Source organism: Hordeum vulgare, chromosome 3H, assembly GCF_904849725.1.
Source record: "Hordeum vulgare subsp. vulgare chromosome 3H, MorexV3_pseudomolecules_assembly, whole genome shotgun sequence".
In the NCBI taxonomy this organism is placed as follows: domain Eukaryota; kingdom Viridiplantae; phylum Streptophyta; class Magnoliopsida; order Poales; family Poaceae; genus Hordeum; species Hordeum vulgare.
Window position 1 is genome coordinate 223,479,135 of NC_058520.1, and position 144,179 is coordinate 223,623,313.

Genomic DNA, 144,179 nt, shown 5'->3' on the forward strand with positions numbered 1-144,179 from the left:
GCCACTCGGTAATCTTCCAACCAGGCCTCTGGCTTTGATTCGCCATTGTCCAATCCCTGTCTCCAACCTGTAGTTGGAGGGACTCTCAACTTCTCGAATGTTTCTGATGAATCACTTGGGGAAAAATAGCACGACCATTGGGCCAATCTCTGCTGGATCAAGCTCTGTCGACCATGCCCTCACCAATTACGGATCTGGCATTGAATGGGGGTGCTCATAAGTCCTCATCCCCATGGTCTGTCCACCGAGCGGTCTGCATCTTTTGCCATCCTCCTATGACCGCCTATCATTGTAGGACTAGCGTCCGTATGTGACATCCCTCGAATGGTGCGTGCTAGCTTGACATTGATCATCGCCTCTCCTGTCTCCATACTGGTCTCTCGGAGGAGGATAACGACAATGCCTTCCTGGTGCCAGTGGGTTGTGAGCCGACTGCTCCTTGTCCATTTGACCAGACTTGCTGTAGATGCGGTTGTATGATACAGACACCACACAATTCTGATCCAGGGTCGTCTTGAGGAGGGCCTGGATATACCGAATGCCATCTCCCGCTGTAGAGTTAGATGGTTGAATGGAGTCAACGATCCGAGTCGCCACGACCAAGTTTTGCAGCGGAGTGTGCATCACTTTGTAATTTTGCGGGTGGTCGTTGGGAAATAGTAGCATGCGGTGCTGACTTGAGTTGGATTGTTCCCGGGATGCACTGTTGTCGAGTGACTTCTGCAGCTACTCACACTCGCCCAGAGTGGCCTGACGCGTGCCTTGCAAGGCAATTTCCTTCGGGTCATCCCCATGATAGGAGTGACCAGGGTGTGCTTGTTCCTCTGCCTGAGTTCTGCCCACTCCCGAGTAAGAAGGTGGGGAATGCATGCTTCATAGGCGTTGTTGTTGGGTTCGTCTTGCCTCCCCCGCGAGGAAGTTCCTGCGGAGAACCCAGGGGGTCCCCCGGTTTTGTCGGCCATCAGAATTTTAGTAGCAGGCTCGCTTCTCTCACACTCAGGCTTGTCATAGGAGTCATCATGCGAGGAAGCGAATAAGTTGAGGGTGTGCTCGTGAGACTCTAGCATAGCCACCTGCCTGAGCACTAGTAATGGGGTACCTAGCGCCCCTCACTTTTGCAAAGGCATAAGAGAATAACCCCTCAAGAGCAACCACCAACCCAAGAAAAGAGCCGGAACCAGACGCCGACAAGACCTACACAAACATTCCAGGGCAGGCCCAAGACGTGCCAGGAACCCATGGCACCTGCCGAGGGCGACGGCACATGCATCCTTGACAATCCCCGGCAAGGCGCCTCGTCGGCTAGCACGAGCCAATCTACCACCGCTCCACCTCATTGCCACACCAGGCGCTTATAGATAAGGTGTCGAACTCCGAGATGGCAAAATGTCTCTCGCTAGATACATGGCAATGCGCTGGAAGGAAGATTACGTTGACACCCATCCATAGGCGTGTCAAGACACCAAGACACGACCACCTAATAGTTGGCACGAGCTTGCCGGGAACGCACCCCCGCTCGCCACCTAAGGCCCCATTTATGGCGCTTTGTCTTAAGTGCCAGAGTTAGGTATGCTATCACTATTGGCTATCTAATCATGTATGTTTGCCACTCTGGACACATCTTGAGCTATAAAAGGAGGCCCAAGGCAACAAGAAAAGGATTCAGATACTTGGAGATACGACACTTAGTAGATTCGGACCCCCAGGGGATGAGAACCAAGTGTATATACGTGATAGCTCTCCGCGTTAATCCTTGTCGGGGCAGAACTCCGTGCGAACTTCGTCTTCCTTAATCAATCAACCAAAGTAGGAGTAGGGTTGTACACTTCAGAGTGGCCCGACCTGTGTAAAATTCCCCGAGTCTCATCATCATGTTGCCTCGTAGTTTATACTCATTGTGCGACGCAACCCCCCGGCTAAACCACAAAGGGGCCAAAGGTTCCATAGGTGATTGAGTCCTCACCTGCAGAAACATCTTTGGCATGCCAGGCAGCGGTTTTCGTTCATGCAAACTTGAGGATACGAGCAATGATACGTCTGAAACGTATCTATAATTTTTGATGGTTTCACGCTGTTATCTTGCCTTCTTTGTATGTTTTATGTATCTTTTTATATCTTTTCGGGACTAACTTATTAATTCAGTGCCAAGTGCCAGTTCTTGTTTTTTTTTCGTGTTTTTGACTATTTTCAGATCTGATTTTGGAACGGAGTCAAACGGAAGAAAAACCTCGAAATTATTTTTTCCCGAACGGAAGAAGTCCAGGGGACTTTTGGGCTAAGCCAGGTGGGCTCCAGGAGCCCACAAGCCCCCACTCCGCCACCAGGGGTAGGCGGCGGTGGGCAGGCTTGTGGCCTCCTTGGCCGCCCCCTGACCTAGGTCTTGCGCCTATATATTCCCAAATATTCCGCAAAAAATCAGGGGAGGCTCGAAAATAATTTTCCGCCGCCGCAAACTTCCGTTTCCGCGAGATCTCATCTGGAGACCCTTCCCGGCACGGCTTCCGGAGGGGAGTTTAGAGTTGGAGGGCTTCTTCTTCATCATCATCGCCCCTCCAATGACTCGTGAGTAGTTCACTTCAGACCTACGGGTCTGTAGTTAGTAGCTAGATGGGTTCTTCTGTCTCTTGGATATTCAATACAATGTCCTCCGTGATCTTCATGGAGATCTATCCGATGTAATCTTCTTTGGGGGTGTGTTTGTCGAGATCCGATGAATTGTGGACTTGTGATCAGATTATCTATGATATATATTTGAGTCTTTGCTGATTTCTTATATGCATGATTTGATATCCTTGTAAGTCTCTCCGAGTCTTGGGTTGTGTTTGGCAAACTAGATCTATGATTCTTGCAACGGGAGAAGTGCTTGGTTTTGGGTTCTGCCATGTGGTGACCTTTCCCAGTGATAGCAGGGGTAGCAAGGCGCACATCAAGCAGTTGCCATCAAGGGTAATAAAGATGGGGTTTTTATCATTGGTTTAAGTTATCCCTCTACATCATGTCATATTGCTTAAGGCGTTACTCTGTTCTTATGGATTCAATACACTAGATGCATGCTGGACAGCGGTCGATGTGTGGAGTAATAATAGTAGATGCAGAAAGTATCGGTCTACTTGTTTTGGACGTGATGCCTATAGAAATAATCATTGCATAGATATCGTCACGACTCTGCATAGTTCTGTCAATTCCTCAACAGTAATTTGTTCACCCACCATCTACTTGCTTTCATGAGAGAAGCCACTAGTAAACACTACGGCCCCCGGGTCTATTCGCATCCATTGTTTACATCTGCGCTTTTACTTTGCTTTGTTACTTTATTGCTTTCACTTCTCAGTTGGCAAACAATCTATAAGGGATTGACAACCCATTCATAGCGTTGGGTGCAAGCTTTTGTGTTTGTGCAGGATCTTGAGATACTCTTTCGCCGGATTGATACCTTGGTTCTCAAACTGAGGGAAATACTTACCGTCGTTGTGCTACATCACCCTTTCCACTTCGAGGGAACACCAACGCAAGGCTCCAAGGCCACGGGGGAAATCCTTTGCATACTTGCCTAGGAAGTCCCTTAAGGCGTAGCCGTAGCTGAAGGATTCCTGGTGCCATCGACACAACTACTTCTGGCGCCCTTGCAAGGGATACACCGCAAAACAATCAGAAGTATTTCTGGCACCCTTGCCAGGGAGGAGAAATCAAGATCTATCGAAGTAGGTCTCAAAACTCTTCTCTTGCATTTACTTTTATTGCTAGTTGCCTCTCATTTTCCTCTCCCCCACTTCACATTTGCCGTTTGCATTTTCCTTTTTCCGTTCTCCCTTCTTCCGCTTGCCTTCTGTTCGCTTGTGTGCCATGTGCCTTCAATATGCTTGCATCTTCGCTTGCTGAAAATCTAGTGATATAGATCCTCATCCACTTGCTAGTCTCTTTAAGGGAACCACTCGTGTGGAACAAATTGCTAGTGAGTTGAGGGCAGTTGACTATTTCTTTGGAGTTTTGCGTAAGATGCGTGAATATGAAAACTGTGAGGAAGAAATTCATGAAGTGATTCACGAGGGTCCTTGGATGAAAATCATAATTGCAATGATTTCACTATAAATTCTATTAGTGATAATCTTGCTAAAATTATGCAAAACCCTAAGCTTGGGGATGCTAGTTTTGCTTTGTCCACTACTTGTTGCAATAGTCATGATTCGGGTGATGATCTTTCTTATGATCTTGAAAATTTGTTCAAGCCTCATGATGAATATGATATTTGCAATAATATAGAAAGTGGGTTTGGAGAAGTCATGACTTTAGTTGATGACAATCCCACTATTTTTGAAGAGCGTCAACTTTGCATGCATGTGGATCATGAAAAGAATATACTATGGGATAGCTATATTGTTGAATTTGAATATGATCCCACATGGATCCCACATGTAATTTCTATGAGAGATGAAAATATTTTGGTAGAAATTTCCATGTTACCAAATTACCTCTCGTGATGTTGAGATTGCTCTTGTCTCTTTCTTCTTCCTTGCATATGGCAACTATTGGTTGTCTTGACAATCTGTTTTCCTATAAAATGCCTATGCATAGGAAGTATGTTAGACTTAGATGTGGTTTTCACATGCTTTAGGATGTTCTCATGGTGCTTCAATTCTCGTCTTTTGTGAGAGCATCATTGAATGCCTAGCTAAGGGCATTAAACAAATGCGCTTGTTGGGAGGCAACCCAACGAATCTACCCTTTTTCTTTCTGTTTTGTGTTTTCCACACTTTCATAATTCTGTTATGATTGTATTTTTTGTGTTTCTTTTAGCGTTTGTGCCATGCAAAACCGTTATGATTAGTCTTGAGGATGATCGTTTGGTCATGCTGGGAAAGACAGAAACTTTCTGCTCACGAAAACAATTTTCATTTTTTTCTATAAGTGCTTTCGAGTTGATTCTTTTTGCTTCTGATAGCTACGCAAATTCTTCAGATTGTCGTTATTTTTCAGAATTTGTGAAGTACTAGAGGTATACGAAACATACAGATTGCTCCAGACCGGTCTGCTGTTAACAGATTCTGTTTTTGTTGTGTTGGTTGCTTATTTTGATGAAACTATGGATATTATCGGGGGGTATTAGCCATGTAAGATTGAAAGTACAGTAACCCAACATCAGAACAAGTAGAATTTAAGTTTGCTACAGTACATAAGGAAGTGGTGGTTTGCTTTCTTGTAATAATGTTATCACGAGTTTCTGTTTAGGTTTCGTGTTGTGAAGTTTTCAAGTTTTGGGTGAAGATCTTATGGACAAAAAGATAAAGAGTGGCAAGAGCTCAAGCTTGGGGATGCCCAAGGCACCCCAAGAGATTCAAGGATGCCGTAAAAGCCTAAGCTTGGGGATGCCCCGGGAAGGCATCCCCTCTCTCGTCTTCAATCCATCGGTAACGTCACTTGGGGCTATATTTTTATTCACCACATGTTATGTGTTTTTGCTTGGAGCGTCTTGTATCGTAGGATTCTTTTATTTTTTGTTGTGTCACAATCATCCTTGTTGCGCACCTAGAGAGAGAGAGACATGCACACACCGTGATTTTGTCGAGATTCACTTATATCTTTTGGTAGACAATTCAGCTCACATGTGCTTCACTTATATCTTTTAGAGCGCATCGGTGCGTGGCTTGGTAGTTGATCTATGCTTTGAAAGTTGTCTCAAAAGGGGTAGTTATCCAAAGGGATACGAAAACTTCCACCTTCATGTGCATTGAATAGTTAGAGAAGTTTGATTCATCTCAATTACTTTTGAGTTGTGGTTATGGTAATATTGAAGTCATGCTAGTAAGGTGTTGTGGATCTACAAATACTTGTGTTGAAGTTAGTGATTCTCATAGCATGCACGTATGGTGAACAGCTATGTGATGAAATCTGAGCATGATTAGTATATTGATTATCATCCTTTGCGTGTCGGTCGGGATCGCGCGATGGTTTATACCTACCAACCCTTCCCCTACGAGTATGCTTTGGTACTTTGTTGCTTTCAGTTCCCACCTGGCAAACAATCTATAAGGGATTGACAACCGCTTCGTAGCGTTGGGTGCAAGCTTTTGTGTTTGTACAGGATCTTGAGATACTCTTCCGCCTGATTGATACCTTGGTTCTCAAACTGAGGGATATACTTACCGTCGATGTGCTACATCACCCTTTCTGCTTCGAGGGAACACCAACGCAAGGCTCCAAGGCCACGGGGGAAATCCTTTGCATACTTGCCTTGGAAGTCCCTTAAGGCGTAGCCGTAACTGAAGGATTCCTGGTGCCGTCAACACAACTATTTCTGGCGCTGTTGCAAGGGATAGACAGCAAAATAATCAATCAACGTGTTGATCTTCGTAGCTGTTTCCTTTTCATCATGACTCCCAAGAAGAAGACCGACACAAATGCCCATCCTTCTACTTCAAATGTCACGACGCTTGCAGCTGCGGACTTTGCTGGCACTGTGGCGGTCTCAGTTGATGTGGGCACCATGGGCGAAGCGGTCGGCGTAGGAGGCCGCGCTGTCGTGTCCACCGTGGTCGAAGCCGAAACGAGGGGCGCCGGAGGCGAGCAACAACGACGGCCTAGCGAGTTTCGTCCTGCTGCTGTGGGTGAAAGGGACACCCAGGTCCCACACATCTGCTGCGTCAATGACCGGGCTCACAACAGCGGTGCCCAATCCAAAGGAAACCGCGATCTACAGGCTACACTTGTCACAGGCGTGGCTGTTGGGCGCGTGCCTCGTGCAGAACAAGATGGAGTGTTGAGCGGATCCACGAGCTCAGCCTCTCCCACGACAAACCACCACGGTGACCGGTGCATGACGAAAAGGGTGTGATGAGGCTCCTCCTGGTTCCACCAGGAGTCGAGCAACGTCGCGGTCCGTCTTTGTGCCCATGTCGGACACGGCTGCGGAGGAAATGGCGCGGGCTCAGCTGATGTTGAACTTTCCACCAATGGCGAACAAGATGGATGAGTGGAGAGCCACCATCCAAAGTTTGATTGGCTTCGCCGAGGCCAGCAAATCGCAACAAGGAGGACCGTCCCATCGTCCACGCACGATGATGGCGGCCCGAACACAGGATCGTGTTGACTGGTCACACCGACGGTACAGTCCCCTCGTCGAAAGCAAATTCAAGGGCAGCCGCAACAAGCTCCGCGCATTGACGGGACCGATGAGGCATCCATGGCCTCAACCAGCCTGCGTGACTAGCGAGACCATCAACGTGTCCTAGAAGACCGGTGGAAGGAGGATGCGCGTATCACCATCGAACAAGGTCGGGAAGCACACTGTCAATATGGCAAGCACAATAGCGTAAACGCTGGCGACCCCGTGCCCAGTGCTGACGGAAACCCACCTTACAAGGTTGGGTGTACCTCCTTCACTTGCGAGTTGCGACAGGTGTCCTGGCCGTCGAGCCAGGGTTTTATGCCCGAACTAACGGAAAAATATGATGGAAAGCTCAACCCGGCAGAGTTCATGGTGTTGACGAGATGATGTATCTATTTCTCGCACCTCGTTGGTTACCCCAAGTGGAAGGTTGAGATGTAGGCAGGAGCAGGTTTTCCCTCACACGAAGACTGTAAGGTTTATCGAACAAAGAGGACTCCTAGGATCAACAAGTAGGAGTCTTTCACCCAGGCGGTAGCCGAAGACGTGGACCTGCACACACACAGATAACTTTGCTCCGAGCAAGTACAAAGAGCTTGTCAATCTCTCCGGCCTTGTAGTTTGCAAAGGATCAAAACACAAGCGGGAATAGTAATAGTGATTGCAACGGAAAAGTAAATGAAAATGGTAAATGATGCAGGTGTAAACAGTGATGGTGATATGGACCGGAGTCACATGATGTTCACTAGTGATGTCTCTCTCCCAAAAGACGATAAACAACTATGCTTGGGTAAATAAATTACAGCTCGGCAATTGACAGAATTATGAATGCACGACAATGCTAATTATGGAACTTGATAGCTAGAGGATCAATAGTAATGGCCAGTACGCCAAGACAAGTAGACCGTTTATTCGTCAACATCTACTTACTAATCATCCACCTTGAGATATCTATCCAGAACATCTCGACGGTATTAAGTTGCGAGCCCGACCCAAAGTGTAAACTCAAAACAACAGACAACTTCATTAACAAAGGTAAACAATCCTTGCAACCGTGGTCAGAAGCATCGTTGTTTTCTCCCAGGTGGCAACAACACATCCCCTAGTCTCATGTTTCTCTCACGCAAGCCAGACATCGAGGGACATGAACCCACAATCATGCATAACGATCCCTCTTGGAGTTACAATGTACTACTCGGCCAAAGCAATAAATAGCAATGGAGAACATGCATGAATCACTAAGGAACATAATATAAAAGGATAATCAAATATATAACTCATAACAATATGAACATAATCTCATAATCCATCGGATCCCAACAAACCGAGCATAGCAATAGTAAGAGAATTATATAGATGCCTTGATCATGTAGGGGAGCTCACAAGGGCTAATCATGGAAGCACAAGATTGGAGGGAAGACATCACATAGCTACTAGTCATGGACTCATGGTCCAAGGAGGACTACTCATGGCACGTCCGGGATGCGTCCATGGCGGTGGTGAAGCTCCCGGAGGTCAATCCTCCCTACGGCAGGGTGCCGGGAAAAGGTCTCCTGACGCTCCCGATCTCGGAAATGATGCTGCTGCGGAACGTTGGGGAAATTCGCGATTTTGGATCTTCTAGAAGGGTTTTCTCTCAGAGGAGTAAATATAGGCAAAAGGAGGGCACCGGAGGAGGTGGGACCCACCCAGACGGCCTCTTGGCCCCGCCTAGGGGTTAGCGGCGCCCACAGGTCGCCTGGGCGGCCTCTGGCCCATCTTCCATGATCTGGAAGCTTCCGGTATGCTGATCTTTACATATTTTTCTCGGGATTTTTCGGGCTTCGGAAAATTGGGTAAAAGCCCCTGCAAAAAAAAGACGTCACCACACAGGAACTGGCACTGGGTGCACTGATTTAGTAGGTTAGTCCAAATATGTGTAAAATGATATAAAAGTGTAGGAAAACATATAACAATGTCACCCAAAAGATCATGGAACAAGGAGATATTATAGATACGTTTTGGACGTATCAACATCCCCAAGCTTAATTTCTTCTCGTCGTCGAGTAGATAAATGATAACACAATAATTTCTGTGGTGACATGCTAACACACATATAAGAACTTCAAAGTAAAGAAAGTGAGATATTGATCTCAAGCCAAGATAATAACAAGCAAGAGTCTATATCTAGTATTGAAATTAGGAAAGTAAGAACATAAAGGTGCAAGATCTCTCGCTGTCTGTGACTCGAATATCTCCAAATGGTGTTTGCATGCAAGAAGTGGGAGATGGATTGAGGTCATAATATTTTTTTAATTGAGAACTGTCACATCCCTGACCCCTTAAGCAAGTTAGCTTATGCTCATGTTTTCCTTGCATTGCACCTAGGAAACTATCATCAAGAACAAAGTAAGTGGTGAAGGAAAATCCTAAAACCCTAGCCACTTCTTAAAATCAGGCAAAATTCAAACTAGTTCAAATCAACGAACCCAAAATGGCCTCAAGAAAAGTTCAATCTTTCTGATAAGTCATGAAAATAAATGAGCAATGAAGAAAACCATTTTCTTGACATTTGAAGCATTTTAAATAAATGCAAAAGCTACTGGTTTCAAGTTTTAAATTTGAAATCAGAAACTTTAAACTTTGAAAAATATTGAAAACTTTGGGAATAGTTGGTAATATTCCAACAATTATTCTGGTGTGTTTAAAATAATTTTTACAAACTATTTGGGAACTGAAATAAATAGCAAGTTATTGAAATAGCCAAAACAAAAACAAATCAGAAAAAAATGGGAAAACCCTTACCTGACGCTTACCTGGCCCAACCCAGGTCCCCTATCGTCTTCCTCCTCGCCAGTAGGAGCAGGAGGTGGCCGCCGCGTCGCCGCGCGCCTCCATGCACCTGTGCGCCTGCCTGGCCGCCGCTTCACGCTGTCAAGCACAGGGATAAGCTCCCCGCGCCCGTTCCTATCCATCCCCATGCTCATTCTCCCCCTCTGCCTCGTTTCTTTCTGCCGCCATTGGAGCCCGAGCAGAGCTCGAGCTCGCCGTCGTTCTAGCCTCCCCTCCTTCCTTCTGAGCCGCAAAATAGCTCCGCCGCAACTCCCTGAAGCTTCCTAGCCACGAGCCCGACGCCGAGACGGAGTGAAACGACGAGACGCGGTCGTCGTCTTCCTCGGGTCACCGAAGTTCGTCGCCGGTGTTCTTCCTCTCCAGGCCATCCCCGAGCAAGCTAGCGCCACCACTGCACTCCTCGTGAGCTTGCGCATCTTTCCCGTAAGATCTCCCCGTCGATCCCCTCCTCTAGGCCTAGTTTCATCGGAGCCCGACGAGATCTGCCGCGGGAGCTCATCGTCGGTAGCCCTCTGGTGATCGGCTCGTCCTTCTGAGGCCACCAGCAGCTTCAGGACGTCGCATAGATGCCGTAGGAGCTGAGTTCAGTGCGTAGATCCCTCTGTATCAAAGACCCCGATGACGCCCGAACCTTGGCCACCGCCAAGCTCGTCGCCAGCGTCATCTCCGGCCAGATCAGCCCCAGCCAAGTGCAAAAACGAGCCCGCGGGAGAAGTGTCGTTCCTCTGGTGCTCTCCGCGCAGAGTTTGGCCCCCTTTGCGCCGTTTCCGAGCCCCTCCGACGTTCTGGTGGTCGCCGGAGGCTCCCCGCCGGCGAGGACGACCTCGCTGCCGGTGGATCTCAGCTGGCCAGCCTCTGGATAGTTTAGAAATAATAAAAATAAATCACATAAATTGATAAGACACTAACATGTGGGTCCAGTAAGATTAATCAGCTAATTAAGTTTAATTTTAATCTAAAGCTGACCAGAGGCACTCACCAGTGGGTCCCACTGGTGAGGTTTGACTTTCAACGGCCAGTTGGACCTGCTGATGTCATGCTGATGCAGTAAAAGGATTTTCCAGTATAAAAATAATTCCAAAAATGTTTAAAACTTCTAAAATTCATAGAAACTAATCTGTAACTCCAATGGAAGTAATTTATATATGAAAAAGTATCAGAAAAATTCAAGGAATCTGAAAATGTCATTTTCAAACATGTTTGAAAATGTTACAGAACCTAAATATGTAGATTAATGCATAAGTCAATTCTTAGAAATACTTTATAAATGGAATATGGAAAGTATTTAAATTTATTTTTGTTTGACATGATCAAACACTGTTCTAATAACAAACCAGCAACTTAACATGTCCCCCCATGCATGTTAACATCAAGTTGATCTGAGCATCAGGTCGAATCAATTAAAATGGTATCCGAGAATACCTCATTTAAAGTGATATTTGAATTTGATTCAAGTCAACTTCAAACCTAATACATGCTAGCTATATTAGTTTATCACCTTGCATTCTCATGCCATGATCATGCATCATCTTGATTGCATATGCTTGATATTGATAGTTGTCATTCCTTCCGGTAGGCTCCGCTCCCTGGATTCCACCGAATATCCGTCTAACGGATATTGTCACTCCTCTGAGCAACAAGGCAAGCAACCATTATTTATCATCCCGATAAATCCCATGTTCTTGCTCCTGCACTTATTTATTGCATTATGATCAAATGCTTCAACTGCTTTGGCCACGTTAGTTGAACCCACTTCCTTTGCATGACCTATCCTTGTCACAGTAAATAGCCGAACCTTGCAACCTAGCATACCTGGTAGTTTCTTGAGCCATGATGTGCCTTATCCTGCTATGCATGCTATGCTTAGAGTTGTGTATGGTCTGTCATTCGGGAGATGAACATAATTGTGAGAATGTGTTCGGTAAGCAAAGGTTGTGTGTTGAATCTGATTTGGTAAAGGTACCGGTGAAAGGCTGTGTAGGAGTACATGGCGGGTTGTTTCATTGGAACCGTCCTTAGGAAATGAGTTCCGTGTATGTAATCCAAGACTAGATACTACCACATGCTGGGCCCTGAAATATGACCCGGCTCGGCCTATTAATCGGTTAGAACTCGGTCCAGGAGTTGCAAGTAGTTTCTGGTGTTTATAGTCATGCTAGAGGCCGTGCATAGTGCTGACCTAAGAGGTGGGCTATGATGCGGTAGGCAGTGGCACAGTGTACCAAGTGGCACCCGGATGGTGGGCTTGGGAACCCTGCGCACATCGTTTGAGGCCGTGGCGGAAACCACGGCCGGACTTCCGTGCGGGTTACCCTCAGATAGGCGATAAACCTGGACTAGGTACTAGTGTGGTTAACGGTCGTGGCCGACTCCCTCGCCGGGCTTCCGCTTGAAGGTTGCCAAGGTGCATGACGTGCACATGGCGATAAGTGGCGAGAGCGTGTGTGACGAAGTACCCCCCTGCAGGGTTAAGATCTATTCGAATAGCCGCGTCCGCGGATATGGACTACTTGGAGACATATGTTGTTCATAGATAACTTCAATGGATACTCATAAAATTGTCAAGATAAGCGTGAGTGTCGTGGACGGTATTTCCGTATGAAGACGGAATGATTACACAATGGTATATTGTTGTGGTGTTAGTGGACTCGTGTGCGAGAAATCAAGTTGTCAAAATTATTTTAAAATGCAAGTTGTCTAGCCACGAGTCAAATGCTGGCTTTTTGCATGAAACCCCACAATACCTTATTGATACTTTGCATGAGTAGATAGTTATCCTAAAGTCTTGCTGAGTACCCCGTACTCATGTTTGCTTAATACATGTTGCAGAGGTTGCTAATGACCCTAATGGAGGGTTCTTCATAGACATCGACGACGACGAGTAGCTGGTGTCCCAGCTACGATCTGGCCCTACGTTGGGTCTGTAGTATAGTCAGGCCATGTGCCTTCTAGTTGCACCTGTTTGTACTCAGACGGTTTTAAACTCTTCTGTTGGCTTGTAACTGAATGACTGCTATTATGGGTCATGAGACCCTTAATGTGTAATATTGTGTGTGTGCTCTTCCGAGCCTCTTAAATAAAGTTTGTATGTTTATGGTTATGTTGTGATGCCATCGATGTATCTATACATATCGGTATGCCATGCGTACTTGTGTCGTACTTGATATGTATGGGGTTCGATTACATAGTCGTGAACTTTAGTAGCACTCCTTACAAGGAAATGCCCCTTTGTGATCCAACGAGCCTTGGTAGTTCGCTACTGCTCCGGACACATTGGTTGACCGGCATGTGTCCTTCTTAGCTGCTGTGTCTGTCCCCTTTGGGAAAATGTCACGCGATGTAATGGAGTCCTTGTAGCTTGCTACGACTCGTCTACACTCGCTGGTGACCGACACCTGCTTTGTTGGGTCATGTATGCCTGTCCTTGTGCGGTACTGCCACTTTGTTTTGTGACTAGACTTGTCGATCCGGGTTATTTGACGTTGGAATGCTAGCGACACTATTGCATACATGAGTCAAAAGACGCAAATGGTCCCGGCTAAGGTAAGGCTCCAGCCGTGGAGTTAACTGTGCGTGAGACCGCAAAGAGATGCAATGTGTTACGGGCTGGATTCCTATGACTTAGGATCGGGGTCCCGACGGCGTTGGTATTAGAGCCTGACTGACTGTAGGATTACTAAGCCAAACTGGTCGAAGTTGAGTCTAGAATTGCTTTAGTTATATATAAGGGAATTGTTTGTGGAAGGGAACGTAAGACTCTTGTTCTCTTCTCAAGTTATTCTATTCTGATCATGCTCGTCTTTTCTGCGGGAATTAAGGACTAGGTTACTCATCTTCTTCTAGGCTCGTGTTTCTGATCGGTAGATTATAGGACTACGGGTCAAGAGATATTTGGGTTTCTTTCATTCCTAGGGAAAAGGAAGTAAGTTCGATGATCAGAGAATTGAACTTGATAGTTGAGTGGTTACGCTATTCCATTTTGGGTTGTCTCAAAAATTGTTTTTGAGCATTTACAGCCGTTATGCTGCCCAATTTTGCATTCAGAGCTTTAATGCTTTTGCATTACTCTCTATTTACAGATGCCTGGCCGTCCTTCTCGCCAGGTAGTACGTCTGACCAGGTGTATTGATGTACCGGGTCATACGGCCATGCTGGTCAGGGTGATGTCGGTGTGCGGTTACCGCTGGTACCCCGAGTACACAGTGGAGGAACAGTACCGAGACTTCAACCAGAGCCAGTACATCTGCCCTGTTAGGGTATTTCCAGACTACCCTGGAGCTGAGGAGCCAATCCATTGGTCCTATGGGTTGGGAGTCACTGTTGACATGGCAGTACAGGATGCTGCCTATTCAATGCTCACCATTATGAGAGCGAGACATGCACTGCTGCAGAATTCAGAGTTCTGCTATGTTCCGGCCTGTCAGCCTAGTGAAGAGGGATACCTCAGTGGAGTCTATTTTGATTCTTCTATGGAGGATCCACTACTGCAGTCCACTGTTGAGATGCTAGAGAACAGAGACAGGGATGCTCGTGCTCTCCGCATGGAGCTTTATGCTACCCGTGCCCGTCTGTGGACGGCTTTGACGCAGCTGGCACCGGTAGTCCAGACAGGGTAAAGAGATATGCGGATGCTGAACCCTGTTAGGACCCATCTTCCGGCCCATGTTGACTGGCCAGCTATAGGAGGAGTCACCCCTCTTCGGGGACCCCTCTTACCACCAGTCAGGGGACCAAGGCCACATCCGTGTCCTTATGGATCCCAGGGATCTCAGGCTAGAGTGTTTCCTGATCCGCAGGTTGAGCTTCCAGGTCATGGAGGTAATCTCTATGAGATGTTCTATGCAGATGCCTGAGCTGTGAGCAGAAGGATAGTATTGTAGTAGCCGTACGCTCACAGTGCTGCGTGACTTGTGAAGTATGCCTGTGATGTGAAATGAATTCCAGAGGCCTGGATAAATAATGTATAGGAAGCTTGTAAGCCTCTGATGAGTAGTTTAATAATTTCAGTAGTTTGCTCTTCGGTTAAGGTTGTACTGAACTATGTTAGGGTGTGTATGAACCATGGTGTATATATAGCAGTTGCTTGTTACCATGTTGTTCGGATATTCATTTCCGCATTCCGTGTGTTCAGTACATTCTTAATCCATAGCTAGTATTGATATGATATCGGTCTAAGCTGTGAGTTTGTTTGTGAGGATGGTGTTCACCAGGTTGAACCGTGCCCCTGCTGATGAGCAAGGCGAGGGTAGTCAAGCGTCACAGGAAGACCTGCCTCACCCGCCCTCTCTGGCGGAAGTTATGCTTGAGGCAGAGAGAAACAAAAGGGAGACCAACCGACTGTTAGAGCGTATTGAGCAGAATACGGCTCGTCAGCCTAGGAATGCTGCGGTGTCCCTTAACGACTTTGTGAAGCTGAATCCTCCGAAGTTTCATCATTTCGTCGATCCCCTCGACGCTGATGACTGGTTGTGCAGCATCGCACGCAAGATTCGCTCTGCGAATGTCTCTGAGGCCGACAAGGTGACCTTTGCGGCGTATTTCCTGGAAGGAACCGCCAATCTGTGGTGGGAGAACATTGAAGCTATTCGTCCTGTTGAACCAGTAGCCACATGGGCAGACTTCAGTGCAGCCTTTCGTCTACACCATATTCCAGAGGGCCTGATGGACAGAAAGAGAGAGGAATTCTGTGCCTTCACTCAGGGCAAGTTGTCTGTGGATGCCTATAGCCGCGAGTTCGGTAACCTCGCCCGCTATGCAACAGAGGAGGTGTCTACTGACGCCAAGAAGCAAGCAAGATTCCGTAAGGGTCTGAGCCCTGAGCTTCGTCGTGATCTGCGCCACCACGAGTGTGCAAGCTTTCAAGCCCTGGTCAACAAGGCGATCAGTGCCGAGACTGGTCATACTGACTTCGAGGCCACAAGGGAGCACTCCCGTGACTTTGGCTCGTCTTCTGGTTCCGCGTTTCCCAAACGCAGGCTGTGGGTTCTGAACAGTTCTCTGCCGCCAAGATACACTCCGAGGCCATCCTACGTGGCGCCTTAGACGAATCAGACCAACCCTCCAGCAAAAACTTACGGTGGTCCAGCTAGCAATGCTGCACCACGTGCCAACCAAGTGATATGCTACAAGTGTGGAGAACCAGGGCACTATTCCCGTGAGTGTCCTCAAAATGTGTGTGCCAAGCAACCCGGAAAGTCTGTCGGGCAAGGCAAGTCGGGCAAAGCTTTCTATGTGAAGCCAACTCCTGCACGTGGCCGTGTGAACTATGTGTCAGCAGAAGAAGCTGCAGAGGATCCCGGCGTCATGCTGGGTACGCTCCTTGTTAATCATCACCCAGCGTCTGTTCTCTTTAACACTGGGTCCTCTCATTCCTTCATTTCAGAAAGTTATGCACAGTTGCATAACATGTCTTTTGTGATATGCCAATTCCATTGGTTGTCCAAACTCCTGGTAGTAAATGGCAAATCTCTAGGATAACCTATGACAATGAAATTCTAGTAGACAGGTTAGTTTTTCTAGCCTCTTTGATAGCCTTGAAATCTTCGGATATTAATATCATCTTGGGTATGGACTGGATGTCATCTCACTATGCCAAGATTGATACTCATTCTGGAAATGTCCAGCTTACCCATCCCTCGGGTGAGATAGTAAATGTCTCTACTTGAATTGCCAAATGCCAACTATATTCCCTAAATGCCAACCCTCTTCCGGAACTTGAAGACATTCCGGTAGTTCGTGACTTCCCGGATGTTTTTCCAGAGCAACTGCCAGGGATTCCACCTGACAGAGATGTAGAGTTTGTGATAGATCTTGTTCCGGGAACTGTCCCAATAGCCAGAAGATCATATAAGATGGCACCCCTGGAGCTAGCCGAACTTAAAAAGCAACTAGATGAGGCCTTGAATAATGGTTTCATTCGTCCTAGCTCTTCTCCTTGGGCTTGCCCCGTCCTCTTTGTTAAGAAGAAAGACGGAACGGATCGGATGGTTGTAGATTACCGACCAGTTAATCTGGTCACCCTAAAGAACAAGTATCCGCTCCCCAGGATCAACGACCTGTACGATCAGCTCGCTGGGTCCTCAGTCTTCTCCAAAATGGATTTGAGGTTGGGATACCATCAAATCAAGATCAAGAACGGGGACATTCCAAAAACGGCTTTTGTTACTCGTTATGGCCAATACGAGTACACCGTCATGTCCTTCGGTTTAACCAATGCCCCAGCCACCTTCTCTCGTCTGATGAATTCAATCTTCATGGAGTATTTGGATAAATTCATCGTGGTTAAACCGAAGGACATGACGGTGATATTCTCATCTACTCGAAGAACGAACAAGAACATGCCGAGCATTTAAGGCTGGTATTGATGAAACTTCGAGAGCATCGCCTTTATGCCAAGTTTTCAAAATGTGAATTTTGGTTACCAGAAGTGACCTATCTAGGCCACGTAATCTTTGGTAAGGGTATTTCTGTCAATCCCGAGAGAGTTCAAGCTGTCCTTGATTGGACTCAACCTGAATCGTTTAAGCAAGTTAGGAGTTTTCTTGGTCTAGCGAGCTATTGTCGCCGCTTTGTCGAGAATTTCTCCAAGGTTGCAAAGCCTCTAACTGAACTCCTCAAGAAGGATAAAGAGTTCGAGTGGACACCACAGTGTGAGCATAGTTTTCAGGAACTGAAAAGACACCTAACTTCTGCACCTGTGTTGCTACCACCAGATTTGTCTAAGGACTTTGTTATCTATTGCGACGCATCGCGACAAGGATTAGGTTGCATTCTCATGCAAGATCGTCATGTGATCACACACGCATCTCGACAGTTGCGTCCACATGAGGATAATTATCCCACACATGACCTTGAGATTGCAGCTGTGGTCCATGCACTAAAAACCTGGCGACATTACCTTCTGGGTAATCGTTGCGAAATATTCACTAATCACCAAAGTCTGAAATATATCTTCACCCAACCGGATTTGAATCTCAGGCAAAGACGGTGGGTTGAGTTGATCTCGGATTATGACTTAGGGAGAACTTACACCCCGGGGAAGGCCAATGTTATGGCCGATGCACTAAGTCGTAAATCTTATTGTAACAATTTGATGCTACAACAAGGTCAACCACATCTCCATGAGGACTTTCGGAAGTTGAATCTTCATATTGTTCCTCAAGGGTTCTTATCTACCCTGGTGGAGAAGCCTACCCTTAAGGATCAAATTATAGCTGGCCAAAAGCGTGACAAGGGTATATCACGGATCAAGGAGAATATTTTTAGCAGAAACGCTAAAGAATTTTCCATGAACGATCAAGGTGTTGTGTTCTGCCAGAATCGTCTAGTGGTTCCTAAGAATCCACATCTAAGGCAGTTAATCCTTAAGGAGGCCCATGATTCTCCTCTCACCATTCATCCCGGTAGTACTAAGATGTATCAGGACCTACGCCAGAGGTTCTGGTGGACTAGGATGAAGAGAGAAATTGCTGAGTTCGTTGCTAACTACGACGTTTGTCGTCGAGTTAAGGCAGAACATCAAAGGCCTGCTGGCACCCTTCAACCTCTAGCTATTCCTGAATGGAAAAGGGATAAAGTTAGAATGGATTTCATTACCGGATTTCCCAAGACCAAGAAAGGAAATAATGCTATCTTTGTGGTCATTGACCGTCTTTCCAAAGTGGCTCATTTTCTTCCTGTTTGTGAGAGTATATTAGCTAGCCAGCTAGCGGAGTTATATATCTCTGGAATAGTGTCTCTTCATGGTGTTCCCCTGGAGATTAACTCGGACCGTGGAACTATCTTTACTTCTCGCTTTTGGGAAGTTTTCAGAATGCCATGGGGACTCACTTATCTTTTAGCACTGCTTTCCATCCCCAATCAAGTGGTCAAGTAGAAAGAGTGAATCAAATCCTAGAAGATATGCTCCGAGCTTGTGTTATATCGTTCGGTATGAATTGGGAGAAGTGCCTTCCATTTGCCGAATTCGCTTATAACAATAGTTATCAATCAAGCTTGGGCAAAGCTCCTTTTGAAGTTCTCTATGGACGAAGATGTCGAACACCTCATAATTGGTCAGAAACCGGAGAGAGGCAACTCTTTGGCCCGGATATGATCCAGGATGCAGAAGAGCAGGTTCGCATTATTCGTGAAAAGTTGAAAACAGCCCAGTCTCGTCAAAAGAGCCAATATGATCGTCATCATAAGGCTGTGACCTTTGAAGTTGACGAGAAGGCTTACCTTCGGGTTACACCTTTGAAGGGTACCCATTGATTCGGTATCAAGGGCAAGTTGGCTCCTCGTTACATTGGTCCTTTTCGCATTCTTGCCAAACGAGGAGAAGTTGCCTACCAGTTGGAGCTTCCTCCGCATATTTCCAAGGTCCATGATGTTTTCCACGTCTCGCAACTCAGGTGTTGCTTTTCGGATTCTATCCGTGAAGTGGACCACGAAACGCTTGATCTCCAAGATAACCTTTCATACCGAGAATACCCCGTGCGTATTCTTGATCAAGCTGAGCGTACCACTCGACGTCGAAACCTCAAGTTTCTTAAAGTTCAATGGTCAAATCATTCTGAAAAGGAGGCAACTTGGGAAAGAGAGGATCGTCTCCGACTTGAGTATCCTGCGTTATTCCCGACGACTTCTAAATCTCGGGACGAGATTCTTTTGAGTGGGGGTGAGTTGTCACATCCCTGACCCCTTAAGCAAGTTAGCTTGTGCTCATGTTTTCCTTGCATTGCATCTAGGAAACTATCATCAAGAACAAAGTAAGTGGTGAAGGAAAATCCTAAAACCCTAGCCACTTCTTAAAATGAGGGAAAATTCAAACTAGTTAAAATCAATGAACCCAAAATGGCCTCAAGAAAAGTTCAATCTTTCTGATAAATCATGAAAATAAATGAGCAATGAAGAAAACCATTTTCTTGACATTTTAAGCATTTTAAATAAATGCAAAAGCTACTGGTTTCAAGTTTTAAATTTGAAATTAGAAACTTTAAACTTTCAAAAATATTGAAAACTTTGGGAATAGTTGGAAATATTCCAACAATTATTCTGGTGTGTTTAAAATAATTTTTACAAACTATTTGGGAACTGAAATAAATAGCAAGTTATTGAAATAGCCAAAACAGAAACAAATCAGAAAAAAATGGGAAAACCCTTACCTGACAATTACCTGGCCCAGCCCAGCTCCCCTGTCGTCTTCCTCCTCGCCAGTAGGAGCAGGAGGTGGCCACCACGTCGCCGCGTGCCTCCACGCACATGTGCGCCTGCCTGGCCGCCGCTTCGCGCTGCCAAGCACACGGATAAGCTCCCCGCGCCCGTTCCTATCCATCCCCGTGCTCATTCTCCCCCTCTGCCTCGTTTCTTTCCGCCGCCATTGGAGCCCGAGTAGAGCTCGAGCTCGCCGTCGTTCTAGCCTCCCCTCCTTCCTTCTGAGACGCGAAATAGCTCCACCGCAACTCCCTGAAGCTTCCTAGCCACGAGCCCGACGCCGAGACGCAGTGAAACGACGAGACGCAGTCGTCTTCTTCCTTGGGTTACCGAAGTTCGTCGCCGGCGTTCTTCCTCTCCAGGTCGTCCCCGAGCAAGCTAGCGCCACCACTGCACTCCTCGTGAGCTTGCGCATCTTTCCCCTAAGATCTCCCTGTCGATCCCCCCTCTAGTCCTAGTTTCATTGGAGCCCGACGAGATCTGCCGCTGGAGCTCGTCGCCGGTAGCCCTCCGGTGATCAGCTCGTCCTTCTGAGGCCACCAGCAGCTTCAGGCCGTCGCGTAGATGCCGTAGGAGCTGAGTTCCGTGCGTAGATCCCTCTGTATCAAAGACCCCGATGATGCCCGAACCTTGGCCGCCGCCAAGCTCGTCGCCGGCGTCATCTCCGGCCAGATCAGCCCCAGCCAAGTGCAAAAATGAGCCCGCGGGAGAAGTGTCGTTCCTCTGGTGCTCTCCGCGCAGAGTTTGGCCGTTTCCGAGCCCCTCCGCCGTTCTGGTGGTCGCCGGAGGCTCCCCGCCGGCGAGGACGACCTCGTCGCCGGTGGATCTCAGCTGGCCTGAGGCACTGACGTGTGGGGCCAGCCTCTGGATAGTGTTGAAATAATAAAAATAAATCAGATAAATTAATAAGACACTGACATGTGGGTCCAGTAAGATTAATCAGCTAATTAAGTTTAATTTTAATCTAAAACTGACCAGAGACATTGACCAGTGGGTCCCACTGGTCAGGTTTGACTTTCAACGGCCAGTTGGACCTGCTGATGTCATGCTGATGCAGTAAAAGGATTTTCCAGTATAAAAATAATTCCAGAAATGTTTAGAACTTCTAAAATTCATAGAAACTAATATATAACTCCAATGGAAATAATTTATATATGAAAAAGTATCAGAAAAATTCAAGTAATCTGAAAATGTCATTTTCAAACATGTTTGAAAATGTTACAGAGCCCAAATATGTAGATTAATGCATAAGTCAATTCTTATAAATACTTTATAAATGGAATATGTAAAGTATTTAAATTTCTTTTTGTTTGACATGATCAAACACTGTTCTAATAAAAAACCACCAACTTAACATGTCCCCCTATGCATGTTAACATCAAGTTGATCTGAGCATCAGGTCGGATATTTTAAAATGGTATCCGAGAATACCTCATTTAAAGTGATATTTGAATTTGATTCAAGTCAACTTTAAACCTAATACATGCTAGCTATATTAGTTTATCACCTTGCATTCTCATGCCATGCTCATGCATCATCTTGATTGCATATGCTTGATATTGATTGTTGTCATTCCTTCCGGTAGGCTCCGCTCCCCCGGATTCCACCGAATATCCGTGTGACGGATATTATCACTCCTCTGAGCAACAAGGAAAGCAACCATTTTTTATCATCCCGATAAATCCCATGTTCTTGCTAATGCACTTATTTATTGCATTAGGATCAAATGCTTCAACTGCTTTGGCCACGTTAGTTGAACCCACTTCCTTTGCATGACCTATCCTTGTCACAGTAGATAGCCGAACCTTGCAACCTAGCATACTTGGTAGTTGCTTGAGCCATGATGTGCCTTATCCTGCTATGCATGCTATGCTTAGAGTTGTGTATGGTCTGTCATCTCGGAGATGAACAGAATTGTGAGAATGTGTTCGGTAAGCAAAGGTTGTGTGTTGAATCTGATTTGGTAAAGCTACCGGTGAAAGGCTGTGTAGGAGTACATGGCGGGTTGTTTCATTGGAACCGTCCTTAGGAACTGAGTTCCGTGTATGTAATCCAAGACTAGATACTACCACATGCTGGGCCCTGAAATATGACCCCGCTCGGCCTATTAATCGCTTAGAACTCGGTCCAGGAGTTGCAAGTATTTTCTGGTGTTTATAGTCATGCTGGAGGCCGTGCATAGTGCTGACCTGAGAGGTGGGCTATGATGCGGTAGGCAGTGGCACGGTGTACCAAGTGGCACCCGGATGGTGGGCTTGGGAACCCTGCGCACATCGTTTGAGGCCGTGGCGGAAACCTCGGCCGGACATCCGTGCGGGTTACCCTCAGATAGGCGATAAACCTGGACTAGGTACTAGTGTGGTTAACGGTCGTGGCCGACTCCCTCGCCGGGCTTCCGCTTGAAGGTTGCCGAGGTGCATGACGTGCACATGGCAATAAGTGGCGAGACCGTGTGTGACGAAGTACCCCCCTGCAGGGTTAAGATCTATTCGAATAGCCGCGTCCGCGGATATGGACTACTTGGAGACATATGTTTTTCATAGATAACTTCAATGGCTACTCATAAAATTGTCAAGATAAGCGTGAGTGTCGTGGACGGCATTTCCGTATGAAGACGGAATGATTCCGTGATGGTGTATTTTTGTGGTGTTAGTGGACTCGTGTGCGAGAAATCAAGTTGTCAAATTTTTTTTAAAATGCATGTTGTCTAGCCACGAGTCAAATGCTGGCTTTCGCATGAAACCCCACAATACCTTATTGATACTTTGCATGAGTAGATAGTTATCCCAAAGTCTTTCTGAGTACCCCGTACTCATGTTTGCTTAATAAATGTTGCAGAGGTTGCTAATGACCCTAATGGAGGGTTCTTCATAGACATCGACGACGACGAGTAGCTGGTGTCCCAGCTACGATCTGGCCCTACGGTGGGTCTGTAGTATAGTCAGGCCATGTGCCTTCTAGTTGCACCTGTCTGTACTCAGACAGTTTTAAAATCTTCCGCTGGCTTGTAACTGAATGACTGCTATTATGGGTCGTGAGACCCTTAATGTGTAATATTGCGTGTGTGCTCTTCCGAGCCTCTTAAATAAAGTTTGTATGTTTATGGTTATGTTGTGATGCCATCGATGTATCTATACATATCGGTATGCCATGTGTACGTGTGTCGTACTTGATATGTATGGGGTTCGATTACCTAGTCGTGAACTTTAGTAGCACTCCTTACAAGGAAATGCCCCTTTGTGATCCAACGAGCCTTGGTAGTTCGCTACTCCTCCGGACACATTGGTTGACCGGCATGTGTCCTTCTTAGCTGCTATGTCTGTCCCCTTTAGGGAAATGTCACGCGATGTAATGGAGTCCTTGTAGCTTGCTATGACTCGTCTACACTCGCTGGTGACCGACACCTGCTTTCTTGGGTCATGTATGCCTGTCCTTGTGCGGTACTGCCACTTTGGTTTGTGACTAGACTTGTCGATCCGGGTTCTTTGACGTTGGAATGCTAGCGACACTATTGCATACGTGAGTCGAAAGACGCAAACGGTCCCGGCTAAGGTAAGGCTGCAGCCGTGGAGTTAACCGTGCGTGAGACCGCAAAGAGATGCGATGTGTTATGGGATGGATTACTATGACTTAGGATCGGGGTCCCGACAAGAACTCAATCTACTAAACCTCAGACTTGGTCTCCTTCGGAATCTTATTTTGACTCATCCCCAGACCAATAGTCTGGCACAAGTCAAAATGATCCTCTCCCTTTCGACTTTGAGCACTCATGGAATGGATGAGCGTAAGCAAGATATGTTGGCACTTAGGATGGCAAATAGAATAATGATGGGGAAGGAAGACAAAAAGGTGTGAAAGGCTCACATCAATGAGGACAACCATAGGCGAGAGAAATCCAAATGATAGATATGATGTGAGGAGTAGGAATTGCCATGTAACAGATGCACATATGAGCTACGGTAAGCTCTCTAATGGAACTACTGGGGGTGCATCCAACTTGTTTCTTCATGAAGACCTAGAGCTCATTTGAGGAGGCTCATCATTGTAATATGCAAACCAAGTTCTATAGTGTAAGGGTCCCCACATAGTTATGCATGAATGATAATCTCTATGTAGTACAAATATAGCAATGGAGTATGAGTGTGGATCTTTCAAAAGGAATAGTAGTGTTTCCCCCTTTTCTCTTTTTATTTCTTTATTTGTTTTTATTTGTTTTTTATTTTTTGTGGCCTCTTTCGCTCTGTCTATTTATCTCTCATTTGTTCTCTTTGGGATCGTTTGTTTTGTCCTCTTTGGGATCGTTTGTTTTGTCCTCTTTGGGATCTTCCCCTCACTTAAGGGCAACACTCTATGTTTTACAAGAATACAAAGAAGATCATCACACTTTATAAGAAGTACTCAACAAAAAGACAAGTGAAAACTATCATGATGTATGGAAATGTATGCCTCTACCAGTGTAGCAGGATATGCAATGATACTAGCGCGTCATGTAGAAAAAATTTGGGCAAGGCCCAACTATAATGCGGCTCTACGATCAAGCTAAATCATGTATGACATGAAGATCTAGTCATGAGATGGTGGATGTTGCATGGCAATGTAACTCGAAAAGGCTATGGAAATGCCTTAATAGGTAGGTATGGTGGCTGTTTTGTGGAAAGATATAATGAGGCTTATGTACGACATAGTGTATCATTTCATGGGTTTGGATGCACCGGCGGAGTTTGCAGCAACTCTCAATGTGAGAAAGGGCAATGCACGATAACGAAGAGCCTAGCAAAATATGGATGGTGGAAGTGCCAACAATCCAGTACTCACATTAGTCCGAAGAACTCATACACTTATTATCGGTAACTCTCTATCTAGTTAGGAAATTCACAAAGATACAAGTACCCCGAGGAGGAGTGTTTAGTGGTTTGGTTATCCTTGCGCATACTCGACTCAGGGTAACGTGAGGGTACTCTATATATTCCAACCCCTCCGTAGGTTAGCGATCAACTTAGTAGCTAGAGTTCTGAACGAATTTTTAGTTTTTGTAAAACACATGGATTTCCCAAAATACGACACCTATCAGTAATAGACTTAAGGTCTTGGCACCAATAGTCCAAACATTACTCAAATCAATAACTCAAAACTATTGCAAGTTACTACTATACTTAAATAGCAACCTCAATTACCTACTCATGCAAGACACACAACTCAGTGCAACGAGCCAACTCTCTAAACAAGATAAGCATGATAACTCAAGAGAGTTCCAAAAGCAACCTAAATAAAAGATCTTAAAAAGATAAGCATGAAAACTAAGAGCTAAGCATGACAATAGCTATGCAAAGATAGCGAACACACAAAAAGGATAAGCATGAAAACCTATGTTGGGTTCTAGAGTGGAATGGAGCGTTTTCTCTGCCAAACAAGGTAGCCTAGGTTCCGACATGTTATGAATAGCAAGTAAAACTAAAACAAACTAAAAATTAAAAGAGCAGGATGCTCCAAGCATAGGACATAATATATGGAGTGATAAAAATATAGCATGGAGATGGACGAACTGATGATTGTTGATAGAGAAGGGGATGCACGGGGGCATCCCCAAGCATAGATGCTTAAGTCTCCTTGAATATTTCTTGATGTGAATCAGGGCATCCCCAAGCTTGAGAGCTTGACTCTCCTGTATCTTCTTTAATCATCTCCCACTGGATACTTGAAAACTCCCTTCATACGAAACTCATCATAATCTGATTAGAGTGGTTAGTACCCTTAATAAAATAATTCATTACCTACTTGAAATAATGATTTTCATGAAAGTCTACTGTTTCTCATGATTGCCAAAAGGTTTTTGCAAAGGAAAAGCAAGCTTAGGATTTGCAAAATGATGAACATGCAAAATGTGGCAGAATATGTGAAAAACAGAACATCGGAAAGTAAATAATTTATTCGGGGCACTTCTGCAACTCAAATCAAGAAACTCAGTACAGATGCCAGAAAAGGCAATTATATAGAGCATCCTGTAAAAAATTTCAGATCAAAAAGAATATCTGGTGATTTTGGCGAATTTTTCCATGAGGCAGACAAAATCTGTTTCTGGACAGCATGTCACAATTTTTGAACTTTCTTGCAATCGGAGGCTAAATCTTGTCACAAAACTTGAAAATAAAGATACAATGATGTTGCTACAGTATTAACAAGCATCAAGACCACTAAAACAGAAAGTAAAAAACAAATTGGGTTGCCTCCCAACAAGCGCTTTTTTTATGCCTTTGAGTTAGGCATAATGCAAGAAGGAGGATCAAAATTCTCCGAGGTCATCGGAAGCATAATAACCTTCAAACGAATCCTCAACAAGTTAATCCTTATTCTTCCTAGGGAACGGGTACGTACCTTTCACTTTCCCACGTAAGTGCATGTGTCCTTTACCTATATCAATGAAGCCTCTCATGGCTCGGAGGAAGCCCCTTCCAAGCACTATGTTTCCTTCGCTTGGCTTCTTGATGAAGAAATAAACCATTGCATTCCTTTTAGAGAATGTAACCCGGACATCTTTTACCTTTCCCTCGATTTCATAAATATCCCGATTAGCATGTTCATGATAAGATGAAAAGTTTTCCATGTCTAACCAGAGAGAATCATAAACAACTTTTGGCATTGTAGAAAACATGGATCCAATATCACAATAAGCAAGGTAGTCTTGGTTATAGATGCTAATTCTAACAAAAGGCCCCCACTCATCATCTATTTTCAAAATTTGTTTCTTAGAAACCATGGGTTTCTCTCTTTCTCTTAAGTCTAGAGCATCTATTCTTCTTTCAATGATAACAAGTTTATCCATAATAGTATCAAATCCATGGTCATAAGCAAAGTAATTAGGTAGACCATGTATAATATCAAGAGCTCTAGCCTCATCACACTCTAAAAACTTTCCTCCAGCTTTAATATCAAGAGAGTGTTGACACCACCTAAAATGACCATGATAAAAATTTATAAGCACAATTTTGATAGGGATCCAAGGCACCAAATCCTAACATGCTTGACAACTCAAAGCAAAGTAACTATGTTTTTGTGGTTTTTGGTATAAGACTCTAAAGCAAAAACTAGAAAGCAAACTCTCGCGACCCCGATCCTAAGTCATAAGAACCCAACATGTAACACATCACATCACTTTGCGGCCTCACACGCATAAACTCCACGTCTGCCACCTTACCATGGTTGGGACCATTTGCGTCTTTTGGCTCACGTATATGAATGTGTCGCTAGCATTCAAATGACAAAGAACCTGGGTCGACATGACTAGTTATAAAACCAAGTAGTACATGCGTACAGGGACAGGCATACATAACCCAACAAGGCAGGTGTTGGTCAATGTGTGTCTAGACGAGTCGTAGCAAGCTACAAGGACTCCATTACACCGCGTGACATTTCCCCGAGGGGACAGACATAACAGCAAAGAAGGATACATGCAGGTCAATTCAATGTGTCCGGAGCAGTAGCAAGCTACCAGGGCTCGGTGGAAGCACAAAGAGGAATTTCCTCGTAAGGAGTACTACTAAAGGCACACAACTAGGTGTCGAATCCCACACATACCAATGCATTTCAAACATACACGCAATATGCATGATATGTGTAGATACAACATGGAATCACAACATAACTCTATGACTTAAGCATTTATTAACGACTCATATGAGTTAACACAGTGTGATATTACAAACAGGGGTCACAAGACCCAACACTCAAATCATAAGAGAATCAAGCGGAAGCATAACATGTATGGGTACACACATCTACTAAAAGCGGCTGGAAGAGCCTAACACTACTAAAAAACGACTATAGCTAATATGGACATTAATGGAGCACCATGTATGTGGTGCGCCACTGCTATATAGGAGTGGGGCACCAGATATAGGTGCGCCAGTAATGGCCATATTACTAATGGCGCACCTGGTGTGTGGTGCTCCATTACTAGTTTTGTCCTGGCCCCACACCCTTCCCAGACTTAGTAGTGGCGCACCAGGGGAAAGTGCGCCATTACTAGTTTTAACTAGTAATGGTGCACCGCACCCACGGTGCGCCACTAATAACAATTTTTTCACTTTTTGTTTTCAAAACTAGTAATGGCGCATTCTTACTAGGTGCGCCATTAGTAACCCTGGTTACTAATGGCGCATTCTTTGGAGGTGCGCCATTCGTAACCTGAGGAGCAGCTAGATATTTTTGACAGTCACACTTACCACACTCACTTTCCCCCACCCCCACTTCATTCTCTCCACGTCTACCAAGCTTGTTGGTCTCGGCTGCCTCCTCCTCCTCACCTCATTTGCACCATAGATTCACCCAAATTAAGTGGTTAAATTTCCTTTTTTGATAGGTAAGTAAGGGGAAAGCTTTCTTTATGTTCTAGATCTACTTTTTTCTCCCTCCAACGTACACACTTTTTATGGCCTAGAACTACGTATGTTTGTGGTGTTGCATAAGTTTGTGTTTGCAGGTACCGGTATTTGAAATGCGATAGTTTCCAATATTTTGCCGGAATGTTGATTCATTTCCGTTTCTGCGAGAATTTGGCACTATGCATTCTTTTCGGTCCTATTTTTAGGCAAAGTCATGCCAAATTTTGTTTTGGTTCTAAAATATCATTTTGCTCTGCCCCGCAGGCGACCATGGTCCGCACGATGACCGAAGGCATCGTGAATAGGTTTTTGAGCTCCACGAAGGCCGAGATGCTTCAAAAGAATGAGACGGAGATAAGATGTCTGTGTCAAAGATGGAAGATGAAGAGCCTTATGGACCCGGATTCCAGACAGGTGCGGGACGACCTGCTCGTGCGTGATTTCATGGATGGCTATTGGTGGCAAGGTGATGAAGATGATTATGAAGTCGTCCATGGGGGCCGGGCAAGAAATAAGGAAGGGCAGCAAGACAATAGCGGCGAGGGCGGGCGAGAAGACGAAGAATCTCCAGGACATGATCACGAAGTAGATGCAGGACATAGTCATCATGTAGAAGATGCCGGACATGATGATGAGGAAGATCAAGACGAAGGGCATGATCATGAAGATGAAGATGCTGGAGCAGATGACAATTGACCATCGATGGGCTGGGTGCAGGACCCTCATATTCAAGAGCTGCTTCTGAAGCAGACAGTTAACGCAAGAGCTGCTGCCCGAGAGAAAGCCAAGCTCGATCAAGTGGAGATAGACGCGGTTACTCCATTGTATGAAGGATATAGGCACGAGGATACCCGCCTGAAACTTTGAGCTTTATGGATGGTTAGGTGTAAACTGTTGGGCTATTCCATTACTTTTTGGTTATTAAGTCATGTGCATGCTATACGTCTCAGAAAATTTAGATAACTAGACGATACCCCACGCGTTGCGGCAGAAACCTTGTAAAAGTATATGGATAAGTGGTAGAAGACTAAAATTAATGCAAAAACAAGTATAAAACTTTCTTACATGACTTAATTACCTGAAAAGTGGTATAAGACTAAAATTCATGCAAAAACAAATATAAAACTTCCTTACATGACTTAATTCCCTAGGAAAAATAATGCACGAGGTGTTATTTTTGCATGAAGAGATTAATAAATAAAGTAACTTATAATTCCATCCATGACTTAATAATATGGCATTGTTGCATGAAACAAGATGTAACCAAGGGTTGAAAGGATGTGATAAAAAAGTTATGAGTAAAAAAAGTGATAACCAAAATTATTAGATGCAACTTAAAATCCAAAAAAATAAAAAATAAATAGTAATGGCGCACCAGGAAAAGGTGCGCCATTGCTATCACGGTACTTATGGCGCACCACTAAAAAGTGCGCCATTGATATACCACTTTTTATGGCGCACCCCTAAATGGTGCGCCATTGCTAACCCTCCCCCGTAGTATCCCCTTCTTTCCCTCCCCTCACTCGTCTCTCCCCCGCACCCCTCCCTCCCTCCCATCTCCCCTCCATCCACCCAGCGTTGGTTAGGGTTTGCTGCCACCACGCCCAGCCACCACCGCGGCCCCCTCATCAGCTACCGCCGCAGTCCACCCACGGCCGCCTCCTCTTATGTCTTCTCTGGCCGATGTGGGAGCCCCACCGCCGGCCAGCTGACCACCACCGGCGCGGCCCCTCGTCGACCATCGCCAACGGCCAACGCAGGAGCTTCACCGCCCCCCGGATCCGTCTCGAGCAGCAGGAGCTCGACCTCTGTCCGCATCCGCCATCTCCACCCCACCTCGAGTAGCAGGAGCACGGTTGGAGGCTGTTCTTCCCATCTCCCCTGTGACCAACCAGAGGTAAACAAGCAAGCTTACTTTCATATGTTGTTTTATGTCATCGTTAGATATTAGAACAAACTGAATCATCATTGTGCCCCATTATGTATTTAGGTCAGTGAATTCAATGTTGAAGGATGATAACGAGCCCTGTTGAAAGCAAAAACACACCTTAATTTGGTAAACTGTATATCATACAGAACGTTAAAAAATATTCCTTACATATTTTCACTAGAAAAACGTTTTCTGGCGTGCTCCTTTTATGTGTACACGCACAATGTGAAATAGTCACATGAAGTATATTTGTAAAAGAATAAAAGAACCGATGTTTTTAGCACAACCAGCGGTTGAACCTCAGATCAATGTAGAGATATTCGAATGAATCAATGACTTTCCAAATGGTAATGGCCACCAATGACTTGCCACAATTTTATGAGGACTTGACCAACCGTTTCTACTTTCCGGTGACTTAATTAATAATTCTCCATGACATATGCATTCTATAACTTTGCAAAGGATCCTCATCGATAACAGATCACACCCAATCTCTGTAAATGCATTGCCTTTTCCCTTTTCCGATCGAATGTACTACTAGAATGTGAACCCAATCTAACCACTGTAAATCGAAGGTATCAACGAAAGTGGCAACCGTCCTGCCATGTTTCCAAATAAATAAGATGGATGCTTCGTTCATTCTTACGCGACAAACCCTCATCATTTATTTCACGGTGTTGAACGTTAAATCCTTCCCATGTCCCCTGTGACCAACCAGAGGTAAACAACTGGATGGATGACAACTTCATGAAAGTTTGAATTTGCATACTATAGTAGCTAACAAAAAGGTTTACACCAACCATAGTCATATAGCATAGAGTACTATATAATAGCGAAACCATGGACTCAAGAGGCTCAGCAACATAGTCACGTGTTTGAGTGATTCTAGTTTATTGTATGCATCCAGCTGTGGCTCAAAGCAACATTTGGCAGAACTTACTCCCTAGATATATTATTTTACAGGTTTCGGAGGAATTAGTGTGGGATTTGTTTGTCCAAGAAAGCCCTGTTGGTAAGTAGCATGTCCACAAGGGATACTTTTATGCCCTTTAATAGTATGGTTGTCTGCGCATTACCTGATTTTAATCAGCACCAAAAGTTTTGCATAATACTTCCTTCATTCTTATTATCGGATCAACCCTGTGATAGTTGAAATTGGAGGTTGATGTTTGTTGTGTATCCCTTGCAACGGCGCCAGAAATAGTTGTGTCGACGGCACCAGGAATCCTTCAGCTACGACGACGCCTTAAGGGACTTCCTAGGCAAGGATGCAAAGGATTTCCCCCGTGACCTTGGAGGCTTGCGTTTGTGTTCCCTCGAAGCGGAAAGGGTGATGTAGCACAGCGACAGTAAGTATTTCCCTTAGTTTGAGAACCAAGGTATCAATCCGGCGGAAGAGTATCTCAAGATCCTGCACAAACACAAAAGCTTGCACCCAACGCTATGAAGGGGTTGTCAATCCCTTATAGAACTGAAAGCAACAAAGTAACAAAGCAAAGTAAAAGCGCAGATGTAAACGATGGATGTGAATAGACTAGGGGGCTGTAGTGTTTACTAGTGGCTTCTCTCATGAAAGCAAATAGACGGTGGGTGAACAAATTACTGTCGAGCAATTGATAGAACTGTGCAGAGTCGTGACGATATCTATGCAGTGATTATTTCTATAGGCATCACATCCGAAACAAGTAGACCGATACTTTCTGCATCTACTACTATTACTCCACACGTCGACCACTATCCCGCATGCATCTAGTGTATTAAGTCCATAAGAACAGAGTAACGCCTTAAGCAAGATGACATGATGTAGAGGGATAATCTCAAACCAATGATAAAAACCCCATCTTTTTACCCTTGATGGCAACTACTTGATGTGTGCCTTGCTGCCCCTACTATCACTGGGAAAGGTAACCACATGGCAGAACCCAAAACTAAGCACTTCTCCCATTGAAAGAATCATAGATCTAGTTGGCCAAACAAAACCCACGACTCGAATAGATTTACAAGGATATCAAATCATGCATATAAGAAATCAGCAAAGACTCAAATATATATCATAGATAATCTGATCACAAGTCCACAATTCATCGGATCTCGACAAACACACCGCCAAAGAACATTACATCGGATAGATCTCCATGAAGATCATGGAGAACTTTGTATTGAAGATCCAAGAGAGAGAAGAACCCATCTAGCTACAATCTACGGACCCGTAGGTCTGAAGTGAACTACTCACGAGTCATTGGAGGGGCGATGATGATGATGAAGAATCCCTCCAACTCCAAAGTTCCCTCCGGTAGGGTGCCGGGAAGGGTCTCCAGATGAGATCTCGCGGGAACGGAAGCTTGCGGCGGCGGAAAAGTATTTTCGAGGCTCCCCTTATTTTTGCGGTATATTTGGGAATTTATAGGCCAACGACCAATGTCAATGGGCGGCCACAAGCCTGCCCACCGCCGCCTCCCCCTAGTGGCGGAGTGGGGGCTTGTGGGCTCCCTGGAGTGCACCTGGCTTGGACCAAAAGCCCCTGGACTTCTTCCGTTCGAGAAAAAATCATTTCGGGGATTTTCTGCTGTTTGGACTCCGTTCCAAAATCAGATCTGAAAAGAGTCAAAAACACGGAAAAAACAGGAACTGGCACTTGACACTGAATTAATAAGTTAGTCCCAAAGAAGATATAAAAGGTACATAAAACAACCAAAGAAGACAAGATAACAGCGTGAAACCATCAAAAATTATAGATACGTTTGATACGTATCAAGCATCCCCAAGCTTAACTCTTGCTCGTCCTCGAGTAGGGAAGTGATAAGAATGAATTTTTATGCTTTCATGATACCTAGCATAGGTGTCCTTTCTAATTCCTCTTATGTGACGTGAATGTTCAGATCCATTAGATTCAAAACAATAGTTTGCTATTGACGTGGAAACAATAATAATTCAAGCAAACTAGCAAAGTAATCATGAACTTTCAAAATAACAAGGCTAAAAGAAAGTTATCCCTACAAAAGCATATAGTCTGGCTATGCTCTATCATCATTGCACAACGAATTTAAATCATGCACAACCCCGGTATTGACCAAGTAATTGTTTGACACCATTACTTTCTCAAACATTTTCAACTCTCACGCAATACATGAGCGTGAGCCATGATTATAGCACTACAGATGGTGTGGAATGTAGTGGAGGTTGCAAGACAAAAAGGAGAAGAAAGTCACATTAACTAGGCATATCAATGAGATGTGGAGATGCTCATCAATAGATATCAATGTGAATGAGTAGGGATTGCCATACAAATGATGCACTAGAGCTACGAGTATGTGAAAGCTCTTAAAGAAAACTAGTGGGTGTGCATCCAACTTGCTTGCTCACGAAGACCCAAGGCAATTTTGAGGAAGCCTATTATTGGAATATACAAGCCAAGTTATATAATGAAAATTTCCCACTAGCTATATGGTGGTGACAAAATGTGAGACTCTCGATCATGAAGACCATGGTGCTTAATATGCACAAGTGTGGAAAAAGTGGTAGCATTGTCCCTTCTCTCTTTTTCTCTTATTTTTTTTATTTGGTGGGCTCTTTGGTCTCTTTTTTTTTGTGGGCTTCTGTGGCCTCTTTTGTTTCCTCACATGGTACAATGCTCCATTAATGATGATCATCACACTTTCAACTCAAAACTTAGAGTAACGATGACTCTATATGGAATGCCTTCGGTGGTGTACCGTGGCAATGATCTAGCATGGCGTAGACATCAATGGAAACATCATGCTTGCTATCTTACGATCGTGCAAAGGCAAAGTAGACGTGGTGGCACATGTCATGGTGGTAGGTGCATGGCAATATATCTCGGAATGACTTTGAAAAAGCCATAACAGGTAGGTATGGTGGCTGTTTTGAGGGAGGCTAATGGTGGGTTTTGTGCACCGGCGAAAGTTGCACGACACTAAGAAGATAGTGATGGTGGAACATCGAAACAAAGCATTCAACGCATACTCCTAGGGGACGGGTTGGTAGGTATAAACCATCGCGTGATCCCCACCGCCACACAAAGGATGACAACCAATATACTAATCATGCTCAGATTTCATCACATAGCGGTTCGTCATACGTACATGCTACGGGAATCAATAACTTGAACACAAGTATTTCTAGATGCACCACACCTTACTAGCATGACTTCAATATTACCATAACCACAACTCAAAACTAATTGAGATGAATCAAACTTCTCTAACTATTCAATGCACATGAAGGTGGAAGTTTTCGTATCCCTTTGGATAACTACCCCTTTTGAGACTACTTTCAAAGCATAGATCAACTACCAAGCCACGCACGGCTGCGCTCTAAAAGATATAAGTGAAGCACATAGAGCAAAAGTATCTAGCTCAAAAGATATAAGTGAAGCCCGACAAAATCACGGTGTGTGCATGTCTCTCTCTAGGTGTGCAGCAAGGATGATTGACACAACAAAAATAAAAGACTCCTACGATACAAGACGCTCCAAGCAAAAACACATAACATGTGGTGAATAAAAATATAGCCCCAAGTAACGTTACCGATGGATTGAAGACGAGAGAGGGGATCCCTTCCCGGGGCATCCCCAAGCTTAGGCTTTTATGGCATTCTTGAATCTCTTTCGGTGCCTTGGGCATCCCCAAGCTTGAGCTCTTGCCACTCTTTATCTCTTTGCCCATAAGAACTTCACCCAAAACTTGAAAACTTCACAGCACGAAATTTAAACAGAAACTCGTGATAACATTAGTACAAGAAAGCAAACCACCACTTCCTTAGGTACTGTATAAAACTTAAATTCTACTTGTGCTGATGTTGGGTTACTGTACTTTCAATCTTCCATGGCTAATATCCCCGATACTATCCGTAGTTTCATCAAAATAAGCAACGAACACAACAAAATCAGAATCTGTTAACACTAGACTAGTATGAAGAAATATGTATATTTCGTATACCTCTGTTACTTCAAAAATTCTGAAAAATTACGACAGTCTGGAGAATTTGCGTAACAATCAGTAGCAAAAAGAATCAACTCAAAAGCTCTTACAGACAAAAAACGAAAATTCTTTTCGTGAGCCAAAAGTTTCTGTCTTTTCCAGCATGACCAAACGATCATCCCCAAGACTAATCATAACGGTTTTTCTTGGCACAAACGCAAAAAGAAACACAAAAATCACAATCATAACAGAATTATGAAAGTGTGGAAAACACAAAACATAAAGAAAAAGGATAGATTCGTTGGGTTGCCTCCCAACAAGCGCTTTTGTTTAACGCCCCTAGCTAGGCATTCAATGATGCTCTCACAAAAGACAAGAGTTGAAGCACAACGAGAGAATCATAAAGCATGTGAAAATCACATCTAAGTCTAACATACTTCCTATGCATAGGCATTTTATAGGAAAACAGATTGTCAAGACAACCAATAGTTGCCATATGCAAGGAAGAAGAAAGAGACAATAGCAATCTCCACATAACGAGAGGTAATTTGGTAACATGAAAGTTTCTACCAAAATATTTTCCTGTCTCATAGCAATTGCATGTGCGATCATATTCGAATTCAACAATGTAACTATCACATAGGATATTCTTTTCATGATCCACATGCATGAAAATTTGACGCTCTTCAAAAATAGTGGGATTATCATCAACTAAAGTCATGACTTCTCCAATCTCACTTTCAATATTGTTGCAAATATCATATTCATCATGAGGTTTAAACAAATTTTCAAGATCATAAGAAAGATCATCACCCCAATCTTGATTATTGTAACAAGTAGTGGACAAAGCAAAACTAGCATCCCCAAGCTTAGGGTTTTGCATAATTTTAGCATGATTATCACTAATAGAATTGATAGTGAAACCATTGCAATCATGCTTTTCATCCAAGGAGCCCTCGTGAATCACTTCATGAATTTCTTCCTCACAATTTTCAGATTCACGCATCTTACGCAAAACTCCAAAGAAATAATCAATTGCCCTCAACTCACTAGCAATTTGTTCCACACGAGTGGGTCTCTAAAAGAGATTAGCAAGTGGATGAGGATCCATATCACTAGATTTTTAACAAGCGAAGATGCAAGCATATTGAAGGCACATAGCACACAAGCAACAGAAAGGCAAACGAGAAAAACGGGCGAACGAAAAAGGCAAAGGAGAAAGGCAAATGAAAACGGCAAAGGCAAAAGAAAACGACAAAGGAGAAAGGCAAAGGGAAACAACAAATGTGAAGTGGGGAGAGGAAAACGAGAGGCAACTGGCAACAAAAGTAAATGCAAGAGATGAGTTTGTGAGACCTACTTGGATAGATCTTGATTTCTCCTCCCCGGCAACGGCGCCAAAAATACTTCTGACGTTTGTTGTGCATCCCTTGCAACGGCGCCAGAAATAGTTGTGTCGACGGCACCTGGAATCCTTCAGCTACGGCTACGCCTTAAGGGACTTCCTAGGCAAGTATGCAAAGGATTTCCCCCGTGGCCTTGGAGCCTTGCATTTGTGTTCCCTCAAAGCGGAAAGGGTGATGTAGCACAGCGACGGTAAGTATTTCCCTCAGTTTGAGAACCAAGGTATCAATCCGGCGGAAGAGTATCCCAAGATCATGCACAAACACAAAAGCTTGCACCCAACACTATGAAGGGGCTGTCAATCCCTTATAGATTGTTTGCCAAGTGAGAACTCAAAGCAACAAAGTAACAAAGCAAAGTAAAAGCGGAGATGTAAATGATGGATGTAAATAGACCCGTGGCTGTAGTGTTTACTAGTGGCTTCTCTCATGAAAGCAAATAGACGGTGGGTGAACAAATTACTGTCAAGCAATTGATAGAACTGTGCAGAGTCGTGACGATATCTATGCAATAATTATTTCTATAGGCATCACATCCGAAACAAGTAGACTGATACTTTCTGCATCTACTACTATTACTCCACACGTGGACCGCTATCCAGCATGCATCTAGTGTATTAAGTCCATAAGAACAGAGTAACGCCTTAAGCAAGATGACATGATGTAGAGGGATAATCTCAAACCAATGATAAAAACCCCATCTTTTAACCCTTGATGGCAAGTACTTGATGTGTGCCTTGCTACCCCTACTATCACTGGGAAAGGTCACCACATGGGAGAACCCAAAACCAAGCACTTCTCCCATTGCAAGAATCACAGATCTAGTTGGCCAAACAAAACCCAAGACTCGGAGAGACTTACAAGGATATCAAATCATGCATATAACAAATCAGCAAAGACTCAAATATATATCATATATAATCTGATCACAAGTCCACAATTCATCGGATCTCGACAAACACACCGCAAAAGAAGATTACATCGGATTGATCTCCATGAAGATCATGGAGAAAATTGTATTGAAGATCCAAGAGAGAGAAGAAACCATCTAGCTACTAACTACAAACCCGTAGGTCTGAAGTGAACTACTCACAAGTCATTGCAAGGGTGTCGGGAAGGCTTTCCAGATGAGATCTCGCGGAAACGGAAGCTTCCGGTGGCGGAAAAGTATTTTCGAGCCCCCCTGATTTTTTGCGGAATTTATAGGCCAAAGACCTAGGTCAGGGGGCGGACAGGGAGGCCACAAGCCTGCCCACCGCTGCCTCCCCCTGGTGGCGGAGTGGGGGCTTGTGGGCTCCCTCGAGCCCACCTGGCTTGGCCCAAAAGCCCTCTGGTCTTCTTCCATTCGGGAAAAATTCATTTCAGGGTTTTTCTTCCGTTTGGACTCCGTTACAAAATCAGATCTGAAAAGAGTCAAAAACACGGAAAAAACAAGAACTGGCACTGAATTAATAAGTTAGTCCCAAAAAAGATATAAAAGGTACATAAAACAACCAAAGAAGACAAGATAACAGCGTGAAACCATGAAAAATTATAGATACGTTTGAGACGTATCAGAGGTCAATCTGTGAGACAGACAAAATTGTTGTTGGTTGGACTCATCATTATAACTCTTTGCTTAATTGTATCTGTTTCGAACTCATGCAAATAGTGAGATGAGCAAAGTTTACCCCTTTCTCCTGAAATGTTGATTAATTTCTGTTTCGGTTGAGAATGGGGCACTCCTAGGTCAAGAAAACTAGCAAAGGTCATGCCCAATTTTCTTGACCTAGAAGGTGCCCGATTCTCAACCGAAACAAAAGCATAGATAATGCACATTACCTGGCTACTTGGCAGCACCAATGATTCACCAATTTGGGCTTGAACGCTATGTTATTTTTGTTTGAATTTGAACTAATTCCCAAAGAAATCCTCTCATGCAAAAAAAAACTTAATCTATTAGTTGGGCTGATAAGGAATGATCAAACATGAGCATTCTTTTCTCTCCCTTGTTTTCTTTCATTTTACATGTTGCCAACTAGTTGTGGTAGTGGCTTCGAAAAGAGAAAGTGAGCTTTGCAACTGCATGTTCTAGGCCCTTAGTGAGATGAGAAAAGGGATTTTAAAACTTTTGACTTCCTATATGCTAGCCAAGTTCGTGCTTTGAATCTTTGTAGAATTATAACTTTCAACTGATGTGCACTGCCTTCACAAGGAAATCCCATCTCATCACACAAGTCAGTAAGTTACCTAAGAATTAACATCAACACACCATATTCATTGAATTTAACCACTATGAGCAACACATATTTTTTAAAATTTTATAACAAATAAATTTGAAAAGTTGTTGAACCAACATGCAAAGTATTATTTGTCCATTTCAATATCATGAAATCCTAGCTCTTCTGCATGAAAAACATATTTATTTAATTTGTTATATTTAGTGCAAAACCAAGAGTAGAAGTAGTATGCTTGGTTTGTGAATCATTGGTGCAGTCTGTTTACCTCTGAGTGCAAAAGAAGGAGTAAATAATGTGGAGGGAAGGCGGATGGATTGGGTTTTATTCTAAGTTTTCCTCTAAATCTGAGAAGAATAGATACTACCCTGATCTCATCCAATAACTCTAGTAGCCTTTTTTCCTATTTAGAGCAAACATGGCCAACAACGATGAGGCCGGCGGTTCGAGCAAGCCATTCTGGGAGCTATCCCAGGAGATTGAGCAAGAACCTCACCGCTATGAGGACGCCGCGGAAGACACCGATCCCGATTACACAACCCCTAGTGGGGTCGGGGATGACACCACTGATGGTGCCGCCGGGGATGCCACCACTGATGATGGCAGCGAACGCACAAATGGCAGCCAACCGAAGAGGCAACGGAAGGACCGGCGCCCGAATGTACTCGGCACCGTCAAGCAGGAATTTACTGAAGTGTCCTCTAGTGGGCATCCAACGGCGCCCAAAGAATTAGTCGGTGGGTACGTGGGACAACTCGGCTGCATTCTCTGGAGCACCATCTCGATTAACACCGAGAACCTAAGGCGTCATGACTAAGGGAATTTGCGCAACCTCCTCTTCACGAAGTTGCAAGAACGATACAAGTTGCCCGGTAACATCGAAAACACATGCCTCTTAGGGCCTAAAGTGAACAATGCCTCCCTCACGAAGATGAGCACGACCCTGGCTACTTGGAGAGCCGTGGTGAAGAGAAGGATTCTAAGAGGTGATAGTTATGAGAAGATCAAGGAGACAAATCCTTTGAAATGCAAAGCTGACTACCTGGAGTTCAAGATCAAGTGCGAGAGCAACGCATCCTTGGAATCAAGTCAGTGGGGGAAAGATATGCGGGACTTGAACTTAGGGGTCCACAAACTCGGTCCCGGCGGTTACGGAGTGGCGAAACCTAAATGGGACAAGGAGGACGCGGAGCATGCCGAGCAAGGCCTACCGCCCCTCTTCAATAAATACCATGAAAAGCAGACCAGGAACTATGTCAGGGTCCGGTACAAGGTGGACCCGGTAACAAAGGAGCTTACCACGGATCCGGGGGTGAAGGAGCTTGAGCGTGTTGTGGTAAGGAATACGCCCCCGCGTAATTAGCTCATATGGTTGCATTCTAATTAATGAATCCAAATTTCTAAATGGTTCACGTTCCTTCCACAGGAAACTGGAAGCAGTAGCGCGGGGTCTCAGAGCTCCCCGTCTTCCCCTTGGGACACCACTTTAAATAGGGCGTTGAACGTAATGAAACACAAGGATAAGTTTAGTAAGCCGTCGTCAGCTGGTCATGTGGCCGACGAGGGCTTGTGAACGAAATGGTCAGAATACTATAAGGCTAGGCGAATGGAGAGAAAGACCGGCTCGGAAAGCAAGGAGCAGGAGGTTAAAGAATTCAAGGCACAAGTGGCGCGGATTTCAGAGACAGTCCAAGGGCAAGTGCGAGACCAACGGGGAGCGATGATCACCACCATTATGCCTTCCTTGCTTGAGGGGCTGTGGGGGTGGATTGCAGGCAGCCAACAAGGGCCGCCCCCGATTCCCAGCTTCACGGGCAGCAACTCGCACAACACACCAGCATCGGTGTCTCCGACGGAGGCGGCATTGTAGGTGCCTCCGACATTGGCGCCGGTATTGGAGCTTAATGCATCGTGTGTGTGTGGGAAGAATACACCGGCCGGCACCTCAGCAGCAAGTGGCCCCTCCGTCACTTGCACGCCCGCCGTTGGCGGTGCCTCGACATTAGCCGAGCTCGATGCCATCACGGTAACTAAGCCTCGGCCGATGACTTCATCTCCTTGCCTTTGACTGGCATCCCTGACGCCCTACATGTTTTCATAGGGCACCGCCAACATTCCATGCACTCTCCTGCACTTTGTGGACGGCGAGTTGATCGATGTCGCCAAGGCCAAAATCTTTGAACCGGGCAACCGCGTGTTCCACGGTAATCCAATGCCACCCACCGTGTAGAGGGTTCAACTGGTTCGGGTGCTGCGGGGCAAGCTGTGATGACTTGTTACCTCCGTATCGACCCACTAGGGCCGACAAAGATGATGTGCTGATCCTCAGCGCCTTCTTAAACTGGTTCGTGCTTTGGCCGAAGAGCCATATTAGTTTGGGGGCGGGGGACACCACCCCACAGACAACACTCCCAGTCGTGTCGGCGCCAAGCCATGGCAAGACCGCCCCAATGCTACCGCCGTCAGCTAATCCGGACATGTATATGGCACAGGATCTGGAGGACGACGATGGTACATTTTCCAACGTTGATAAGTACATCAACGAATATGGGTACGGTGACGAATTGTTGGAGCCTCCTTCTCAAGAACCCAACCCTGCAAAAGACTATCGCGATCTAGCTGGTACCGCGGAGAAACCCAATTGCAACAGGCGTCGTCTGTTCAGTTCTGAGGAGACGCCTCCAGCTGCAACCTTCACTGAGACTCAAACAACCGAGGTGTGAAATATTATCAGCCCCAACACACTCAAGAAGGTGGTCTCCGAGCAGAACTTGATCCCATTATAGCAGAAGAAGCAGAAGGGATTTAACAGAAAAAATAACAAGGGTGCGAGCCAGCCGGCACCGAGTACGATCCATGCTCAGGATGGGCCACCAATATCTAAGGATATCTCGAGGAGAGTGCATGTGGCGGGTAGGCCGATGCTACCGACTAATCTTCTCAATGTTGCAATCGGTGCTATGCGGAGTCTGCATGACGGTGTTCTTTATATGGAGAAGCGGCGTCTCTCTGAGAATGATCTGTTATACCCGGTTTTCGTGGCCAAGGTGCCAGAGGGCAAGGGCTTTGTCGATAGCACCATCGGGCATATGATCGTCCTACGGTTTGATGACATCTTCGCTATGGTTAACCTTTATCCACTGCACTACACCTTCATTTGACTATTTCGCTCAGTATGGAGATGCGGATCATTAGAGACAAGACCCCGAACATCGTGATAGTCGACCCCTTCTACATGCATGCAAATATCTTGGGTAGCGCTGGGGATTGGCAAGTAGCGAGTTCATACCTCGAAGGCGTCATTCTGGCGAACGCAGATAAGGATAACTTCCTCGTGCCTTACTTTTCCGAGTAAGTCATCCCCTCACCGCCCCGTAACATATGATTTCTTAGATTTCGATCTATTTTTTTCTAACATTCCGTGTTTTGTGCAGTGACACACATTGCACACTCATCCTCTTAAGCCCGAAATATTCCATGGCCACGTATTTCGACTCGGACCGTCAGTCGAAGAAAGACTACACAAGTATCAAGAAAGTTCTTGATGATGCCCTCCCCGGCTATGCCAAATCTAGAGGCACCTTCAGGAGGCCAATTCGTAAGTACGACAAGCACGTGTTCACCAATGTAACGATGTTCCGTTGCATCAAGCAGCTTCCTGGCAGTCAGAAGGATGCCTACTACGCCCTCCATCACATGCGGGTGATCGTAAGGGACCAGCATCACCGTATGGTACCAAATGATCTCAAAGAATGGGCCGCATGCTTATCGAAAACCCAGGACGAGGACATCAGACAAGAATTCTTTCACATCCAGTCAGAGTTTGCGGAAATCATCTATAAAGATGTCCTACCTAGATCGGGGCAGTTCTACCTCAACTATCAACCATCCAACAGTGAAATAGACACAACGCTATAAATGCAGGCTGACAACGACAGCACATTCATGACCATCACAAAAGACGACGGCTTCATCCACGCTCTGGTCCATGAGTCGAGTCGAAAGTATTGATGCTATGTAGTTCTGAAATATCGATTAGCTCATGTTGTAATTAAACTTTAATGAACTTGTATGTCTCTTTAGTTTGGACAGTCATTCAACTTATATGTAATCGATGCTATTTAATAGTAGGACCATGAATTGTGCTATTAATGTGTTGCTTTTCTCTTTCGATCCTTTTGTTGCATACTTATATATTGCTTATATATTATCTGTGAATTTCTACTAACATTTTGTTTGTCTAGTGTATAGAGATGTCGTCGTATGTCGTGTACAAGGGTGAGGTTCCCGGAGTCTACAACGACTGGGAGGAGTGTCGGAGACAGGCTCACCATTTCAGCGGTAATAGTTACAAAGGGTAAACAACTAGGGCGGATGCGAAGCTAGATACGCGAGCTATCTAGCGGGAGAGAGGAGGGAGCGGTGGAGGAACCGGATGAAGATCAGTTTCATCGCAATAATGCTCATCGTGACCGCAACCCTCTTCTATGTGATGGTAGTTTAGATATCGACTTGTAGTGTGAAGACAAACTCGCAACTCACGGTCTCGAGACTTGTAATGTTCAAACTTTGTTCGGTATTTTGCATTCAGAGACTAATATGATGAATTGTATTCGGAGACTAATCTTCTATTGTATTCGATAAATCTGTTGTTTATATGTTGTGTTGTTTATATTCTGTGTTGTAATGTATTTTGTAACGTGTGCAAATATCATAAAAGCAAAAAAAATATTCATAGTAGTGGGACACCAAATTGCACTTTAGTGGCACACATGAATAAACACACCAGTGGCGCATTATCTAAAAGTGCGCCATTGGTGTCTGGGATAGTAATTGCGCGCGAGGTGGTGTGCCACTGTAATGTAGATTAACAGTGGCGCACTACGCGTGCACCATTACTATTTATTAGAAGTGGCGTGATAATAGTGGCGCACCTATAGTGCGCCATTAAAAGCCAAAATAGGTGCGCCACTAACAGCCTTTTTTTCTAGTAGTGTAAAAAGCTACAATGACCCTAGCAAAGGAGCCAAACCTCTGTCTGGGATTCCCAAGCTATTCCGGTCAACGTCGATCACATCGTGTAGCACCAATAGTGAAACTACTGTTTCCTCTGCAAAAACATAAATAAGCAAACGTGAGTACAAATGTATTCACCAAGACTTATGTCAGAACTATCTACATATACATCAGTATCAATGAAGGCACTGTGGAGTTGGACTGTAGCAAGCCAGCTTTGATTCTTGGCTAACCTATACTACGTCCATAAATACTTTCTTTGAGGTGGGATAGCACACACGTGTCCACATATTCACCAGTTCAATATGCCACTATGGATACACTCTCATCTCCATATGAGAAGGCCATCCATAGCACTCACACTTATCTTGAACATTTTATAGTATCCATTCAAGTTGTCTATGACCATATAAGTTTCCAAGTAATCCATATCCGCGGACGGGCTATTCGAATAGATTAGATTACCCTACAGGGGTGTACTTTTTCACACACGCTCCCACCACTTATCACCATATGCACGTCATGCATCTCGGCAACCTTCAAGCGGAAGCACTGGTGTGGGTGTCGTCTACGACCTAACTAACCAGACAAGACTCTAGTCCAGGTTTATTGCCCATTTGAGACTGAGCCCGCAAGGAAGACCGTCCGAAGTTTCTTCTACGGTCCCAAACGATGTGTACAAGGTTCCCAAGCCCACCTCGACGGATTGTACTACGGTTGGTACACCGGGCCATGATGCCTAGTCTGTCCCAACCCTACCTATACGGGGTGCCACTCAGTAGACTACTAGCATGTCTTACAAACACCAGCAACTAGTTGCAACTCCTTGACAAAGATCTAGGTGGTTAATAAGTCGAGAGAGTCAATTAAGGATCCCAATGTGCGGTAGTAGCTAGTCTTGGATAACATACATGAGACTCAGTTCTTAAGGACGGTCCCAATGAGACAACCCGCCATGTACTCCGACACAGCGTCTCATCGGTACCTTTACCAAATCAGGTTCGCACCTTTAATCTCACACTGTGTGGGATGAACACAACCATTCCAATTCATCGTCTAGATGGATCAGAGCCGACGCAACTCTAAGTAGAGCAGGAACAGTAGGCAAGCATGGATGAGTGGCACATCAAGGCTCACGTAGTTTCTACTCATGATAAGTGGTTTCAACTATTTACTGTGGCAGAATCAGTTCATTCAGAGGAATGGGTTCAACTACCGAGAATAAATAACATTTGAATCGCTTTTTCCTACTGCAGTAAAAGAGAGCAGGAGCGAGAATAGGATTTTATCGGAATGTTCAAGGGGGGTTTTCTTAACTGACAGTTCCGAAGATAGCAATGAGTATTCATCAATGTCATTGATCACATCGTCGGAACCATCGTCTACCAAGGGGGAAACAACATCGGCAACAGAAAAGAACACATTCAATGCAGTCCAAGAAACATGATGTATGACATGGCATGTTAAGGTACTGAGTTTACCTAGCTCAATGTTTGTTCATATTAATTGAAGTGGAATTCAAATAGGCATCAAATTCAACCTCCAACTATTTATCAAATTTAACCTAATCATCATTTTCCCTACTTGGTGAAGTTAACTTGCTTTAACATGCATGAACATGGCATAAACAGATTTCTTGCATTTTTATAATCATTTTTCATATATAAATTATTTCCATTGGAGTTATATTTTTTTCTATGATTTTTCAAAGTTTTCAGCATTTTCTGGAATTATTCTTATATCAGAAAACCCATTTATTGCGTGAGCTCTGCGTCATGAGGTCAATAGCGGTAGATCTGGTCAAAACTGACGTGTGGGGTCCACACGTCAGTGGGTCAGCTAAAATTAAGAGATTTAATTTTTGACTAGTACTTAATTAAACTGAGGTGTCCACACATCAGTGGCTAGGAATTAATTAGTGGCGTCATTAGGGGCTAAACTTACCCATGACCGGCCGGGCCTACGTGGCAGTGGCTCAGGCCGGCGGAGCTCGTTGCTAGTGGCCTCTGGCAACGGCGGAATCCGCCTATCGGCACGGGGGAGGCAGTTGAGGCCACGAGGGCGTAGCCCCAGCTCGCCCGCATCCATTCCGATAGGTTTGGGGCGCTGGGGTGGCCGGAGCTGGCGGCAGCGACGCCAGAGGAGGCGGTCGGAGTTCGGCCAGCTCGGGCTCATCGTGCGGTGATGCGGGAAAAAAATATTAGGGCTGTTGCAGCATTTGCGGACCCCCACGAGCATGCCAATGTGCTCAAACGGGCGAGGGAGAGGTCCTGGCCACGACGACCATGGCCGGCGGCAGGGAGCTGCGGCTCTGGTCGCTAGCGCGGTTAGAGAAGGGGGAGATCGACGAGGAGAGGGGGGAAGAGACCAACGGCTCACAGCAGATCCAATGGCGCTGACGGTAGGATCGGGGACGCGCCGGAGATGGCGAATCAACGAGAGGGGACCGGTAGCCGGAGGTGGAGAAGATGGCCGCGATGGCGACGATAGGGGGCCTCCTACCTCGATTCTTTCTTCTATGAGATGGGGAGGAGCTCGACAGAGCAAGAGGACATGTTGGCTGGGCTAGAGGGGGCCGGTGGCCGTGGCTGCAACGGCGGAGCTCTCCGGTAGGTCTCGATGATCCTAGTGATCAAGAGTGGGAGAGGTACAGGGCGATCAGGGAGCAAGGGATAAGAGAGAGGAGGTCGCGGGGCGTCTCCATGGCGCAGATGAGGCGAGGGGAGGCAGGCACGCAGTATGGAGGTGGCCGTGCGCGCCACGCACCTGCCTGTCCTACTGGCACGAGGAGGAAGAAGACCCACTGCCCCGTGGTGGGCTGGGCTGGCTTCCCTCCTGGGCCAGCAAGGCCAGGTAAGTTTCGTCTTTTTTTTCTTTTATCACATTTGTTGGGATTTGAAAATAATTCGAATCATTTATAAAATCCTGAAAAATTATTACGTGACATAAATGGGTATATTAAGTGCCACATGAAAGTTTCAGAATTAATGGAACTATATTTTATATATAGCAAATATAATTCCAACTCAAATAATTGTTTGATTAATTCAAAAGTCCAATATAAAATGTTTCTATGATCCAAAGTTATTGAGTTGAAGTTTACCTCATGCAAATATTTTCTTAGAATACTTGAAGCATTTTCTTTGATCATTTTGGAGCAATTTTTTATATTGCCTATTTTCCAAAATTTGGTTCCTAAGGCTTGATCACTTCCCCATTTCAGATTAAAAGAATTTAAATATGCATGCATGAATTCCATGACAAACAGGTCTTAATATAGGGCTGTGACAACTCACCCCCACTAAACAAGAGTCTAGTCCTGAGATTCAAGCGTAGGGTAGGAGGACAGAGGGGACACTGGCTACCACAATCTTCATGATCCAATTGCCCTTCTTGAAGATGTTGATTCATTGCATCATGTTGACCATGACAGCTTTGTCTTTGAGGTCTTCATGTAACGCGATGAAAAAAAGAACAGGAAGACTCTACAAGATTTGATCTCCTCGAAGATCACACTCATGATCAACTCACTGAATGAGACGTAGGAACGTCCCTTGAGCTGAGACACAAAGCTCATAAAACAGATGAGAAAATGAGACAAATGACAGAAGTTCAATTGGTAGGCAACAATCTCACGCTTAAATAGATGGTGACAAGGTTTCAAAGTTGCGAGGGGTTAAGTTGGCCTTCATACCATAATGGGCACCTTAGAAAGGTGACTCGCAGAGTTATTCCCTTAAGTGGCAAAAAGAACTACTTTTGATACAAAGATCACTGAAACTCTTCATACAAGAATAAGGCAATTCGCAATGATCACTTGAAGGAATTTGAAAGAATGGCATACTCAGTTTGAGAAGGAATCTAGAGTTATAGAACAACTCGGCAAACGGAAGGCATATTCCAAGTGATACCGAGGATATAACCTAGTGTCTGAGCGTGCTCTCAGGAACTTGAGCATTTCCTTATTCATCAAGGTTTTACCAATATCCATGCCAAGATCTTGGTGACACATCATGATAGCATGATGAATAATGGTGGAGGATGCAGATGCAAAGGAAGACAACACTTTCTCAAGTTTCACCTTAGCTATGCCAAGACAGCAAAATCTGGATGTTCGACCGAGAGACATTTAGCACTCTACTTCTAATGTTCTCCTTGATGTAATAGGGTATCTCAACTTCGTGGTATCCAGAACATCAAGTAAAGGTCGGACTTCGGGGCTCAAAGGGGGTCCATGAGGAACTACTTGTTGAACAAGTCATACTAAGTCCTCATAGGGAAATGGCTAAGGTTATTGATGCAAGATATTATAATATTAAGTCTTCTGGTTAGGTGCGTTAGCCACTCACCTTACCGGGTTATATGGGGACCAATATTATAATTCTCGAGAAATGTTCCAACCATCATGTGTGTGTGAGATTTAGATCTGGTTGGTGATTGGATGTTCGAGACTCAGCATGTGTGAAAGAGAAGGTTTGCAACACAACTCGACGAGATAACGTTGCAAGATTCTCAGGAGGTGAACTATGGAAGCAAACTCCAAAACATGAGCTGGATTGCAGGATCCACATGAACACATTGTGGAAGACAAGCGTGACCACATAGAAATCTTACAACATAACACTATCGAGTTCTGGTTTGGGAACCATCATTGCGGACAACGAAGCAATGTGCAAGTCCGTTTGGTACCTTCAGGAATAACACTTAACTTCTTTTCATTGAACAAATCAACCAGTGGTTTGGGTGCTAGGAGGTACATATGGATGGGAGGTAGCTAATCTCTCAGACCATAGAATACTTCGCACGTGCATGATTCACTTGGGATGATTCCGAAGGAAACAAAACAACCTTCTCAAATTCATGGCGGCAACTTGCACCAATGCATATGAATTTAAAGGAAGTCACTTCTTACACCTAACATAAACTTCATGTACGAGGCATAATGGTAAGGCCTACAAAAGTTTCCAACACTAGCTTAATGTCCAACATAAATCCCAGAACAAATGAAAATGTTGCTGATGGACTCAACAACAATTCATTGAAATATCCATATAAATGGATTTCCACAACTATGTGGGCAAGATAGTATCATTGGTCACATCAAAGAATATAATGGTGTATGCTCAAGGAAATCCACATGTAAGACACCGTTACGAAAATCTTTGGTTCTGAGTTTGATTTGACAATAGCCCATATTCAAATCAAAAGTTGGAAAATACAATATATGCAACACTTGATCACACGAATCAACTGATGAGAATATCATCTTTCTTGAAGACTCACACAACAAAAAATATATCCCTTTGGAATGAACTAAGTTAGGCAAAGCTTTTATCTTCCAATTCTCCAAGTTGTTGTTCAGCTTAACCAACTAGTTTCAGGGGTATCCAACACGGATTCATGGAGAAGGGTGCCTTATAGGAAAACCAACTTGATGAGGAGCTCACCATAACGGTCAAGGAATAACCTGGTAATACTTCCGAGAAGATATTCGGAAAATCACGAACCACCGTTAGGTTATTAAGCTCGGGAACAATCTTGCTTTTCAAGGCAAGATGATATGATCAAACTGTGAAGGATTGACACAATCCTAACTCATTGATCGAAGAGTGCACCATGAACATGGACTAGGTAGCATGGTCAATCTTAGGATGACGATTCAATCACCATCACCATAAGAGTGAAATTATTGTCCCTTAACTAGAAAGCAATGGCATTGATTGCACACATCATGGTTCACTCGTCGATATCCCGGTTACAACCAACATGGAAACCGAAGAATGAACAATCATAGCGAGAAGTATCACTACAACATGAGTTCAGAAGGGATGGTGCATTTCTCACCACATTCTTGACAGAAGAATGTAATACTCCAAGATAGAACAGAAAAAAAGCTGGATTGGCATTCTGATCAGCGGAATACAACTACTATGACCTAATCCAAGAATTGGATGAGGTACTGGAGTTTGCTTCTCCCAGTCGTTTGGAAATAGAAAGACTTGACACACCACAGGAATAATAGACATCGATGACATGAATGCACAACTACTCTTGACTATCCTCTCATAAATGAAGGTCAGAAACAATTGAAGAGGGCCAACTCAAGAGCACATGATTTTTCTGAGGTGTAGGTGCATAGATTAGCATGTCGAACAAGTTCAACACAATTCTTCTAGAGAACCCATGGAGAAAGGAGAAGTTGGCAGAATCACAATATGGAGTAGAGAACTCATCACAAGCACTCTTGTTGTGATCTTTAGTTCACGAAGAACTTCTGCCACAGATAGTCCATGGTGTTGAAAGAATTATATACCACGAACCTTGCAAACTACAACAAGGTTACTAATCATTCTAAAGGAACTAACAACATTATCAACAAAAGTGAGCAGAATGATCCTTGAGTTCAAGAACCCAGAAATAGAGTACCTAGTAGATAAATAACATCACAGGATGTTTTCAAAATGATGGCCAGAATTATCACACTAGAAACACAAAACACATCTACACTATTGGGTAGTTTTCCGAGGTAACATGTTTTCCTAATGCTTTAACAATGCGTCGAGGTAATAGGGTACCTCAACACAATAATTAGTGTACTTTGTCTACCCAAAAAGACATCGGTAATAGGAGCAAGGAATTTTCAATTGCATACATTTATAACCCTTGGATAACAGGGACAACATAACAGTTGTATGGGCATGAAATACGAGGCAACCTGCATGAAAACTGACAACATAACATGGAATCCAATGGAGACAATGATACAAGAAGACAACAACTTTCCTATAAGTCTCCAGCATAGTAACTCGTCATCCTAATAGATAGATGAGAAAACCTAATTCTTAAATCCCATAGAATAAAGAAGAGGGTGACTCTGAATAAGAATGACACGAGAAAAGAAGTAAAAAGAACCTTACGTTCCCTTCCATAAGCAATTCCCTTATATAACTAAAGAGTTGCTAGACTCAACATCGACCAGTTTGGCTTGGTTATCCTACAGGAAGTTAAGCTCTGATAACAACGTTGTCGGCACCCTGATCCTAAGTCATAAGAACCCAGCATGTAACACATCACATCACTTTGCGTCCTCACGCACGGTAAACTCCACGGCTGCCACCTTACCATTGTGGGGACCATTTGCGTCCTTTGGCTCACGTATATGAATGTGTCGCTATCAGTCAAATGACAAAGAACCTGGGTCGAGATGACTAGTTATAAACCCAAGTAGTACATCCGTACAGGGACATGCATATATAACCCAACAAGGCAGGTGTCGGTCAACAACGTGTGTAGACGAGTCGTAGCAAGCTACAAGGACTCGGTTAGACAGCGTGACATTTCCCCGAGGGGATAGACACAGCAGCAAAGAAGGATACATGTCGTCAATCAATGTGTCCAGAGCAATAGCAAGCTACTAGGGCTCGGTGGAAGCACAAAGAGGCATTTCCTCGCAAGGAGTACTACTAAAGGCACACAACTTGGTGTCGAATCCCACACATACAAATGCATTTCAAACGTACACGCAATATGCATGATATTTGTAGATACAACATGGCATCACAACATAACTTTATGACTCAAGCTTTTATTAACGACTCATATGAGTCAACATAGTGTGATATTACAAACAGGGCTCACAAGACCCAACAGTCAAATCATACAAGCATCAAGCGGAAGCATAACATTTCTAGGTACAAACATCTACTAGAAGCGGCTGTAAGAGCCTAAAAAGCTAGAACGACCCTACCAAAGGAGCCAAACCTCTGTCTGGGATTCCCAAGCTATTTCGCTCAACGTCGATCACATCGTGTAAAACCAATAGTGAAACTAATGTTTCCTCTGCAAAAACATGACTAAGAAAATAGCAAGACTTACGTCAGAACTATCTACATATGCATCAGTGTCAATGAAGGGATTGTGGAGTTTGACTACAACAAGTCAGCTTTGACTCTTGGCTAACCTATAGTACGTCTACAAATACTTTCTTTGAGGTGGGACAGCGCACACAAGTCCAGATATTCACCAATTCTATACTCCACTATAGATCCGCTATCGTCTCCCTACGAGAAGGCCATCCATAGAACTCACACTTATCTTGAACATTATATAGTATCCATTCAAGATGTCTATGACTATATCAGTTTCCAATTAGTCCATATCCGCGGACGCAACTATTCGAATAGATTAAATTACTCTGCGGGGGTGTGCTTCTTCACACACGCTCCCACCACTTATCGCCATATGCACGTCATGCATCTCGGCAACCTTCAAGCAGAAGCACTGGCGTGGGTGTCGGCCATGACCTAAGTAACCACACAAGACTCCAGTCCAGGTTTATCGCCTATTTGAGACTGAACCTGCAAGGAAGTCCGACCGAAGTTTTCTCTACGGTCCCAAACGATGTGTACAGGGTTCCCAAGCCCACCTCGACGGATGTTACTACGCTTGGTACACCGGACCATGATGCCTAGTTTGTCCCAAGCCCACCTGTACGGGGCGCCACTCGGTAGACTACTAGCATGTCCTACAAACACCAAAAACTAGTTGCAACTCCTGGACAGAAATCTAGGTGGCTAATAAGTCGAGAGAGTCAATTAAGGATCCCTAAGTGCGGTAGTAGATACTCTTGGATAACATACGCCGTAATGAGTTCTTATGGACGGTCCCAACGAGACAACCCGCCATGTAATCTTATAGCCTCTCATCGATACCATTACCAAATCAGGTTCACACATTTACCCTCACACTGTGAGGCATGAACACATCCATTCCAATTCATCATCCATGTGGATCAGACCCGACGCAACTCTAAGAATAGCAGGCACAGTAAACAAGCATGGATGAGTAACACAGTACTCATGCTAAGTGGTTTCAACTATTTACTGTGGCAAAATCAGGTGGAAACATCACCGACAACAGAAAAGAACATATTCAATGCAGTGCACCAAACATGATGTATGATTCCGACAGGTTTGGGGCACTAGGGTGGCCAGAGCTGGCGGCATCAACGCTGGAGGAGGCGGCTGGAGCTCGACTAGCTCGGGCTCGTCACGAGGAGCTGTGGACAAAAAAGCTGGGGGCGTGGCAGCATTTGCAGACCCCACGAGCATGCCGGTGTGCTCAAACGGGCGAGGCAGAGGCCCTGGCCACGACGGCCATGGCCGGCGGCAGGGAGCTCGCGTTTCCGGTGGCTAGCGGGGTTAGAGAAGGGGGAGATCAACGATGAGAGGGGGAAAGAGACCAGCGGCTCACAGCTGATCCAATGGCGGTGACGGTAAGCTCGGGGACGCGCCGAAGACGGCGAATCGACGAGAGGGGACCAGCCTTTGGCCTCGTTTCTTTCTTCTAGGATACGGGGAGGAGCTCGACAGAGCTACAGGACACGTTGGCTGGGCTAGAGGGTCCGGTGGCCGTGGCTGCAACGGCGACGCTCTTTCGTGGATCTTGGTGATCCTAGAGATCGAGAGGGGGAGAGGTACAGGGCAAGCAGGTAGCAAGGTATAACCGAGAGGTGGTCGCGGGGCATCTCCGTGGCACAGATGAGGCGAGGGCAGGCAGGTAGGCAGGGTGGAGGTGGCCGTCAACATGCCCGTGCGCGCCACGCACCTACCTGTCCTCTTGGCACGAGGAGGAAGAAGAACCCCCTGACCCTAGTGGGCTGGGCTGGCTTCCCTCCTGAGCCAGGAAGGCGAGGTTAGTTTCTTTTTTTTCTTTTTTCTTTTCTTACATTTGTTGGGATTTGAAAAATAATTATCTGACATAAATGGGTATATTAAGTGGCGCATAAAAGTTTCAGAATTAATGGAACTATGTTTTATATAGAGAAAATATAATTCCACTTCAAATAATTGTTTGATTACTTCAAAAGTCCAATATAAAATGTTTCTATGATCTAAAAATATTGATTTGAATTTTACCTCATGACAATATATTCTTAGAATACTTTGAACATTTTCTTGGATCATTCTGGAGCAATTATTTTATATTGCCTATTTGCCAATATTTGGTTCCTGAGGCTTGATCATTTCCCCATTTCAGATTATTAGAATTTAAATATGCATGCATGAATGCCATGACAAACTGGTCGAAATCTAGGGTTGTGACACAAACTAACAAGACTAAAAACAAAGGTAAACGATAGCGTGCAACTCCCATATCTTGAAGACTGGACTCCCCAGCAATGGCGCCAGAAAACTTTGCTTGATGACGAGATGATGTATATACTTCTCGCACCTCGTTCGTTACCCGAAGTGGAAGGTTTATCGAACCATGATGACTCCTAGGATCAACAAGATGTGTCTTCCACCCTGGCGCTAGCAGAAGACGTGGACCTACACATGCACAAATAACTTTGCTCCCAACGAGTAGAGAGAGGTTGTCAATCTCTCCGGCCTTGTAGTTTGCAAAGGATCAAAACACAAGCGGTAATAGTAATAGTTATTGCAACGGAAAAGTAAATGAAAACAGTAAATGATGCAGGTGTAAACAATGATGGTGATATGGACCGGAGTCACATAATGTTCACTAGTGATGTCTCTCTCCCAAAAGACGATAAACAACTATGCTTGGGTAAACAAATTATAGCTGGGCAATTGACAGAATTACGAACGCACCGCAATGCTAATTATACTACTTCATTGTTAGAGGTTCAATAGTAATGGGCAGTATGCCAAGACAAGTAGACCGTTTATTCATCAGCATCTACTTACTAATCATCCACCTTGAGATATCTATCTAGAACATCTTGCCGGTATTAAGTTGCGGGCCCCACCCAAAGTGTAAACTCAAAGCAAAAGACAACTGCATTAACGAATTATGCGTAAGGTAAACAATCCTTGCAACCGTGGACACAAGCACCGTTGTTTTCTCCCTGGTGGCAACAGCACATCCCCTAGTCTCATGTTTCTGTCACTCAAGCTAGACATCGAGGGGCATGAACCCAAAATCATGCATAACACTCCCTCTTAGAGGTACAATCTACTACTCGTCCAAAGCAATAAATAACAACGGAGAACATGCATGAATCACTAAGGAACATAATATAAAAGGATAATCAAATATATAACTCATAACAATCTGAACATAATCTCATAATCCATCAGATCCCAACAAACCGAGCATAGCAATAGCAAAAGTATTACCTAGATGCCTTGATCATGTAGGCTAGCTCACAAGGACTAATCATGGAAGCACAAGATTGGAGAGAAGACATCACATTTCTACTGCTCATGGACTCGTGGTCCAAGGAGGACTACTCATGACACTTCCGGGAAACATACATGGCAGTGGAGAAGCTCCCGGAGGTCAATCCTCTCTCCGGCAGGGTGCCGGGAAGAGGTCTCCTGACACTCCCGGTCTTGGAAGCGCTGCGGCGGAGGAACGATGGAGAAATTCACGATTCTGGATCATCTGGAATGGTTTTCTCTCGGAGGAGTAAATATAGGCGAAAGGAGGGCACGGGAGGATGTGGGACCCACCCAGTTTTCCTCTTGGCACGGCCTAGGGGTGGGTTGCGCCCACACGTTGCCTGGGTGGCCCCTGGACCCCCTTTGGCCCATCTTCGATAATCTGGAAGCTTTCGGTACGCTGATTTTTATATATTTTTCTCGGGATTTTTCGGGCTTCAGAAAATTTGGTAAAAGCCGCTGCAAAAAAAGACATCAACTGCCAGGAACTGGCACTAGGTGCACTGAGTTAGTAGGTTAGTCCAAATATGTGTAAAATGATATAAAATGTAGAAAAACATATAACAATGTCACCCAAAAGATCATGGAACAAGCAGAAATTATAGATATGTTTTGCACTTATCACTTGGGCATCTAAACAATAGCTGCCAAAGCTGTCGGAGGAAGAGATGAGAAGGTGCTCGCAGACCATTTCCTTTTGGCACTCAAGCCCAATGTGTGATCGTGGTAGATGCACCTGTCGGAGAATTACATTGTGTAATGGGCTGACCAGTGTAATGAGTCCGTTGGCGCCTTCACGGGTGGCCACCAGGAACTAGGACAACCCAGCGACTTGTAGGTCCTCTCGCGGAAAGATGGGGAAACCCTACAGAAGTACATCCAGACGTTCAATAGAGTGCACTGCAACATTCCACGGATACACCCCATAGTGGTGATTGTTGCATTCCATTTGAACGAGTGCAACAGGAAGATGCGGGCAAAGATGAACGTCAAACTCCAGAAAGCCGTCAACGAGCTGTACACGTTGGCGGACAAGTGTGCACGAGGTGAAGAAGGAAGGCGACTCCTCAGAGAGGAGGCCGGTGTCGGAGTCGACTCTGATGATGACGACGATAACCCTGGGTCAAAGGGGAGAACTTGAAGCACAACAAGAAGAGAAAGGCAAGGCAGTGTAGCCACCGAAAGCTCTGGTGGTCTCAGCGCTCGTAAGAAGGTGAAAGCCGAAGCCCCCGGCAAGGGAGGTGCTTCTGCAATGATTGCCTTGAGGTCGCAGTTGTAGAGAAAGCCAAATATTGTGACGGCCCTATTGCAAGATCCATCGCACCAAGGGTAGTGATCTCCAAGAGTGCCGCCATGTCAAGCAACTTGCTCAAAAGCAAAATGGAGAGTAAGAGAAGCGCAACAGGGAGAAGGGCCATGATGGTGCAAGGAGGCTGCCGTGGCAAGGCCCCGCAACAAAGAGAAAATCCTACCAGAAACCATGAGAAAAAAGAAGATGATGACGTAAGTGATGATGAAGACGGTGGAGAGGATTCCAGTGATAGAGAATTCCAGAGGTCCACTGATTCCATGTGCGTTCACCAGGGTACTTCCTTTCACTAAGAGCTCAAATAGTGGGCACGCGAAGTTAACACCATGGCGCCTGTGGCGGAGTCTCGAACGCCACTCGAATTGTCCCGCACACCCATCATCTTTGATGTGGAGGTTCACCCCGATAGCATTACCGTGGTTGGGTGTTTACCGCTGTTGGTTTCTCCAATAGTCCGCAACCTCAACGTAAGTAAGATGTTAGTTGACGATGGACAGGGATGAACCTAATTTCTCACGAGGTGGTCAAGAGGCTACAGATCCCTAACAGCGAGCTCGAACCTACGGGTGCATTCCAAGTGATTAACCTCGGCAGAGGCCAACCAAAGGGAAAGGTAACTTTATTGGTTACATTCAGCGAAGACCTCAACCACCGGACCAAAAAGGTCGTATTTGATGTGGTCGAGCTCTCCCTGCCACAAAATGAATTTCTTGGTTGCCCATCCTTGGTGAAATTCCTGGCAACATCCCACTATGCTTACAATGTTGTGAAGATGCCAAGCCCCATGGGAGTAATATCCATCCCGTCCGACAGGAAGAACGCAATCATTTGCATTGACAAGATGTATCGAGACGTGGTGGCAGCTAAATCCACAGGAGGACACGCTCTTTCCAGAAGCGAGATGAAGGGAAAGAAGTCTAGCAGGAACATCAAGAAGGCCTTTGGGAAGCGCGCCTCCGCGGAGTGCACTGCGCCCGTCGATGACCTTTCGGAGAGTTCCACTAGCAGGAAATCCATGGTCTCCTACCCTGCGACGAAGAAGGTGTCATGACCGGTTTCCAAATAAAATAATTTTGTGGAAATCAGCCATGTGCGTCTCGAGTTTAGAAAATTATTTCTCAGTGATAGACTTAACTTGATACAGAAAACCAGTAGTACTTAATATTAAACAGGTAGAGAAGAGGTTGCTCTACAATTTATTACAACATGTCCAAGTCTCACACATACGGATATGGTATATTGGTAATATGATAACTCTACTGCTCATAATAAAGGGGCACATCACATCAGAGTAATGTGACCTGACAAGTACTACTACGCGACAAACATCAGAGTGAGGCTTGACGATTTATTTGCGGTGGCGGAAGCGGTGAAATAATACAGCGGCAAACTCCAGGATCACAAGACTGAATGGGACTCCTCTAGACAACAGACTCGCTATCAAACTCTTCATCCAAGAGGTCTCCTTCATCCATATCTGGCCACATCAACAAGCCAGTGAGTACTTCGAAAAGTACTCGCAAACAGTTTGCACAAAACATGAGATGCATGCTGTCAATTATTAATATGCATGGTTCGGATCATAATTTATCAAAAAGGATGTGTTAAAAAAATTAAGGTAATGGATAAATCGGGCGGTCATCCTCCCGAGATATCCTAACAGAAAGGTAAAAATGCACCGATCGGGTGTGTGGAGCAACACCTCGAAAGATTAACAAGGGTTCGTAAACCACCGTCGGGCGTCTGATCGACACCACATAAAGGTCATAAAATAAATAGCAAGACACAAACGGGCGTCTTAGCGACACCACAGAAAGGTCATAAAATTGTATAGCAGCCGTAGTCAGGCGTCTTAGCGACACCACACAAAGGGCATAAAAATCAATAACACCCGCAGTCGGACGTCTTAGCCACACTTGAGAAAGGGCATAAAATAATAAACAAGCCACAGTCGGGCGTCTTAGCGACACCATAGAAAGGGCGTATGAATAAATGAGAAGTATCCAGGTGGCACAACCAACCTTCAGCATAATTCTTGAAACAAGGAGAAAATAATAAAATATTCCACTTTATCGTTAGATATCCACAACTATTATTGTTCCACCACTTCTACTCCAAGGACTGACTCTAAGACCGACACTTGACTTGTCAAACGATCGTCCTTAACCATGGACACGGCTACTCGAATAGTTTTGACTCTGCTGAGGTGTACCCTTTACCCGTAGGACACGGGTTCTGATAGTCAATATGACTAATCCCACGCATGGTATTTTAGAAGCAGACACTCAGAACGAACACACACCCACTTTACCCCTGCCAATCCCGGCTTCACCCGGACTACGCTGCCACGACGAAACCATAAGACAGGGAGGCTCCGACCTTGACTAGTATGGGATTGAATTTATACTGCGCGCTACAAGGGAGTGTCCTCCCTCTCGGTCCCAGATCAGAAACACCCATGCCCCCTGACCAGATGACTGGATTTAGTCCAGGGCCATGAATACCTTCCTCCCGGCCCCTCTACTTGGTGTGTGACTGATAATAGGTCTACGACCGACTATACCAAATCCTTATTCAGGAAAGTGTGGTAGCACAATAAAGAAAGTAAGACAAAGACAAGACTCGATCTAGGTCGATACTGGAGTTATTAATTTCTTACCAATACCATTATGCACTTGTCATGACCAAGCCATAACCTATCACGTTCCGCGTTACTAGGTTATCCACGACCTCACACAACCATCACTTGCCATAGTTATGTCTTTAACATTATTTTTAACATATGCAACATCCTTGAATAATGCAAATGGATGAATATTAAATTCTTGTTAGTGAGCAAACAACACACCACAAGTTCAAACATGCTTGCCTGGGTCTATCTAGTCGGGATCAAGCTCGGTGAAGTTAACATCGGCGTTTCCTCCATCGGAATCTATGTTATATAACATGTAACGTTGTAAGAGTTGAGGCCTAGCTACTGGCTCCAGTTAATTTTTGAATAAATCTTAAAATCAACTAGACCCTTAGAGTAAGATTTTTCAAAAAGAATCAATTCCAAAGATGTTGTAGTTTAATAGTTATTAGAAAAACAAGTCCAGGGACCGATCTGTAATGAAATAGAATTTGTCCATGGGCTAGCTTGAGAATACTCAAAGCACCCAGAATAGAATATGCTATCCTAGTGTGAAGACGGCTTCTAGCGAAGGCACCTTCGAGGGAAAACTTCTCAAAAAGGTAGAATCCTAGTGTGAAGACGGCTTCTAGCGAAGGCACCTTCTAGCGAAGAATACCTTTCAAACTAGGAAGGTTGAGAAGAGAAAGCTCTAAGAGTTTTCTCAAAGAGGTTGTCAAAGAGCTTCAAAGATTTTTATCAAAGCCAAAATTTAAAAATCCCTTTTTAAAAAAAATTCAAAAAATCAAGAAATCCAAATTCAAAAATTTGGGAGTTACAACACCTACCCCCTTAAGAAAAAGCTCGTCCCCGAGATTTCAGCCAGTCCTCAAGAAGTTGCGGTTTCTCTTTCTGCAGGAAATCCTTTGTTTGCTCCACTGTACCATGAATAGTTTGGTGACCTTCTGTCATGTCCTCCTTTCCGCTTCCTCTAATATTTTTACAGGGTGTTCCCGATAGGATAGGTGTGGTTGCACTTCTATACTGTCATGGGCTACCTGTTGATCGGGTTTCCTTACACACTTCCTTAGTTGAGAAATGTGGAACACGTGCATGTGTGACAGTTCTGCGGGTAGATCCAGTTGGTAGGAAACTTGGCCTCTTCGAGCAATTATGTGAAATGGTCTGATGAAACAGGGCGCAAGCTTGCCCTTGACCGTAAACCTTGTAGTCCTGTCATGGGTGATACCTTGAGATATACATAATCATTAGGGTTGAAGCCGACGTCACGGTGTTTCTGATTGTAATAGCTTTTCTGATGACTTTGGGCTATCTTGAGTGTGTCCCTTATGAGTTTTACCTTGTCCTCTGCCTCTTGAAGTAGTTAAGGGCTGAAGATACAGCTATCTCCAGTTTTTGGCAAATTTAGAGGGGTACTGATGACCCACATGCGTATGGGATCGCAGCAGTTTTCGAGGGTAGAGTATTCAACGCAAATTTGGTGGTTCACACGAGGGAAGCGAAAGAATATTCTCAAGTATTAGCAGCTGAGTTAGTGAGATTCAACCACACCTAAAAGATTAGCGTGTGCAAGCAAAGTATCAGTAGCAAAGTAGTATGATAACAACGGTGCCAGAAATGATCTGTTGACGGTAGACTATTCCTAACTGTTGTATTAATGGCGCCAGAAAAAGGTACGTTGACGAGCAACAATTCTTCCCTGACAACAGTGTCGAAAAAGATCTTGCAACAAGTAACAACGGAGTAGCAAGGAACAGCAGTAGCAACAGCACCAGAGTAACAGCAGTAGCAACAGAGTGGCCCAATCCCTTTTGTAGCAAGGGACAAGCCTAGAAAAAGTAACATAGCGAGGACCAGTAGTAAAAGACTCGTAGGCAGTGGATCGGTGATGGATGAGTATGACGAATGTGATTCATCATGTAACAGCTATAACACAGAGAGATATGTAACTAGCTCCCGTTCATCGATCTAATGTAGGCATGTATTATGTATGTAGTCATACGTGCTTAGGGAAAAGTACTTGCATGACATCTATTGTCCATCCCTCCCGTGGCAGCGGGGTCCTAATGGAAACTACGGGATATTAAGGTCATCCTTTTAATAAAGAACCGGACCAACGCATTAACACGCGGTGAATACATGAACTCCTCATACTATGGTCATCTCCGAGAGTGGTTCTGGCTATTGTCACTCCGGGGTTGCCGGGTCATAACATATAGTAGGTGACTACAACTTGCAAGATAGGATCTAAAACACACATATATTGGCAACAACATAATAGGTTCAGATCTGAAATCATGGCACTCGGGCCCTAGTGACAAGCATTAAGCATAGCCAAGTAGTAGCAACATCAATCTAGAACATAGTGGATACTAGGGATCAATCCCCGTCAAAACTAACTCGATTATATGATAGATCTCATCCAACTCATCACCGTCCAGCAAGTCTACGATGAGATTACTCACGAACGAGGAAGAGCATCATGGAATTGTCGATGCAGGAAGGTTGATGATGACGATGGCGACGATCTCCCCACTCCGGAGCCCAAAACGGACTCCAGATCTGCCCTCCCGATGAAGAACAGGATGTGGTGGCGCCTCCGTATCGCAAAACGCGATGAAACCTTCTCTCTGTTTTTTTCCGGGCGAGACGGAAGATACAGAGCTGAGATTGGGGGCGGTGGTGCCACGTGGGCCCCACAAGCCTGCACGGCGCTGCCTAGGGGGGTGGCAGCGCCTGTGGGCTTGTGGCCCACTGGCACGCCCCCTCCGGTGGATCTTTGCGCATGTATTTTTCTTTTATTCCAGAAAAAATCAATGTAAATTTTCAGGACATTCCGAGAAATTTTATTTCTGCACAAAAACAACACCATGGCAATTCTGCTGAAAACAACGTCATTCCGGGTTAGTTCCATTCAAATCATGCAAATTAGAGTCCAAAACAAGGGCAAAATAGTTCGGAAAAGTAGATACGACGAAGACGTATCAGGTACCACATCTTCTTCCATATAAGGCTTCAAAAGGTGACATTTGTAAGTTTGCCTGATAACTGTTGTTGTATGACAATTCGGCATAAGGCAAACTTTCCTCCCAACTGTTTCCATATGTGAGCATGTCTTCGAGAATGTGATTTACACATTCGGTATGTGCTCAGGTTTGAGGGTGATATGCTATGTTGAACACTAACTGAGTTCCCAAAGCTTGTTGCAAATACTCCCAAAACCTTGATGTAGACTGGGTGCCCCTACCGAATACAATAGTTTTAGGTATCCCATGCAAGCACCTAATACAGGCGAGGTATAACCTTGCTAGCTTCTGAGTGGAGTACATATCTTTTACTCGAATGAAATGAGCCACCTTCGTGAGTCGATCTGTGATAACCCATATAGCATCCTGTCTGTGTCGTGACTGGGGTAGTCCGACAATGAAGTCCATGCCTACCTTATCCCACTTCCACTCGCGTACCTTGATCGGTTGCAACAGTCCTGCTGGCTTCTGGTGTTCCGCCTTGATTCATTGGCATGAATCACAATGGGCAATGAAAGAGGCAATATCTATTTTCATTTCATTCCACCAATATTTTGTCTGAAGAACTTTGAACATGTTTCTACCTCCGGGGTGCATAGAGTATGGCACATTGTGAGGTTCTCCCAAAATTTGAGCTTTGAGGTCCTCTTGGTCTGGTACACACGCTCGGTCTCCATATACCATAAAATCCCATGTTCATCAATAATAAATTTTGGGGCTTTCCCAAGGTTCACCTTTTTCTTTATGCCTTCTATGTTGGGTTGTTCCCTCCGAGCCTTCTTGATATTCTCATCTAGAGTGGGTTGAAATTCTAGTTGTGCCACTATGCCTTCTGGAACGAGAAGCAGGCTTAGGAGAGCGAACTCTTTCTCAATCTCAGGTGTTAGCTTTGGTACAGGGCCCTTGTCTAAGGTGGGGTTCTGGCTAAGAACATCGGCTACCACGTTAGCCTTACCAGGATGGTAATGAATGCCCACATCATAATCCTTAATTTACTCCAACCAATGTAGTTGTCATAGATTGAGATCTGGCTATGTGAAAATATATTTGAGACTCATATGATCCATGTATATTTCTAAGCAATTTCCAAGAAGAAAATGCCTCCATTCCTTGAGAGCGTGTATCACGGTGGCCAACTCCAAATCGGGAGTGGGGTAATTTTCTTTCTATCGCCGTAGTTGTCGTGATGCATAAGCCACGACCTTCCCTTCCTGCATAAGTACGCATTCGAGGCCTTTCCTTGAGGCATCACATTATACTTCAAATTATTTGTTTCACTCTGGCACAATTAACACGGGAGCCGTGGTCACTCTCTTCTTCAGCTCGTGGAAACTATTCTCACATGCTTCAGTCCATTCAAACTTCTTTTCCTTTTTGAGTAGCTGGGTCATGGGCTCGGCAATAGTGGAAAATATTTCAATAAATCTCAGGTAGTATACATCCATTCTGAGGAAACTTTGGATGTCTCTCACGTTGGCTAGTTGCGGCCATTGACATAACCTTGACCTTCTCAGGATCCATAGCTATGCCTTCTTGGGTAATTACATGTCCCAAAAATTCAACTTTCTTCAGCCAAAACTCACATTTTCTGAACTTGGCATACAATTGATGTTTATGCAGTTCTTCCAACACAATTCTTAGGTGTTCTGCATGTTCTTCGGGGTTCTTGAAGTAGACAAGTATGTCGTCGATGAAGACTACGACAAACTTATCCATGTACTTCATGAATACCTTATTCATTAAATACATGAAGTAACCTGCTGCGTTTGTTAGTCCAAAAGGCATTACCGTAAACTCATACAATCTGTATCGTTACGTCAATGATGTCTTTGGAATGTCTTCTGAATGGATCGTAAGCTGATGATACCCTGACCGCAAATTAATCTTTGAAAATGCCTTTGCTTGTACTAACTAATCAAACAAATCATTTATCCTGGGTAGTGGATATTTTTTTCTTGATGGCGGCCATGTTGAGGGCTCAATAATCAATGCAAAGTCTTAGCGTCCCATCTCTCTTTTTGGCAAATCATACTGGCGATCCCCAAGGTGAAGAGCTTGGTCAAATGTATCCGTTGTCCAACAACTCTTTTGTTTTCTTCTTGAGTTCGACTAACTCAGTACGTGTCATGCGGTCTGACTTTTTGTATATTGGGGTGGTACCACGTGCAAGTTCAATGACAAATTATATTTGCCAGTCTGGTGGCATGCCCGGTAGTTCGTTAGGAAATACATCTGGAAATTGACATACCACTCGGACGTCCTTCAGCTCACTAGCTTCCATCTGATTTAGTCATGCATGGTTTGATTTTCCCTTCTTTAAGGGTGCAACTTTTACTCTTTTACCCTGATGGTGAGTGAGTGTGACCGTTCGGTTGAAGCAATCAATAAATACCTTGTTGATATTTAGCCAGTCCATTCCCAGAATAACATCCACGTTGTTTCTTTCGATCACAATGAGATTTTCCAAAAACGTCAAGTCTTTGATCTCAATAATAAAATCCTAGCAATATTTTTGTGTAACCTATTGTACTCCTGGTAACTTGATAGTCATCGAATTTTCCAAGGGGAGGGTTGAAAAGTTTTGTTTTGAAACAATTTTTTTTGAAATTAATGAATGCGAAGCTCCACAATCAAACGAAGCCATGGCAGGAATTCTCTTGACACAAAACTTACCGAGCACTATTTCAAGCACGTTCATAGCATGTTCTTTGGCGACAAGGTTCACGTGACCCTTCCTGTGATTGTTGTTGGTGTTGAAGTTGTTGTGCTTTGGTGCTTGGTCAAAGCTGGATGGGTTAGTTTTAGTTGCACCATTCCCGGCCTTTGGGCATTGTCGGGCAAAGTGTGCAGCCTGTCCGCAGGCAAAACATGTGATACCGGGGCGGGGAGTAAAATCCTTGTTCCTCGCATAAAAGTGGGTGTTGAGTTTAGTTGTTGACGTTGGAGTATGAGGAGTTTGATTCTTTGTGTTCTTAGTCTTATGCTTGATGTTGCGCGTTGGTGTCGAATTGTTATGACGGTGTTTACGAATGTCATCGAAGCTGCTACGTTGGGCCTCTAGCATGTTGGCCTTGTCCACAAGTGTTTTGAAGTGTGAAAATGTGTGAACGCCCAGGTGGCATTTTAATGCTGGAGCGAGTCCATCCAGGAATGTATACATTATTTTCTCCTTTGTCTTATAATATTGACTTGCATAACTGGATAATCGATTATACTGGTCCAGATATTCCATTAAAGTGGAACTCCTATGTTTAAGGTCTTCAAATTCCCTCTTCTTGATTTTCATGATGCGGTTGGGAATGTGTGCCCCACGAAAACTCTCCTTGAATTCAGACCACGCGATGTTGTTCTCGTCATGATGTATGCGGAGGATATTTCCCACAACGAGGCTACGACTCTAGTCAGATAGTGAGGTGCGTAGAGTACTATCTCATCGTCGGAACATTGCGCAATCGTCAGGTTCCTCTCAATGTCACGTAATCAATCGTCTGCTTCCATAGGTTTGTCGATGTGCGAAAAAGTTGGCGGACATGCCTTTTGTAATTCAGCCAATCTGGAGTGTTGTGGGTGTGGTCCACGCTAATTCCCATTATTCATTAGTTGATTCATCATCTCGTGATGCCGTTGCTGGCTTTGCTCATACAGACGACAACTCTGAAAATGTTGGGTCGCTCTCGTATCGGCTTGACTGTCCTTGAGTGAAATCATTCCCTGTCTCAGCAGATTGATTTTCTCCCTATATTCCTGGCAGGGAGCATGTCCAGGGACGACTCATTTTCTCAAAGCTTGCTTAATGTCGCAAAAACCGAATGAGAAATTCAAGTTCAAGGGAGAATAAAATAAAAGAAAATTTATCCAAGAAAACACTGCGAAAAGTCTTGACATAAATTAACCGTTGCGTTCGGAGAAGGACTGTGGTACATCTTACATCACACGTAATTATACATATCACTCAGGGCATACTCTCGTATGCCTGACTTTTTATTTAAGCTAGTGCACTTCTCTTGGTCCTAAATGACGCAACACGACTAGTTGCCTTCAGTCTAGGAGCACATCATCATACATATCATACATATCACACAAGCGTACTGGCGATCTGTTGCACCATCTTTGGCTGGAGTTGAAAGGGACCTGGATTGGCTCACCCACGGAAAGTCCCAAATGAGGAGCTGGGAAGTCCACTCCCTCTAGCACGAGCTCTAGGCGAACTGCACGAGACAATGAAGCACGAAATAGGCTAGGAGGCATAGATGCTCTAATGGGGGCAGGGGCAATGACTTGATTGAAGTCCTCAATCGAAGGCAGCTGATAGCGAAGTTGAGCTGGCGGAGTGCATGAGGCAGTAGAAGATGGGCATGACCAAGGTGGTGCGGGACGAAGGAGCTCAGTCCTGTGGTGAGGACGAGTAAGGTTCTCCATGCGAGCAGCCACCAAATCATCCACTAAGCCCTCAAAGGCCGACTCCAGGGCTATGAGGTACTGCACAAGCATCCCAATATCATCGTCTTCCTCTCCTCTGGGGCAGGCAAAAGCATAATGACTGGTTTATGGCACGTGGCAAGGCAGGTAGTGATAAGGACGAGTCTTCATCACTTGGAGGGTGTCCCTGAGACGGACAATCACCTCGCTGACAGCCATCTGAATCGTCTGCCTCTCCGTAGGCATGGCTGTCCCAACAAAACAAAGACGACGGGCCTCTGGTTGCCCACCAATAAAATGCACCGATGCGTGATGCATACTCAGGGAGTCACTGATCTTGTGGTGGTAGAACGTGTACTAGCTGCGAGTCGTCGGTCCTATCGTGATCTTGGAAATGACGGAAAGAAGTCGTGAAAATCCCGCCGGCTCGTTGGCGAACACCTGCGACGAGCAACCACGGCCATCTATCTACATAGTAGACAAAATTTTCATATAGTCATAACATAAATATATGTTGACTAATAGAAAATATCTACAACATGCAGAAAAAATAAAAGCAACTAATACGGTTAACGATCGTGCCTAGGGGTTTCCTACAGTCAGCGTGGCTCTGATATCAAGGTTGTCAGGACCGGTTTCCAAATAAAATAATTTATATGAAATCAGCCATGTGCGTCCCTAGTGTAGAAAATTATTTCTCACTGTTAGACTCAACTTGATACAGAAAACTAGTAGTACTTAATATTAAACAGGTAGAGTAGAGGTGGCCCTACAATTTATTACAACATGTCCAAGTCTCACCTAGACGGATAAGTTACACTGGTAACAGGATAACTCTACTGCTCGTAAAAAAAGGGGCACGTCACATCAGAGTAATGTGACATGACAAGTACTACTACGTGCCAACCATGAGAATGAGGCTTGATGATTTATTTGCGATGGCGGAAGCGATGAAATAATATAGCGGCAAACCCCAGGATCGCAAGACTGACTGGGACTCCTCTAGACATCGGACTCACTATCGAACTTTTCATCCAAGAGGTCTGCTTCATCCATATCTAGCCACATCAACACGACAGTGAGTACTTCAAAAAGTACCCGCAAATAGTTTACACAAATGATGAGGTGCATGAAGTAAAATATTAATATGCATGGTCCAGATCATAATTTATGAAAAAGGATATGTTAAAAAATAAATTAAGTTAGTGGATAAATCGGGCGGTCATCCTCCCGAGATATCCTAACAGAAAGGCAAAAATGCACCAATTGGGTGTTTGGAGCGACGCCTCGAATGGTTAAAAAGGGTTAGTGAACCATCATCGAGTATCTGAGTGACACCATATACAGGGCATAAAATAAATAGCAAGCCACAAACGGGGGTCTTAGCGACTCCACAAAAAGGGCATAAAAATAAATAACGGGCATAGTCGGGCGTCTTAGCGTCACCACAAAAAGGCATAAAAATAAATAACAACCACTTTCGAGCATCTTAGCGACACCATAGAAAGGGCATAAAAATAAAAAACAAGCCACAGTCGGGCGTCTTAGCGACACCACAGAAAGGGCATATAAATAAATACGAAGTATCCGGGTGGTATAACCAACCTTCAGGATAATTCCTGAACCAAGGAGATAATCATAAAATGTTCCACATTATCGTTAGATATCCACAACTATTATTGTTCACCACTTGTACTGCAAGGACTGACTCTAAGACTAACACTTGACAAGTCAAACAACCATCCTTAACCGTGGACACGACTACTCGAATAGCTTTGACTCTGCAGAGGGTGTACTCTTTACCCATATCTCACGGGTTCCGATATTCAATATGACTAATCCCGCATACGGTATTTTAGAAGCACACACTCAGAACCAGCACACACCCACTTTACCCCCGCGAAGCCCGGCTTCACCCGTACTACGCTGCTACAGCAAAACCATAAGACGGGGAGGCTCCGACCTCGACTAGCATGGGATCAAATTTATACCACGCGCTACAAAGGAGTGCCCTCCCTCTCGGTCCCAGACCAGAAACACCCATGCCCCCTGACCGGTTGACTGGATTTAGTCCAGGGCCATGGATACCTTCATCCCGGCCCCTCTACTTGGTGTGTGAGTGATAATAGGCCAACGATTGACTATACCAAATCCTTATTCAGGAAACTTTGGTAGCACGATAAAGAAAGTAAGACACGGACAAGACTCGATCTAGGTCGATACTGGAGTTATCAATTTCTTACCAATACCATTATGCACTTGTCATGACTAGGCCATAACCTATCACGTTCCGCGTTACTAGGTTATCCACGACCTCTCACAATCATCACTTGCCATAGTTATGTCTTTCACATTATTTATAACATATACAACATGCTTGAATAATGCAAATCGATGAATATTAAATTCTTGTTAGTGAGCAAACAACACATCATAAATTCAAACATGCTTGCCTGGTTCCACGTAGTCGGTATCAAGCTCGGTGAACTTAACACGATATTTCCTTCGTCGGAATCTACGTTATATAACATGTAAAGTCGTAAGAGTTGAGGCCTAGCTACTCGCTCCAAGTAATTTTTATATAAATCTAAAAATAAACTAGACCCTCAAAGCAAGATTTTGAAAAAAAAATTCAATTCCAAAGTTGTTGTAGTTTAATAGTTATAAGAAAAACAAGTCCAGGGACCGATCTATAAGGAAACACAATTTGTCTAGGGGCTAACTTGGGAATACTCAAAGAGCCCGCAACATAATACGCTATCCAACTATGAAGATTGATCACGGCGAAGGCGTCTTTGAGGGAAAACGTTTCAAAAAGATAGAATCCTGACAAGGGGGTCCACTCTGTCAGGTTTGAATCCACCGATTCCAGAGGTGCTGCCGTGATCGCCGGCGGCTATTGACGGAGGGAGAGAGCCAACACAGGGCACCTACGCACTCACCGTGCTCCTGCACTTCGGTGAGAGGTGGATGTGGTCGAAGGGGGGGATCTACGTCGACGGCGACCTTGCTCCGACGGACGACAGCTTCTGGCACCTCCGGGACTCACCGAGGGACCTGCCTACGATCAAATTGGAGGGGAGCTCAGGATGAGGAGGTTACCAGGAAGCTTATGAATGCCTCAAGGGCCCTCACCTCTACTCATCTTGCTCGAATCTAACTGGAGCCCGAAGCGGATCAGGGCGGCCAGAGCTAGGGAAGAAGGCCTCTCCGAGGCCCTTCTCTGGCTTGGGTGCGGTTTTGGAGTGAGAAGGGAAGGAGGTGGAGAGGTTGATGTGGTTCGGCAGCAGGGGGAGTGATGACGAGTTGATGAATATAATCCTCGCCCCTCTCTACACCAAGTGGAAGGTGGAGATGTAGTGAGTAGCAAGTTTTCCCTTACACGGAGACTGTAAGGTTTATCAAACTAGGAGAACTCCGAGGATCAACAAGTAGGTGTCTGAAGTCAACTGTTCTTCCCCTTGCAACGGCACCAGAAGAATGCTGCTAGCACTCTCCGGCAACCGAAACTAGAAGAATGTTGTTGACGGCCCACAAGCACATGGGATCGTAGCAGTTTTCGAGGGTAGAGCATTCAACCCAAATTTGTTGGTAAGCCTATAGGAGGTGAGAGGATACTCTCAAGTATTAGCAGCTGAATATGTCAGATTCAACCACACCTGAAAGATTAGTATCTGCAAGCAAAGTATCAGTAGCAAAGTAGTATGATAACAACGGTGTCAGAAACGATCTGTTGACGGCAAACTATTCCTAACGATTGTATCAATGGCGCCAAGTTGCCTCGTTGACGGAAGTTGTCAGTTCCCGTCAACAACCAGCGAACCAAAATTGTAGCAGGTAGCAGCAGTTTAACGAGCAATAGCAGCTGCAAGGAAAAGCAGTAGTGACAGCAGTAGCAAGTAGCAACAGTAGCAAGCGACAATAGTAGCAACAGTAGCAGCAGAGCAAGACAAGTAATAGCAGTAGCAACAGTAATAACAACAGCAGAGCAAGACAAGTAACAACAGTAGGACAAACTCATAGGCAATGGGTCGGTGATTTGTTTGGATGATATTCATCATGCAACAGTTATAACATGGAGAGATATGTGGCCAGCTCCCGTTCGTCAATGTGATGTAGGCATGCATTCCGTGTGTCGTCATACGTGCTTAGGGAAAAGAACTTGCATGACATCTATTGTCCATCCCTCCCGTGGTAGCGGGGTCCAAAAGGAAACTACGGGATATTAAGGTTCTCCTTTTAATAAAGAAAAGGACTAACGCATTAGCACTTGGTAAACACATGAACTCCTCAAACTATGGTCATCACTGGGAGTGGTTCCGGTTATTGTCACTCCGGGGTTGCCGGGTCATAACACATAGTAGGTAAGTACAACTTGCAAGATCGGATCTAAAACACACATATATTGGTGACAACATAATAATTTCAGATCTGAAATCATGGCACTCGGTCCCTAGTGACAAGCATTAAGCATGGCAAAGTAGTACCAACATCAATCTCAGAACATAGTGGACACTAGGGATCAATCCCCATCAAAACTAACTCGATTACATGATAGATCTCATCCTACTCATCACCGCCCGACGAGCCTATGAGTAGATTACTCACGAACAACGAAGAGCTTCATGGAATTGGAGAGGGAAGAAGGTTGATGATGACGATGGCGACGATTTCCCCTCTCTGGAGCCCAAGACGGACTCCAGATCTGCCCTCCAGATGAAGAACAGGGGGTGGCGGCTGCTCCGTATCGCAAATGCGACAAAAAGTTCTCTTTTTATTTTTTCTGGGACGAAAGTGAACTTATAGACCTGAGGCTGGGGGCAGCAGAGCCGTGTGGGCCCCACAAGCCTACCCACCTCCACAAGGGGGGTGGTGGCGGAGCCAGGGCTTGTGGCCCACTGGCCCACCCCCTCAGGTGGAACTTGGCGCAGATATTTTTCTTATTTTCCAAAACTGCTCCCGTAGATTTTCAGGACGTTTGGAGAACTTTGATTTCTGCACAAAAATAACACCAAGGCAATTCTGCTGAAAACAGCGTCAGTCCAGGTTAATTCCATTTAAATCATGCAAATTAGAGTCCAAAACAAGGGAAAAAAGTTTGGAAAAGTAGATACGATGGACACGTATCAACTCCCCCAAGCTTAAAACCTTGCTTGTCCTCAAGCAAGTCAGTTGACAAACTGAGAGAGAAAGAAAAACTTTGACAAACTCTGTTTGATCTTGTTGTTGCAACTATGTCAACTCATAACCAGAATTTCAGCAAGATCACAAGTTAACCACATAAGCAAATGACACAAAGGTCTCATGGTAAACTAGTATCAATGGCATAATCAGCTAACGAGCAAATAATAATGAGTTTCAAATACCAACACTTCAATCAAAACAAGCATGAAGCAATATGAATAGGTGGTATCTCGCTAGCTCTTTCTCAGACCGCAAAACATAAATGGAGAGCACTTTCAAAGATCAAGGGCTGACTAAAGATTGTAATTCATAGCAACGAAGATCCAGTCATAGTCATACTCAATATCAATCAAAAGCAAAGCATAAAAATGACAGAGGTGCTCTCTAATTGGTGCTTATATAAGAAGAGGATGACTCAACAGGCGCTTCGCAGAGGGAAGCATTGATTTGCAGAGGTGCCAGAGATCAAGCTTTGAAACACAGAGAAAATAATTTTGGGTGGCATGCTTTCATTGTCAACGCAATGACCAAGAGTTCTCAATATCTTCCATGCTACTCATGCTATAGGCGGTTCCCAAACAGAAAAGTAAAGTTTTAACTCCCCCACCACCAATCAATCACACTCCACGGCTAGCCGAATCCTCGGGTACCGTCCATACTAACATCAATCCGGGGGGAGTCTTGTTTTACAATTTTGTTTTTGATTTAAGCATGGAACTGGGCATTCCAATTACCGGCCCCTTTCTCTTGAATGACAGTGAATAAACACATGTCGAGGATAACACTCCAAGCATGGAAGATATCAATAGCCCCCTGTCACGAGATGAGAGGTTCGGGCATGCAAAACAGATTATTTCTTGAAGGTTTAGAGAGTGGCACATGCAAATTTACTTGGAACGGTAGGTAGATACCGCAAATAGGTAGGCATGGTGGACTCTCATGGAAAAACTTTTTGGTTTATGGAAGTGGATGCACAAGCAGTATTCCGCTTAGTACAAGTGAAGGCTAGCAAAAGACTGGGAAGCGACCAACTAGAGAGCGACAACAGTCATCAAGATGCAATGAGTTTGACTAACTTTGAATGCAAGCATGAACATGATATAAATCACCATGAACACGAACATCATAGAGACTATGTTGATTTTTTTTCAACTACATGCATGAACATGCGCCAAGTCAAGCCACTTGAAACATTCAAAGGAGAATACCATCCTATCATACTTCATCATAGTCATCTCAAAATCTATGTTGGCATTCAAGACAAACCATTATAAGCTCTCAGCTAAATAAGCATGGCATCAGAAACTATGATCTCCAAGTTGTCATTGCAAACATGGTTCTCTCACAACAAAGCTGAATCTAGGACGACAAGCTAGTCATATTTACAAAAACAAAATAGATAGAGTTCATACCAACTTTTCAGTCTCAGTCACTTCATCATATATCATCATTGTTGCCTTTCATTTGCACGATCGAACAATGTGAACAATAATAAGCGCATTGGACTAAGCTGAATCTGCAGGCAAACACAAAGGAGAAGACAAAGTAATATGGCTCTTTGAAAGCTAAACAGGTAAGCATGCAAGAACCACTAAACATTGAAACCAATATCTTCTACCTTGACACAAAGAAAAAGAAGGCTATTTACACGGGAAAGCTCCCAACAAGCAAAAGAAGAAAGACATTTTTTTTTGGGTTTTCTCAAAAGGACACAAAACAAGAAAACAAGAAAACGAAAATAAACTAGAATGGATAATACAGTGGCAAAGTGTAAGCACCGGCTAACAAAGTGAAAGCATAAGCATGAATGTAAAGTCGGTGAGAACACGTACTCCCCCAAGCTTAGGCTTTTGGCCTAGCTTGGTCGACACCCATGGATGGTCCTGGCGAAACCCAAAATCATAATGGGTGTTATACGGGAGTGCTGCAGCCACTGCCTGAATAGCTGTCTCACGAAGTCGAGCAGCAGTCGCCTCCCTCTCATACTCCTCTGCCTCTCCTATGGTTATGTAGTATCTTCGTTTTACATGAAAGTCAAAGAAAGCAGGAGCAGGAAGGGTCATATGGAAAACAAGCTGCCGGTTAAATATCAAGCGGTATAGGAGGGATCCATGATCTCTCTCAAGGAACTGGTACCGTGTTAGAGCGACACGATCATGGTTGGCTGTACAGAGAGGAGGGTCTTCTGGACGGATGTATACTCCAAGAAAATTTGCTAAGCGTGTAGCATTAACTCTACCAAAGAAACCCCCCTCACTTGCATTTTTATTCAGCCTCCTTGCTATTATAGCTCCCATATTGAAGCTTCTGCCACCTATTACTGCACTCTTAAGGATACTAAGGTCGGAAGCGCATAGGTGACAATCTGTACCCTTGTCATTAATGCACGTACCTATGAAGAGGGCAAGGTAGTGCAAGGAAGGGAAATGGATGCTTCCTATGGTGGCTTGCGTGATATCTCTAGTTTCTCCAACAGTTATACTGGAGACAAACACTCTGACCGAAGACTTAGAAGGAACATTAATACTTCCCCCATCGAGTATCTTGCAAATCCTATTGAAATCCTCCAAATCCACGGTATAGGATTTATCGTACAGATCAAACAATATGGATGAGTCACGGCCAACTGAAAATTTAAATCTACACACGAAAGAGGCAGTGAGCATAACATAGTGTTCACATTTATCTGAGAGGAATTCTTCTAACCCGGCATTGCGGACAAGTGTATCAAACTCATCCTTGAAACCTGCTTCGATCATGAACTCATCAGAAGGCCATTCACATGCTTGTACCGGTGCGTCCCTTAGTTGAAAAGGTTCGGGCTCCCGAAAAGAGAGACGAGGACCCTTCTTACTTGAGGAACCACCATGAAACTTCCTCCTGAACATAATTTCCTTTTGCTGAAATTTTTGAAGTTCAAGAGAAGAGTGAATGAAGACCCACCACACCTTGTAGCAACTACTCCTACTAGTGCCTAGAGACCGTATCACGCGCTAAAACTACTTGGAAGCAGCTAAAGTCAACATTTCTAGCACAAGAACAGGGTCACCAAGGTAGCAAGAATACGCGAAGGATAAAGCACTAAAGCAAAAACTAATTGGACCACTGGAGGAGTCACTTACCAAGGAGCAATTTCCCCAAAACGGTTCGGAGAATGGTGCTTTGAGCAAGGATATCGAAAATCACAACCAAATGAGCAAGAACACGGGTTTGAGCTGCGAAACAATTTTTTCTATAGGTGGAAGAAGAGGCTGGGAGCAGGAATGAGTGGAGGGGGTGCCTGTGGGCCCCACAAGCTTGCACTCCGCCACGAGGGGGTAGGTGGCGGTGGAGGGCTTGTGGCCCCCTGGTCTGGCACCCAGGCCAGCTCTGAGGCCCAGTAATATTAAAAATTCAAGAAAAAATCATACTAAATTTTCAGGACCATCGGAGAACTTCTATTTTCGAGGTATTTTTCTCCGGGACGCTAAAACAGAAAACAGGAAAAACTAAACTAATTCTATCATGTTTCTTCTAAGCAACAGAAAATGAAAGCTTAAAAACAAAGGTATGTGACTCTTTGATTCATCTGTTTCATGGTCATCGAAAGAAATCTGTCAATGGGGTTGATCAAGTCCTTATGACAAAACCTTCTTGAATCGCAAGAGAAAATGGAGAATTGTTGAATAGCCAATAAGTCACCTCAATGTGGATATGTATCTCCCCAACAAGCAAATCATACTTCATCTTGACACGAGGAATAGGGCATTCAAAGCTCCCAATAAGAATCGATGAAGTCTTTTTGATAGCATTGATGCAATGTACTTGATATCATTTCTTCGGAAAGTGCACTGTGTGCTCATCACCATTGACATGGAAAGTGACATTGTTTTCTTGCAATCTATAACAGCCCCTGCAGTGTTTAAAAAGGGTCTTCCGAGGATGACAGCCATGGCATCGTCCTCGGGAATATCCAAGATAACAAAGTCTTTTAAGATAGTGGTGTTAGCAACCACAAGAGGCACATCCTCGCAAATGCCGATAGGGAAAGCAGTGGAATTGTCTGCCATTTGCAGAGAAATTTCAGTGGGTGTCAACTTATCCAACTCAACTCTACGATAAAGAGAGAGCGACATAACACTAACACCGGCTCCAAGGTCACATAAGGCAGTTCTTACGTAGTTTCCTTTAATGGAACAAGGTACAGTGGGCACTCCGGGATCACCAAGTTTCTTAGGAGTTCCACCTTCGAATGTGTAATTGGCAAGCATGGTGGAGATATCAAGATCTGGTATCTTCCATTTATTACTCACGATATCTTTCATGTACTTGGCATAGAGAGACATCTTGCGCATTTCAGTTAAGCGCATCTCCAGAAAGATGGGTCTTATCATGTCAACGAAGCGCTCAAAATCCTCATCATCCTTTTTCTTGGATGTCTTAGGAGGAAAGGGCATAGGTCTCTGAACCCATGGCTCTCTTTCTTTACCATGCTTCCTAGCAGTGAAGTCATTCTTATCGTATCTCTTAGGTTGTGTGTTATCAGGATTAACCGTAGGTTCAATCTCCACATCATCATCATTGCTAGGTTGAGCATTATTATGAACATCACTGTCCATATTGTCACCAGGTTCATGTTCATCACCAGATTGTATTTCTGCATCAGATGCAGAAATATCATTAGGTTCTTCCGGTGTGACAATATTTGGTGAACTGGCATGTAGGTTTCTACAATCCTTCTTCTTCTCCTTAGGATGACTAGGTGTATGAGCATTGACTCCTTGAGAATCTTGATCAATTATCTTAGGATGACCTTCAGGGTACAAAGGTTCCTGAGTCATTTTGCCTCCTCTAGTATTGACTCTGACAGAGTTGTCATTTAATTCATTGAGCAAGTAATTCTGAGCTTCAAGTACTTGTTCTACCTGAGTAGTAATCATAGAGGCATGTTTACTCACAAGCTTCAGATCATTGACATTTCTGTCTACACAAGAACTTAAATGGCTAAGCATACGAGTACTTTGTTCCAAGTGTCTGCTAACATAATCATTGAAACTCTGTTGTTTGGCAACAAAGTTGTCAAATTCATCAAAGCATAGGCTAGCAGGTTTATCAAAGGGAATATCACTCTCATCAAACCTATGCAGAGAATATACTTCCACTACCTGTATCGGGTTATCGAGACCATGGATCTCTTCGATCGGTGGTAGATTTTTGACATCTTCGGACCTAATGCCTTTCTCTTGCATAGATTTCTTGGCTTCATACATATCTTCGGGACTGAGGAATAGAATACCTCTTTTCTTCGGAGTTGGCTTAGGAGGTGGTTCGGGAATAGTCCAAGCATTATCGTTGATCAAGATGTTATTCAGTAGGGTCTCAGCTTGTTCTACAGTTCGTTCCCTAAAAACACAACCGGCACAACTATCTAGGTGGTCCCTAGAGGCATCGATAAGTCCGTTATTGAGGATATCAAGTATCTCGTTCAGGCAAAGCATTTTGTAGCTGGACGAGCCTCCCCCAAGCATGTGGAAGACTCTCTTCTTGGAGTTGAGCAAAGTCGTATATTTCCTGCAAGGCAGCTTGGTTCTTATGGGCAGGGAAATATTTCTCACAAAAGTAATAAACCATCTCCTGGGGACTACTCACACATCCAGGAGCAAGAGAGGTGAACCAAGCTTTAGCGTCATCCTTTAGAGAGAAAGGAAACAACTTAAGGATATAGTAGTGGCGGATCTTCTCCTCGTTAGTGAAAAGGGTGGCTATATCGTGTAGTTTGGCAAGATGGGCTATGACCTTCTCACACTCATAACCGTAAAATGGATCAGATTCGACTAGAGAGATTATCTCAGGGTCGACAAAGAATTCATAATCCTTATCGGTGATAAAGATAGGTGAAGTGGCAAACTTCGGGTCGTATTTCATCCTAGCTTCCCGAGATTTTTCCTTCCACTTGAGAAGTAATTTCTCAGCGTCATAGGCATCCTTACACGCAAGAAAATACTCAGCTATCTCTCCCTCCATAACGTAACCCTCAGGTATATCAGGCAATTCATATCTAGGAGAGCTAAATCTAGCAGGAGCAAAAGCAGGTTCTATATCAATAGTATCGGCAGTTTTAGAAGCATCACGAGCATTGGAAGTAACTCTAGGAATATGAGCATCAAGGAATACCCCAATTGGAACATCAGGCAAAGTGGTATCTCTAGCAATATCAAGCATAGCATCATCAAGCAAAATAGCATCTCTAGCATCATCAGGCAAAGCAATATCAAGCATAGCATCTCTAGCAGTATCAAGCATATCATCTCTAGCAGTATCAGGCATAGCATCAGGCATAGTATCAAGTATAGTATCATCAGGCATAGTATCAAGCATAACATCTCAAGCAGTAGCATCATCAAGCACAGGCAACATATCAAGATTTCTAGCAGGAGGTGATGTCGCAAACTTACTCATAACTAAAGGTCAATAAAGTGCAGAGCTAGATGGCAATTCCTTACCTCCTCTCGTAGTTGAGGGCAAGACTTTGGTCTTCGGATCCTTCAGATTCTTCATAGTGACTCAGAGAATATAGCAATACCTCCCCGGCAACTGTTCTTCCCCTGGCAACGGCAGCAGAAGAATGGTGCTAGCACTCTCCGGCAATCGAAACTAGAAGAATGTTGTTGACGGCCCACAAGCGCATGGGATCATAGCAGTTTTCGAGGGTAGAGTATTCAACCCAAATTTGTTGGTATGCCTATAGGAGGTGAGAGGATACTGTCAAGTATAAGTAGCTCAATATGTCAGATTCAACCACACCTAAAAGATTAGTATCTGAAAGCAAAGTATCAGTAGCAATGTATTATGATAACAACGGTGTCAGAAACGATCTGTTGACGACAGACTATTCCTAACGATTGTATCAATGGCGCCAAGTTGCCTCGTTGGCGGAATTTGTCAGTTCCCGTCAACAACTAGCGAACCAAAATTGTAGCAGGTACCAGCAGTGTAACGAGCAATAGCAGCGGCAAGGAAAAGCAGTAGTGACAGGAGTAGCAAGTAGCAACAGTAGCAAGCGACAATAGTAGCAACAGTAGCAGCAGAGCAAGACAAGTAACAACAATAGCAACAGTAGTAACAGCAGCAGAGCAAGACAAGTAACAACAGTAGCAACAGTAGTAACAGCAGCAGAGCAAGACAAGTAACAGCAGTAGGACAAACTCGTAGGCAATGGGTCGGTGATTTGTTTGGCTGATATTCATCATGCAACAGTTATAACAAGGAGAGATATGTGGCTAGCTCCCGTTCGTCAATGTGATGTAGGCACGCATTCCGTGTGTCGTCATACGTGCTTAGGGAAAAGAACTTCCATGACATCTATTGTCCATCCCTCCCGTGGCAGCGGGGTCCAAAAGGAAACTATGGGATATTAAGGTTCTCCTTTTAATAAAGAACCGGACCAACGCATTAGCACTTGGTGAACACATAAACTCCTCAAACTATGGTCATCACCGGGAGTGGTTCCGGTTATTGTCACTCTGGGGTGGCCGGATCATAACACATAGTAGGTAACTACAACTTGCAAGATCGGATCTAAAACACACATATATTGGTGACAACATAATAGTTTCAGATCTGAAGTCATGGCACTCGGGCCCTAGTGACAAGCATTAAGCATGGCAAAGTAGTAACAACATCAATCTCAGAACATAGTGGATACTAGGGATCAATCCCCATCAAAACTAACTCGATTACAAGATAGATCTCATCCTACTCATCACCGCCCAGCGAGCCTATGAATAGATTACTCACGAACTACGAAGAGCTTCATGGAATTGGAGAGGGAAGAAGGTTGATGATGACGATGGCGATGATTTCTCCTCTCTGGAGCCCAAGACGGACTCCAGATCTGCCCTCCAGATCGAGAACAGGTGGTGGTGGCGGCTCTGTATCGCAAACGCGATGAAAACATCTGTTTTTTATTTTTTTGAGACGAAAGTGAACTTATAGACCTGAGGTTGGGGGTGGTAGAGCCGTGTGGGCCCCACAAGCCTGCGCAACGCCACCAAGGGGTGGTGGCGGAGCCAGGGCTTGTGCCCCACTGGCCCACCCCCTCAGGTGGAACTTGGCGCAGATATTTTTCTTATTTTGCAAAACTACTCCCCGTAGATTTTCAGCACGTTTGGATAACTTTGATTTCTGCACAAAAGTAACACCAAGGCAATTCTGCTGAAAACAGCGTCAGTCCAGGTTAGTTCCATTCAAATCATACAAATTAGAGTCCGAAACAAGGGCAAAAGAGTTTGGAAAAGTAGATACGATGGAGACGTATCAGTGTCCCCTGCCCTGGCGCAAGCTGAAGACGTGAACCTGCACACACATAAATAACTTTTCTCCCAACGAGTACACAGAGGTTGTCAATCTCTCCGGCCTTGTAGTTTGCAAAGGATCAAAACACAATTGGGAATAGTGATACTGATTGCAACAGAAAAGTAAATGAAAGGAGTAAAGGATGGAGGTGTAAGAAATGGTGGTGATATGGACCGAAGTCACATGATGTTCACTAGTGATGTCTCTCTCCCAAAAGACGATAAACAACTATGCTTGGGTAAACAAATTACAGGTGAGCAGTTGACAGAATTATAAACACACTGCAATGCTAATTATGCTACTTGAAAGTTAGAGGCTCAATAGTAATGGGCAGTACGCCAAGACAAAAAGACTGTTTATTCATCAGCATCTACTTACTAATCATCCACCTTGAGATATATATATATCTATCCAGAACATCTCGCTGGTATTAAGTTGCGATCCCCACACGAAGTGTAAACTCAAAGCAACGGACAACTGCATTAACGAATTATGCGTAAGGTAAACAATCCTTGCAACCATGGTCACAAGCACCATTCTTATGTTCCTCGTGGCAACAACACATCCCCTAGTCTCATGTTTCTGTCACTCAAGCTAGACATCAGGGAGCATGAACCCACAATCATGCATAACGCTCCCTCGTGGAGTTACAATCTACTACACGGCCAAATCAATAAAGTGCAATGGAGAACATGCATGAATCACTAAAGAACATAATATAAAAGGATAATCAAATATATAACTCATAACAATCTGAACATAATCTCATAATCCATCGGATCCCAACAAACCGAGCATAGCAATAGCATGAAAATTACAAGGATGCCGTGATCCTGTAGGGCAGCTCACAAGGGCTAATCATGGAAGGACAAGATTGGAGAGAATACATCACATATCTACTGGTTGTGGACTCATGGTACAAGGAGGACTACTCACGGCATGTCCGAGAAGCGTCCATGGCGGTGGAGAAGCTCCCGGAGGTCAATCCTCCCTCCGGCAGGGTGCCATGAATAGGTCTCCTCACGTCCCGATCTCGGAAGCGCTGCTGCGGCGGAACGATGGAGAAATTCGTGATTGTGGATGTGATGGAAGGGTTTCCTCTCGGAGGAGTAAAGATAGGCCAAAGGAGGGCGTCAGAAGAGGTGGGGCCCACCCAAGCAGCCTGTGGGTGTGGCCAGGGGCCAGGCCGCACCGCGAGGTTGCCTCGGCAGCCCTGGTCCCCTCTGGCCCATCTTCGGTGATCTCGAAGCTTCCGTTACTCTGATTTATATATAGTTTTCTCGGGATTTTTGGGGCTCCGGAAAATTGGGTAAAAGCCCCTGCAAAAAAGACATCAGCAGACAGAAACTTGCACTGGGTGCACTCAGTTAGTAGGTTAGTCCAAATATGTGTAAAAAGATATAAAAGTGTAACAAAACATATTAAAAATGTCAACCAAAATATCATGGAGCAACCAGAAATTATATTTACGTTTTGGACTTATCAACATCCCCAAGCTTAATTCTTGCTCGTCCTCGAGTAGTTAAATGATAACACAATAATTTCTATGGTGACATGCAAATACACATATAAGAACTTCAAAGTAAAGTAAGTAAGATATGAAATTCAAGTCAAGACAATAACAAGCAAGAGTCTATATCTAGTATTGAAATTACCAAAGTAAGAACATAAAGGTGCAAGAGCTCTCGCTATTCATGAATCGAATGTCTCCAAATGTTGTTTGCATGCAAGAAGTGGGAGATGGATTTAGAGCACAAAATATATATTTTTTATTGAGAACTCAATCTACTAAACCTCACACTTGGTCTCTGTCGGAATCTTATTTTGACTCATCCCCAAAACACTAGTCAGGCACAAGTCAAAATGATCCTCTCCCTTTCGACTTTGAGCACTCATGCAATGGATGAGCGCAAGAAAGATATGTTGGCACTTCGGATGTCAAATAGAATAATGATGGGGAAGGAAGAAAAAAAGGTGTGAAAGGCTCACATCAATGAGAACAACCATGGGCGTGAGAAAGCCAAATGATAGATATGATGTGGGGAGTAGGGATTGCCATGCAACAGATGCACATATGAGATAATGTGAGCTCTCCAATGGAACTAGTGGGGGTGCATCCAACTTGCATGCTCATGAATACCTAGAGCTCATTTGAGGAGTCTCATCATTGGAATATCCCAGCCAAGTTCTATAGTGTAAGGGTCCCCACATAGTTATGCATGAATGATAATCTCTATGTAGTACAAATATAGCAATGGAGTACGAGTGTGGATCTTTCAAAAGGAATAGTAGTGTTGCCTCCTTCTCTCTTTTTATTTCTTTATTTTTATTTTTTGTGGCCTCTTTGGCTCTTACTATTTATCTCTCATTTGTCCTGTTTGGGATCTTTTCATTTGACCTCTTTGGGATCTTTTCCTCACTTAAGGGCAACACTCTATGTTTTACAAGAATAAAAAGAAGATCATGGCACTTCATAAAATGTACTCACATAAACAGAAGTGAAAACTATCATGATGTATTAAAATGTATGCCTCTGCCAGTGTAGCAGGATATGCAATGAAACTAGTGCGTGGTGTAGCAATAATAAGGCAAGGCCCAACTAGCATGAGGCACCTCGATCAAGTTAAAGCATGTATGACATGAAGATCAAGTCATGAGATGGTGGATGTTGAATGGCAATGTATATCGGAAAGGCTATGGAAATGCCTTAATAGGTAGGTATGGTGGTTGTTTTGAGGAAAGATATAATGAGGCTTATGATGACACAGCGTATCATGCCAAGGGTTTGGATGCACCGGCGAAGTTTGCACCAACTGTCACACCCTGTTTTCACTACCACTTTCTCTGTAATGCAAAAATCTGAGCTTGTTAAAACTTTTTCAAAACTAATGATGTGAGTGCCATGATTGTCATTGTATGCTTGTGTGTTTATCATGTGGTGATAAAAACCCCATTTCACAATATTGAATTATTTCCAAAAACCTTTACTTGTTTCTGATCAAGGCAAAACCCTACTTTGAGTTGCACTACTTGCCCTTGATGGAAAGAAGTGTTCTTACCCAAAGTTAGTGATATGATTTTTTCTATATTTTAGTGCTCCAAAACCACAAAATAATTGTTTTTAGAATTATTTTCTTAATTTATTTAGATGTCCAATTCTGAGGCCAGAAATGGTATTCCTACATGGAAAAATACTTTTTTGCCTTAGAAAAATGTGATTAAATTTTAAGATGATCACAAGGACATATATTTTCCATACATAAGATTTTAAACCCATATTTATATTATAATTATTTGAGTAAAAACCTAAAAACCATTTCTGTCTGTTTTGACCTTTTGAAATATTTCCAAACGAAATATTCTCAATAAAATCCTAGAAAATTCCAGTGGTATCCCTAAGCCGTATTTTTGTCCACAGAAAGTTTCACTTTGATCCAAGGTCATTAAGGACCCCAAATGAGTGTAAAACCCCTTCTGTCCAGATTGAAGTTAGAGAAACTCTACATACCAAAGTTTGTCCTATGATGTTGAAACTTTGCAAGAGTGCCTAATACCTCAAATGAGGGTTCCACACCAAAAATGGGATTTGTGGGACTTAGTTTGCCCACACTCCCTTTGGTAGGGATAGATCTGGTCAAATGGTGGAGTTTTCAAGTTTACAAAGCTAAACTTGTCCAATTGAGCTCAAACTTGGTGAAACCCCATGATTTCGCACCAAACCCAAACCTCTTAAGTTGCAGCACCCGTGGTGGGGTGCAACCACCCCAAACCACTCTCCAGCACCTTCTGACAGATGGGTAAAAGCCCCCTTCGCCACAGCTAAACCCAACCCCTTTGCTCCAAACTCTGAGATTAGGTGGCCAGTATCAATGCCCAGCCCCAGTCAACTAGGACCTCTCTGGTTCAAAGTAGAAATGCCAAAAACCCCAATCTAAGCTTCATCTCAAAGGTGACAGGACCAGTTTCTCTTGTCTCCCTTGACCAGCCGAAGCTCTCATAGGACTTCAACGACTAGCCTCATCCCAGCTAGTGCTCATGACATACTAGACACGTCCAAAGCACCTCAGAGCGCACCAGAATGTCGTGGCATGCCAAAACTGTGCTCTGGGCGTGCTACAGGAAGCCATCGAGGTGGGGGCGATGCTCTCGGCCAGTTCCAGCATCCCCCGAGATGTCCAACCTCTTCCCCGACAACCCCTCTACATCTAGCGACCATCAGGGCCCCTTCTCTCCCGCCCTAGAGCTCGTGCGATGCTTGCCCGCATGCACCAGTATTGGCCAAAGTTGCGCGGCCACTGGTGCTCGACTCCCCTCTCTCTCCCTCTATTGCAGATGGTTCTGGCAGTCCAAAACCATGTGTTGAGACCATGGTGTAGTTCCCCAAGTGTGAAGCTTTCCTTTTTGTAACCTTCCATGTGGGACCACCTTGACATTGTCATGAGAGCTATCTATGCATGTATGATTTCATGTGCAATACCTTGTATTCTTCTTTTGCATACATGCATCCATGCCATACCATCCTTGCCATACCTTGTGTTCACGTGTGAAGTTGTGTTTGGATACATTGTGTTTTATGTGGTGTGATCCCATGTGATGTTGGAGTAGAGAGTAGAGGTGTGGTAGTTAATTATTTGAAAACCCCTTTGTCATTTCAAACCCTTCTTCTTTCCCTTCAAATCTCATGTCCAAATTCCATCCTCTCCAAAACTATTTTTAAAATTTCTTGTGTTTAGAAAAAAATAGTGGGATAAGGATGTGATAGTTTGGAGTTTTATTGTTTGACTTGAGGGTGCAAATAAATAACAAAACAGATTATTTAATTGCTGTTTTGGTATTTATTAAAGTAGCCCCATAAATACTTTTGGTATTTTATTTAAATAGTATGTTCATTTTCAGGTCCAGGGCCATTTTTGTATTGATTTTATCTTCTTTAGTTTGCCATGTACCTATTTTCTTTCTGTGGTTTATATTTTTAATAGGAAAGAACCAGGGGCCTCTCTCTGCTATCTGGCGCACTAAATGGGCTCCCTCCCACTTAGCGGCCCATCTTCTCTTTCTATCGCAGCCCAGTATCGCTGCCCCTGTAGACGGCGTGCTCGTCCCCCTTCCTCCGGCAGACTGTCTTCAGACTTGCGGGATTTAGAACAACGGCGACCTGACGGCGTCACAGACGTCGAGGAGCGTTCCTCGCCCCTATCCTCCATATAAGGGACCCCCTTGGCGTCCGTGCAGATAGGGTTTCCCTCTCTCACGCATCCACCTCCATTCCCTCTCCATCTCTCTTTCTCTGACGAAGCGCATCAGGTAAGGAAGGGCTCCTCTGCCAGGGCCGTGGGTTGAGGTGCTCCTCCGTGTCCGAGCCTCTTCTTCCCCTCCAACGACTCAGCAAGCACGCGAGGACATCCAGGGTTCCATCCCCGCGGCTAGGTCGATGCTAGCGCCCCTGCATCCTCTTCTCCACGACGGCGACACCCCTCCCCGACGAGCAGGCCAGATCGGCGACCACCTCTTCTTACCCTGCTTCCTCTCCGTCGCGGCCGAGTTCTCCTTCCGTTGGGTGAGCAGATCCATCTCCTACCCCTTCCCTACAGTAGTTCTTCGAGTAGGAGCAGTAGGTCGTCGACATGCTGCTTCCTTGTCGTCGGCGCCCCCGCGCACCGTAGCTAGGCCGCTGTAGTTTGTCTCGGGCGAAGTTAGCACAGGAAATGGGTTCGTGGGAGCGTAGGCGTCCTCCCTTCCACGAGCCGTTGCTCGATTTGAACTGTGCCGCCGACGGGATAGCTCCCCTGTTCCGGCCGCCGTGTTCCTCCTGTGATCTCGAAGGGGGAAGGCTCAAAAGGGATAGTGCCCCTCCTCTGTCAGTATTCTTTCCCATAGCATAGTGGTACCGCTTGTTGTATGCCTGTTGGAAGGCGCGGGTTCGATCCCCCCTTCGGCACTCTTTTGTTTTCTGATTTAACTGCACAGTAACCCACCAGGGATAGGTTTTCCCGTTTGAGCATCTCTCTCTGTCGAGCAGTAGGCTGCTAGCAGTGTGGTGTTGGGCCTGTGTTTTGACACAGGGGTGTGGGATCGAATCCCTCCCCTGCCTTTTTTTGTTTCTATGCATATCTGTTTTGCTTTATTTTGCTTGGAAAGTTGCTGCAAATGCTTGGTCTCATGTGTGTGTTTTAATTTACTCACTTCGGCTTGTTGTTCCTAATGGTTGGTACTAGCAAGAGTAGAGGCATGAGTAGATTTAACTTGGTAGATGTCTAAGTGTAGGTTGCTTGCATATGTGTGCATGTGATCTTGCTAGTATGTGTAGATGTTGTGGTTGCAATTAGTGTGTGCATATGTGGAGTAGTGAGATAAGTATTTGTGCATGTATTGTGTGGCGTGTGTAAGTGAGTACCACACACACATGAGTTTGACTCATGTGGTACCTAGTAGGAGTGTGGTGAGATGATGCTTCCATGATTTATCTTTTTTAGTAGATCCCCTTAATATTGTTCTTGGGTGTAAGTGCTTCCATGAGGTAGTGGTGGTGATATGTGTGTGGCGAGGCAGCCCCACTTTGCAACACTTGTGCTCCTCCTCATGTTCATCTGAAAGAGGGCATGATGTGTGTGTGTGATCTAAGTGGTAGTAGTGTTTGTGATGTTGTTGTGCATGACACAAGCATGGCATACAAACCCTCATGTCCATATTGTCTTTGTGCACATGACCATAGCTATGTGGTAGTTGATCTACTGAGTGCACATGAAATGTTGCACTATTCCATTTGTAGGAATCTATGTAGTTTGCCTTCCTAGTTTGAGGCCACTTGCTCCAAACAAGCGCGTACATATATTATGTGATTCTGTGGTAGAATATCCCAAGGAATACATTGGTGAACCTAGTTTTTCCATTGGAACATTTTCTGGATATGACATATTTTCATTTTTCTTCTACGTTTGGAGCTTGGTTCCAAGAGTTGTGGTGAGGCTTTGTGTTTGTTTCTTGGTTGTGCTAGTAGAGGGTGATCCCCTCTACCTCATGTTGGTTTCATCTCATGATTAGGATTCCATATGTGCAAGTTATGCCCACTCAAAGTAGGCATGTGACTGAAATTCCAGATTAGTAAGTCTGAGAATCTGTTTATAGTTTCTTCTCCTGTATATGAGGTTGTGCTGGTCATTGTGTTGTGATCTAGCCTTAGCTTTCAACTAGAAAGTCGGACCTGATATGTTTGTCTAGTTCCCTGTAAAATTTCATTTCATTTGGAGCCATGTAGCTATTGTTTTGGCTGCTGTCAAAATGCTTCAGAGCATAGACACAAAGTGAGAATCTGGAATTTTCACGAAGTCCGTGAAAACTGATGTTTTTGGGCATGTTTGCAGCCTTGTAACTTTCTGTGTTTAATTCCTTTTTGTGTGATTCTTGCTTGTGCTTGTAGTATTCTTGGCTAGCTACAACCACATATATTATTTGTCATAGTTGGGTGGCTGTAGGTGCTTTGCATGTAACTCGCAAAGTGCTATGATGCAGTTTATGGAAGATTGTGTAGTTTTGTCATTTTGATGTTTGTGAGTACTTAGTTGATGTTGTGGTGTTCTTCTTTGCTCCACCCCATCCATGATGGTTTGTTTTATGCCTTGGCAACCTGGGAATACCAGATTTTTGCCATTTGAGTGTGTGGTGATGATTTTGACACATAGGGCTTCATATCTTGTTTCGTTGATTCCCGTTGATCCGTAGCTCCGTTTGTAATGTTCTTTATATGCTTTTGCATCTGATCATGTAATTATCATGCATTTATAAATAGGTTAGTTTGCAGTTCTGTCCAGGAACATGTTTTAACTCCTTGTGTTGGTTATAGAAATAGTGGTGCATACCCATATTCATCTCATGCATCATGTGATTGTTGCATCTTGTGGTGCTGTTGTTCATTGTATGTTATTCTTATGTTGGGTAGCACTAGGATCGGAGAACGAATACGTGGAGTCAGGAGAGTGCGTGCAGGACGATCAAGAACCATTCCAAGCTGAGGATATCACAGGCAAGATGATATGACCTTGATTCCATCTCTAGACTTGTTATGCTAGATTACATTTCCTTTGTCATGTGCTCGCTGCCTACCACTAAAATATTAGCCTCTCGATATGCCATGAACCCAAACACTGATCCCTTCCTAGCAAACTTGAATGGCTAAGTAGGCTTTGCTCAGCTACTAATGTTAGCGTTGCTAGATGCAGGTGCTTTGACTCATGTGATAACATGAACTTGATATCATTATCTTAAATTCTGTTATTAAATTAATGCACCTATATGCTTGGTAAATGATCGAAGGCCTAGCCTTTTGCCGGGTGCTTTGTTCCGTTATTGCCGCCTTAGTTATCGGCTACCGGCGTTTGATTCCATAATGATCGCTCCTAACACGTTCGGGGTTGTTATGGGGACCCCCTTGATAAATCCCGTAGTGCTAAGGCTTGTCCGGCAGGACCCAACATTGGTGTTAATTTGCTAGTCACATAATAATAATCTTCATAGGGAGTGGCCTACCCGAGGAATTTAATCAACAACCCGGGCCAGTGCTCCTCATGAGTGTTGGTCCAACCCTGAGCAGCTTATTACGCTCCCCGGGGCAACTCGGTGTTTTGGCGTGGTAACCATCACTCATCCGGTATGTCCTAAGACTAAGATACGCGGCTGTCGTCGACACGTCGGGAGGTCCTGCTAGCCTTGCCTTACCTTAGCGATATATCTTGCGTATAGGAATCCCAATGAAGCTTTGGTTCTCCCCAGAGTTCAGGTTTTCCTCTAAGGAATCCGACGAGATCACGAGATTCGTGATACAGGATTACTTTGCGGCCTGTGTACGTTTGTAATGGACTAGTTGGAGCAGGGTTTAATCTTTCTGAAAGCCGTGCCCACGGTTATGTGGCAACTTGGAATGTTTTGTTAACATCCGGTATTAGATAACTTAAACAAAAGCTAATAAAATTGCCAACTGTGTGCGTAACCGTGACTGTCCCCTCGAAGATCTCTCTTCGATCGGGAACACGGTGGGTTATGAATGACGTAGGTAGGTGTTTAGGATCACTTAGTGATCAAGTATTCCCGGCCGCTAGAATATTCCACCTTCATAAATGTTGTACGTAAGTTAGCCACCATGTCAAGCTTAGGATGCTGCAACCTTAAACACTCAACCTATCCAACATAATAACTTGACTAGTTCTGGCACCAAGGTCATAGACTGCTGAGTCCCCGTGGCTCACAGATTCCTTCAATAAACCAACAGGTTCAGGTACCCAGGAGACAGGTGATCCCGACGGCACGCAGCTGGCGTGGCAGTACGACGAGGAGTCCGACAGCCTGTACGTGAACTATCCAGAAGATTGAGGCGTGCTCGTGATCGTGGGCCAGCAGTCAGGGTAGCATAGCCCTTTTCTCTGTTTTGTAGTACGTAGCGGAACTACTTTGGTTGTATGCGTGATGTACTCTGATATATTTATGAGAAGGCAATTGAACCCCTGATTGTCTATCTTTTATTATTATGTATGTGATGTGTTACCTGTTTGCGAGACGCTTAGGTGCGCTCCTTTCCAATTCGGGGCCTTGATCCCCAGATCGGAAAGGAACGCGTCTTTGTCGTTACACATGGTTTCGACCCCAGCTCATCTCTGCACCCCCATGCGCGCCACGGTGAGTCACCGGCGCTCCCGAGTCGGCATGCCGTGGCAGGCCTATTTATAGCTCCCCCGCTGCAGCACCCCTCAAACAGCTTCGCCACGACCACTAGCACCTCCCTAGCCTCCCCAGCAACCCAACAGAGCCCCGGTGCTCGAGATCGACCGAGGCCCCTCCGCCTCGGAGCTCCGGTCGATCTCCGGCTACACGATGGCTCCACCGTCCCTCGACCCACCAAAACACTCCCCTCGACCCCAGGAAGCTTTCACCCAACTTTCCCAAGCATTTTCGTGCCCCTAGCTACCCTCTCGACCACCTCTCAAAACTCCTCCGCCGCGGCCTCCTTGTCGCCGGTGAACCCGAGCCTCTCCATCGTTGTTCCGACCACTAACAGGTAGGCGACGACGAGTCGGACCCATTTATGTCTTCGTTGGGGCCCGAGGACGTCGACAGCCTCGCCGGCGTGCTCCTCCTCCTCTCTGTCTAGAGGTAGGAGATGACCCCGACAGGTGTGCCCCACCTGTTGATGGCCCAGCCCCCTCTCCCTCGCTGCCCGCAACCACTGACAGCAGGGCACTGCACGTCAGGTTCAAACCTGACGGCGCGCGCGCCTGGGCAGGTTGTCGGCTGGCCTTTGGCCCAACCTAGTTCCAGGCCAAGCTAGGACAGGGACTTAGCCCATTTTCTTTTGTTTTAAAATTTGATTTTCAAAGAATTTTATAAAAATATTTAACCAGTGTAAAAATATAATTTTTCAACTGATATTCTTCTAAAAATATGTAGTATTTAATAACACCATTGGTTAAATTTTTCAGCAACTATTCTGTTTTACAACAATAAAAATGATTAAGTTGGAATAGTTTTCCTTCTCTTTTGTTGATTTGAAAAATGTTCCTTCATTGGGATCAGAGGCAAATATTTTTCAAAATAACAACTTAGATTTATCAGTAGTAAAGAAAAAATTTAAAATGACTTTGTGATCTGTTTTTGAGTGAGCTATTTCTTATTTATTCTTTTGACGACGATCGAAAATCCATGTGACGAGGGAATCAGAGCGGAAGACCTCGAAGACCCCGGATACCTATCTGACCAAGGCAAGTAGCCCTTTGACCATGACTGAGCATATGTTATATTGCATGCTAGTGTAGCAAAATATTTCCATTGCATATGATCATTAGTTCCGGTAAATCATTGAAGTGATGTTACCGATGGCTCCTCCGAAGCACATGCATAGAGCTTAATCCTACAACCTATGAGGGTCATGCTAGTATAATATTGACAAGTACAGCTAGAGTAACAGTAGAATGAGCATGTTGTTGGTATAAATCAAGGATTTATGAAAACCCCGTCGGGTGCCACTAATACCCGAGGGTGATGATGAGTTAGGTGGCCACTTTTGATGAAGTGGTGCACCGGGTATTTTTGAGAGTATGGTTTCGGAAATGGGATTAGATTTAAGATGTGTCGATTGTCCGAACCTTACATGTACGACCACGTTACCCCTTATGGGATGGGGCTGTGTTGATTACTCTGGTCGGTGCTAGCAAAGAGCCCCATTACTAGTGGCGGGAGTGATTTCTGGTCACTCTCGTGATGGGGTCTTGCCAGGTAGGGCGACTATGCCATTTTTACGTGTTCCAAGCACACCATTGGTCCCCGCATGGTTGATACTCTCCAGAGTCGGTGCTCGTAAGACGTACAACATGTGGGCTGGGTACCAATCGAGTGGACCTCTTTGTCTAGGATCGTCAGGGGAAAGGCATTGATCGGGTACTTACCTTGGGTATGTTATACACCGGGAGTCTTGGATGACACGGAAGTGTCCCGGACCTCGTGGGTCCAGCGTACTACCTCTGCAGAGTGTAAAACTATTCGAATAGTTTTGTCCACGGTCAAGGACAGTTGGGTAGTCCTACTTAAACTACGTCGAGTTGTTTCCGCATAAATCAAGTGTGTGTGAGTTGTCATAAACGGAGTTATCATTACCACCCAGATGGTTCAGCCCTCGGCTGATATATTGATATATGTATCATGTTCTTCAAAAGTAATTCGTTAACTTGATGCATATTCGTGATCATTACCACCCAGATGAATTCCACGAGAGATGCATGTTATTGTTATCCTTCACTTTCATTGTTCATATCATGGGATGTTTGCGAGTACATTCAAAAGTACTCATTGGCTTGCCACTGGTTATATTATTGACCAGACATGGAAGGACCGGAGTTTGGATATGAGTACGTCTTTGGAGACGCCCATGCAAACTAGGACGTTTCTGAGTCAGAATGCTTGTCGGTGTAGGCTTCATGGCATGGGCACCCGCTTAGCCCCTATGATTTCCGCTATTAGTTGTATCAGTATGATTGGCCTTAGGCCCTACCCTGTGAACTTGACCATTTGGTCATGTGATGTAATAATTCGGTACTTGGATGTAAGACTCTTATTATTCAGTATCTGTGTGTTCGGTGAGCATTGATCTCTGGGATCACTGAGCACGTTCATTCGACGATCTCGACCGGTAAGTCAGGGTCCCCACACCAACTCTCAAGATGAGAAAGGGCAATCCAGGGTACCGAATAGGCTAAAAAAATATTGATGGTGGAAGTGCCAACAATCGAATACTCACATTAGTCCGAAGAACTCATACACTTATTATCCGTAACTCTCTGTCTAGTTAGGAAATTCACAAGTATACAAGTACCCCGAGGAGGAGTGTTTGGGGGTTTGATTATCCTTGCACATCCTCGACCCATTATAACGTGAGGGTACTCTATATATTCCAACCCTCCAGAGGTTAGCGATCAATTTAGTAGCTAGCATTCTCAACTAATTTATAGTTTTTGAAAAACACACGGATTTCCCAAAATACAACACCTATCACTAACAGGCTCAAGCTCTTGGCACCAATAGTCCAAACATTACTCAAATCAATACCTCAAAACTATTGCAAGATACTACTATACTTAAATAGCTACCTCAATTACCTACTCAGCAAGACACACAACTTAGTGCAACGAGCCAACTCTCTAAACAAGATAAGCATGATAACTCAAGGGAGTTCCAAAAGCAACCTAAATAAAATATCTTAAAAATATATAGCATGAAAAATAAGAGCTAAGCATGACAGCAGCTATGTAAAGATAAAGAAAACACAAAAAAGATAAGAATGTAAACCTATGTTGTGCTCTAGAGTGGAATGCAGTGTGTTTCTCTCCCAAACAAGGTAGGCTAGGTTCCACTTGTTATGAACAGCAAGCAAAACTAAAACAAACTACAAAGTAAAGAGCGGGACGCTCCAAGCATAGCACATAACATATGAAGTGATAAAAATATAGCATGCAAATGGACGAAATGATGATTGTTGATAGAGAAGGGGATGCATGGGGGCATCCCCAAGCTTAGATGCTTGAGTCTCCTTGAATATTTTTTGGGGTGCATGGGGGCATCCCCAATCTTGAATGCTTGACACTCCTGGATCTTATTTCATCATTTTCCATCGCATACTTGAAAACACCCTTCATACGAAACTCATCATAATGTGATTAGAGTGGTTAGTACCCATGATAAAATAATTCATTACGTACTGTTAATAAATATTTTCATGAAAAGATAATGTTTATCATGATTGCCAAAAGGTTTTTGCAAAGGAAAAGCAAGATTAAGATTTGCAAAATGATGAAAATGCGAAACGTGGTAGAATCTGTGAAAAACAGAACAACAAGTAGTAAATAATTTTTTCGGGGCACTTCTACAACTTAAATAAAAAATACTCAGAACAGATGTGAGGAAGACAATTATATAGAGCATGCTGTCAAAAATAATTCAGATAAAAAAGATGATGTGGTAATTTTTGGTGAATTTTCCGTCAAGCAAACAGAATCTGTTTCTCGACAGCATGTCACAACTTTTGAACTTTCTTGCAATCGGAGGCTAAAACTTGGCACAAACCTTGAAAATAAAGATACAATGATGTTGCTACAGTACTAACAAGCATCAAGACCACTAAAACTGAAAGTAAAAATAAATTGGGTTGCCTCCCAACAAGCGCTTTCTTTTATGCCTTCGAGCTAGGCATGACGCAAAAATATCAAGTATTATCAACTCCATAAGAATAGCTTGCCCAAATACCGGACTCATAAGGTAACTTAAACTTATTTCAAGGGAAGTGTTCCATTCCCTTTTTAAGGTGAAATTGAATCTAATGGTCTCTTCTTTCATTTCAATGATAGCATGAACGGTGCGGAGAAAAGGACGTCCCAATATAATTGCACATGAGGGATGAGACTCAATGTCCATAATAAGAAAATCAGCGGGCACATAATTATCATTGACAACAATAAGAACATCATCAATTCTCCCTAAAGGTTTCTTTATGGAAGAATCAACAAGACGAACACCAAAAGAACATTGATCGTAAGGTTTCAAATCAAGCGTATCATACATTCTTTTGGGCATAATGGAGGCACTAGCTCCAACATCACACAAAGCAAAGAAAGAGATATTATTTAATTTAATCTTGGCCATAGGATCCCAACCATCTTCTAATTTTGTAGGAATAGAAGTCTCTAGCTTGAGCTTCTCCTCCCTAGATTTTATAAGAGCATTGGTAATATGCTCGGTGAAGGCAATATTGAGTGTACTAGTTTGGGGGTCTTTAGCCATTCTTTGCAAAAAAACAGTGATAACTTCGGAAAGACTACAATTGTCAAAATCAAGATTACTACCATTAATTAAAGTGGTGGTAACGTCATCTAAGCTCATTCTTTTTGTAGTCTGTAAATTCAAAGGAACTTCTTGTCCTATAGTTGAGGTATTAGCATCACCATTAATAGGTCCGTTGGGACTAGGGGTGTGATGGGTGCTAAAAGTTTTGAGATCTTCAACAACTTGTATAGTAGCAATGATAGCATGTGTAGGAAGGCTCTTAATCCTATCTTCCACTTCTTGAGGTACAACCACTTTGGGTTTGGCCGCCATTTGATTTATCAAAGTGGCCTGTGTGTGAGACATATTGGAGACCTGGGTCTCCGTGGTGGTGTGTCTAGTTTGGAGATTAGAAATTTCACTGTTCAGGCTCTCAAGTTGTATTACAATGTTTTGCAAAATAGAAGAATGCTCATCTAATTGTCTAGAGAAGGCCTTGATTTGTTCATATTGGGTGTGCGTATAATTTTTTGTAGCCTTCTCTATCTCTAATTTTTTTCATAACTAGGCATTCTTCTATCATTAGGAGTGTAACTATATGTGTTGCTGTTCCCATAGTTGTTGGATGGGAAAGGTATAGGATTGCTACCAAAATTACTCCTATATGCATTATTATTAAAGTTGTTCCTAGAGATAAAATTAACATCAACTTGCTCTCTTTCTTGAGCGACCAAAGAATTTAAAGGGACATCGTGAGTATCAATAGGAGCTTGCTTAGTAAGTAAATTCATGATCATGTCAACCTTATCATTAAGGGAGGAGATCTCCTCAACAGAGTTTACCTTCCTACCTTTTGGATCTCTCTCTGTGTGCCATTGAGAATAATTTGTCATCATCTCATCCAATAGCTTTGTGGCAGCACCAAGTGTAGTTGACATAAAGGTTCCTCCCATGGCCGAGTGTAACAGATTCCGCGAGGTAAAGTTCAATCCTGCATAGAAAGTTTGGATAACCATCCAAGTAGTCAAACTATGTGTAGGGCAATTCTTAACATGAGATTTCATACGTTCCCAAGCTTGAGCAATATGTACATTATCCAGTTGCCTAAAATTCATAATGTTACTTCTTAACTGGATAATCTTAGGAGGCGGGTAATACTTCCCAATAAAAGCATCTTTGCACTTATCCCAAGAATCTATGCTATTCCTAGGCAAAGATTGAAGCCACACTTTAGCTGCTCCTCTCAAGGAGAAAGAAAAAAATCTTAAGTTTAACAATATCACCATCTACTTCTTTATATTTTTGCATATCAAAAAGCTCACCAAAATTGTTCAAGTGCAAAGCAGTATCATCTCCAGCATCGAAGAATTGATCTTTCATAACAAGGTTCAGTAAAGAAGGTTTAATCTCATAGGAGGTAGCCCAAGTGGCGGGAGCAACAATAAGAGTGCCGATAAAGTCATTGTTGTTGTGACTTGTGAAGTCACGCAAATTGGTGTTTTCATTGGAACCCATAGCAGCTGGAACAAGCAACAACAAAGCAACAAATTTTTTTGTGGTTTTTTTGGTATAAGACTCCAAAGAAAAAACTAGAAAGTAAACTAACAAGACTAAAAAGAAAAAGTAAAACATAGAGTGAAACTCCCCTATCTTGAAGACTAGAGTCCCCGGCAACGAAGCCAGACAACTTGCTTGATGACGAGTTGATGAATTTCCTTCTCGCCCCTCATTGGTTACTCCAAGTGGAAGGTGGAGATGTGGTCAGCAGGAATTTTCCACTTACACGGAGACTGTAAGGTTTATCGAACCAGGAGGACTCCGAGGATCAACAAGTAGGTGTCCCCTGCCCTAGCGCAAGCAGAAGACATGGACCTGCACACACACAAATAACTTTGCTCCCAATGAGTACAAAGAGATTGTCAATATCTCTGGTCTTGTAGTTTGCAAAGGATCAAAACACAAGCGGGGATAGTGATAGTAATTGCAACGGAAAAGTAAATGAAAACAGTAAATGATGGAGGTGTAAGCAATGGTGGTAATATGGACCGGATTCACCTGATGTTCACTAGTGATGTTTCTCTCCCTAAAGATGATAAACAACTATGCTTGGGTAAACAAATTACAGCTAGGAAATTGACAGAATTATAAACGCAGCGCAATGCTAATTATGCTACTTGAAAGTTAGAGGCTCAATAGTAATGGGCAGTACGCCAACACAAATAGACCGTTTATTCATCAGCATCTACTTACTAATCATCCACCTAGAGATATCTATCCGGAACATCTCGCTGGTATTAAGTTGCGAGCCCCACCCAAAGTGTAAACTCAAAGCAACGGACAACTGGATTAACGAATTATGCATAAGGTAAACAATCCTTGAAACCGTGGTCATAAGCACCATTGTTTCCTCCCTGGCGACAAAAACACATCCCCTAGTCTCATGTTTCTGTCACTCAAGCTAGACATCATGGGGCATGAACCCACAATCATTTATAACCCTCCCTCTTGGAGTTACAATCTACTATTCGGCCAAAGCAATAAAGAGCAACGGAGAACATGCATGAATCACTAAAGAACATAATATAAAAGGATAATCAAATATATAACTCATAACAATCTGAACATAATCTCATAATCCATCGGATCCCAACAAACCGAGCATAGAAATAACAGGAAAATTACATAGATGCCTTGATCATGTAGGGCAGCTCACAAGGACTAATCATGGAAGCACAAGATTGGGGCGAAGACATCACATAGCTACTGGTCATGGACTCATGGTCCAAGGAGGACTACTCACGACACGTTCGAGAAGCGTCCATGGCGGTGGAGAAGCTCCCGGAGGTCAATCCTCCCTCCAGCAGGGTGCCGGGAAGAGGTCTCCTGATGCTCCCGATCTCGGAAGCACAGCGGTGGCGGAATGATGGAGAAATTCACGATTATGGATGTGATGGAAGGGTTTCCTCTCGGAGGAGTAAATATAGGCCAAAGGAGGGCGTCAAAAGAGGTGGGGCCCAGACAGGCATGCTGTGGGTGCGGCCAGGGCCCAGGTCGTGCCGGGTGGTCGCCTGGGAAGCCCCTGGCCCCCCTCTGGCACATCTTCGGCGATATGGAAGCTTCCGTTACGCTGATTTTTATATATTTTTCTGGGGATTTTTGGGGCTCCGAAATATTGGGTAAAAGCCCCTGCAAAAAGACATCAGCAGACAAAAACTGGCACTGGCTGCACTAAGTTAGAAGGTTAGTCCAAATATGTGTAAAAATATATAAAAGTGTAGCAAAACATATAACAATGTCACCCAAAGATCATGTAGCAAGCAGAAATTATAGATACGTTTGAGATGTATCAGGGAGCTCTATTTATAGAGGGCCGAGAAGGGGTGCCGCGGAGCTTATCTATGACGACATATTCCGGCGATCTCGGGGCTTAATTTGGAGAGTTATTGGTCAGATGAGTACCTACGCTGCTTGGGATTCAATTTTTACCATGAAACTGATAGACGGGGTGGTGCTCGCTGTGCTCTACGACAATAGAGTTTGTGCTCTGTGTTGCCCGGTGCATGGCGACGGGAATTGCAGCGTGCACTGGTGGCGAAGGACACACGGAGGCTCCACGTGCGAGGGGCAGTACCAGTCAGTGCGAGGCTGCAGGAGGTGCACCGCTAGTGGCCGTGGAAGCCGCTGCAGGTGCTGCTGCCGGAGGTTGGGCGGCTCAGCCAGCTCACCCCCGATGCATGCATGCGGCCAAGAGACCGTGCAGTGCGGGGATAAGAACTGGGCATAGTGGCGAGCCAATCCGGCCGCTAACACTACTGAGATTGACGCTGTTGCGTGACTGAATAGATGATGCAACGAAAGTCTGAAGTTTGACAGAAAATATTCAGGGTCTGGTGGCTACTGCACACGAGGTGTTCGATTAAATTAAATTGGCATGTGGAAAAGATTTTTGGTGCTAAATTTTTATGAGATGACCTCTTATTGCGTGTAGAGACAGTGTTTAAATTTTCAGAATTTTCGAATAAGTTTAAGGCATGTTTTTAATAAAAACACAATATTTTGGTCAAACTTGAATCACATCAAGTTTGAAATTTTCAAACTTGTGAACCCAAGGTTTTTGGTGGAATAGGTTGAGGGTACTTTTTAAACGAGGCAGGTTGAGAAGAGAAAGCTCTAAAAGTTTTCTCAAAGAGGTTGTCAAAGAGCTTCAAATCTTTTTATCAAAGCCAAAATTTAAAAGTCCATTTTTAAAAATAATTCAATAAAATGAAGAAATCCAAATTTAAAAATTTGGGTGTTGCAGAAGGTCCCGACAAGGGAGGATGGCTATGATGGTATGTTTACCATGAGTGCCACTCTTATTGACAAATAGGAAAGCACGCTCGTTTCCTTTCTACGGGCGAATGTCGATGTGTTTGCCTAGCAACCTTCTTACATCCCCGACGTTCCGAGAGAGGTAATTGAGCACCACCTTGCTATCTGCCCTCATGCTAGACCCATCAAGCAGAAGGTTAGGAAACATGCCTTGGAGAGGCAACAGTTCATCACCGAAGAAATCAAGAAGCTAGAGGCAGCTGGTTTGGTCTGAGGAGTACTGCATCCAACATGCTTAGCCAACCTGGGAGTGCTGCGCAAGGAAAATGGGAAATGGAGGATTTGCATTGATTTCATTGACTTAAACAAATCATGCCCGAAGGACCCCTTTCCCTTGCCACGCATTGATTATATAGTTGACACCACTTCTAGATGCGACCGACTTTCCTTCCTGGATGCATATTCCGGATACCATCAGATATTTATGGCCAAAGAGGATGAGGAAAAGACAGCATTCATAACTCCGTATGGCACGTACTGTTTTGTACGAATGCTATTAGATCATACCCATATGTGGTTCTGGTAATTGCTGACAATCCCTATGGACTAATGGTTGCCTTAAGTTATATTTGAAGGATTTTTCCATAGGCACTTCTTGAAGTACATCTGTTGCTTTCAAGGAGTTTATATGATGACCAAGGTGGTATTCAAAGTATTATCCAAATATTGGTCATAAAGACACAAGGTTGATCAAGACTAAGCAAAGAGTAAATCAAGATCAACACACAAAGCGTACAAGATGTACCGAGAAGGATCAAGTGATCCCATGGTATGGTAAGCATTGTCCATAATGCTTTTGTGTACTAACCCATGTCTTTGTGAGAGTTCTATGTGGGGTTAGGTTAGTTTCCATGGGTTTGCGTCAAGAGGAAGATCTCATTGAACCTATGAAGGATGACATCAAGTGGTGATCGTCATCAAGATTGCGGTGTGCAAGTTCAAGTGGAGCATCATGAAGATATCATGCTTGAAGCTTGCCGTCCATTGTGTTGACAATGGACTTGTGAAGAATGTGCTGAAGAGTGGCTCACCCATAGTGAGTATGGGGAGGAATCAAAAAATGTGGTCCATCTTGAGGAAGCCAAGATCATAATCATCTAGATCAAGAGGACTAGGTGCAAGGTATAGGTTTGCCCTTGATAGTTTTTTATATTGTAGGATATTTGTCGTCCTGTCAAGGGGGGCTCTCAAGTGAGTAGCTTTATCGTATCGTTAGTTGAGAGCTCAAACCATTTGCATCCTTGCAGCATATCCTGGTTCTTGTTTGTTGTTTCTCCTTGTGAGTTTTAGAGCTTCTGGTTATCTTCATGAGAAGCTCAAGTTCATCGAAAATGGAGTCTATATGCATCTTCTATGATGTTTTCGTTGTTGGAAATTTTTGCCGGTTCTTCATTCATAGATGGCTCACATCTCTATATCATTGGCTTTCTCAAAACTGCATGTTCTTAATATTTTATGTCGTTGTTGGATATCTCTTGTCGTCGTGAATTCAAAAAGCTCGAGTTTGCTCGATTCGGAGTTCGTATGCGAAAGTTATGGCAGTTTCAGTATCCAGCGGTAATACCGCTTCTGGTGCCAGCGGTAGTACCGCTCCTGGAGAGGTAGTAACGCCCGTGGAGCGGTAGTAATTTTTTACTATCGCTCCCGGGCGGTAGTACCGCTCGCTCGAACGTTCTGGGAGTGGTAGTACCGCTTCGGTCGGGCTGTGAGTCGGGGTAATAGTTGGATTCCTTCCCCCACTGTATAAAGGAGGTATTCTTCTCCATTGGACCTTATCCATCCATTGAGCTCATGTTCATCCCCCATTGTTTACCTTCCCCATTGGACCTACTATATTGGCTTTCCAAACCTTTTGCCCATTTTGGCAATCGATGCCAATGGGGGAGAAGTTTAGAGAGTTTAGTTTGGTGATGCTTAGAGGGTTTTTCTTTTATTACTGAAGCATTTATATCTTGTACGCATGCATTATTGCTTTGTATGTGTGCACTTGGTTATGCTTATTTCCTTATATAAAATCTCTTTTACTGATTGTCATCCATTACCAAAATGGGGGAGATTGTGTGAGGGTAACCCCTTGGATCTTGATCTTGGAGTTCTTTGTGAGCTCCTTGTTCTTCCTCTCATATTTCTCCATAGCTTTTGCTGTTGTGGAGGGATTTGAGTGTGAGGGACTTGACCACTTCGTGTGTTCTTGCCATTGCATTAGTTGCATCGGTTTGAGTTCTCCACGGTTATACATGGAAGTAAGAAGTTGAGAATATTATTACCCTTCGGTACTTGGTACCCCTAGAGATTGTTCTTCGTGGATGCTTTGGCGTCCTAGAAGCTTGGTGGTGCCTCGGAGCTCAGTCATTATTGTGTAAAGCTTCAGGCAAGCATTGGGGTCTCCAATTAAGTTGTGGATATTGCCCCGAGCATTTGTGGTCACCTCGACGCCATATGCCATTGTGATGAAGCTTCGTGGTGTTGTTGGGAGCCTCCAATTAAGTTGTGGAGATTGCCCCAACCTTGTTCGTACGGGTTCGGTGATCGTCCTAAGGGTCCCTTAGTGGAATCACGACATCTTGCATTGTGCAAGGGCATGAGGATATTACGGTAGCCTTAGTGGCATCTTGGGGAGCATTGTGCCTCCACACCAATCCAAACGGAGATTAGCATCCGCAAGGGTGTGAACTTTGGGATACATCTTGTCTCCGCGAGCCTCGGTTATCTCTTACCCGAACCCTTTACTTATGCACTTTACTTTGTGATAGCCATATTCTTTATTCTCATATATCTTGCTATCACTTAGTTGTTTATCTTGCTTAGTAGAAGTTGCTGGTGCATATACATGAGCTTAGTTGTTTTAGTTTTGTGCTTGACAAATTAAATGTTAGTTTTACTCCGCATTTTTTCAAGCCTAAACCGTAATTATTTTAAAGCGCCTATTCACCCCCTCTAGGCGACATCCACGTCCTTTCAAATGCCCTTCGTGTTAAAGAGCACTGGTTCTACCTTTGCCAGGGTCGTGGAGATCGGATTTGGACCCAGTTGCACGGGAATGTAGAAGCTTATATGGATTACATAGTGGTCAAGGCCAGAGACAAAGCAGACTCATCTCCAAATCCGCCGAGTGCGCCATGTTGTTCTGCAAATTACTGAAGAAGGTTGGCCCGATGAAGTGGACCCTGGAAGCAGACGTGGCGCTGCAAGATCTGAAAACATATATTTCTTCCGCTCCCACCTGGGTCCCTCCGAAGCCACAAGAGCTGTTGCTGCCATACCTGGCAGCAACGAATCAAGTGTTCAGCGCAACCCTGGTGGGGCAGCGTGAAGTAAATGAAGATGCACCCACCTTGATAGATGCTGTCGGGGAAAAAGTCAAGACATCCTCGGCAACGCCCAACACAAGCTCAAAATAACCCAAGCAGGATAGTGAAGGGAGCACCAGAGAGATGGTGAAGAAGAAAGTGGTACATGGGCCGGTCTACTTTGTTAGCACCTTGTGAAAGGTGGCTAGGACAAGTTCTATAGAGTACAAAATATGATCTTTGGCCTCATCATGGTCTCGAGGAAGCTGCGCCACTATTTGCAAGCTCATGAGATCACGGTTGTCACCCGTTTTCCACTACAACATATCCTGAGGAACCCACAGGCCACTAGCAGAATAGTCGAGTGGGTGCTAGAGCTGTCAAGTTTTGGTTTGATGTACGAAAGCACTTCCACCATTCAAAGCAGAGCATTATCAAAATTCATAGCTGAATGGACGCCAACGCCGGACGAAGAAGTCCAAGAAACAATCCTCCCCGGCAGGGAAGCAACTACGGGATGGGTCATGTATTTTGACGGTGCCTTCTCACTCCAAGATGTCATGGCAAGTATGCTCCTCATCACCCTCACCGGAGAACACCTCAAATACGTGGTCCAAATGCACATTCTTTGGGTGGAATCTACCAACAACACTAGCGAATATGAAGGACTCCTTGCAGGACAAAGAATTTTTGTGGAGTTGGGAATCAAGAAGCTGACCGTCATAGGAGACTCCCAACTCGTAATGAAGCATATCAAAATAGATTATCTGAGCCCGTAGATGGAGGCATACATGGAGGAAGTGAGGAAGTTGGAGGAGCGCTTTGACGGGTTGCAGGCAGAACATGTGCTATCAGCAGAAAACAGCATTGCTGATCACCTGTTAAAGTGTGCCCCACAGAAGCTTCTTGTGGAACCAACGATTTTTAACATCCATCTCACTCAGCCGTCTGTACCCCCCTCAACTATGACCAAGAAAAGAAGAAAATTGAACTTCAGAAAGCATTTCCGGGCGGAGCTTCCTGAAGCCCGGGTAGAGAAGTTGCCGGAGGCGGTTCCGTTTTGCCTGGTGAGCTGCTCCCTCCCGCCGAGCCTCGGGTTCTCGCGGTAGAGTTAAGCGCTCCCACAAATGAAGAGATGACTTTAGTCCTTGCCGTCGAGCTACATGCTCCGGCTTGGGTGCAGCGTATTGTCCAATTCCTTCAAACATGAGAACTTCCCAAAGAGGAAGAAGAGACCGAAAAAGTAGCCCGTCGGTCTAGTATGTACCAGTTTATCGATGACACTCTGTACAAAAGATGACCCAACGGTGTGAAGTTAAGGTGCATCTGGAGATATTGGCAGAGATTTACGAAGGCATGTGTGGTTCACATATAGTATCAAGGGCCCTTGTTGGGAAAGCCTTCTGACAGGGTTTCTATTGGCCCATAGCCCTCCAAGATGCAACTGAGTTGGTCACCAAGTGTGAAGCCTACAAGTTCCATGCCAAGAACAACCATCAGCCAGTACAAGCCCTCCACACGATCCCTCTATCCTGGTTATTCTTGGTCTAGGGCTCGATATCCTGGGCCCCTTCCCCCGTGGTACCGGGGGTTTTGAGCCCTTGTATGTAGAAGTCGACAAGGTCACGAAATGGCCTAGGGTGGAGCCCGTGAGAAAGGTGAATGCACAGTCAGCTATCAAGTTCATGGAAGGACTAGAGTGACGCTTTGGAGTATCCAACAGAGTAATCAACATGCAACGACACCCAGATCACGAGCCACATATTCATGCAGTACATCCAAAGCCTTGGAAGCACGGTCTCCTTCACCTCTGTTGCTCACCCATGGAGCAACGGGCAAGTCGAGAGGATGAATCCTGAAGTGTTACGAGGGCTCAGAACAAGAACTTTCGATAAAATATGAAGAGGTGACAAGCGTTGGATTGATGAGCTCCGAGTGGTTCTTTGGTCCCTCAGAATGACAGTGAATCAAGCTACTGGCCACACACCATTCTCCATAGTATATGGGGCAAAAGCAATTAACCCCATAGAACTCATATACGGGTCACCTCGAGTGCTTGCCTATGATGAAGTAGGGCAACAACAGTTGCGGCATGATGATGGCATGCTCCTTGAGGAAGATCGTCTCAGGGCTGCTATGCGTGCTGCACGATACCAGCAGGCCCTGCGTCACTATCATAGCCACAGGGTCCACACCCAGAGTTTTGAGGAAGGCGACCTTGTCCTTAGGTGTGTTCAGTCTTCCAAGGTTACAACAAGTTAATGTCGAAGTGGGAAGGCCCTTACCGAGTAGTACAAGTCACCAGACCTAGGGCAGTCCGTCTGGAGACCGAAGATGGCATCAAAGTTATTAACTCATGGAATATTGAGCAACTTCGTAAGTTCTACCTATGAGGCGTGGTTTCCGGGCCCAGTACACGGCAACCACATTTTCTACAATTTTTTTCAAAGTTGCATGTAACCCTTTGTACAAAGCCAGAAGCAGATCCTCTGCGTAAATAAGTCTAGGCATTGCATCATATCATCATCTGCATGTGCATTAAGCATTGCACACTTACTTCTGTTATGATGGCCCCATGCCACTGGGCTACTCTGATGTAGTCGTACTAACACGGGTAACACTACTCGTATATGATGTCAGATGTGCTTCCCTAGCAATGGCGCCGGGAATAGTCGTGACGACGGCACCGGGAATCCTTCTGCTGCGGCTACGCCTTAAGGGACTTCCTAGGCAAATATGCAAAGGATTTCCCCCGTGGCCTTGGAGCCTTGCGTTGGTGTTCCCTCGAAGCGGAAAGGGTGATGTAGCACAGCGGTGGTAAGTATTTCCCTCAGTTTGAGAACCAAGGTATCAATCCAGTGGAGGAGTATCACAAGATCCTCCACAAACACAAAGAACCTGCTCCCAAAGCTATGAAGGGGTTGTCAATCCCTTATAGATTGTTTGCCAAGTGAGAACTAAAAGCAACAAAGTAACAAAGCAAAGTAAAAGCGGAGGTGTAAACGATGGTTGTGAATAGACCCAGGGGCCGTAGTGTTTACTACTGGCTTCTCTAATGAAAGCAAGTAGACGGTGGGTGAACAAATTACTATCGAGCAATTGATAGAACCGCGCAAAGTCGCGACGATATCTATGGCAATGATTATATCTATAGGCATCACGTCCAAAACAACTAGACCGATACTTTCTGCATCTACTACTATTACTCCACACGTCGACCGCTATCCAGCATGCATCTAGTGTATTAAGTACAAAATAACAGAGTAACGCCTTAAGCAAGATGACATGATGTAGATGGACAATCTCATATCAACGACCGAGCCCATCTTGTTACCCTTGATGGCAACTACTTAATGTGTGCCTTGCTGCCCCTACTGTCACTCGGAAAGGTCACCACATGGTAGAACCCAAATCCAAGCACTTCTCCCATTGCAAGAATCATACATCTAGTTGGCCAAACAAAACCCAAGACTCGGAGAGACTTACAAGGATAAAAAATCATGCATATAAGAAATCAGCAAAGACTCAAATATATATCATAGATAATCTGATCACAAATCCACAATTCATCGGATCTCGACAAACAGACCCCCAAAGAAGATTACATCGGATAGATCTCCATGAAGATCATGGAGAACTTTGTATTGAAGATCCAAGAGAGAGAAGAAGCCATCTAGCTACTAACTACAGACCCGTAGGTCTGAAGTGAACTACTCACGAGTCATTGGAGGGGCGATGATGATGATGAAGAAGCCCTCCAACTCTGAAGTCCCCTCCGACAGGGTGCCGGGAAGGGTCTCCAGATGAGATCTTGCGGAAACGGAAGCTTGCGGCGGCAGAAAAGTATTTTCGAGGCTCCCCTGATTTTTTGCTGTATTTTAGGGAATGTATAGGCCAAAGATCTAGGTCAGGGAGCGGCCAGGGAAGCCACAAGCCCTGCCACCGCCGCCTCCCCTGGTGGCGGAGTGGGGGCTTGTGGGCTCCCTGGAGCCCTCCTGGCTTGACCCACAGGCCCCCTGATCTTCTTCCGTTCGGGAAAAAAATCATTTCGGTGATTTTATTCCGTTTGGACTCCGTTCCAAAATCAGATGTGAAAAGAGCCAAAAACACAGAAAAAACAGGAACTGGCACTTGGACTGAATTAATAAGTTAGTCCCAAAAAAGATATAAAAGGTACATAAAACATCCAAAGATGACAAGATAACAGCATGAAACCATCAAAAATTATAGATACGTTTGAGACGTATCAAGCATCCCCAAGCTTAACTCCTGCTCGTCCTCGAGTAGGGAAGTGATAAAGAATGAATTTTTGAAGCTTTCATGCTACCTAGCATAGATATCCTTTGTAACTCCTCTTATGTGACGTGAATGTTCAGATCCATTAGATTAAAAACAATAGTTTTCTATTGACGTGGAAACAATAATAATTCAGCAAACTAGCAAGTTAATCATGAACTTTCAAAATAACAAGGCCAAAAGAAAGTTATCCCTACAAAAGCATATAGTCTGGCTATGCTCTATCATCATTGCACAACGAATTTAAATCATGCACAACCCCGGTATTGGCCAAGTAATTGTTTCACACCTTTACTTTCTCAAACCTTTTCAACTCTCACGCAATACATGAGCATGTGCCATGGTTATAGCACTATAGATGGTGTGGAGTGTGCTGGAGGTTGCAAGACAAAAAAGGAGAAGATAGTCACATTAACTAGGCATATCAATGAGTTGTGGAGATGCTCATCAATAGATTTCAATGTGAATGAGTAGGGATTGCCATACAAATGATGCAATAGAGCTAAGAGTATGTGAAAGCTCTTAAAGAAAACTAGTGGGTGTGCATCCAACTTGCTTGCTAACGAAGACCTAAGGCAATTTTGAGGAAGCCTATAATTGGAATATACAAGCCAAGTTATATAATGAAAATTTCCCACTAGCTATATGGTGGTGACAAAACAAGAGACTCTCAATCATGAAGATCATGGTGCTTAATATGCACAAGTGTGGAAAAAGTGGTAGCATTGTCCCTTCTCTCTTTTTCTCTCATTTTTTTGGTGGGCTCTTTGGCCTCTTTTTTTTATTTATTTATTTTGGTGGGCTTCTTTGGCCTATTTTATTTCCTCACATGGGACAATGCTCCATTAATGATGATCGTCACACTTTCAACTCAAAACTTAGAGCAACAATGACTCTTTATGGAATGCCTTCGGTAGTGTACAGTGACAATGACCTAGCATGGCATAGACATTAATGGAAACATCATGCTAGCTATCTTACGATCATGCAATGGCAATGTAGACGTGGTGGCACATGTCATGGTGGTAGTTGCATGGAAATATATCTCGGAATGACTTTGAAAAAGCCATAGTAGGTAGGTATGGTGGCTGTTTTGAAGGAGGCTAATGGTGGGTTTGTGCACCGGCGGAAGTTGCACGACACTAAGAATATAGTGATGGTGGTAGGTGAAAGTGCATCTAAACCATGGACTCGACATTAGTCATGAAGAACTCATATACTTGTTGAAAAAGTTTTATTAGTAATCGAAACGAAGCATTCAACGCTTACTCCTAGGGGAAGGGTTGGTAGGTATAAACCATCGCGCGATCCCGACCGCCACGCAAAGGATGACAATCAATAGACTAATCATGCTCAGATTTCATCACATAGCGGTTCACCATAGGTGCATGCTACGGGAATCACTAACTTCAAGACAAGTATTTCTAGATCCACAACAACTCAAAACTAATTGAGATGAATCAAACTTCTCTAACTATTCAATGCACATGAAGGTGGAAGTTTTCGTATCCCTTTGGATAACTACCCCTTTTGAGACTACTTTCAAAGCATAGATCAACTACCAAGCCACGCACCGCTGTGCTCTAAAAGATATAAGTGAAGCATGTAGAGCAAAAGTATCTAGCTCAAAAGATATAAGTGAAGCACATGTTAGCTGAATTGTCTACCTAAAGATATAAGTGAAGCTCGACAAATTCATGGTGAGTGCATGTCTCCCTATCTAGGTGTGCAGCAAGGATGATTGTGACACAACAAAAAATAAAAGACTCCTACGATACAAGACGCTCCAAGCGAAATCACATAAGATGTGGTGAATAAAAATATACCCCAAGTAACGTTACCGATGGATTGAAGACGAGAGAGGGGATGCCTTCCCGGGGCATCCCCAAGCTTAGGCTTGTATGGCATCCTTGAATCTCTTGGGGTGCCTTGGGCATCCCCAAGCTTGAGCTCTTGCCACTCTTTATCTTTTTGTCCATCAGAACTTCACCCAAAACTTGAAAACTTCACAACACGAAACTTAAACAGAAACTCATAATAACATCAGTATAAGAAAGCAAACCACCACTTCCTTAGGTACTGTAGAAAACTTAAATTATACTTGTGCTGATGTTGGGTTACTGTATTTTCAATCTTCCATGGCTAATACCCCCCCGATACTATCCATAGTTTCATCAAAATAAGCAACCGACACAACAAAAAACAGAATCAGTTAACAGCAGACCAGTCTGTAGCAATCTGTATATTTCGTATACCTCTGGTACTTCAAAACTTCTGAAAACTTACGATAGTCTGAAGAATTTGCGTAGCAATCAGCAGCAAAAAGAATCAACTCAAAATCTTTTACAGAAATAAAAAAGAAAATTATTTTCGTGAGCAGAAAGTTTCTGTCTTTTCCAGCATGACCAAACGATCATCCCCAAGACTAATCATAACGGTTTTGCTTGGCACAAACGCAAAAAGAAACACAAATACACAATCATAACAGAATTATGAAAGTGTGGAAAACACAAACCGAAAGAAAAAGGATAGATTCGTTGGGTTGCCTCCCAACAAGCGCTTTTGTTTAACCCCCTTAGCTAGGCAAAAAGTGATGGAATCACGTATAGTCATCTTTGGTGCTCAAACCATAAGTAGCCCTCATCATAGATTCATAAGGCAATCTTATTTTCTTTCTAGGAAAGTGCTCCATGCCCTTCTTTAAAGGAAATTGAAATCTAATATTCCCTTCCTTCATATCGATGATAGCACCAATAGTCCTTAGGAAAGGTATACCAAGAATAATGGGACATGAAGGATTGCAATCTATGTCAAGTACAATGAAATCCATGGGTACATAGTTCTTATTTGCAACAATAAGAACATCATAGATCCTTCCCATGGGTTTCTTGACAGTAGAATCCGCAAGATGGAAATTAAGAGAACGCTCTTCAATCTCATGAAAACCAAGAATATCACATAAAGACTTTGGAATCGCGGAAACACTAGCACCCAAATCACACAAAGCATTGCACTCATAGTTTTTGATCTTGATTTTGATAGTAGGTTCCCACTCATCATGAAGTTTTCTAGGTATAGAGACTTCTAGTTCGAGCTTCTCTTCAAGAGATTTCATCATAGCATCTACGATATGCGCGGTAAAGGCTTTGCTTTGGCTATAAGCATGTGGAGAGTTTGCAATGGATTGCATCAAAGAAATGCATTCAAAAAAGGAGCAATTATCATAATTGAATTCCTTGAAATCCAAAGTGGGAGTTTCATTACTACCCAAAATTTTGACTTCTTCTACTCCACTCTCCACACCTTTATCATCAAGATAGGTGGACTCCGAACCATTGGGCAACCAAAGTGGATTCATATCCAGGCCCTCCATAAATAGGTTTGACACGCGAAAACAAAGATTCAAGAAGAGACACACCAAGCACTTTAAGTTCTTCGTGATTTGCATCACTAGAACGCACCCTTTTAAACGATTCATGCCTAGCGCGAATTTGGGCGGTTCTTTCTTTGCTTTCATTCATGGAGACACGCATAGCTTTCAAAGTTTCATCCAAGTTGACCTTGGGAGGAGCGCATCTTACTTTCAAAGAATCAATATCACAAGACATCCTATCAACGCTTCTAGCCAAATCGTCTATTTTGAGTAGTTTTTTCTCTATGGACGCATTGAAAATCTTTTGAGAGTTAATGAACTCTTTGATATTACTCCCCAAATCAGAGGGTAACTTGTTGTGATTTCCATAGGTGTTTTTGTAGGAATTGCCATAATTGTTAGAGGAGTTACCAGGAAAAGGCCTAGGAACATAGTTTCCTCTAAAAGCATTATTGTTTCCAAAATTGTTTCTACCAACAAAATTCACGTCCCAAATAGCATTGCTACTCTCAATCAAAGAAGATAGTGGCATGTCATTAGGATCTACAGTAGCGTTTCTACTAGCAACCAAATTCATCAACTCATCCATCTGAGCACTAAGCGAGTTAATCTCTTCTATGGCGTGTACCTTTTTGCTAGCAGGTGACCTTTCAGTGTGCCACTAAGAGTAGTTGGTCATGATATTGTCTAGGAGTTTTGTAGCGTCTCCTAACGTGATTTCCATGAATGTTCCACCTGAGGCGGAGTCCAAGGTATTGCGAGAAGCGAAATTCAAGCCAGCGTAAAAGATTTTTATAATCATCCACAAACTCAAGCCATGAGCGGGACAATTTCTAATCATAAGCTTCATCCTCTCCCAAGATTGTGCATCGTGTTCACGATCAAGTTGCTTGAAATTCATGATATCGTTACATAAGGAGATGATCTTAGCCGGCGGAAAATACTTGGATATGTAAGCATCTTTGCACTTATCCCAAGAATCGATACTATTTTTAGGCAAAGAATAAAACCAAGTTTTTGCGCGATCTTGCAACGAGAAAGGAAAAAGATTCAACTTAATCACGTCATTATCCACATCTATTTTCTTTTGCATATCGCAAAGCTCAATGAAGGTATTGAGATGGGATGCGACATCTTCACTAGGAAGGCCAGAGAATTGCTCTTTCATAACAAGATTCAACAAAGCTGCGTTGATTTCATACGATTCCTCACTAGTGGCGGGAGCAATCGGAGTACTAATAAAATCATTATTATTAGTGCTCGAGAAGTCGCAAAGTTTGGTGTTTTCAGCCATGATGACTTCAACAAACAAACAAGCACACAAGCAAGCAAGAAAACCGGCATAGGCAAATGAAAACGACAAATGTGAAGTGGAGGAGAGGAAAACGAGAGGCAACTGGCAACAAAAGTAAATGCAAGAGATGAGTTTGTGAGACCTACTTGGATAGATCTTGATCTCTCCTCCCCGGCAATGGCGCCATAAATACTTCTGATGTGAGTTGTGCTTCCCTAGCAACGGCGCCAGGAATAGTCGTGACGACGGCACCGGGAATCCTTCTACTGCGGCTACGCCTTAAGGGACTTCCTTGGCAAATACACAAAGGATTTCCCCCGTGGCCTTGGAGACTTGCGTTGATGTTCCCTCGAAGTGGAAAGGGTGATGTAGCACAGCGGTCGTAAGTATTTCCCTCAGTTTGAGAACCAAGGTATCAATCCCTTATAGATTGTTTGCCAACACAAAGAACCTGCTCCCAACGCTATGAAGGGGTTGTCAATCCCTTATAGATTGTTTGCCAAGTGAGAACTGAAAGCAACAAAGTTACAAAGCAAAGTAAAAGCGGAGGTGTACACGATGGATGTGAATAGACCCAAGGGCCATAGTGTTTACTAGTGGCTTCTCCCATGAAAGCAAGTAGACGGTGGGTGAACAAATTACTGTCGAGCAATTGATAGAACCGCGCAAAGTCGTGACGATATCTATGGAAATGATTATATCTATAGGCATCACGTCCAAAACAAGTAGACCGATACTTTCTGCATCTACTACTATCCAGCATGCATCTAGTGTATTAAGTCCAAAAGAACAGAGTAACGCCTTAAGCAAGATGACATGATGTAGATGGACAATCTCATATCAACGACAGAGCCCATCTTGTTACCCTTGATGGCAACTACTTAATGTGTGCCTTACTGCCACTACTGTCACTGGGAAAGGTCACCACATGGTAGAGCCCAAAACCAAGCACTTCTCCCATTGCAAGAATCATAGATCTAGTTGGCCAAACAAAACCCAAGACTCGGAGAGACTTACAAGGATATCAAATCATGCATATAAGAAATCAGCAAAGACTCAAATATATATCATAGGTAATATGATCACAAATCCACAATTCATCGGATCTTGACAAACACACCGCCAAAGAAGATTACATCGGATAGATCTTCATGAAGATCATAGAGAACATTGTATTGAAGATCCAAGAGAGAGAAGAAGCCATCCAGCTACTAACTATGGACCCCTAGGTCTGAAGTGGACGACTCACGAGTCATTGGAGGGGCGATGATGATGATGATGAAGCCCTCCAACTCCAAAGTCCCCTCCGTCAGGGTGCCGGGAAGGGTGTTCACATGAGATCTCGCAGAAACGGAAGCTTACGAGGGCGGAAAAGTATTTTCGAGGCTCCCCTAATTTTTTTCTGTATTTTAGGGAATATATAGGCCAAAGATCTTGGTCACGGGGCGGCCAAGGAAGCCACAAGCCCTGCCACCGCCGCCTCCCCCCTGGTGGCGGAGTGGGGGCTTGTGGGCTCCGAGGAGCCCTCCTGGATTGGCCCACAGGCCCCGTGATCTTCTTCCGTTCGGGAACAAATCATTTCGGGGATTTTATTCCGTTTGGACTCCGTTCCAAAATCAGATCTGAAAAGAGCCAAAAACATAGAAAAAACAGGAACTGGTACTTGGCACTGAATTAATAAGTTAGTCCCAGAAAAGATAGAAAAGGTACATAAAACATCCAAAGATGAAAAGATACCAGCGTGAAACCATCAAAAATTATAGATACGTTTGAGACGTATAAGTATACTAGCTACTGCCTAGCGCTACAGAGGGGGAAAATTGAAACAGATAAAAGAGGCGCGTCAGGGCTCGAACCCTGGACATCTTGCACTGCTGGCAGTTCTAATGCCAGTGGGGTAACTACGTGCGATTGTTAGAACAGAGGTAACAATTCAGATAAGCATATCACAGGCTACATCAACGAACCACTCGGGCTAGCGTGGTAGACATGCCCAAGGAGGGGATGTACCCTAGATGAAGCAAACAAGGTGCGCTTGCTCTGTTTAAGAGAGAGGCGCCGGCGGTGATCCCTCGCCAGTGCAGAACCTGCTTCGGCCGCATGCTACGTGGGGCACTACACGGGTAACTGCTACGCTTGAGCATCTACGCAAGCGAGAGGGAGGGAGGCATGCATGCAGCTAAGCATGCAAGCAACTGTAGCTCTGCCGCGGGAGCAACTACAAAGAACTACGACTACACGGGGGGGAGTGGGCATGCCTAGCAGGCAAAGAGAGAAACGGGAGAGGGCGCTGCTCACCCAGGGGCGGAGAAGAGAGGTTGCAGCGATGGATTGGTACAGCGGTGATGAACTTCTACAGAGGAAGCTCGCCAGAGAGGAAGATGCTCCGGTCATCGTGGACATCATGGTAGCAGCTCCCGGTGCCCGATCTCTACGGGAATGGATCCCTCCTGGCGTCTGCGTCCTTCGGGTGCAGCTGGGAAGAAGGGGCGACGCCTACGCCAGCGATGAGCTTGAGAAGAAGGCGGCCATGGCGATGATGTTGGTGCTCTAGAGCTCGCCCCGATGGCGCTAGGATAAGAGGAGGAGGGAGAATGGGTGAGGAGGAACCCTAGGCGCAGGGCATGGCTAAATTGGTCGGAGGCGAGCTCTGCTGGCCATCTGATCGAGGCCATGCTGGGATCGGTGGTGGAGCTGGGGTCGTACAATGGCTGGCGCCAAAAGGAGGAAGAAGGGACGCACTGGTGAACCTGGGTCAGTTCCAACAGTGCTGGGTTGGCCACTCTCTCTGTGCGTTTAAAAGGTTTTCCAAATAAAAACAAGAGGCTTCTTGATTAATTCACATGGCTAGAAGGAAAAAAATTGAAGAAGATAAAAGTATATGTGGGCTTCTAAAATCTTGTACCAATTTATAAAAATAAATTAGGTATTTTTAGAAGAGTAAAAGTGCGTTATATCGACTAGAGGGGGGTGAATAGGCGATTTTTACAATTTCATCACTGAGGAATTTCCTAGTGAGGAAAGTCCTCGATCATGAACAGTGTGTAGCGGAAATAGTACGAAGTCGGAAGTGCAAAAACATCTACAGCAAAGTACTCAAGGTGATTTCAGAGATTTGGTTTGCACAGGTCACAAGTACAAGATAGGCAGGTGAAGATTAACTCGGGTGAAGAATTTGAGGTGAGGAATTCAGCGAAAGTCTGCAGTCAAATTCTTCAAATAGTACAGATGAAAGTCTTCAACATGCAATTGAGGAAATAGAACTAGTAGCTTGATCAAGAGAGTTGTTGATGACGAAGCTCCAACTGTTGTGACAGTTGTACGTTTGGTTTGGACCGGCTTTGTATTGAAACCAAAGGACACACTGTCCCGGGACACACAATCCCTACTATATTCTCCTTGAGCTAAGGACACACAGTCCTGATCCAACACTCGTGGTATGTCTTGAGGGTAAACTTCCATACCCTCACAAACTCGGTCACCCGGCGATCCACAATTGGCTGTTGGATGCTCTAGACCATGACACCTAGCCGTTTGGAGGATGCACAATCCTCAAAGGTAACAAGCGTCGGTTCCACACAGGAATAACTTCTTCAGTGATGCTCGATCACTTGTGTTTTGGTTTGGGTTTGGGTGTCTGGGATATATCATCACTTGACGATTTTCACTCAAAGGCTCTATGGAATTTGGGTTGCTCTAGATGAGTAGTGTCAGTTTTTGTCGAAGCACCCAACCAACTAGTGGTTGTGGGGGTGGCTATTTATAGCCTGGGAGCATCCTGACATGATTTCACATAAATGCCCTTTAATAAAATGACCGTTGGGTGGATAGGATCTGTGACAGGTGGTGCGTGGCGCGGCAACGGTTGAAACTTTCAATTGTGAATGTCCTCATGTCTCTCGTATTCCTCACTTTGAGGATTTGATAGTTGTAGGTTTCAGTTGAGCATCATGAGAAAATTTGTTCCATAGTTTTACCTCGACCCCCTTTGACAGTACAGTGTTCCTATGACTCAAGTGTGAAGAAAATGAATTAGAAAGAGTAAATCTTCAAACTTCAAAGTCTTCACAGTGTTTTCTTCAGGACACACCGAATTCCTCTTGTTCAATATCTTCATGAGGAATATCAATTTCTTCACAATTTCTTCACGCTCAAAGTCTTCAACGAATGACCAAAGTCTTCACCCAAAGAGATACATTTTTAGGGTTCAATATTCATCGAATAACTCAAACTCCTAAGCGACTTATAGAGCATGTGTACACTTACAAACATATTAGTCTCTTAACCTACAAGTCTTTAAACCACCAAAATCACTAAGGGCCACTACATGGATTTACAATCTCCCCCTTTTTGGTTGATGATGACAAATAGGTCAAGTTTTCAACGGGGATAATAATATGAAATGTAAGTACTAAGTTTGAGGAATTTGAAGGTAAGATACAAGAAACTCCCCCTGGAGATGTGCATGTTTTGAGGAATTTTCTTTGAACAGCAGATGCACATTGATGATATATATCATTGAGATCTCCCCTTGTATCTTGTAATTCATGCATGCATTGACATATAGTATGAGGAATTTGAAATGCATGATCAAAAATGGTGTCTGACGAATTTCAGCATGCATGCATTGATTAGCTTGAGGAAGAAGCATGCGAGGAAAAATGTTCAAAAGTGTCAGAACACCATCGGGCTTAAGTTACAACTCATTACATCAAAAACTTTAGAAGAACCAAGAGTTTGAAACATAAAAAAGTTTATAAGCCCATAAATTTGTCTAGCTTGAAGACTATCTCTCAAGTTTCTCCCCCTTTGTCATCAAACGATGAAAAGGGACGAAACTGAGGACTAACGCCCATGAAGAATTTCACTTCTGTGTTGAGGTAGAGGCGTGAGCTAGTTGTAGTATCCTCATGTTCTTCATCTAAATCAGCCGTGCGGAATGAAGAAAATGAGTTTTCCACCAAGTCAGGAATTGGAATAGTCTTGAATATCTTCTTTGGTGGCCATGACCAATCTAAGTCGCGAGTGAATTCCAATTCTTCAAGTTCATGTGGGGTCTTCAGGTGAGACGGTATGGCCGAAGTGCGATCAAATACCACATGAAGATAATAGTGATTTTTCTTCACAACATTTTGAGTCTTGTTGAGGGTTTTCACAATAGAGCCAAACTTGCTTTATACCCACTTGTGATTGTGATCGACTTTCTAATGAAGACTAAGGACAAGCTCTCTGTTAGTCATCACCCTTGGGGCAGTTGGGCTTGGACGTTTTGCTCTTCCATCAGATTCTTGAGTGGCAGTGTCATCATATGAGGAATAGGAGGCAGCCTTGCGAAATTGACCATCCAGGGGCCGATTTGTTTCATCAATCAATAACTTGCCTTTGCCTTCAACTGGTTCATAAGATTTTGTGAAGACTTTGAGAGGCGGCAGATAACCGAGGTGATTCTGATAGTCATCTTGGTAGTTGATGATGGATCTATTTCTAATGAATCTCATGATCCAAGGCGCATGAATCTTCAGCTCAAATGATGACAAGGCATTATCAGCCAAAGTCCTCAAGAAGAAATCGTGAAGGTTCATTTTGATGCCATGAATGACGTTGAACAAGATATTCTTCATAATTCCAACAAGATCTTCTTCCTTGTCATGCCCTTTGATAGGTGCAATGGAATATGCCAATATTCTATAAACAGTTCTGGGCACATACTTCAAGTCCTTCACCAGGAATGTAGTCCTTATAGGTTGTCCCAGAGCGAAATTTTCATGAGGACTTGTATGAGTTTACTAGGCAGTTCTTTTTCATCATACAGTTTGACTGCATCTTGTGAAGGAATTAAGATAGGAAGAGCTCGAAGCAATTCTGTGGCTGGAGCTTTGTAGTGAGTGTGTTGTCTCATCCAGTCCAAGACCTAAGAGTTGATGTCTTTGGGGTCACCTGAGATATGCAGTGTGGCATAGAACTGGAGAATAATATCAGTATTCTAGTCACCGATATATGTGCAGATTTGCAGAAGCACTGCTTCGTGAAGAACACTCAGTACTTGGGTGAAGCAAGGAATTTCCACCATGTCACAATGAGGAATGTGGGTGTGATAAAATATCGTCCTTTTCCCACAGAGCACAGAAGCATAGTAATTAAGTTGAGTTCTGGTCCAGAACTTTTTGTGCCTCATTCGAAGCCTATCATGAGGAATTTCTCCAGTGAAGAAGTGGTGTTCACCATAGAAGTCTTTCTTCGGGAACTTTGGCCTGTTTGAGAAGGGCTGGTGAGGCTTTGGTTGATTATTGTGATGTTGCTCATATTGATGAGTTTTGGCCACCACAATTGCATTTTCAGGATTTGCAACCACAATTGCAGTTTCATCAGTAGTATTTCTATCCCAAGATGAGGCATTTTTATCAGCATCTTGTTCTTCAGTTTGAGGAATTTGGTGTGCCGAAGGAGCAAATGTCATTTCTGGTGCAGCTGTTTCCTTTTCAGTTCTTTCGGTTGATGCAGCTCATTCTTGGTCTGCTGTTGATTTCACATGTGAGATCTTTTCTTCAGAGCTAGTCCGAATTTCAGTGGCTGCAGGAGTTTTAGGAATTTGAGTGGTTATAGGCGAGTTTGGGTGAGCCTTTACCCAAAAATCATCATGGATTATAGGTGTGCTCCTGCCAATGTCTTCATCACCCCCCTTTTCTTTAGCAGTCATTTCTGGGTTTTGAGGAGGAGGTGTTGAGAACTGAGGAATTTGATTTGCTTGAATTTACTCATCTATTGGTGTGGTTGCAGCACAGCGATTGTCATTCTTTTCCTCATCCTGTTCTGGAATGATGTGCTCTTCACCATATGTTACAATCATGTATGATTGTGCAACGCTGAGGGTAGTTGGATCCATTGGAGTTGATGATGTAGTAGGCATAGTCTTCAGGCATTTGTTCTCTGAAGACTTTGAATGTGTTGATGCCTTTCTCTTCTTGGCTTCCTTCTCAGCATCTTTTGTTTTCTTCACGTCTGATGCAGACGGGAGAGTCACTTTCTTCACCTTTGAATACTTTGGGGAACGAGCATTTTCATCAGGCATGGCATCAGCAATGTTAGGCGTGGCAGATTCTTCAGCTGAAATGTTTTGAGTAATTTCGTCAGCAGCTGGTTCTTCATCTTCATCAACATCAGCCAGTTGCACAGTATAGCTTGGCTGAGGATTTGTTGGTTGCTTTTGGGCAGCAACCCTACTGTTGTATACATCAATTGCATCAGTCGCTGCTTGGACAAACCTCACTTTGAAACCCTTCCGGTCTGCATAAAGACTTGTGTATTTATCAGTGAGGGTTTTCAACTCTGCCTGAGTCTAAACAATTTTCTGAGGCGTCAGGTTAAGGATGTTTTGCTTCAATTACTTCTCCTTTTTAACCTTCGTAGCCCGAGCTTGTTGGGCTTGCGGATCCTTCCATTTTGCTTCATTGATGAATGAAGTAACCAGGCGACTGAGTCTAGGTGGAAGTTTCAAGTCATCAATTGGTGTGTTTGGACCCTCATACCAAAGGTCGATGAAGTTCAGCAGTACTTTTGAATCCAGTGCGAGGGGAATGGTGTTGCCAGTAGCTTGTGCAACCCTTTCTTGCTTGTTTCTGATGATGCCTTGAATAATTTCATCATCATACTCTTCACTTCCTTCTGATGTAGAAGGAATGTTGACAATCTTGCTTAGGTTTGGTCTTGTTCCTCTACCAGTAGTCATATTTGTTTTCAATAGACCAGGTGAAGATTTTGGAGCTAAGGCTGACGCAGATGGTACACAGGAACTTGGATTTTCTATATGATGTTGACTGGGCTGTGACTGCACAGGAGGTGAAGACTTTGCTGCAGTTGAGGACGTGGCAGTTGTTGTTGCTACTTTTTCAGGAATTGGCTATTTTGATAATGTTGTTGAGTATTTTCGCTTGAGATCTGGTATCTTCATCATAACCCTCTTTTGAGGTTTTTCTGTAACAGTAGCCCGAGGAGCAGAAGAAGTGGTAGAAGTTTTGCAGCAAAAGAATCCGCATTAAACTTTGTGATGGCGGCTTTTGCCTTTTTTGCATCTTAGACAAATACTTGTCTTTTTCATCAGGATAGTCCTCAATTGTGGCTACGCTTGAGGGATGTGATGTTTGTCGATCTCCCTGTGGGAACCTTTTGCAGGGAGGTTTGAGAGAAAACTTCTTGGCATACTATGCAGTGACATAAGTGTATTCCTTCCACTCCTTTGCACATCTGCATTCAATCCTTTGAAGCCTTATCTTGCATTTAGCCATGGTCTCTTTTCCATGAATTTCTTCATCTGGCATGCATTACTCACCATATACCTCCTGTGGGATCTCAAAAGCAGTGTTCTATTCCAGTTTCTTGCCATCCTTCTGTTTTCTGTCTTCCTCCATTTTCTTCAGCACAGGTTTTTGCTGAGGAATTTGTATTCTTGAGGAATTTGAGGACACAGGTAATGTTTCTTCAAGAAATGTTGCAAATGAGTTAAGTTGATGAGAACCTAGTGATTCATCAGCTGACATTTTGTACTTGTGAACAGAGTATACGTGCGAAGAATTTGGAGAGGTCATATGCGTTCTCAGATTTGAGGAAATTGAAAAAAAATCTTAAGTTGAGGAATTTGACCAGTGTGTTGAGGAATTTAAGTTGAGGAATTCTCATCCTCTGCTCTAGAGTTGTGCATATTCAAAAATTTAGACAATTAAGGATTCTCGTGAAGAATTTAGGGGCTTAGTGAAATTCATCAAGTGTTCCAGAGTTGTGCATATTCAAAAATTTAGACAATTAAAGATTCTCGTGAAGAATTTAGGGGCTTAGTGAAATTCATCAAGTGTTCTATACATGGTTGTGCACACATGAGAGATTCTCTGAGGAAAAACTGACTCCACGAATCCAAAGAGAATAAATGGATCAAACAGGATGGTAAAATAGGATTTTAATTACCCTGTATGAAGAACATGATGAGCTATGGAGGTAAAAATGGAAGTTCTTTGGCTCTGGTCTTCTGTGACCTAACTTGGTGACTGAAAACAACTACGGCGGCGGCGGAGGAAGATGTTCCGCGGTCGGCGTGGGTCCAGTGACAGCAAGGTCGAGGTTGTGAAACTGTTCCTCACCGGCGACGAGGATGCTAGTGGCGGTGGTAGGTTTTGAGCTCGAGTGGAGGAGTCGAGAGGGAGGAAGTGTTTTTGACTTAGGGGGGTAAGGACTATTTATAGCTTAGGTGAAAACAGTTTGAAGCGAAAACTTTGGACAGAACTGCCCTTGCCCTTTCGTCTCCGCATGACATGTGCTACCCACAATCTAAGCGGTGGAGATCGTGGTTATCCTATCGTGAGTAGTAGGTGCAGTTATTGTGGTAACGTTAATTGTTTTTTGAATTTTTGAGGATTTTGTTGCAAAGTCCTGAGCTGACAAGGACTCAGTGAGGATTTTGAGCAAGTGTCAAACATAACGCATATGAAGAATTGAGAATATAATGGGTTGAGATTAGCATAGAGGGGAGACGGGTCCGATCACATTCACTTAGAAGAAATACCAAATTGAAGACTCATCAATAAGTGAATTCCGTTGAGGACATTGAAAGGTCATTATAATATATATAGTCAATGAAGATCATCACAGATAGTTTTGAAGAATTTGAAATTTTGAAGACTTTGAAATTTTTGAGGAATTTGAGAAAACATCTCACATTGAAGTATTTCAATTTTGAAGAATTTCAAACTTTGGTGGTTGCGTGACCCACTGATACGTCTCAAACATATCTATAATTTTTGATGGTTTCACGTTGTTATCTTGTCAACTTTGGATGTTTTGTTTACCTTTTATTTCTTTTTTTGGGATTAACTTGTTAATTCAGTGCCAAGCGCCAGTTCCTGTTTTTTCTGTGTTTTTGACTCTTTTCAGATCTGATTTTGGAACGGAGTCCAAACGGAATAAAATCCCCGAAATAAATTTTTCCAGAATGGAAGAAGATCGGGAGGCTTGAGGGCCAAGGCAGTGGGCCCAAAGGGGGCCCACAAGCCCTGTTGCCGCGGCCAGGGGAGGCCGCGGCAACCAAGCTTGTGCCCGCCTGGCACTCCCCTGCCCTAGGTCTTTGGCCTATAAATTCCCTAAAAATCCAGAAAAAATGAGGGCATACATGAAAACACTTTTCCGCCGCCGCAAGCTTCCGTTTCCACGAGATCTCATCTGGAGACCCTTCCCGGTGCCCTGCCGGAGGGGACTTTGGAGTTGGAGGGCTTCTTCATCAACATCACCGACCATCCAATGACTCGTGAGTAGTTCACTTCAGACCTACGGGTCCGTAGTTAGTAGCTAGATGGCTTCTTCTCTCCCTTGGATATTCAATACAAAGTTCTCCATGACCTTCATGGAGATCTATCCGATGTAATCCTCTTTGGCGGTGAGTTTGTCGAGATCCGATGAATTGTGGATTTGTGATCAGATTATCTATGAATTATACTTGAGTCTTTGCTGATTTCTTATATGCATGATTTGATATCCTTGTAAGTCTCTCCGAGTCTTGGGTTTTGTTTGGCCAACTAGATGTATGATTCTTCCAATGGGAGAAGTGCTTGGTTTTGGGTTCATACCGTGTGGTGACCATTCCCAGTGACAGAAAGGGCAGCAAGGCACACATCGTATTGTTGCCATCAAGGGTAACAAGATGGGCTTTTATCGTAGATATGAGATTGTCCATCTACATCATGTCATCTTGCTTAAGGCGTTACTCTGTTCTTTTGGACTTAATACACTAGATGCATGCTGGATAGTGGTCGACGTGTGGAGTAATAGTAGTAGATGCAGAAAGTATCGGTCTAGTTGTTTTGGATGTGATGCCTATAGATATTATCATTGCCTTAGATAACGTCACGACTTTGCGCGGTTCTATCAATTGCTCGATAGTAATTCGTTCACCCACCGTCTACTTGCTTTCATGAGAGAGCGATACGAAGTTCTGCTTATTTGAAGACCAGCAGACTAAAGACAGTCCGAGGAAATGACATGTTCCTGATGTTGCCTTGCGATCCACACGGTCACCAGCATAATCAGAATCAGAATATCCAACGAGGTGAATATTTGAGCCCTCGCGGTACCATAATCCTAGTGTTGGTGTGTGAGCTAGATATCGAAGAATATGTTTCACAGCCTTATGGTGGGATTCCTTCGGTTTTGCTTGAAAACGTGCATAGATGCAAAAACTATGCATAATGTCTAGCCTAGATGCACATAGGTACAACAAAGAGCCAATCATAGAATGATATACCTGCTGATCGAAATATATACCATTTTCGTCAGTGCAGAGGTGATCGTTGGTAGGCATAGGTATCTTGACGCCTTTGCATTCATGCATGCCAAATTTCCTTAGAACATCCTTGAGGTATTTCTCCTGAGATATGAAGATGCCATCGCGTTGTTGACGAATTTGTAGACCTAAGAAGAATATCATCCATCATGTAGGCAAATTTCTCACCCATCATGGACATTTGATATTCCTCACCCATCATGTAGGCAAATTCATTATTGTAACGTTTTTCAGTACAACCAAAAATACTGTCGTCGATATATATTTGACACATGAATAGTTCATTGTCATAGAATTTTGTGAAAAGAGTAGGATCAAGTGAATCGGGTTTGAATCCTTTCTTCATGAGGAATCCCTCCAAGTTATCATATCATGCCCGAGGGTCTTGCTTGAGGCCATAGAGTGCCTTTTTTGTTGGAGAACGTTGCATGGGAAACAAAAAATTTCCTACGCACACGCAATACCTATCCATGGCGATGATCATCTATGAGACGGGAGAGTGAATCTACGTACACTTGTAGATCTCTAAGCAGAAGCGTATATAACACAGTTGATGTAGTGGAACATCTTCGTGATCCAAATCGCAGCCCGTCCGGCGATCACATCACGATCCGTCCCGCGATCCCATCACGAGCCATCCCAATCTAGTACCGAACGGAATGCACCTCCGTGTTCAGCACACGTACAGCTTGATGACGATCTCCGCCTTCTTGATCTAGCAAGAGAGACAGGGAAGTAGGTGAGTTCTTCGGCAGCGTGACGGCGTGCCGGCGATGGTGGTGGATCTATTCCAGCAGGGCTTTGCCTAAGCACTGCTGAAAACTGATCTAGAGGAAGAACTACGATCTAGAGGAGAGGGTAGCACGTGGCTAAAATGTTGTGTAAAAACCCTATAAACCTCTAGTATATATAGGAGGAAGGAGGGAGGAGTCTTTCCCACCAAGGTAAGCCTCCCTTGGCTCGACCGAAGAAAGGAGGGAAGAGTCCTTCAATTCCACTTGGAGGAGGACTCCTCTCCCACTTGTCCACCTCTTTTAGATTTTCCACCTTTTTCCTCATGGGACTTCTTTGGTTGATTAGCCAGCCCACCAAGTGCTATTACACCACCCCAAAGTCCATGTGGACCTCTCAGGGAGTGGTGGGCCCACTAGGTGGACCCCTGGAACCCATTCGTCACTCTCGGCACACTACCGGTAATGCCTGAAACTTTTGTCCGAATCAAGTGGACCGGGTTTGAAGCCTTTCTTCATGAGGAATTCCTTCAATGTATCTTACCACGCCCGAGGGGCTTGCTTGAGACCATCGAGTGCCTTTTTGAGTGTGAAGACTTTGTCAGGGTGCTTTGGGTCTTCAAAACCTGGGGGGCCGAGCAACATATACTTCTTACTCAAGCTTACCATTGAGGAATGCACTTTTCATATCCATTTGATATAGAGTAATATTGTGATGGTTAGCATAAGCAAGTACTATTCGAATAGCTTCAAGTCTAGTAATAGGTGCAAAAGTTTCACCAAAGTCAATTCCTTTAAGCTATGTGTAGCCTTGGGCAAGAAGCCATGCCTTGTTCCTCACAACCTGACCATCCTCATCTTGCTTGTTTCGGTAGATCCACTTGGTGCCGGTGATATTGTGCTTGTGAGTTTCTGGTCTTTTGACGAGTTCCCATACGTCATTTAGCTTGAAATGAAGAAGTGTTGGGGAACATCGCATGGGAAACAAAAAATTTCCTACGCGCACGAAGACCTATCATGGTGATGTCCATCTACGAGAGGGGATATTCGATCTACGTATCCTTGTAGACCGCACAGCAGAAGCGTTAAGAAACGCGGTTGATGTAGTCGAAAGTCCTCACGTCCCTCGATCCGCCCCGCGAACCGTCCCGCGATCAGTACCACGATCTAGTGCCGAACGGACGACACCTCCGCGTTCAGCACACGTACAGGTCGACGATGATCTCGGCCTTCTTGATCCAGCAAGAGAGACGGAGAGGTAGAGGAGTTCTCCAGCAGCGTGATGGCGCTCCGGAGGTTGGTGATGATCTTATCTCAGCAGGGTTCCGCCCGAGCTCCGCAGAAACGTGATCTAGAGGTAAAACCGTGGAGATATGTGGTCAGGCTGTCGTGGCAAAGTTGTCTCAAATCAGCCCTAAAACCTCCGTATATATAGGGGGGAGAGGGGGAGCCTTGCCTTGGGGTCCAAGGACCCCCAAGGGGTTCGGCCGAGCCAAGGGGGGCAACCCTCCCCTTCCAAACCGAGTCCAACTAGGTTTGGAAGGAGGAGTCCATCACCCTTTTCCCACCTCCTCTTTTTTTTTTCTTTCTTTTCTCTTTGATTTTCTTCCTATGGCGCATAGGGCCTTCTTGGGATGTCCCACCAGCCCACTAAGGGCTGGTGCGCCACCCCCAAGGCCTATGGACTTCCCCGGGGTGGGTTGCCCCCCCCCCCCCGGTGAACACCCGGAACCCATTCGTCATTGCCGGTACATTCCCGGTAACTCCGAAAACCTTCCGGTAATCAAATGAGGTCATCCTATATATCAATCTTCATTTCCGGACCATTCCGGAAACCCTCGTGACGTCCATGATCTCATCCGGGACTCCGAACAACATTCGGTAACCAACCATATAACTCCAATACGCATAAAACAACATCGAACCTTAAGTGTGCAGACCCTGCGGGTTCGAGAACTATGTAGACATGACCCGAGAGACTCCTCGGTCAATATCCAATAGCGGGACCTTGATGCCCATATTGGATCCTACATATTCTACAAAGATCTTATCATTTGAACCTCAGTGCCAAGGATTCGTATAATCCCGTATGTCATTCCCTTTGTCCTTCGGTATGTTACTTGCCCGAGATTCGATCGTCAGTATCCGCATACCTATTTCAATCTCGTTTACCGGCAAGTCTCTTTACTCGTTCCGTAATACAATATCCTGCAACTTACACTAAGGCACATTGCTTGCAAGGCTTGTGAGAGATGTTGTATTACCGAGTGGGCCCCGAGATACCTCTCCGTCGCACGGAGTGACAAATCCCAGTCTCGATCCATACTAACTCAACGAACACCTTCGGAGATACCTGTAGAGCATCTTATAGTCACCCAGTTACGTTACGACGTTTGATACACACAAAGCATTCCTCCGGTGTCAGTGAGTTATATGATCTCATGGTCATAGGAACAAATACTTGACACGCAGAAAACAGTAGCAACAAAATGACACGATCAACATGCTACGTCTATTTGTTTGGTTCTAGTCCATCACGTGATTCTCCTAATGACGTGACCCAGTTATCAAGCAACAACACATTGTTCATAATCAGAAGACCCTGACTATCTTTGATCAACTGGCTAGCCAACTAGAGGCTTGCTAGGGAAAGTGTTTTGTCTATGTATCCACACATGTATACAAGTATTTATTCAATACAGTTATAGCATGGATAATAAACGATTATCTTGATACAAGAATTATAATAATAACTATAATTATTATTGCCTCTAGGGCATAATTCCAACAGTCTCCCACTTGCACTAGAGTCAATAATCTAGCCTTCACATCATCATGCAAATTACGTTGTAATAAATCTAACACCCATACAGTTCTCGTGTTGATCATGCTTTGCCCGTGGAAGCCGTTTAGTCAGCGGGTCTGCTACATTCAGATCCGTGTGCACTTTGCATATATTTACGTCCTCCCCTTCGACGTAGTCGCGGATGAGGTTGAAGCGTCGTTTGATGTGTCTGGACTTCTTGAGAAACCGTGGTTCCTTTGCTAGGGCAATGGCACCCGTGTTGTCACAGAACAAGGTTATTGGATTCAGTGCGCTTGGCACTACTCCAAGATCCGTCATGAACTGCTTCATCCAGACACCCTCCTTAGCCGCCTCCAAGGCAGCCATGTACTCCGCTTCACATTTAGAATCTGCTACGACGCTATGCTTGGAACTGCACCAGCTTACCGCACCCCCATTAAGAATAAATACGTATCCGGTCTGCGACTTAGAGTCGTACGGATCTGTGTCTCAGCTTGCATCAACGTAACCTTTTACGGCGAGCTCTTCGTCACCTCCATACACGAGAAACATCTCCTTAGTCCTTTTCAGGTACTTCAGGATATTCTTGACCGCCGTCTAGTGATCCACTCCTGGATTACTCTGGAACCTACCTGCCATACTTATGGCCAGGCTAACGTCCGGTCTAGTGCACAGCAGTGCATTCATGATAGAACCTATGGCTGAAGCATAGGGGACGGTGCTCATATGCTCTCTATCCTCATCAGTTGCTGGGCACTGAGTCTTACTCAATCTCGTACCTTGTAAAACGTGCAAGAACCCTTTCTTGGACTGTTCCATTTTGAACCTCTTCAAAACTTTATCAAGGTATGTGCTTTGTGAAAGTCCTATCAGGCGTTTTGATCTATCCCTGTAGATCTTAATGCCTAGAATGTAAGCAGCTTCTCCTAGGTCCTTCATAGAGAAACTTTTATTCAAGTAATCCTTTATGCTCTCCAAAAACTCTACGTTGTTTCCAATAAGCAATATGTCATCCACATATAATATTAGAAACGCCACAGAGCTCCCACTCACTTTCTTGTAAATACAAGATTCTCCAACCACTTGTATAAACCCAAATGCTTTGATCACCTCATCAAAGCGTTTGTTCCAACTCCGAGATGCTTGCACCAGCTCATAAATGGATCGCTGGAGCTTGCACACCTTGTTAGCATTCTTAGGATCGACAAAAACTTCGGGTTGCATCATATACAACTCTTCCTTAAGGAAACCGTTAAGGAACGCCATTTTGACATCCATCTGCCAGATTTCATAATCGAAAAAATGCAGCTATTGCTAACATGATTCTGACAGACTTAAGCAACGCTACGGGTGAGAATGTCTCATCGTAGTCAACTCCTTGAACTTGTGAAAAACCCTTTGCCACAAGTCGAGCTTTATAAACGGTCACATTGCCGTCAGCGTCTGTCTTCCTCTTAAAGATCCATTTGTTCTGAATAGCCTTGCGGCCCTCAGGTAGTACTTCCAAAGTCCACACTCTGTTCTCATACATGGATCCTATCTCGGACTTCATGGCTTCTAGCCATTTGTTGGAATCTGGGCCCACCATTGCTTCTTCATAACTTGCAGGTTCATTGTTGTCTAACAACATGATTGAAAAAACGGGATTACCGTACCACTCTGGAGCAGCATGTGGTCTCGTCGACCTGCGGGGTTCGACAGAAACTTGAACCGGAGTTTCATGATCATCATCATTAACTTCCTCCTCAACCGGCGTTGCAATGAAAGAGGTTTCCCCTTGCCCTGCGCCACCATCTAGAGGGATGAGAGGTTCGACAACCTCATCAAGTTCTATCTTCCTCCCACTCAATTCTCTCGAGAGAAACTCCTTCTCGAGAAAAGCTCCGTTTTTAGCAACAAACACTTTGCCCTCGGATTTGAGATAGAAGGTGTACCGAAGTGTCTCTTTTGGGTGACGTATGAAGATGCACATTTCCGCTTTGGGTTCCAGCTTTTCAGGCTGAATCTTTTTAACATAAGCATCACATCCAAACTTTAAGAAATGACAACTTTGGCCTTTTGCCATACCACAGTTCGTATGGTGTCGTCTCAACGGATTTTGATGGTGCCCTATTTAAAGTGAATGCAGCTGTTTCTAATGCATAACCCCAAAACGATAATGGCAAATTGGTAAGAGACATCATAGATCACACCATCTCTAATAAAGTACGATTACGACGTTCGGACACACCATTACGCTGTGGTGTTCCAGGCGGTGTCAATTGTGAAACAATTCCACATTGTCTTAAGTGAGCACCAAACTCGAAACTTAGATATTCACCCCCACGATCAGACCGTAGGAACTTGATCTTCTTGTTACGATGATTTTCAACTTCACTCTGAAATTGCTTGAACTTTTCAAATGTTTCAGACTTGTGCTTCATTAAGTAGACATAACCATATCTACTCAAATCGTAAGTGAAGGTGAGAAAATAACGATATCCGCCGCGTGCCTCTACGCTCATCGAACCGCACACATCGGTATGTACGATTTCCAACAAATCACATGCACGCTCCATTGTTCCGGAGAACGGATTTTTAGTCATCTTGCCCATGAGGTATGGTTCGCACGTGTCAAGTGAATCAAATTCAAGTGACTCCAAAAGTCCATCGGCATGGAGTTTCTTCATGCGCTTTACACCAATATGACATAAGCGGTAGTGCCATAAAAATATGGCGCTATCATTGTTAACTCTAACTCTTTTGGTCTCAATGTTATGTATGTGTGTATCACAATCAAGATTCAATATGAACAATCCTCTCACATTGGGTGCATGACCATAAAAGATGTTACTCATAGAAATACAACAACCATTATTCTCTGACTTAAAAGAGTAACCGTCTCGCAATAAACAAGATCCAGATATAATGTCCATGCTCAACGCAGGCACTAAATAACAATGATTCAAGTTCATAACTAATCCTGATGGTAACTGAAGTGAAACTGTGCCGATGGCGATTGCATCAACCTTGGAACCATTTCCTACGTGCATCGTCACTTCATCTTTCGCCAGCCTTAGTCTATTCCGCAGTTCCTGTTTCGAGTTGCAAATATGAGCAACAGAACCGGTATCGAATACCCAGGCACTACTACGAGAGCCGGTTAAGTACACATCAATAACATGTATATCAAATATACCTGATTTTTCTTTGGCCGCCTTCTTATTAGCCAGATACTTGGGGCAGTTGCGCTTCCAGTGACCCATACCCTTGCAATAGTAACACTCTGTTTCAGGCTTAGGTCCAGCTTTGGTTTTCTTCGTCGGATTGGCAACAGGCTTGCCTCTCTTCTTTGAATTAACCTTCTTGCCTTTGTCGTTTCTCTTGAAACTAGTGGTCTTATTCACCATCAACACTTGATGTTGTTTACGGAGTTCAGACTCTGCGACTTTCAGCATCGCAAACAACTCGCCGGGTGACTTGTTCATCCCTTGCATTTTGTAGTTCAACACAAAGCCTTTATAGCTTGGCGGCAGTGATTGAAGGATTCTGTCAGTGATAGCCTCTTGCGGGAGTTCAATCCCCAGCTCAGCTAGACAGTTTGAGTACCCAGACATTTTGATCACATGTTCACTGACAGACGAGTTCTCCTCCATCTTGCAAGCATAGAATTTATCGGAGGTCTCATACCTCTCGATCCGGGCGTTCTTCTGAGAGATGAACTTCAACTCCTGGAACATCTCAAATGCTCCATGACGCTCAAAGCGACGTTGAAGTCCCGTTTCTAAGCCATACAAGACTGCACATTGAACTACTGAGTAGTCCTCCTTACGTGTTAACCAAGCGTTCTTAACATCCTGGTCAGCCGTAGTGGGTGGTTCATCTCCTAGCGCAGCATTAAGGACAAAATCGTTCTTCCCAGCTTGTAAGATTAGCTTAAGATTACGAGCCCAGTCTACAAAGTTGCTTCCATCATCTTTCAACTTAGCTTTCTCTAGGGACGTATTAAAATTCAGGGTGACTGTCGAGTGACCCATGATCTACAACACAAATATATTCAAAGTGGACTTAGACTATGTTCAAGATAATTAGAGTTTAACTTAATCAAATTACTCGCTAAACTCCCACTCAAAAAGTACATCTCTCTGGTCATTTGAGTGGTTCATGATCCACTTACACTAGCTCAAGTTCGATCATCACGTGAGTTGAGTATAGTTTCAGTGGTAAGCATCCCTATGCTAATCATATCATCTATATAATTCAGGATCGACCTTTCGGCCTCATGTGTTCCGAGGCCATGTCTGCACATGCTAGGCTCGTCAAGCTTAACCCGAGTGTCCCGAGTGCGCAACTGTTTTGCACCCGTTGTATGTGAACGTTGAGTCTATCACACCCGATCATCACATGGTGTCTCGAAACGACGAACCGTAGCAACGGTGCACAGTCGGGGAAAACACAATTTCGTCTTGAAATTTTAGTGAGAGATCACCTCATAATGCTACCGTCGTTCTAAGCAAAATAAGGTGCATAAAAGGATTAACATCACATGCAATTCATAAGTGACATGATATGGCCATCATCACGTGCTCCTTGATCTCCATCACCAAAGCACCGGCACGATCTTCTTGTCACCAGCGCCACACCATGATCTCCATCAACGTGTCGCCATCGGGGTTGTCATGCTACTCATGCTATTACTACTAAAGCTACATCCTAGCAAAAGAGTAAACGCATCTGCAAGAACAAACGTTAGTATAAAGACAACCCTATGGCTCCTGCCGGTTGCCGTACCATCGACGTGCAAGTCGATATTATCTATTACAACATGAACATCTCATACATCCAATATATCACATCACATCATTGGCCATATCATATCACAAGCATACCCTGCAAAAACAAGTTAGACGTCCTCTAATTTTGTTGTTGCATGTTTTACGTGGTGACCATGGGTATCTAGTAGGATCGCATCTTACTTACGCAAACACCACAACGGAGATATATGAGTTGCTATTTAACCTCATCCAAGGACCTCCTCGGTCAAATCCGATTCAACTAAAGTTGGAGAAACTGACACTTGCCAGTCATCTTTGAGCAACGGGGTTACTCGTAGCGATGAAACCAGTCTCTCGTAAGCGTACGAGTAATGTCAGTCCAAGCCGCTTCAATCCAACAATACCGCAGAATCAACAAAAGACTAAGGAGGGCAGCAAAACGCACATCACCGCCCATAAAAACTTTTGTGTTCTACTCGAGAAGACATCTACGCATGAACCTAGCTCATGATGCCACTGTTGGGGAACGTCGCATGGGAAACAAAAAATTTCCTACGCGCACGAAGACCTATCATGGTGATGTCCATCTACGAGAGGGGATATTCGATCTACGTACACTTGTAGACCGCACAGCAGAAGCGTTATGAAACGCGGTTGATGTAGTGGAACGTCCTCACGTCCCTCGATCCGCCCCGCGAACCGTCCCGCGATCAGTCCCACGATCTAGTGTCGAACGGACGGCACCTCCGCGTTCAGCACACATACAGCTCGACGATGATCTAGGCCTTCTTGATCCAGCAAGAGAGACCGAGAGGTAGATGAGTTCTCCAGCAGCGTGACGGCGCTCTGGAGGTTGGTGATGATCTTATCTCAGCAGGGCTCCGCTTGTGCTTCGCAGAAACGCGATCTAGAGGTAAAACCGTGGAGATATGTGGTCGGGCTGCCGTGTGAAAGTTGTCTCAAATCAGCCCTAAAACCTCCATATATATGGGGGGAAGAGGGGGAACCTTGCCTTGGGGTCCAAGGACCCCCAAGGGGTTCGGCCGAGCCAAGGGGGGCACCCCTCCCCTTCCAAACCGAGTCCAACTAGGTTTGGAAGGAGGAGTCCTTCCCCCGTTTCCCACCTCCTCTTTTTTTTTCTTTTCTCTTTGATTTTCTTCCTATGGCGCATAGGGCCTTCTTGGGCTGTCCCACCAGCCCACTAAGGGCTGGTGCGCCACCCCCAAGGCCTATGGACTTCCCCGGGGTGGGTTGCCCCCCCCCCCCCCCCCCCCCCCCCCCCCCCGGTGAACACCCGGAACCCATTCGTCATTCCCGATACATTCCCGGTAACTCCGAAAACCTTCCGGTAATCAAATGAGGTCATCCTATATATCAATCTTCGTTTCCAGACCATTCCGGAAACCCTCGTGACGTCCGTGATCTCATCTAGGACTCCGAACAACATGCGGTAACCAACCATATAACTCAAATACGCATAAAACAACGTCGAACCTTAAGTGTGCAGACCCTGCGGGTTCGAGAACTATGTAGACATGACCCGAGAGACTCCTCGGTCAATATCCAATAGCGGGACCTGGATGCCCATATTGGATCCTACATATTCTACGAAGATCTTATCGTTTGAACCTCGGTGCCAAGGATTCATATAATCCCGTATGTCATTCCCTTTGTCCTTCGGTATGTTACTTGCCCGAGATTCGATAGTCAGTATCCGCATACCTATTTCAATCTCGTTTACCGGCAAGTCTCTTTACTCGTTCCGTAATACAAGATCCTGCAACTTACACTAAGTCACATTGCTTGCAAGGCTTGTGTGTGATGTTGTATTACCGAGTGGGCCCCGAGATACCTCTCCGTCACACGGAGTGACAAATCCCAGTCTCGATCCATACTAACTCAATGAACACCTTCGGAGATACCTGCAGAGCATCTTTATAGTCACCCAGTTATGTTGCGACGTTTGATACACACAAAGCATTCCTCCGGTGTCAGTGAGTTATATGATCTCATGGTCATAGGAACAAATACTTGACACGCAGAAAACAGTAGCAACAAAATGACACGATCAACATGCTACATCTATTTGTTTGGGTCTAGTCCATCACGTGATTCTCCTAATGACGTGATCCAGTTATCAAGCAACAACACCTTGTTCATAATCAGAAGACCCTGACTATCTTTGATCAACTGGCTAGCCAACTAGAGGCTTGCTAGGGACAGTGTTTTGTCTATGTATCCACACATGTATACAAGTCTTTATTCAATACAATTAGAGCATGGATAATAAACGATTATCTTGATACAGGAATTATAATAATAACTATATTTATTATTGCCTCTAGGGCATAATTCCAACAAGAAGTTCATCTTGCATGGCTTGAATCCACTCAGGTTCCATTAAGGCTTCAACAACTTTTGAGGCATCTGTGATAGACACAAAAGAGGAATGCCCACAAAAGTTAACTAAATGTGAAGCTTTTGAGCGACTGAGAGGACCTGGCGCATTGATTTCATCGAGGATTTTGTCAAGTTCCACTTCATTCGCAATCCTTGGATGAGCTGATTGAAGACTTTGGTTGGGCTGAGGAATTTTATCTTTAGCATTTTCCTCAGGTGCACCTGCTTAAATTTCAACACTGGTTGGGAAGACTTCTTGAACAAGGCGTTGTTCCTTGGTAGGAATGATGTCTTCAGTAGCCTTGTGCTTAATAGCTTCCACAAGAGTTAGTTTATCTGGCACAGGAGGCAGTTGCTCTCTTTGCGAGCCATTAGTTTCATCGAACCGCACATCTACAGTTTCAACAACCTTGTTGTGATAGGTGTTGAAGACTTTGTAGGTGTGTGAGTCCTTTCCGTAGACAAGCATAAAACCCTCATGTGCTTTTGGTGCAAACTCTGAGCTATGGTGAGGATCTCTAATCCAGCATCTCGCACCGAAGATTTTGAAATAACTTACATTGGGTTTCTTGTCAGTGAGGAGTTCATATGAGGTTTTATTGATAATGTGGCAAGTAGTGTTGATTGCTTCAGGACAAAAGTGACGAGGAGTCTGATATTCTTTAAGCATAGTCCATGCCATTTCAACCAGAGTCATTTTCTTGCGTTCCACGACGCCATTCTATTGAGAAGTATAAGGAGGAGACAATTCGTGAGTAATACCAAGTTCATCAAGATAATCATCAAGGACAGTGTTTTTGAATTCTCTACCATTATCACTCCTGATGTGTTTGATCTTGACGCCGAAGTTCATCAAGGCCCTTGAGGAAAATCATTTGAAGACTTCCTGCACTTCAGTTTTATACAGAATGACGTGTACCCAAGTATAACGAGAATAGTCATCAATGATGACAAAGCCATATAAAGATGTTGCATTGGTTAGAGTAGCATAATGAGTAGTTGCAAACTATCCATGTGAAGCAATTCAAACGGACGAGTAGTAGTCATGATAGTATTCCGCAGAGATGGTCCTTGAGGAATTTGACATGTTTGATGCCAATGACATTCTTCTTCTTCACTAGTATGTGAAAATTCCTCATGCCTGCATCACCAAGTCGTCGATGCCATAGCCAGCCTGATGAAAAACGAACAATGTACAAGTCTCCTCTCCTAAAGCCTTAGAAGACTTTGGATTTGTCAGATTCCATGATGACTACACATCTATGTTTCCCAAATATGAAAATCATATCAACATCACAAAGCATTGAGACTGGCATGAGGTTAAACCCAAGGAACTCCACAAGCATGACTCTGTCCATGTGCCGATCCTTAGAGATAGCCACTTTACCAAGTCCCAATACCTTGCTTTTACAGTTATGAACATAAGTTATTTGCTTCAGTGGTGATGGAGTCAATGGTATATTGATCAACAAGATTTTATCACCAGTCATGTGATTTGTGCAACCACTGTCAAGAACTCACTCTGTATTCTTGGGTTTGTCATCCTTCGAACCTTTTGCCATAAAGCAATTGGTTGGAGCGAAGTCATCAGCATATTCATCAGCGTAGTTGACATTGTCATTTTCTTCAATGTTGAATATTTACTTGCTAACGAATGTGGTAGAAAGTGCAAGAATTACCACACCAGTATCTGACTCCACTTCAGAACCTTCCTCTCCATCACATTCCTCAGATTCTTCATAAGAATCTATTTCCTTGCCAATGAGTGCCCGAGCCTTTCTGAAACTGGTCTTCTTGTGTGATGAGGACTTTGAAGATGAGGATTTTGAAGATTTATTCTTCTTCGAGTCATCAGAACATTCATCCTTGTATTTCTTCTTCCTTGATTCTTTCACCCAGTGACGACAATCAGCAATGTAGTGACCAGATTTCTTGCATTTGTGGCAGGTTCTTTTCTTGTAGTACTCAGATGAAGATTTTTATTTCCTCTTATCTGTTCTTGAAGTATTCCGAACTGGCCACGTTTTGTGAACTTCTGGAATTTCCTCACTTGCATAGCAATTTCTTGGCCCAGTTCTTCAGGGCCACCAAGACTACAATCAGATTCTTCTTCTTCAGATGAGGAAATAGCCTTAGCCTTCAGCGCACGAGGTCTTGAGTAGCTTGGTCCATACAGATCTGTCTTTTCTTCTTGTTGGAATTCATGAGTATTAAGTCTCTCAAGTATATCAGCAGGATCAAGCATCTTGTAGTCTCTTCATTCTTGGATCATCAGAAGCAATGTGTCAAATGATGGATCAGGAGATCATAGCAGTTTCTTCACAACTTCATGGCCAGTGATGTCTCTAGCTCCGAGTGCTTGCGGTTCATTTGAGATGTCAGTGAGGCGACCAAAGGTATCTTGGCAGCTTTCATTGTCAAACCTCTTGAAGCGATAGAAGAGATTGCAAAGAAAATCGACACGAGAGCCACGCTGTGTTGAGACTCCCTCATTGACTTTGGACAGCCTATCCCAAATAAGTTTAGTTGTGCCCAAAGCACTAACTCTTCCATACTGACCTTTGCTCAGGTGGCCACAGATGATATTCTTCGCTTGCGAGTCAAGTTGCTTGAATTTGTTCACATCAGTGGCAAAGATAGTAGCTGTGATGGATGGAATGCCATTTTCCACAATATACCAAAGATCATTGTCAATTGCTTGAAGATGCATTTGCATCTTGATCTTCCAGTAGGGGAAGTCATTTCCTTCGAAGGTAGGACATCCTGTAGTATCATTGATCATACATGCGGTCGACATAATTAAAACTCCAGGCGGTTAAACTAAAATCACACAGAACAAGGCAGTACCGTGCTCTGATACTAGTTGAAAGTGCGTTATATCGACTAGAGTGGGGTGACTAGGCGTATTTTACAATTTCATCATTGGGGAATTTCCTAGTGAGGAATGTCCTCAGTCATGAACTGAGTGCAGCATAAATAGTACATAGTCAGAAGTGCAAAAACGTCTACAGCAAAGCACTGAACGTGATTTCGTAGATTCGGTTTGCACAGGTCACAAGTACAGGATAGGTAGGTGAAGATTAACTCAGGTGAATAATTTGAGGTGAGAAATTCAGAGAAAGTCTTCATCAAAATTCTTCAAACAGTACAGATGAAATTCCTCAACATGCAATTGAGGAAATGAGAGAGTTCGGGAAATAGAACGAGTAGCTTGATTAAGACAGTTGTTGATGACCCAGTTCCAAGTGCTGCGATAGTTGTACGTCTAGTTTGGAGCGGGTTCGTATTGAAAACAAAGGACACACAGTCCCAGGCACACAGTCCCTACCGTATTCTCCTTGAGCTAAGGACAAACAGTGCTCGCTCAACACTTGTGGTAAGTCTTCAAGGCAGACTTCGAAACCCTCACAAACTCGGGCACCCGGCGATCCACAATTGACTCCTGGATGCTCTAGACCATGACGCCTAGCCGTCTGGAGGATGCACAGTCCTCATAGTTCACAAGCGTCGGTTCCTCACAGGAATAACTTCTTCAGTGATGCTCAATCACTTGGGTTTTGGTTTGGGTTTGGGTGTTTGGGGTATTTCCCCACTTGGTGATTTTCACTCAAAGGCTCTGAGGAATTTGGGTTTCTCTAAATGATTAGTGTTCGTTTCTCTCGGAGCATCCAACCAACTTGTGGTTGTGGGGGTGCATATTTATAGCTGGGGAGCATCCCGACATGATTTGCCATGAATGCCCTTTAATAATATGACCGTTGGGTGGATAGGAACTCTGACACATGGCGCGTAGAGTGGCAATGGTCGAACCTTTCAACTGTGAATGTCCTCATGTCTCTCATATTCCTCACTCTGAGGCTTTGGTAGTTGTAGGTTTGGGTTGAGCATCATGAGGAAATTTGTTCCATAGTCTTACCTTGACCCCATTTAATAGTACGGTGTTCCTATGACTCAAGTGTGAAGAAAATGAAACAGAAAGAGTAAATCTTCAAGCTTCAAAGTCTTTAGAGTGTTTTCTTCGGGACACGCTGAATTCCTCATCTTCAATATCTTCATGAGGGATATGAATTTCTTTCTAATTTCTTCATGATTAAAGTCTTCAAGGAATGACCAAAGTCTTCACGTGAATACATACATTTTTAGGTGTCGATATTCATCGAATAACTCAAACTCCTCGGCGACTTGTAGAGCCCGTGTACACTTACAAACATACCAGTCTCTTAACCTATAAGTCTTCAAACCACCAAAATCACGAAGGGCTACTAGATGCACTTACAAAGAGTAAAAATAAAACCCTTTTATTAAAGTAAGGCTCTGTTTTAAAAATAAAAACCCAAAGGAAAAATAACACCAATTCAGAGGGGGTGCACTCTACCTTCATAAGAAGATTTTTAGAAGGGGAGGAACATTTTATTGAGGCAAAAACAGCAACTTAGAAATCTGCCTCTAATATAATTGGAAAGGGTGGAGTTTTGAAAGTATGGTGCGACAAGGGGTTTTGAGGTGGAACTTGTTGCACCCAATCACATTGCAAACACCAAGGCACCTCCAAACATGTACTCACACTTCATACCAAGGTGTAACACAAACAACAAAAGACAGGAACAAAAGAAGTGATGATATGCATGATGTCATGATGCAACATAAAATAAAGACACAAAACTGAACTATTTATTCAACTCCAGCATGCTAACATAGGATGGTTTCCATACAAGGAAAAATATTACAAGAGGGGAAACGAATTGCATTGGGGCTGTTACAAGGGAAGATGTGGAGTGAGGAAGGGGGCAGGGAAGTAGGGAGGTAGTTTGTCACGAATGCAAAAGGGCACCATGGCATTGGTTGCCAAGAGAGGCAGGGGCAAAAGTTTAGCGCGAATAGTGGTGTCCATGGTGCTAGTCACCCGTGGAAGGAAGAAGAGGCATGTCCCATGGTCGTGTTGTCCGAGCGAGGCATAGGTGGATGTCTGGTGTGAGCGGCGGCAACCATGGCATTGGTCACCCGCGGGAGGAAGCGGAGGCATGACCCGTGGTCCTGGTTAGCAAGCGAGGAAGGGGTGGAGGTCCGCCGCGAGCAGCGACGATCATGGCGCTGGTCACCAGCAAGAGGACATAGAGGGAGGCACGGGTCGTGATCATGGTCATGTCGGGAACAGGTGGAGTGAGGCAGTGGTGGAGATTGCCGATGGAGGGACACGACAAGTGCCATTTCGCTGGTTACTTGTGAGAGCAAGCAGCTGGCGTGGGCGTAGGGCTCACACTCCTCTCTATGTGTATGTGTGCCGGTGCTAGTGTTGGGAGGATGGTACCGAGGGAGAGCAGAGAGAAGTGGGATATGTGTAGGGAATGAGCCTGACAATGAATACTAAGGGTACGAATGAGGGGCGAAGCCTATCCATCGCACATGTGCCTCATTCCGATTTAGTGAGTTCGGACCCCTCTCGGAGAGGTAAAGACCCTACGTCTCATGCCCTCAGGCTTGTGTTCTTGTCTAGGGTTGTCTAATTACAAAGGGTGGTGAACCCTTTTCCAGGAGCTCGGGTTGGCTTATATAGAGTTCTCCAGGATCGGCCAATGGTAATTAATGTGAATAACTATGGGAGTTACTACAAACTGCAGTCCTAACTACACATGTTACTAGAACGCCAGTCAGGACTGCACCAGTGTTAAGTCCCTCGGTTGTTGCAGCTCCCACATGGTTCATGCCTCTTCTTTGTCCGAGTGTTGGTACTTCGCCGACTGGTAGGAATACGTTCAAGTGACTCAATGGATCCGAGTGGAACCGGTGTATGCATTTCAACGCATGTGTAGCCCGGAGACTTTAATGGCCATGTGGGGCCCTAGGTGGACCTTATATGTCCGCCCATTACCGTACCACTAGTCCGTGACCCCAACATTTACACTCGAATCGGTATACGTTTAGATGGCAGACTGAATGACACTTTGGAGTTTCCCTCACACCTCGCGGGCCCGAGGAATATGACTCAGGGATTTCTTCACTCGATTCCAAAATGGAACCACAGTGAATTCATGACCGAAGATTTACAAATGATCAGATTGGGTTGAAATCTGTGCACAATCCGATGTCATTCTATTGTCTCTTGGGAGAGGTAGGCTAGTGGCTCGCATGCAAGCATGCCAAGAATTCCAAGTTATAGCGCAAGAACGGGACTGATCCTCTGTGGGTCCTGGGGGAACTCCTTTGATCATGTTTGTGTGTATTTGAGTGAACAGGGACACGCGGAGGGCACGACTGCGAAGTCCAAGTGGGAAATAAGAGATCGCGGGAGTCTTCATGAACTGTTGGTGATTTGTCGATGTAAATCTAAGGTGACTGGACTGCATCGCTTGCCTCGTGGTGCCGCCTGTTGCATGTGGAGAGCCAGGGGCCTATGGTCGTCGGGAGCTGGAGGCTGTCGGAGGTGGGCGAGATTGAATCATCGCAGTCGCGGGATGAGCGAGTCCTCCTGGTGACCAACATCAAAAGATGTTTTTCCTTGCGCCCGAATACTTTCTTTCGTGCATTCCTTGATTACTTTGGACCTCAACTCCACCTCACACTCTCCAATGTCGTCTCCTACCTAACTGCCTTTGTTTCCTACATGAGAACTTCATAGGGTGTCCTCCCCATTGGGGGCTCTTTAAACATCTTTTCACTTGTTGTGCAAATATCGTGAAGAAGGCCAATATTAGAGGTGAGAAAACCCATGGGAACCAATAGTGCGCATGCTTAGGTATTCAACATAGGGGGGAGGTTAGCTTCCCGTCCATGTCATTCTCTGATTCGGTGAAGAGGTGGTATAACAGTTGGTTTTACTGCAAGGATGTTGCCATTACTAGTGGTTAGTCGGGCCTTCCATCGTACTCGGCTAAAAAGGTGCGGTCTCTCCCATCCTTAATTGTATCCAGAGAGGAGAGGGCAGCCGTGGATATCGTGGTAATGGCCATCGTGCCTATAGTTAAGAAGGGCCTCACCGGGATGGACCTGTTGGAGGTTTTCCTTCAACGGACGATCCAACACTTGCAGGCAAGGTATCAACCCATACAGGAGTACGAGTGAATCCACGCGAGTTCACCTGCAGGGATTCGACGCAGAGATGCTGGAGGCAAAGCTCATGGCCATCACCTCGGCGCATGACAATCCCCAAGGCTCAATAGTTATAGTCCTTTGATAGGAGCATCTACTGATTGAGATAATTTCAAATCTTCACTGCCCGAGTAATTTTGATGATGTTATTTGGCTGTTGCTAACTCCATTATTTCCTCTCTCAACAAACTTTCATACAGATGGTGAGTGAGCTGCCGATCATTGACCACAGATGTGTGGATGTGGCTAGCGACAAGGAGCGCTTGGAGGGTGAGGGCGACGACACCGGCTACGGCGATGATGGCGAGGACGATGACTCAGAGGTTGTCGAGGACGACTCCAAGGACAAGAATGAGGCAGAGCCTTCCCCTTCGTAGTATGTTCCGACCGAGGCCCACGTCGAGGCGCGTCACGAGCCTAGTGGGCGTGTCTGCGGTGCCAAGATGTTGAGTGACCCCAAGCAAACTGTCTCGGCCCCTCAGACTTGGAGCTTGAAACATGGGCAAGCCAAGTCTGCCAGGTCACCAGAGAAGGTAGGCAAGCAGCCTAAGATCCTGACAACCGAACTTCATAATGCGGTGCTGCTACAGATCAAGGTGAATGTGCCCTTGGCATCAGCGTAAATCTCTCTATCGCTTGTTTCCTTCCTGTTCATAATTGCTTTTTTCTTTGATATACGAATGATGCCATTGTGAATGGCTTCTCTGTTGTAGTGCTGATACTTCAATAGTCTCACCCGACCCAAAGGTCGTAGACAAGAGCCAAGTAGAGGCGGATGCCGTGGCCTACAAAGGTAATCTTGGTAGTTCAGTTGGTTCCATTTGAGTGACGTGTTCCTCCAATTTTCTAATGCCCAATTGCTTGCAGCACCGCATTATGAAGTCATCGAGCTCGACGGGGATGACAAGGTCGATCGGTCGAACTCTCCGGTTGATGCGGATGTCCTGATGCATGACATCCCTTCCATCCGAGTGTCCAGGGTCTCTCCGGTCAAAGCCCTCGCCAAGACTAGCAGTCATAATGCTACTCCAAGGGCAGGAGCCGCACTCGGTGCTACCATGCTAGCTTCCTTGCATGTCCTACTTTAGCCAACCTCTTCATGTAGCACCACATCTCTAAGGACCAACTAGCTCGGGCAATGAGGCCATGATCCAAGTAAAGCTAATGAACAACAGACTGAAGGAGGCATACGATGCCATCAAGGCTTTGAAGATAAAGATCTGAGTAATTACCATCGTAAGTACCAAAGTCAGTCCGGAGTCTTGATTTTTCCATGTAGTTTATTTTTATTTTTATTCCCAAATAGTTTTGCATGGGGAACACCCAATGGGTGTAGTCCTTGAAACTACCGTCGATTATAGCATTTGGTGATAGGCTAAGGTTCTTCCTATGTTGTTGTGTCTGTGACGTAATTGCACACCTTTCTGAGATGTAGAAGTAGCGCTTAGCCACCTTGCCAAAGTAGCCGACTAAGCTTGTGGAAGTAGCGCATAATCACCTTGTTGAAGTAGCTGACTAAACTTGTGGAAGTAGCGCATACCAACCTTGTTGAACTAGCCGACTTAGCTTGTGGAAGTAGCGCATAACCACTTTCACTAGTAGAAAATGAGGCTTTCGGCCGGATCCCCAAATCCCATTAGCATCGGGTCCAAGTAAAACCGAGACCAATACCAGGTATTGGTCCCGGTTCGAGCTACCAGGGCCTAGTGGGGCAATAGCCTCGGTTCGGTTCGATGCATTAGTCCCAGTTCGCGCCAAAAACCGGGACTAAAGATCCAGCGACTGACACGTAGTGTGTCGCGGTGGTGGCAACCGTTCGTATCCCCCTTTAGTCCCGGTTGGTGGCTCAACCCGGGACTAAAGGCCCAAACGGTTTGCATCCCGCTTCCGAAAAGCACAACCGAAGCAGAGTCTGCCACCATTTCTCTGTTCTTCTCCTCTCTCGCTCTGTTCTTCTCCTCTCTCGCTCTGTTCTTCCCCTCTCTTCTTCCCTTCTCTTCTTCCACCATGCCAACTCTCTTTGGAGAGGTGCTCGCACATGGCAAGACCAAGCTCGATGTCATGTACACGAACGAGAGCAGTGAGTTGCCGCATTTTCTTAGGCAGTTGAAGGAGTGGCTTGACGCCACAGTGGATCATGAGAAGTTCTTGGGGCTTGATCTGGAGTACACGGCCGATCAACGAGGTGTTTCCATCATCCAACTATGTTTCAAACACCATGTCTTGATCTTCCAATGGGCGAGGTATGTTTTGAGGCTTTCTTTGATCCAAGGTTATGAAAATTGCATATATATATATAGTGATTTTTTAGGTTCCATTTGATAGCAATATGCAGTTTATATATATGTTCCATTGGATAGTTAATTGAGGGTTTCTTTATCAATTCATAGGATCTGAAAATTGCATAGGATCGATAGCTATATGTTACATTTTGGAATCCTATAAAGATCAATTTCTCTTTAGTTGTAGTGAAACAATTTTATGCGGCGTTCTTTGATCCAAGCTTATGAAAATTGCATATAGCTAGTGATCTCTATAGGTTCCATTGGATAGCAATACAATATGTCATAGTTATGAAATTTGCATATAGCTAGTGATCTCTCTAGGTTCCATTGGATAGCTATAGTGATCTCTCTAGGTTCCGTTGGATAGCAATATGCAATATGTCTAGCTTATTGCATATTTGCAAAACCGTGGGAGAATATATATGTATATATATATATGCATATATATATATATGTATATATATATATATACATATGTATATATATATGTATCATAGTTAACTTACGGTTTCTTGATCAATTCATAGGATATGAAAATTGCATAGGATAGCAATATGTTCCATTTGAATCCTAAAGATAATTTTCTCTTGAGTTGTAGTGAAACATTTTTCCTTTTTGCAGGAGTATGTAAAATTTGTTCCATTTTAATTTGTTATTGTTGCAGTAGTGACAAGCATTGTCCAGAACTCATGGACTTCCTTCGAAGCGGCATCACTTTTGCTACCGTTGACATAACGAATGACAAGCTGAATATGAGGCACAACTTTGGTATTGAGATACCAACTAGTTGCCTCATTGATCTCCAAACGGTATTCAGGCTCCGACATGCCAGGACTTCAATGGCTCATATGACAGTTGCCTTGATCGACGAGGAGTATGTTGATATGAAGACCAATTTCCCAAAGTCTCAGCACAGACTTTGGGAGAGGACCCCACTTCACCATATCAACATTGAGTATGCAACAAAAGATGCATACGTTTCATACGAGTTGTACCGCAAGATTCGAGTCATCAACTATGGCCAGCGTCACCTCAGACAAGGTGGACATTCTGATTCAGACGATTCAGACGAGTAGTGTTCTCAACGTCGAACACTTGTATATATATATCTATGGTAGCTATTATTATGTACTGTTTGGACTAGTATCATGTATTCCTCGGACCAATTTATATATGTCTAGTTTCTGTTTGTGCCATTATAGTTTCCAAATTTGAACGGTTTAGCCCTTTCTAACTTCATTTGCTAGTTTTGAATGGTTTAGCTCTTTCTAACTTCATAGTATCAAGCATTTCGACCACATATATATACAAAAAGTCTTCAGTTCAAATAAGTTCAAAAAAATGAAATCCCTTTTGTAACAGATCTGTTTTTGATTAAAATAGTCATTTAAAAATGAAAGACCATTATTCCCACTTGGTGTGCCACGGAACTACGTGGCGTGCCGTGGAAATACGTGGCGTGCCACGGAACCATGTGGCATGCCGCGGAACCACGTGGCGTGCCGCGGAACTACATAGCGTGTCGCGGATCATTAGTCCCTATTTGTCGCATGAACCGGGACTAAAGTGTATGCTATTAGTTCCGGTTTATCGAAAAACTCGGACTAAAGTGTTGCCTACATAAACCCTCGCCCCTGCCCAACCTCTCCTGTGTTTTTGGGCGTTGAGGTGTGAGCATGAATGTCATGCTCTTGCCACTCTAGTTCATGCACAAGAGGTGTTCGATGAAATGCCCGAGCCACCATATATGAGAGAAGGAGAATGCCGACTGTTGTTG